Source organism: Protopterus annectens, chromosome 3.part0 (genome assembly GCF_019279795.1).
Source record: "Protopterus annectens isolate FY-2018-M chromosome 3.part0, PAN1.0, whole genome shotgun sequence".
NCBI classification, from domain to species: Eukaryota; Metazoa; Chordata; order Ceratodontiformes; family Protopteridae; genus Protopterus; species Protopterus annectens.
This window is the reverse complement of record NC_056731.1, coordinates 1,386,793,569-1,386,937,747: the sequence shown is the minus strand read 5'-3', so window position 1 is coordinate 1,386,937,747 and position 144,179 is coordinate 1,386,793,569.

Here is a 144,179-nt window from a genome sequence, read left to right as displayed (position 1 = left end):
GTATCACACTGGTGAACGAAAGTAGAGGCTAACTGAGTGTAAGAAACTGTATCCAGAAGTTAGCATTTCTTAGCAAACCCATGCACACCCACTCACAACTGCTTTAAAGTTTCTTAATAACTCTGTACCCAACAGCTCGTGTTCTGGCCAGCAACAAAATAACCAGCCTCTGCAAGGCTAGAACGCAGCACCCTGTACATCACAGTCATAGTAGTAAACCACTATGCCATGATAGCAATACATATAAAGGAGGTATTATCAAACTAATATTCACAAATCAAATATGCGAGCTGAATCTATGTACAGTGTAATGTGCTATAACCTGCCACAGACCATAAATATGTGAATTGGAGTACTGCAGTAAACATAGAGTTGAGGTGTCACTGTAATAAGGTTTTGAAGTCCCCAGGGCACCATACAGTGTATGACGGATACCAGACACATATACAGCCTGTAATGAGTAAGACATTGTTGACAAAAGTCAAATATAATGCTAGATAACTAATAAGCAATGCTAACCACAGCACAGCCCAACTAAGTAATTGTAAGCAATGTGTAGGGAAGCCAATACAATACACCCACAGGTACACCTCTTTAAGTGATGCCAACCTGAAGTAAGCAGGTGTGCCCATAGCTTAGCCTTTACGAAACCGGCCAATTACGGAAAAGTGCAGGAATCCGGCCCTACTTAAATTGAAGAGGCGGGAATATGGCTCATAACAGGTTGTAGTATCCCCCTGCAGGCAGAATGGCTGGAGTGGGAGAAGGGACTCATTTTAGAGTGCAGCACTGGGGCATCCAGGATTCCAAATTCATGGTATGGCTCCTGGTAAAGCACCATGACAGGAGACTACTGCAGGGCCAGTACCAGGGCTCGCAGTTCAAAATGGAGGCCTGGAACAGTCTCGCCCGTGACCTCACTAGTGCCACAGGTATCCCCCGGACTGGTGAGCAGGTCAGGCACCACCATGCAGACCTGAAGCGGTGGAGGGGGGGATGTTCTGGAACAGTGGATCCAGGAAGCAAGGCAGATGCAGAATGCCCCAGAACTGAGTAAATACTCCTTCCACTACACAGTTAATAATTGCCTATCTTGTGTATACTATTGATAGGTATGGCTAAATATCACTGCACTTCTCTGACAGCTGCAGATGAGCGTGCTGCGAACCAGCAAGCCTATGATGCTAGGCTGCAAAGGATGCATCACGAGGCAGGTTAGTATATAGCCTGCATGTACTGTCATAACAAATAAATGTAAGAGCCTCAGAAAGTGTTGTACCAGTATACAGAATTGTGTAATATGCTGCAAATAAAGGTGTAATCTCTGTATTGCTTCTCTTTACTCTGCAGTCATATGTTGTACTGTTGCAGTTATTAAATAGTACTGCTGTAGTAAGCAGTGTTACCCACACTGTGGTATGCAGATAAAATGTGCATGAAGTGCTGTATAACAATGTTGAAAGTGCAAACAGGTCAGTCATATTAGACAAAATACATTGCAAAGCCTCACAACAATTGCCTGATAGTATAGTGTACAGTGATCTTAACTGTAATACTTTTGTCACACACAGCAGGGTTTTGGATCCCAGGAGCGCTAGTAATTTGTATGCATAATCATTCCACACAACTGCACACAGTTTGTTATTATGTTCTGAGAGAAAGCTGTATGCATATTTACGCTTAACAAATGTACAGATTTTGTTAGAATGCTCAGAGAATGGCGTGCATATTCATACCCCTCAACTGTTCCAATCTGCCCAGTATGTCCTGATAAATGGCTCACATCACCTGCCTTTTGCCCTGTTCCCCTGACAAATTAGTGTGATGATCCAAGAAATGTAGGCAGCTGTTAATGACATATAACTGAAAGTCAGACTTGTACATAGTCAGAGAATGTACATGCAATCATACCTGTCATCCCAGCATCTCACCCAAAGTGTGTCAGAGCAGTCTCAAAATATGTTGAATTAACACCTGCATCTTGTCAAGCCTGTACGTAAGACACAGGTCCCGTACATACTACTCTACAAACATACCATTGTACAATATAACACCATTGTGTAGTGTAATAATACATCTAAGGGACAGACAACTGCAGTGACTATGAATGTTGTGAAAACTACAAGGATTTATTAGTTGTTAATTGAACTCTCTCTCTCTCTCACCCCTACCATATGTGCAAAAATAACCGATTTACACAACTCATTTGGTATGTCTACACTCCTAACCTTTGTTGGGACATATGTCCTATTGTTTTATAAATATTCACATCTGTTTCTATGCATGTGCCATGTTAAAATACTCCCATATTTGTGGATGTTGCCATCAATGAAACCTGCATGTTGTTGTAATGGCCACTGTTTACCCATATATGCATGTGTTCCGCCTGCTCTGCAACTATTTATATCTGGTGCCCTGGCTAATGGGAATACCTATGCATGCTGTTATAACTAATCATGAATGCTGTTGACTATTACTAACCCGTATCTGCCTTAAACATGCGACAACATAGCTCGTATGGGAAGGCCGGTCCCAGCGGACCCACTTGTCCCACCTCAGCTGACGTGGCACCTGGCACCAGCACATCTGGGGCCCAGTCTGGGCCTCCTTGTCCATTGGCCCTGCACCACCTTCAGGTGGAACCACTGCAGGGGATGGGGCTCTCCCCCCCTGGGAGCAGGAGCATACAGGAACCTGTCACCCATGGTACGGTCCGGCACATGGTGCGTAGAGAGCTTGACAGCTTGACAGGGAGATTCAAGACCACCTACGCCAGCTTGAGGGCTGAGTGGTGCAACTAGAGGGTGAGCCTGCCCCTCCTACATAGCCCCCAGCACAGCCACCTTTTGGGCTGTGAAGATGCAGTGGTGACTGCCCATGGGTGGGGACCTCAGTCCCACTGTATCCATTGGTGGGCTCACGGGCTTGCGACATCCAAACGCCCCTCCCCATCCAAGGTGTTCCCCCCCACATGTGTCATATACCGCCCCTGTACATGTCTTGTTTGTCTTGTCTGTCATCCTACCCAACCTATCCTCCCAGATCATACCTACTCTCCTTCCCCAACATCCCACTCTCACCTAAAAATAAAAGAAAAAAAGGGCAACCTGTTCCCGCAATAAAAGCACTCCCCATACTTAGCTGTCCATTTTGCACGTGTCCACTGGACACATGTAAACATTTCTAATTGGCATCACAACATACTATTGTTGTCCTCACGCCTCTCTCCGGGTTGCGAGTGTCCAAATGTACCGCCAAATTTATTGCATATGCACAGCCGTTGCTTTAGAAGAAATGGACAGCTATGGACCTTCCCTACACCCTTCCTGCACATCCCTAGCTATCTTGCCTACTGTATTTCCCTCTTTGGGCCCCTTTTTCACCATTTTCCTATCACCCCTTTTTTCTTTTCTTTTAAAGAAATTGGTGTTGGGGTAAGCGGGAGTAAGCACTTTTAAGCAGCAGTGAGCCGGATTCAGCCTGTTTGCATGGGGGTAAGCACTGCTTACACAGGTTATGAAATCAAGAAGGTAACTGAATGAGGAACTGTAACGAAAAGTAACCACTGCTTACCATTGAGCAAACCCGCACACACCCGCTCACAACTGCTTAAAAGTGCCTTAATCACTCTGTATCCAATGGCCCTTGTTCTGCCCAGCAACAAAATAAAGGGCCTCTACATGGCTCGAAACCAGGACCCTGCACACCACAGCCAATGTGATTTACCACTAAGCCATGGCAGATATACAGACATCGGATGTTATCACAAGCATATCATCCAGCACAGTCATTCAACAGTATAGGAAATGTATTCCATCATGTAGATGTATGTGTGTGTACGTCCAGATATAGATATATATATATATATATATATATATATATATATATATATATATATATATATATATATATATATATATATATATATATATATCAAGAACATCCCATGTGACAACAAAACATTAGAAAAGAATGAAAAGGGAAACACCAGCAACTCCTGTATTATGTAGTGGTGATGTCCTATGTAATATCAAGACTCCCTCAGACAGACATGTGTCATTAATACACGCAAACATTTGTACATTGGCCAAATACATTACTCTGTGCATTTTATTTACATTAACAAAACAGTTCCTGTCCAATCATTATGTGAGAACAGTACTCTTGCAAGGTGCTGTGTGCAACATCATCATCATGAAAAAGGTAAATGGGGTAACCATAGAGGGAACGGTAGTGTCGTATGTACAATGGGGTCATCTGCATCACATGTACCTGGAACCTTTAGGAGTTATGTGAATACCAGGATCGTGTGCCTGGGAGAGAGGGGTGAGGACAACAGTAGTATGTTGTGATGCAAATTAAAAAGGTTACATGTGTCCAGTGGACATGTGTGTGAAATGGACAGCTATGTATGGGGCAAATGTTGTTCTGGGAACAGATTGGCCTTTTGTTTCCATTTTCGTAAGGTGAGAGTGGGATGTTGGGCAAGGAGAGTAGGTATGCTTGTGGTGGATAGGTTGGGTAGGATGACAGACAAGACAGCATACAGGGGTGGTATATGACACATGTGGGGGGATACACCTTGGACAGGGAGTGGTGTTTGGCACTCACAAGCCCATGAGCACCCAGATGGAAACAGTGGGATGGAGGTCCCCACCCATGGCCAGCCAACATTGCACCTTCACAGCCGCAAAAGTGGCTGTGCTGGGGGCTGTCTAGGAGGGGCAGGCTCACCCTCTAAATGTGACACTCTGCTCTCGAGCTCACATATCTGGCCTCAAAACCCCTTATTGATCCCCCTACGCACCACGCCTGGGACTGTACGATGGCAGACAAGTTCCTGTCGGGACCTGCTCCCAGGGGGGACAAGCCTTATCCTCAGTGGCAGTCCAACCAGAAGGTGGTGCAGAGCCAACAGAGGTGGAGGTCCAAGGCTGGGCCCCAGACATGCTGGTGCCTGGTGCCATGGCCAGCTGAAGCGGGGCAGGAGGTTCCGGCAGAGCCTCCAATCCCATGTAGCCTATGGTGTTGCAGTTTTAACGCAGATATGGCTTAGTAATAGTCAACAGCATTCATGATTACTTATAACAGCATGCATAGATATGACCATCTACCCAACACAACAGATGTCATACATTTGCAGAGGGAGCACAACACATGCATATATATATACTGCATGACATCTGTACAAAGTGTAGAAGACTTGTGACTGCAGCTATGAACAGTGGCCCATTATTGGCATGTCACTGTGAGGACCCCAGACAGTGACTGTCATACCACTGTTTCATGTGACATATGTCCAATCAGGGATGTGATGGCAGTAACTCTCATCACTATCACCATGTACTGACTGCAATCCTCACACTATGCTTCTGCAGTCCACAGATGTGTGTTCAGTGAGTAACACAAGAAACAAATGGTTCCACACATGGACCAGTCCACAGATGGCCCTACAAATGGGGGTTTCTTCGCAAACAGAGTACTGTCTTGTCAGTTTTAAAACATGCAGACTAGCCATTACCACATACAACCTGTTAAATTGGCAATAGTTTCAATGAAGCATAGCTACACTTACATGCTGTAGTCATGTCTGGCACATCACCCTCCTGTCTTTAGGCTATTTTCCACTGTGTACGTTGTTTGAGGAATATCCAGATATAATCTGTGATGCTGTTTACCAAACAGCAAATCCAGGTTCCATTCACAGTCACTGTCATGGGCAAACACCAACATAATGTTCCTAGATATTGTACTGTGCTTCCATGCGATTGGCTATGGGAACGTCACCAGAGCTGTTCCACATGCAGTCAGCTAGAGGAGGACTGCAATAGGTGCAGAGGCCATCACCTGATCATGACCATCACATACAAAACACAAGCCACTGCTGAGCAGGTTACAACTCCACATCCACCAGAGAGTGAGTGGGAGGGACAGACAGAGGCAAAGTACATCAGAGAAGGGCTTGGAGACTAAAACCTAAGCATCGTCTGTCACACACCTACCAGTACAGGGGTTCAAACCCCTGACTGACTAAACATTACTATTACAAATGTATGCAGTTCCTCCATGTGCCACACAGCTGACATGTTGGTGTGCAAGAACATATATGTGTGCTGGTGAGCGACATCTGCAACAGAGATACAGTAGACATACATTAGGTGTAGCACACATGGCTGTCCACATGAACAGATGTCATTGTCAACACAACCACACTCTTTATGGGACTCAGACACATTGCCACACTTTGCCAGACTCACAAATACACTTCCTAACTACTTAGTTTGCCACACTGCAGTAATGCATAGGTATTACATGCACCACAGGGGATATCCTGAGGTTCTATGGGTTAGTGCATGTGAAAGTGTCTGACATCAGTCAGTATGCCAATTGGAGTTATACTGGGTGTGACTGTGGATGGGAACATCATACCCCACATGCAGACACAAGGTGCCAGTACTGACATGCATGTGTGCATTGCTTCATGGGTGTGTAGCTGTTGGCTGTGCAAGATGGTGGTACAAGGCTGGGTGAGGGGTAATCATTGTCATCACACCACCTGACAATGGTGTGCAGTGTGGTTCAGGGGTGTAGTGTCTGCAATGTCTCACACAGATGGGTATTGTATGAATTGTCCTGTCATCCTGGTTACCATTGTGTGTGGCCATTGTTTTGCAATGCATGCCATACCTGTGTTTGATAGTCCTTGACATGGATATTGCCTGAGATGTGCACGTCCCACAATAATGTACAGTGACATGTACAAGTGTACCTGGTTTGCCTGGCACATGTTGTGTACACAGACTGTTATCATCAGATGTGCCAATACTGGCTTGGTGTGGCAGGACCTGTTAATAGACAGCAGGTTGACCATGCACCTGCATTGATAGCATGATGCAGGCATTCCCTGGTGTCAGTGGCATCTGTTCATACATGGCATGTGTGTAAGGCATTGTATATTCTTTGTGGATCACATTTGATGGAACCACATATGTTGCAGGCATCCAGTGGGGAACATAGTGAAGGTGCATTGTCCGCAATGATGTGCCTATTGTACTGTTGGACAGGGTGGCATGCCCTCTGCAGCCCACTGCAATCACACCATGCCTACTATCTGTCAACAATGTGCAGGGTACTAGCAACATAGCGGGATATTCTAGGCAAGTGTGTTTGTGTATGATACATGGGTTCAGACCGTATTCTGGGTAATAGTAGGGTTGCATACTTTGTTCACCAGGCCTTTTGCCAGATGTAGGAGTATGGCTTGCCAACCCAGTCCCTTGGCTGACTGACATCTGTACTCCTTGTGAGGTGGACATTGTGACATATAATATGGCCACCATATAGGAAAACTACAAAACCCGATCCCCAACATGTCCAGTGGTTAGACACTCACAGCCACTTCCACACAGGCTCTGACTGTCAAACACACTCACATACACCTGCCATGTCTTGGAATAGAACTCCTATCTAACTAGTTTATCACACTACAGCATTACACAGTTACAGCATGTGCTATGGAGATTACTGGGTTACAGCTGTCCCAGAGGTGTATTTCTAGGTGGGTGACATCAGCAGGATTGCCAAAGGTGAGTATGTTAATTGTAAGGAGTGTGCGTACTCTAAAAAGCATTGTTTCTTTCTCTGGCCAACAGACACACACAGTTGGCATATTTGGGATTAGAACACCTACCAAACTAGTTTATCACACTACAGCATTACACAGTTATAGCATGCGCTACAGAGATTACTGGGGTACAGCAGTCCCAGAGGTGTATTCCTAGGTGGGTGACATCAGCAGGATTGCCAAAGAAGGGCATTTAAAGTGTACAGTGAGTTGTACATGTCTTTTACCTGTGTGTACCTGCTGCTTACTGTTGCGAAAACACATTTACACCCACTTACAACTGCCTTCTTCAGTCCTAATTGACATTATCAACAAGTCTTGCAGGTCTTGAACCCTGGATCATGCACACCAAGGTCACTGGCCTTACCACTAGGCCATCTGGGTTGTATACCTGTTTCATGGATTTTATAATACACATCTTACTACAGGTATTCGACAGTACTGAAAACAAATGGGACACTCACTTTGTGTACATATGTACAGTACCATTGAATGTACTGTACTCTGTGAAACAACATAGACAAGTCTACATCTGTATAACTGTCATAACTAAATATATATATGCACCTACGGGATGTGTACACACACACACACACACACATATATATATGTCTGAACACCCTATGTGACACAGAAGGGTTCCAAAGGAACTGACGTGTACACAAAACAGAGGCATCTCTTGTTTTATAACATTTAAAGCTTAATCAGTTCACCAGAAAAGGGGTGGCTGTTGTGTATGTGGAGTTTGGGGTGGGGAATGATGGCTAAGGTAATCAACCCCAGGGATTCTGGAGTTTGGGTGGGGGAATGATGGGTATGGACCTACACCCTGGCGACCACTTCTGTGTCACTGCTCGGCAGTGGCACAGGAATATAACATACCCAACTGTAGTCGTTCTTGACTGTCTATTCTTTTCTATTCCTAACTATGTAATCATTTGTAGACTCCACTCACCACAGATGACTACCATGGTGTGCAGCATGTTAAAAGACATTACACATGTGTATGCCTGTGCTGTGTGATACACATGCATACATGTACATGAAGTACTGACATATATATGTGAAGTATACACAATCATGTATGTGTGGAAGTGACAGACAGTAGGTTAACTGGGACACACAGGTGGATGCTACCTACAGCATGTGTCACACACCTTGCTACCCTGAAAGGCATACATTGATAGCAGGTTGTGGACAGTGGCATTATACTTGGAACAGTGGCATGTGCAAGCATAATATGTGAGCCCCATTGTGTAATGGTACCGAGGTGCAGGTGTCAAGATGACCTCTCCCGGCTGTGATAGTAGTTGTCATTATTAGCAAGACCACTACACTAAGTATATCTGACATTGGTCATATACACAACGTCTGCTGCTGTCCATCACCTTACATGTGGCATTTGATACCAAGCACATTACTGCCACTCGCAGTGATGTCATGGTACGAGTGGCAACTGCTTGACCAAAACAAAGAGCCAATGTCCTGCTGTAATTATGAGGTTTTCCAGTGTCTGTCATTCTGGGATGTCATGACTGAATGACAAGCCTTCGACACAGAGCACATGTATCCATGTTTCAAGTGAGTGTGGGTAATACCTAGGTCGAATTTACCCATATAGTCGCATTCCAAGGCAAAGGTCCTACACACAGAAGTAACACCCTGACACCGACAAGACAATTGCATTGGATGCTTATGCTAACCAGTGCTAGATGTGTGGCTTTCGTAATCCATTTGCTCAATGTATAACCTACAATGGGGAATACTGACATCTGTGCAGTGAGGAACACCTGGCTGAAGGCTCTGTAGTGCACAATTGCACTACCACCATATAACTCAGATCCAGACATGGGGACCATAGCACTTTTACAGACCATTCCAGGTGGTGGTGTCCACATATTCATAATGGCTACTCACATGTAAAGACCACTACTCCGACATAACTCATCACAGATGAGTCAGGTACAGGTGACAGTGGCAAATACTGCATTCTAGGTTGTATCCTCTTATACATCCACCACCTTGTCCTCAGACTACCAACACACATCCATACATGTGGTATGACATGGTATGGTAGACCACCGGATAACCTTTGATTGGTGGACTGTACCTAGGCCTACATCAACTGTGCAAAGTACCCATGTACTGACACAGTTGCATAATGTGTTATACAATGCAATAATACCACTGTTTGTAACCAGGTCAGTTGTACACATACCAGGGTCCCCCAGATGTTGTCAGCATTAACACAGTCGACTGTTGCTGTACACCAGTAAACAACACCCTCATGGTTGGATATAACCTAACTGTACCTGCCCTGGATATGTACATCCCACACTCATACAACATAAATGAAAATACCATAGCTGTCATTGTCCTTTCTACATACAGGTGGCTACATTCATTACACACATGCACATGGCAGATAGCATGGTAACAGTACATAAGGGTTGATATCTATGTTAACAGAGGTAATATTCCCTCTCGACTGGTCACCCATGACACCTAAAATATCATACAACAACCCATGTGGCATGTATGTCATTAAACATGTCCAACTAATGCAATGCCTACAAACATACCCAAATAACAGGATCGTAGGACCTATACACGGCCTGTATTGACAGACTCAGGAAAATCCAGCTCTGCTCTGTATATTCCTGAGTAGTTACAGGTGATATGTCCATGACATGTACAGCCATGTGTGCCCACAGCTCCTACATATACCCCATATCAACAATTGCAAGCCATGCATACTGTGTGCTGTGTGGACATTAGCCTTATTACCACAATAGCCAGAATGTGCTGGGGTGAGATGTTTACAAGCCACAGACCTTGCACATGATTGAATGAGTGTACTGCCTAGCTCTAACAGAGCACATTGCTGGCACTCTTCCAGTAAACATGAGGTGTGTGTGGCAAATATGATGTGCTCACTGTTGACCATTACAGTGTCCTGGCTTCACCATGGAACTGTCAAGTAACAGTTTTGTAGGATCATGACATGGAATATTGCTGTGTGTGTGTGTGTGTGTGTCTTGCTGATATGTGCTGTTGGCATATATGTACACTTGGCTACTCAGTGAAGGTGGTTGTGTGTCCTACCAGTGCATGAATACATCATCCATTATGGTGTAATGCTCAGCTAGGTTTCACACATGGCGTGGGGAAGGTGTGGAATGTATCCTCATGATCTACTAGTCCACTTACTGATGTAGACTGCATATGTGTACATGTATTGATATCTGTCTAGATTTGATGCGTGTGCAGCGTCTGATGTTTGAAGGTGGCTGTTTTCTTAGTACATCATGCTGTTGCAATGCAGCCTCAACATTGCCAACTGGCCTGCACTACAATTTGAATTGCATTTACTGCTGTTTTAGCTGCTTTTCTGTAACAAAAAAAATTCTAAGCTTGTTTCCTGCCTTTCCTGTAACTAGTCAAGTCCAGATACAGACTTGCTGTATCCAGGACTGTTGGTAAGCTTCTGAGCCTCCCAAGCCTTTCTGTGTTGGAGGGAAGCCTTCTAGCTTATCAATGGGAGTGGTAAGCACTAAGTAGCCTATCTACCATGGGAAGAGTGGGTTTTGCCCCTGAAATTGTAGTTCATTGGCCATTTGGGCAGTTTTTCCATCTCTTTCTACTTTCTGGTTAAAAGCCCGTTTTTGCATTTGGTCCCCACCTTTCTTATAACTAATGTAATCCAGGTATGAATTTGCTGTATCCAGGACTGTTGGTAAGCTTCTGAGCCCCCCAAGCCCTTCTGTGTTGGAGAGAAGCCTTCTAGCTTATCAGTGGGAGTGGTAAGCACTAGGTAACCTATCTACCACAGGAGGAGTGGTTTCTGGCCCAGAAATTATAGTTTATTGGCTGTTTGAGAAGCTTTTCCATCTCTTTCAACCTTCTGATTTAAAAGCCTGTGTTTGCACTTGTTTCCTGCCTTTCCTGTTACTAGTCTAGTCCAGGTACAGATTTGTTGTATCCAGGACTCTTTGTAAGCTTCTGAGCCCCCCAAGCCTTTCTGTGTTGGAGGGAAGCCTTCTAGCTTATCAGTGGGAGTGGTAAGCATCAGGTAGCCTATCTACCACAAGAGGACTGGTCCCTGGCCCAAAAATTGTAGCTATTGGCTGTTTGAGCAGTTTTTTGCCATCTCTTTCAACTTTCTGGTTTGAAAGCCGCACTTGTGCCTGTTTCCCGCCTTACCTATAACTAGCCTAGTCCGGTTACAGAGTTGCTGTATCCAGGATTGTTAGTATGCTTCTGAGCCCCCAAGCCTTTCTGTGTTGGAGGAAAGCCTTCTAGCATATCAGTGGGAGTGGTAAGCACTAGGTAGCCCATCCTCCATGGGAAGAGTGAGTTTTGAGTTTTGGCCCAGAAATTGTAGTTAATTGGGCCGTTTGGGTAGTTTCCCATCTCTTTCAACTTGCTGGCTTAAAAGCCTATGTTTGTACTTGTTCCCCACCTTTCCTATAACTAGTGTAGTCCAGGTATAGATTTGCTGTATTCCAGGACTCTTTGTAAGCTCCGGAGCCCCCCAAGCCTTTCTGTGTTGGAGGGAAGCCTTCTAGCTTATCAGTGGGAGTAGTAAGCATTAGGTAGCCTATCTACCATAAGAGGTGTGGTTCCTGGCCCAGAAATTGTAGCTTTTGGCTGTTTGAGCAGTTTTTTCCATCTCTTTCAACATTCTGGTTTAAAAGCCACACTTGCGCTTGTTTCCCACCTTTCCGGTAACTAGCCTAGTCCAGATACAGAGTTGCTGTATCCAGGACTGTAGATAACCTTCTGAGCCCCGCAAGCCTTTCTGTGTTGGAGGAAAGCCTTCTAGCTTATTACTGGGAGTGGTAAGCACTAGCTAGCCTGTCTACCATGAGAGGAGAGGTTCTTGGCCCAGAAATTGTAATTTATTGACCATTTGAACAGTTTGGCCATCTCTTTCAACTTTCTGGTTTAAAAGACCACATCTGCGCTTTTTTCTGATTTTTCCTGTAACTAACCTACTGGGTAGTACTAGAAAGCCTTAAACTGATACAAGCCTTCTAGCTTAGGTGAGAGACTTTAGAGTGATTAAGTATCCATTTTCTGTACTTTCTTGCTGTACTTAACTGTTTTCTGCCTAAACACAGATTTTCCAGCATTTATTGTGATTTAAAAGCTTGTTTTTTCACATATTGTACTTATTTGACTTCCTGCACTTTTAAAAAGTTTTTTTTGTTTAAATAATTTAACTGTTGTAGGCTACACACTAAAGTGCAATAGCCTTTTCTGATCGTTTGTAGTTGTTTAAAGCTGTTTTAGGTGTATTTTTTACTGTTTTTGCCTTATTTTTAAAAAAAAACAAACAAACAAAAAAATTCCTTTTTTCCCGCCTTTCTAAGCTAGTATAGTCCAGTTTTCAGGCTAGTGCTGAATTCAGGGCTGTGATACTAGTTTCTGAGTTGCTCATACCTTACTTGGATAGAAGGAAGTTTCTTTGTTCACCTTTGAGAGAGGGGAGCTTTGAGCAACCTATCTGTCCCTGGAGGAGTCGTTCCAGCCCAGAAGTTAGTAGTTAATTGGCCATTTTGAGCTAATTTCTATCTCTTCATTTCCCTACTATAAAAATCGAGTTTGCACGGTTTTGCGCACCAGGCAGTGTTGGTTAGCTACAGTTAAATTATTCCCAGCTCCACTAAGTCTCCTCTTCAGTTTTTCCCTTGAAACTAGTCTAACTCTCAACCTAAGGACTCAAAAAGCATCTTACAGCCCAGCACTTGCTCAGACCTAATAGCAAGCACTAAAATACCCTGACACTGATTGCCCAGCAGGGCTAGGCTCTTTATTCACCCCTCACCAACCAAGCGACTAAGCAGTTCACCCTACTATTCAGGCATGACCAAATGGCAACTTCAGGTACACTCTCCAGTCCAGCTGGTGAATTTGGGTATCCTGAGGCAATGTTACAACTGCCTCATGTACACAGACAACCCTCTCCTCCTACCACAAAACACTAACATATGCGAGAGATGCAATTATCAGCCAAACTGGAAGTTAAGCTGTCTCCACCCAAGACTGGAACAGACAGTCAAGAGGAGAAGGTTAACACTTGCACCACAACTCCAGCCGCACACTGACCTACTAAAACAGCACTGGTAAAAAATACACGTAAATAAATAAAATCATACTCGGAGGCTCTAAATAAAAACCTGCAAAAGCATCACAGACTACCAAAGCAGACACCCAAACAACCTGCACTTCCTGTCACAAACCAGAAAACACATAAAACACAAAATCAGTGTGCCACAAAATCACAGCCCTTAAGGTGAAATAACATATCTAACACACTAGTAATAGTTGACTCTATAGTCAGGCACACTGATGTCCCACTCACTAGGCTGGAAAAGCAGAAAGTTACTGTTAGCTAGCTGTCGGGAGCCGGAATCCGCCACATAACACAAGCACTCAGGTCACCCCAGAACAAGTACAAATATGACTCTGTCATTGTTCATGTTGGTGTGAATGACCTGAGACGTACCTCCCTGGACTACATGAAAAGAGACATGGAAGAGCTCTCTGATCATGTAGCCCAGGCTGGTATGACCCTGACCCTGAGTAGCATCCTGCCCTCACCAAGAATGATACTTCAGTATAAAGAAAAAAATGATCAATTTCAACAATTGGCTAAGCTTTTGGTGTGATTCAAAGGGGATCTAGTGTCTGTCAGCCTGGGATGACATGCTCAACAAGCCACGTTGCTTCACAAGAGACAGCTGGCACCTGTCACCCCTAGGCCTTCGAATACTGGCCAAGGCTCTTGCTGCCCCCATAGTGCCTTTTTTAGGCAAGGCTCAAAAGTCAAACCCACCTCCATAAACAGCACAATTAACAAAAAACTGAGGGTTATGCTACTCAACGCCAGGAGTTTAAATCTTAAAATGCACGCGCTCGAAGCACTCCTCAGTATGGAAAATGTTGACATCTGTGCAGTAACTGAAACCTGGTTCAAGGCTCCAGAGAGCACCCCAGCACTACCGGGCTACAACTCATACCACATGTTTCGGCCACAGAACATGGACCGAAGCACAAAAGGAGGGGGTGTATCCATATTCATCAAGGATACCTACACCTCCAAGTTAGTGGTGCAGCATGATACCTCTGAGATCATCCATGTGCAACTAACATCGGGCAAATCTGCAATGCAAAGTGTGGCCTGCTACAGATCACACTCCATGACCCAGGACCACCACTCCACCTTTCTGGAGGCACTGGAAAACATGTAGGTCCTACCAAACACCCTGATATTGGGCGATTTCAATTACCCTACCATTCACTGGGAAAACTACTCAAGTACAAATTCACAGGCCCAGCGCTTCCTGGAATTCATCAACTCAAATGCCCGGGATCAGCTGGTAAACTCCCCTACCAGAGGTGAAAACATATTGGACCGGGTCATCACCAACATGGGCGACAGGTGTTCCACACCAGAGGTCAACCCGTCACTGGTTAGATCAGACCATAAACTAATCACTCTGGATGTCCACACCCCACCACCACCCCCATCTAAGGAATCCACAGTAAAAAACTTTTCTAAAGAAAACTTCACCTTACTTAAGAAAGAGGTGGTAAGTTTCACAGCCCCCATGCTAAAGAATAATGCTGCCCAAGATGCAGAAACCTTTACAAATGCACTCTATGAGCACCTACAAGGATGCATGGATCATGCCATCCCTAGCAAAACCAAGACTCACTCCTCTAAGAGAAGGAAACCAGTTTGGTGGACCCCTGCAATAAACAGGCTATACAATAGAAGGAAGAATCTAGTTCAGAAAAAAAGCAAATCCCAAGAAGGAAAGAAAACCCTGATCAGTATCAGTAGCAAACTGAGGTCCCTCATGAAATCATCAAAGGCTAACTTCAAAAGAAAAATAGCCAAGGATTCAAAAGATAACCACAACGCCTTCTTTAGCTATGTTAAGAATCTAAGTGGCAACTCGCATATATGCACTGAGCTAGTGCAAAATAGCACAAAATATACTTAACCTACTGATATTGCCAACATCCTATCAGATATATTCAGTGCAAACTTCACCCCCCTCTCACCTCCAATAGAGCCCACAACAATACCGGAAAAGTGTAGTGTTCCAAAAATCACAGATGCACAGGTGAAAACAGCCCTTTCAAAAGCCAAAAACACAGCATCAATGGGACCGGATTGTGTCCCAGGCTGCGTCTTGCATGAACTGCAGAATGAACTAACCCCCACCTAAACACGCTGTTCAACCTCAGCCTCTCCACATGCTATGTGCCCATAGAATGGCACACAGCAATGGTTATTCCTCTCCACAAAGGAGGGGCCACAACTGACCCTGGTAACTATTGCCCCATAAACCTGACTAGCCTGGTCTGCAAGGCTATGGAGTGTATCATCATGGAACTCATTAACAAAGACATTGGGAACCTACAAACACTTGACATGACCCAGTTCGGCTTTGTTAAGGGCAGATCATGCCTGCTAAACCTAGCTGACTTCTTCAAGACAGTCACCAAGGCCATAGACGAGGGAAAGGTGGTTCACACAGCCTACCTTGACCTCGCCAAGGCTTTTGACAACATTCCCCACTCGGGTATTACAGAAAAACTCACCAGCCTGAACATAAACCCCTACGTCACGAGATGGGTTGCCAACTGGCTTACAGACAGAACTCACACGGTAAGAATAGCGGGCTCCAGTTCTGACTCTAAACCAGTCACAAGTGGTGTCCTGTAAGGCTCAGTCCTGGGACCCCTACTGTTCAGCATATACTTCTCAGAAGTACAGGCAAACACAGGAGGACTATGGCTAACCAAGTTTGCCGATGACTGAAAACTGGGAGCCATAATTGACTCTCCGGCTGACACAGACATCCTCCAAAAGGGCCTTACTGAGACGGACACCTGGTGTCAAAGTCATGGTCTCAAGCTAAATGCCAAAAAATGCATAGTCATCCCATTTGGGAAAAACAAAACACCCATGAATTACCACATAGGTGGCAGCCCCCTTAATACAGAAGAGGTAATAAGAGATCTAGGGACCCAGGTAGATAGTAATCGCTCCTTTGACAATCCTATTGCCAAAGTAGTTAGGAAATCCTTCTATGTGGCCCATCTAATTCCTAAAGGGTTTGAATCTAGAAATAAAGAGGTTATAGTGCCCCTCTACTCGTCACTCATTAGACCCATCATAGAGTATAATGCCCCATTTGGGATGTACCTCACAAGACACTTCCAACAGCTGGAAAGACCACAAAAGTACCTCACCAAGAGGATTACTGGTCTCAAACATATGTCCTATGCAGCCCGACTGAAAAAACTCTGGCTGTACTCAGTGGCATATCGCTTACTCAGAGGTGATCTCTGCCTGACTTACAAAGCCATGTCCAACTCAGAATTAATGGACATGCTCCACCTAAAGAAATTAAAGTCACTGCGAGCCACGTGCTCTAGTGAGCTAAACCTCACCACAACAATAAATAGAACATGCTGGAGGGATAGATACCCCTGGGATCACTTCATTGGCTCTGCCTGGCAGAGGATCAGTTAATTAATCAATGGGGTGGCAAAAGCAGACACACTCTGGCTAGGCTTATAAATGCCCTCAGTCAGATAGCCTAGTACCTACCTATGAACCTATGAACCTATGATATGCTCAAAGTACAGTAAGCTGTACATTAGGTATGGACAGGTGTTTTGACATGACTACTAAGTGGTGGGGCTACTTTGCAGATGAATGATTACTGGGTACAGCTCACAGGTGTGTTACAACCATTCCTACAATAATCTGTGTAACTGCTAAGCTATGGTTTCGTTAACTGAAGTGGAAGACTGACAATGAAGAATGCAGTAAGGGTGACATTGAAGGCAACCCTCTTAACACCTGTAACATTAACACCTCCCCTGTGCATATATTGTGCATATATCTGCACAGTTGGCAAAGGATAGAGTCAGTACACTTTATAGTGCATGTGATAGTGCTGTTCCTCTGTAATACCTATTATGAGATAGGAAGGTGTTTGATTCACAGTACTGGCACGTGTGGGTGGGTGTGTGCCCATATATGTCACATATAGTGGGGAATACATCCCACATGTTTTTCACTCTCCTGAACACTGTTGTAGACATCAGTACAGAGTAAAGTGTAGAAAGAAAGGCATAGACAGGTGGTTGAACCTCACACATGTCAAGTGTCTGTATGTGTGTGACATAGGTGTATATCTTTGTGAATGCCACAGTGTGTGTGTATGTGTGTGTGTGTGTGTGTGTGTGTGTGTGTGTGTGTGTGTGTGTGTGTGTGTGTGTGTGTATGGCTGTCTGGTCCCTGGAGTGAGGCTGTAGTTTACCATAGTGAAATGTTAATGCCCCCTCCCCCATCCACTCAATGCAATCTAGTATCCCTATTGATATCATCAATCTTAGAAGGTCATTCTAACCGCCTGTTAACATGTACACCCTGGGGTGTGGCTTGTTGTTTTATAGCCTACTGATGAATCCCCCTCCCCATATACACTCACTGCACTTTAGTATCCCTGTCGATGTCCTCGGTCTTAGGCTATTCCGACTACCTGTACATGTGTAATCTCTGTGGCGCATCTTGTAATTGCATAGTACTATAATGATGATTTGCACATAGGCAGGGGTTCTCATCCCAACACTGGAAACTGTGTGTGTGTCAGAGTATGTGTTACTGTGTCTGTGAATCCCTGAGTGTGTGGGTGTGTCTGTGTTTGCATCCTGTCATGGGAGTAAGTATTACTGCTTCCCAATGAGAAGCCACTATTTCCACTGGTCTTTATCCTTGTCATCCGCTATACCACTCTTTTACCTCCTCCCCACTCTAGGTAACTATACCTGTGATGTCACCCACTATGGATGTGAAGGCTCTGAACACAGTAGCTTACTACACAGCTATCATGCTCTTGGATCATTAGAACAGTAAACATAATTGAAACATGGAAGATTATAACTGTGATGTGGAAGCTACAAAGTGCATGCAGGTATTGTCATACAGAGCTGTGAGTAGTCAACATGTACATATGGGACATCCCCCGGCACATGCAATTACACCTGAAACAGGAAGGCAGAACATGAAGATCAACATGCAGTTACTGTTGTTACACATGATACATACTGTCAGATGTATAAAATGTATTCTAAAACTGTAATACATGGCATGTCTGCTGCCTCTCAACATTACTCAACAATATTAATCTACAATTGTCTTCCAAGTATGTTCACCCTGTGCATCAGACCATATGAGCATGTCCCTGCACCGATGGTGTGGATGACCGGGATGCGGCACAGGCATCATCATATGCACAGGGTGATACTGGTTGCCAGAGGCCCAGGCTGCGCCATTGGATGACATCATGTGTGTGTGGGTTAGGGCCTTTGATATCATTGGGCGTGTGTGGATGTTATGCATGTGTGTGTTGAGGTGCCCTACATTTGTTTCTGGTGTGTGTGTGCGTGTATGTATGCACACAGGTCTGGCATGTGACTGGCCTACACAGGGGTATTATTGACAGCTGCACAGGGCAGGTTTCACAGTTCACGGTGTCCAGCAATGGCCACGTGACCTGTGCCTGCCAGGGGTTGCACGGGCACTACCAGGCAGAGGTCCAGATTGGGTACTGTCTGATGATACATGTCCACTGGAACCGTGTCCATGTTGGGACAATCCAGGACCATGTGCACATGGCCTGCTGTGTCCTGGTGTGGACAGAACTGCACCAGCTGCACTGCTGCTGCTACCGCCACTATGGGAGCGGGCATGTGCAGTAGCATGTTCATGCAGACCTTCAACAGGTGATGTAGCTGACCTATGTCCACGTGCTCGATGCCTCATTCCCACGAGATGTTCCAACACAGACATTCCACACTCGAGGATTGGCATGCCACTGTGAAGGACTCCCAACATGTCACCCAATCATCTATCCAAAACATCTGCAAGATGATGGTGAGCATTTGTAATTGCCTGGATGTTGTCAGTTAAAGAATGGACAGCAGACCTCTGAAGCCTCAGACCTTCTCTGTTGTGCCATTCAGCACGTGCCTGTGCCTCCATTACAGCCTGAAACATGTGTCTGGTGACACCAGCTGATGTGCTTTGTCTCATAGAGGCATGTTGGTCAGTGGTCCTCCTACGAGCAGCACTGGGCACATGCCTGTGTGGGACATCACCAGTCAGTTGGCTGGGATCATGGTGTGCAGGCACACCTTCAATAGTCTCCACACTTCCCTGTTCAATGCTACCAACCACCAACTGTCCTTCCTCTATGGCCACTGGTGATGGGGTATGTGTAGGCAGGAGAACTGTGTGCGAGGATGAGGGGGATACAGGTGGAATGGCAGCAAATGGCACAGATTCAGTCCCTGACAACCCTGCCTGTGTCTCAATCATGCTTTCATCATCACTGCTAGAGTCTGTGGGGACACTAACATCAGGTGGACTGCAGGAGGGCAATGCACCTACATCAACACCTGTGAGGGGCAGACAAGAACTGTACATTACAAGTTATAACACACAGACACATGCTATGGCACCCAACGTAATGCATCATGCAGGTGATATGGCAGATGGCATTCAGCTTAGACAATTATAATGGTAGTTATCATACATCCCTGAGTCACACACAACAGCATGCATGTGTTATAGCAGACAGCATGCACATTACACGATTATAGTGGTAGTTAGCATACATACCATTGTTGCACCATTTGGGTTAGTAGCTTATGCCCCAAACCTGCAACACAATGCATGCACTATGCACCGTTGCACCGCACTGCCATGTTGTGTGCAACATACCCCACATGTTAACAGACCATCACTGACCTTTGTACATCTGCCACTGATGCTTTGTGTTGGCCACTGCCCCTATGTGTGAGGACATGTGCAGAAGGGAATGTTGACTGAATACTATGTTCACCTGAGCCTTAGCTTGCATATCTCCCAATGCAGTGCATGTCTGTTCAACATTATTCTGCCTACCCCTGAGCTGAGTCTACAAACATTGTGCAAGTGGCTGTACACACATGTTTGACATGGCTATCCCTACTTTGCAATGGTGCCACAGACCAGCACAGGTTTACAGTACACCGGCCTGATGTGTGGCTTATGACCTTGACAATCACATGTAGAATGACATGTCTTCTGCTGATGTGTTGAATGGCATGCATAAATGTGCAACACAATGGTGTCCTTTCAAATATACAGTACAGTAATGGTGTCCCAATGCAGGGACATGTTATACTAACATGTGCCTTCAACTGACGCAATGTTGTCTGTCTGCCCTACAAATATGCAGTGACATACTTGACATTGAGCTGATGTGCATAGCCATTGCAGGGCATCATGTGGCTTCACTATTGCTATACAGTGTGAGTTACTGACACAGTTCATAGCCATGACTGTGTTCACATACAATACATATCTAATGTGGAATATGACCCACGTCACTGAGGTGTATACACACTAAACCCTAATGTGGAATGTGTGACACAGGTCACAGAAGGGTATACAGATGACACCCTTGCACATCTGCAACCATATTACTGATGCCTGGCAACTATGCCCACACATGGCTAACTTAGCAATACTCCATGTCCCAAATGCCATCTGTGTACCTCACACACATGAGGAGCAGGCCTGACAGTAATGTCTGACACCAGCAAGGTGAATGTACTGTATCTGTGGCCTGATTTGGTTGTATGTGTATGTTGTGCAACACATGTATGTATTTGGATGCTGTATAGGTGAATGCTTTCATGCCATGACACACTCAAGATGTTCAAAACATGTTATGTGGTGGTTTGATGTCATGCCTACACAAGCTGTGCACAGGCCTGTATGATGTTTAGTGTTTCACATCTGCAATATCACCATTACACAAAGGCCATAGTTGTATTGTGTCGAGCCAATGTACAACAGGGTGTTCACACATGTACATTACTTCTACTGTGTGTGTTGCTTCATGTCTTTGGCCATCCTCCATGGACATGTGTACACATGTTTTGTCCAATGGTTGTGATGGCCATCTATTTCACATGTCAGTGTTATCCCATATGGCATACACCCATAGATGTAATGTGCTCCACTAAGGACAGGGTTATGCAGACAAAGGGTGGTATGTTTGGGATGTGAGATATTATGTTTTGCAGGATAGTTAAGCAGTGTTGCAGTCAGCCCACTACATGTCATGGATATGTCAGATAGCACATGCCATTGTGTGACATTCATAGCAAGGGTATAATCCACAAGGGTGTATCCTGTGGGCTGGTCATACTCCAGCTCCAACACATTTAGAGTGTGTGCACACATATGCTCTCTGTTCAGTACTGTTTGTATTCCCAACATGTGTAATGCTGATCTGTAGTACCTGTCCCTACAGTGAACCACACCTCCACCATTGTATTCACAGCTGTCCACACATCTGGCAATGACAGTTTGTAAGGTTTAGTGTAGGTGTTTCATATAGTCTTCAATTATTTCACATGGGTAACCACTGTGATGCACTGCAGGTCTGACCAGTGTATATTAACAGGACCACCATACATTATGTGCATGTGTGTTATGGCAGATAGCATGCAATTAATATGATCTGTGCATTATCAAGCCTGGAAAAATAATAACAATCTCTCCTGACACAGGCTGCTATCACTGCAAAATTCCAGAGGTACCTAAACAGGAGTGTCACAGTAGTAAGATCATTATCCACACCTGTGTGATAGCTACAGGGTGCAATGTCCATGTTAGCACATAAGCCAGTACAATACACTATACTATGGAGTATGCACATCTGTGCATACATAGAGTAGCAGAATATAGTATTTGGCATGTGTGCATACATGCCTTGCATATGATGTTACATTACATATTGTACAGTAACACATGTAACTATGTGAAATATAGTTGTGTTATATGTGCAGTACTGACTTAACAGGCAACTCCAGGCTCAGTGGTTGAGAGACACCCACCTCCACAATACCAGCTAAAGCTTGTGGATGGAGGTCTGCAGGTGTCCTCAGGTTGGTCAGTAGCTCCTCGGTATGTGTGAGTGGGGGCTGGGTGAATGCCCCCCCCCAACTGTTGTACCTTGTTCCTTGGCGATTGCATTAGCACACTGTTTTGCCCATCTTATGAGGTTGGTGCAGTGACGGCGCACCTGCTGATAGGTGCGATTGTGGCCGCCAACATCTTTTACCTTCCTGCGGAGTTCCTCCCACAGGGCATCCTGCTGCTGCGCATCCTGTGGCACATGGCTGACAAGTATTAAATGGTTGTCAAGGAGGTATGGGATGAGTACCGCATCCTCCAAGCAGGTGTATGCTGGCAGCCTGGCACGCAGCATACCTGGAATGCATAATGATGCAGACAGGTCACAGTAACTCACAGAGAAGTACAGAAGTGCAGCTGAACATAAATGTGTATCACATTTATTAAGATTACAAATAAGTCTTTGCAAATCTACATGATACTAACACCAGTGACATGCTTAACTCACACACATTTGACACTTACTGGTGATGTGATGTTATCACCATTTATGTGTGTGTCAAGTGATGGCATTGCTCATACTCCATGTGGATGCTGTCTTGATGTGGGCATGTCTGTTTACCTGTGCTGGTGTCTTTACCTATCAGCACATGCCTGGATGTGTTCACATTAATGCAATAGACCTTAATGCTGTGTATATGTCACATATATAGTCATACGCAGCCTTAAGGGACATGACCTGTGACCCTGCAGACTTGCTCACAGAATGTTTTACATGTATGATTTTTGCCATATACATCTACATGGCACTGTACAGCTGTGTAGCATCCTGCCATGTATTACCTGTGTTGCACATGTGAAACACATGGGACAATAGCTAGCCTGATGGTATTTGTAGGGTTGGATATCAACTATAGCATGTATGGTCATAGTGAACTAGTAGGCTATATGCCCTGGGCCATTTATGAGCCTAGGATGAAAGGTTACCTAGCTGTAGCCAACAGACAGGTAAGTTTCAATGGTTAGTTCAAGCAGTGCCACAGAACTGATCCACAGGTTTACTGATATATTTGCCATGCGGTCATCACACCATGTCACAAAGAGGGGTGATGTGCAGCTTTGCTGGACAGGGATGCATAGTATGACATGAGTATGTAAAGTGTATGGGACAGAGATCTGTCAGGCATGTTGTGATCCTTGTACTAGAAAGGTGGATGTCCATGAAGTATGTGCTTATTTGGAATCAGGATGTGTTAAGTGTTGCATGCCCAACATCTCTGGGTTGGACATGGCTTTATTCAGGGTAGGCTGCAAGCTACATAGTGGAGCTTGGGATTGGGAAGGGCAGTGTAGGCCATCTGAACATAGGCAATAACCCTTAAAGGAACTATGTGATCTATTATGGGTCACATGCGTGTTGAGCATGGCTTAACAATGATCTCTATATACATGGATGGCACCCTGTCATGATTAGGGGTACCACATATGACTACCTGATTGGTGTGGTGAAGTAACTATCAAAGGAAAGACTACTGTCCAGCTGCATCCCATACATACACAGTTTCCATTATATTGACCACTGCCTAGGTGGTAGTTCATGGGTACAGGGTTTTTAACATAGGGGATGACAATGCAATACTTAGCTGTCAGATTGTGGCCATACGTCACACACCACACATCTGACACACAAAGGCCCTTCTGCAAGTTGACTGCAGCACACATTGAGTCAACTATTGCTCCTAGTTCATAGTCATTTGAACACATCAATAGGTAGATGCCTTCTGTGTTAGTCTGTGTGGTATAGATAACAAAGAGGGGGAGTACCAGGAATTAACCCTGTATTACTGTAGCTGGCACTGGTTTGATATGTGTGTATTAGTCAGACACCTTCCATAGTGTTGGTTCTGCCAGCAGTCCAGTTGCCAACCACTCCTGTGACATAGGAATATATACCTAGCTAGTTTACTGAGTGTAGCTGGAACACAGTATGGGTGATGGTATCCTAAGACCTGGCAAGGTCATGGTATGCTGTGTGAATCAACGTTACTGTCATCTACATCTGTACTAACTACATCAAATAAGTTGATCGCGGTTCATGGCCTTACAGACCAGACTCAGCAGGGTAGTAGTGCACTATTTCCCATTATCAGTGGTGTCTCTCCCTTTGTGGGATAACTGTTGCTGTGCACCATTCAGTGTGTACACAGCCTGACATGGAGCTATGATTGAACATGATGTGTATGTGGAGAGAAAATTGTTCTTACATTTGTGTAGGATACACCCTGGGATGTTGATAGGTCCCATGAAAAGCTGTATGTATGGCTTTAGAGAGTGCAGCTTGTACCTGCATAGTTGTTATTCCAGGGGCTCTGTAGTGTACATGGATATATAAATATATGTACCTGTTGGGGGGGGGGGCAGGTGGGAGTGGGTTTAGTTTCTCCAAGACCCTATCTGGATGATCAGGTGCTATTTCTGTAGGTGCAGTACTTCCCATGCCATAGTGCTGTGCAGCATGGCAGGTCTTCTTGTTGCCATTATGATTCATGACACAGCTATAGAATGCTCTGTGGTTGGCCTCATATGTGGCTGATTACTTTCACAGTAGCTTTGTGTGGTTTTATCTGGTGTATCTGCATCTTAGTGAGGCTGACCAGGGATCACCTCCACTCATGTGTGTTCACTCTTGCAACAGTTACTACCTTCTGTGGTACAGTTTAAGGCAGAGTACCACCAGTTTGCCTTCTTGTTTGTGTTTGGTTGAATCTTGGTTCTGTTTCAATGGCACAATCACTACATGTATGCTACTGCTTAAGGTTCATTTGTATAGGATTCAGCATTTGCACATGCATTATCCATCTGCATGGGTGCCATGACCGTCACCACTTTGCTCTTATGAAGCATAGCACTGGCTTTGGAATCTGACTATGTGTAGCATACTGTTAGCTCTGTTTGTGTGACTATTGTGATCCAGGTCATTAGGGTTGATGGAATCCAACATGCATTGAATGCAGGTATTAGTACATGAGGAGTCTTTCCAGTTCATAATGGAATAGTTGAGAGTAGCCATTATTATGGTTTTCTGTCTCAAACCTAATCTTCCCCATTACAGCACAATATGACAGTTGGGAATTCTGCGGCATGGTGGATAATCTGTCACAAGGTACAATTTGGATTTCACTTTGGCACAAAGGTAGTTGCTCAGCATAATGCATCTGAAGTTATGCAAGTGCAACTAGCATGGGGGTGTACATATCCTTCAGGAATATGGACACACCTGCGGCCCGTGTGTTCCAATAAAGGATAATGGGCAAGAGGTGAGGTATGTGTTATAACATGGTCATGCAGGTGTGCTCTCCAGAGCATTGAACCATGTCTCAGTCACTGCACAGATATGTTCTCCATGTTAGGGATTGACATATGTGAGTCCATACAGTGTTTCTGACATGTATCATTGAGTAGCGAGACCCGTGGTTTATTGCTTGGCTGTCCCTGTAACAGCAGTGGACTTTCACTTGAACTGTGCATGATGAAGGCACTATAGGTTAAGCATGAGCCGTAGCCAATATCCAGATTCCCAGGAGTGACAGGTGCAGGCCATGTCTGGCAAAGCATCATGGTCTGCCAACCATGTTATCCCAGGCAGAGAGATACTGGATACCCTTTGAATTGCACCATACATTAGACAATTGTGGAATACAATCCTTTTGTCCCTATACTGCAGTATCATTCTGGCCAATGGCAGAATGTTACCCAAGCCTTGGAACATACCTGCATGATCTACAAGACCTGACAGTTCCTACATGTGTTTCCATGCAGTCCAGGCTACTGCATCACAGGTCCTGCACAACAACATGGAATACGCCAGAGCCATTTGTACAAAAGGTGGTCTGAGTGTATGGGTATGTGGCTAATCATGGCAGACAGGCAGCTGGCAATATATATGCCCTCATATAGCTTGGTGTGTAACATAGTGCTAGCGTTTGCATTCACAAATGAGTACTGCTGGGCATGTTTCCGGCAATGTGTTCTGAGGTGTGGCACAATTATGCAAACTATGTCATACAGTTTGTGTATTTCGTTGCCTGTCTATTCCAGCTTGGGAGGTCACTTGTTTGGCCAGATACTTAGAAGTGTCTGTGAATGTGTGTGATTTCTGGTAGTCTGTGTGGGTGTCTTTACTGTGTTCTGGTAAGGGTATGTGTTGGTTGTGATGATGAGATGCATGTGTTAACCTATACCTCATAACTGTCCAGTCCAGTCATGGCTGTAGACTGGACTGCCTTCCAGCTTACCCCTGTAGCTGCATCCCAGACAATGTGTGCAGTGTGGTGATAGGTGGGTTTGGTGGTATACATGGCATAGAGATTACATTCCCCCAGGATGGCCACATACACAAAGCTGACATTAGTAAACACCAGTGACTGACTAGTGGACATGCTTGTATGAGCATTCAGTACTACAAGTACCAATTACTGTATTTAGTTTACTTATTGCTTATGAAAATGTTTTAGACAGAGATGCTCACATGTAAATATTTGTGTTATGGATGTGACAACACTGGCTATTACAAAAACATTGTAGCTACCTTTAGCAGCAATCCTCCTCTGAGGAGCACATCACATCCTGATAGTTGATTACTGATGATGCAAGTGTCTACAGGTCTGTTTCCTTTTGTGGGTATATACTCACATATCCACCAGGACCATGAGCTCTGTTGGGCACAGACACCCACTCCCCAAACAGAGTCATGTATCAATAGACTCTGCTGCCACTATCAACATGATCAGGATATAATCAGATAGTGTAAGCCATCACCTATGAAGCGGCTATTACATATAGGCAGCAGTCTACTACATCTTACACTCCTACTGCAAATGTTACACTGGAGTTAAAGATGATATGCAACCTGTTTCATTACCAGTACTGTGCACTACCTTACATACAGTATGCGCAAGTGGCTGTTAGGTTGGCAATGAGAGGTTTGGCTACACAAACCTGGTAGTTCAACCAGTGTGTCTCTACTCTCAATATCCACTCTATGTAGGTGTGCATATAGCCATTTGTCCCAGCCCTGTAACATGGGTCACTACACATTTAGATAACATTTACACATAACCAGGTAGTTCAACCAGTGTGTCTTTACTCCCAATATCCACTCTATGTAGGTGTGCATATAGCCATTTGGCCCAGCCCTGTAACATGGGTCACTACACATTTGCATAACATTTACACATGCACAGCTGTTATTGCTTGCAAACAATACTAGAATGTTCCAGCCCTGTAACAAGGGTCACTACACATTTGCATAACATGTACACATGCTCAGCTGTTATTGCTTGCAAACAATACTAGAGAGGTGGATATTACATGTGTTATGTGCATGGATAGTTACCTAGCTCTTCCAATTATCTTTGCTATCATGCTGCTAAACTGTCAGATGACTACAAGTGATATGTATCCTGTTATTGAGTATTGTAATTGACAATAGACATAACTAATGTTTGCATAACATAACAAAAACGCTATGTAAAATGGAATACAGATCTGCCTAAAATACTGTATATTACACAGTTATGGCACAATATCCCACAATGCAAACCATATTTGCACAGTAAGCCCACCTTTGACATGTTCATCTTACTTATACACCCATATATATATGTCTACTGTTACTATATATCGACATATACTATCCCCTGTTATAGCACATACTTGTTGGATCAGCCCTGACACTGACAGTGGCTGGAAGCGAATTGGTGAGTTTCAAGCCAATATATATCATCCCTTGTGGTGTATGAGGAGTTTGCCTTGTGACCTACAGCAGTACACACAGAATACTACAAGCATTTCTACTGCTCAACAATACATCGCTACAAGATAGCTATTTCCACTATATGCATTGATTACACTGTAATTCTTACAGAACAGGTACTACATACACAAACATACTAAATGTTATACATACCTTCTTAGTAATTGGAGGTGTTATTGACTGGTATATTACTCGTTTTTGGTTTGTGTTTCAGTATTTTCTACTGATCTACAGGTAGATACAGATGGTTTGAATGTGTGACAAGGCATCCTTTTATAGTTAGAGATCAGTAAAATGTGCTATCCTGATAACCAATTGATGTTCCTAAGTAGTTAATTACATGCACATCAGCTGTGCAGCTAATGCCTTAGCCAATACCATGGCAACAGTGAGAATAATTGCGTACTCCACTTGGGCATTGTTCCTTTGCCTTACTTCTGAGAAAGACAGCCTGGATGTGTTGTTTGAAATCTATTGCAACAGCTGTATGGAGATGAACACTAATATAATGTGTGTAATGCCTAATGTTTGGTTTAAATGTAAGTACTGCTGCTATATTTCTGAACATTGCTACTTGTGCAGGGTTTGTCTGTACCTAATACTTCTGCATATGTTTCAGTCTGGCCAGGATGTTTGACCAGCTCAAGGCTGCATAGCTATGCATATAATATTAGGGGTTTGCAGTGTGCTTACCAGACATCTTTAGTTTGGTGTTAATGTGTGTCATACTGTGCTGATAATCAGTAATCAGTAACACTTCCTGGTGTACTAACCTTTCAACCCTCTGAAACGGGATAAGTTCAAACAAACCCTGTAACATCAGCAACAGTTCCATTGTATAACAGCAACTATTTCACATAGGGCCATTTTAGTGTGTCTCTGTCCAGGTATGTTAAGGTTTCAGCAGATGTCGTATAGTAGTTGAATAATTGGTTATGGTATGACAGTATGTATTGATGTAATTAGTTTGGGTTTGGGGGAGATGGTGGGTGTACATAGCAGATGCAGGTGTGTAGGAACCACTTTTATACATGTTCTATATGTGTGGGGGTTCTTTCCCTATGTGAACACCTATCCCTTAGTGGACTAGTACTATGGTAATTGCAGGCTGATTCATTAAGGCACTACTAAATGCTTCCTGTATAGCATGCAGGTACTGTTAGTCCTTGAATCCTTTTGGCAATACATCGGAATGTAATAAAGTTTTGCTAAATGAAAGCTGTCTGTGTATTTCTGTCATGGATATTTGCAGTCAGTGCAGTTGTGTTGGTGACTGTGTCCATAGAACATATTTGTAATAGTGTATTGGCATATACTCTTCATATGTTATGTTCATATTGTTTGGGGGGGGGGGGGCAGAATGTGTGATTGCTATGGTCCATGTTATACTCAGATATGAACACTTCAGATGCTCTCTACACACATGTATGTATGTATGTGTGTGTGTGTGTGTATATATATATATATATATATATATATATATATATATATATATGTATGTGTATATGTATATAGATATAATATATAATATATATTATTGCATATGTTTATCTATACCTCCATAAATGTGTAGATGTTTTTAACATATCTATATATCTACATATATATGTATATCTCTATATATCGACACATCTCTATCTCTCTCTCTCTATATATATATATATATATATATATATATATATATATATATGCATACACCTTTCAATGGGTACATGGCAGTTTGTCCTATTTCCACACATTCCTCCCTTTTCTGTTTTAACCTGTCTGCATACACAACTGGCATAGCTCAGGTAGCTTAGTGGCAGGTTACTCTGAGGATGGAGTACATGGTTACGGGTTTTAATCCTGGAAGGTGTTATTACTTTACCTCTCAGAGTAGGCACTGGTAGGAAAAGTGTGAATAACGCACATTTAAACGGTTGTAAGCAGGTTTGCCCATGGTCTGCACGACATTAAGCAAAGGATAAACCTGTGAAGTGCTTCTCCATTTAACCATGTTTAAATGCTGCTTACCATCGAGCAAACCCATGCAAACCTGCTTACAACTGCTTTAATCCACCTGCATCCAACAGCCCTTATTCTGGCCCCCAAAATAACTTAACAACCCTTGCAGGTCTTGAACCCGGGAACGTGAACACCACAGTCACTGACTTTACCAATAAGGTGACTGAGATATGTACAAATGTTATGGTGTTTATAATATACATTTTACTACAGGCCTTCCTCACTTCTGAAAAAGTACAGTTTTGTACCTACCATAAATGTAGATGTTCGAGGATATCCATTGCTGCAGTCCTGACACATGGGTATTCCGCTGTCCACCATCGGCCCGAATACCAAAGGGCTAGAATCTGGCATCGGTCATGGCGCTCGAGGCTGACATCAGTATGTGCCAGTACAAATGCGCATGACCGACGCTATACCCTCAGTCTTTCTTGCCTCAGACGTCAGAATGCAAAAAATACCACCCAAAACCCAAACCTAAATAAGGGGGTAGGAGGGAAATTTGGACTGCAGCAATGGATATCCTCGAACATCTACATTTATGGTAGGTACAAAACTGTACTATGTTCTTCGTCTACCATTGCTGCAGTCCTGACACATGGGTAGAATCCCAGAGCAACGGAAAACAGGGAGGATGGCCAACTAAACAGAATTAGGAGCTGCTAACATGCCCTGTAGAACAGCAGTGGCAAACCCAGCCCTAGACCTAGAATAAAGAGGTAAATGATAATGCCTAGTAAATGTATGTACAGAACTCCAAGTAGCTGCCTCCAAAATGTCCTTAGCAGCTACCCCTCTCAAAAAAGCAGTAGAGGTGGCCGTAGCCCTAGTAGAGTGAGGCCTGATCCCAGCAGGAACATCTTTCCCATGATGAGAATAACAAAAAGCAATACAATGGCCAACCCACTTGGAGATAGTGTGTTTTGAAACAGCTGTCCCTTGTGAAGTCAAAGCAAAAGAAACAAACAACTGTTGAGATCTTCTGAACTCTTTGGTTCTGCTCAAATAATATCCTAAATGCCTATGCACATCCAAAGAATGCAAAACTTTCACCCCTTTATTTTGGGGGTCAACATAAAAAGTAGGCAAATGTATAGATTGGTTCAGTGCCACATTTGAAATTACTTTAGGCATAAAAGTAGGATTAGTACGGAAGGAAACTCTGTCCTTGTGAAAAATCAGAAATGGTTCTACTGCCACGAGGGCCTGTAATTCAGAGACCCTTCGAGTAGAAGTAACAGACAACAAAAAAGCAGTCTTCCAAGACAACAACTTCAACGCAGCTGTAGCTGCAGGTGCAAATGGAGGCAGAGTCAGCTTCTCCAAAACAAAAGTAAGATCCCAGGCTGGAGTGGGAGCTCTTTTCGGGGGACTTATATTCTTTGCCCCTCTAAGAAACTGTTTAACCAATGGATGAGAAAACAAAGGAGGGTCACATTCATAGTGAGCAGAAATAGCTGCAGCATGCACTTTAACAGAAGAGAAAGACAATCCCTTGTCTAACAAAACAGTCAAATATTGCAAAATACAACTCAAGTTAGGAAATTTAACATCAAAGCCGTGAGCTGCACTCCAAAGAAAAAATCTCTTCCATTTATCAGCATAAACTTTCCGAGTAGTAGGACGCCTGGCTTCCAAAAGAACATCCAAAACTTGTTGTGGAAGCTGCAGGCCTTCCTTCCTCAAAACTGAATTCTCCAGGCTGTCAGGTAAAGAGATTGCACGCTGAAATTGAGAAAATGATTGTCCTCCTGAGTCAATAAGTGAGGAATCTGTGGTAATGGCCAAGGTGTCCCAAGAATTAAACTCCTTAAGAGAGGGTACCAATGTTGTCGAGGCCAACCTGGTGCTATCAGAATCATGCGAGGCATTTCCCTCCTGACTTTCAACAATACCTTTGGAAGAAGAGGCAAAGGAGGAAAGGCATACACGTGCAGGTTTCTCCAGCTGAAGGATAGTGCATCTATTTTCCAGGCTTTCGGATGAAATAGCCTTGTGCAAAACATTGGCAGTTGATAATTCAGAGGAGAAGCGAACAGATCTATGTCTGAGTTCCCAAGCCATGGTCAACTGCAGAAACACCTGATGATCCAACTTCCATTCGCGAGGATCCACAATCTGTCTGCTCAGAACATCTGCTAAAGAATTTTGTGCTCCTGGCAGAAACAGTGCTCGAAGAGTGATGTGCAGTTTTAAAGCAGTTTCCCATACTAGCATTGCTTGTCTGCACAATGGATAAGAATGGGTTCCCCCTTGCTTGTTGATGTACCACATGACTGTTGTGTCGTCTGTTCGAATCAACACCAGTCCTGATTGAAGTAGGCTCTTGAATGCTTCCAAAGCAAATTGAACTGCCAGCATCTCTTTCATGTTGATATGTAAATGAAGTAGCTCTGGGGGCCAAAGGTCTTGAATCCATTTTCCTTCGAGATGAGCTCCCCAGGCCGACTCCGAGGCGTCTGTCGTTAATATCTGACATGCCTCTAGCTGGGTCACAGAGAGTCCCTTGTTTAGGTGACATTCCTGAGCCCACCACAGAAATTCTTTTTGTATGCAAGGGAGAATCTGAATGACAGTGTCCAAATCGTGGCTGTGTTGAGTCCACACGCTTTTGAGATACCATTGTAACTTCCTCATATGCAGTGTGGCATTGGGAAGCACTAGAATACAAGATGCCATGAACCCTAAGGCTTGAAGGACTGTCTTTGCAGTCAGCCTGGACATTACTGAAAGCTGTTGGAAGTATTGATGAAGATGTCTTTGTTTGTCCAGGGTAAGAAATGCCATCTGGGTCGCTGTATTCAGTCTCACACCCAGAAAACACATCTCTTGTGAGGGTACTAGACTGGACTTTATTTCGTTCACAGAATACCCTAGGCATCTTAAAACTGTCATTACATAGTGAAGATGTTGAAGAAGTTCTTGCTTGCCTTGAGCCAGAAACAAACAGTCGTCCAGATAAGGATAAATTTGAATTCCTTGTAGTCTGAAAAAAGCAATTACTGGAGCCAGGACTTTTGTGAATACCCTGGGCGCAGTAGACAAGCCAAAGGGCAATGCAGAGAACTGACAATGCAAATTCCCATTCCGAAATCCCAGGAACGTCCTGGAACTGGGCCCGATAGGAATGTGAAGATAGGCCTCTATGAGCCTTGCCCAGCATAGGCAGCAACTGCTGCAACGTTAACATCTTGAACTTTGGAATGTCCAAAAAGGTGTTTAGAATGGACAAACCCAGAATTGGTCTCCAAGTATTTACTTCCTTTGGCACTAAGAAAAGACGGGAATAAAACCCTGTGCCTCCTTCAGCAGAAGGTACTTCCTGTATTGCCCTCCACTGAAGCAGAGAAGAAATTTTTTTTTTTTCCCCCATGCTTCCAGTCTTTGCTGATGAGGCACATCTGGCATACCTTCGAAAGGAGAGAAAGTGTGGAAATAAAATTTGTAGCCTCGATTTACAATGTCCAATACCCATTTGTCCTGGGTAACCAAATGCCAATACTTTGCGAAAAGTTCCAGTTTTCCTCCTAGAGGAGCTGCCAGCATGGCAGAATCCGGCAGCTGAAGACGCAGGTCATTGAGTTTGTTTCTGAAAGGACTGATCCCTGCCCTCCCCAGCAGAAGGGGTAAAAGAACCCAAAGTTCTAGGAGTAGCAGGGCCCTGAGAGGAAGCTCTACCCCTACCTCGAGACCTGCCCCTAGACTGATAATCTGAAGAGGGAAAAGACCACCCTTTAGTAGGCCAATTCCTACTGAACTTAGGGGCTGAACCTGTAAACAATCCTTAACTGTCTGCATAGACTTAGCTTTTTCCTCCATTTTTTCAAAACTGATTCAACCGGAGGCCAAAAGAACATCAGACTGCAAAGGAGCATCCATAAGCCGAGCCTTAACATGCTCTGACAATGTCCGAACTTTCAACCAGGCATGCCTGCGAAGAACTGAACTAGTAGCAGCCACCCTGGAAGAAGCCTGTAAAGCATCAAAACCATATTGCAAAGAATGCTTACCAACTTGTTCTGAAACATGCACTAAATCCAGAAGCTCTGTACATTCAATACCTTCAGATAAAGCATCAACTTTACAATTCAATTGGCCCAGCAAATAATTTAGACAATGTAAAGCTCTCATAGCTAAAGTGGAAGAGGTATACAACTTCTTACCCCACCAATCCAGAGCTCTAGCATCCTTGACCAAAGGAACTGGATTCTTAACCACAGCAGCCCTGACACCCTTGGGGCCTTGAGTAATGGTGTCTGGGTCAGCCCTAGGACCCTTGTATAAATACTAGTGAGCTTCCGGTACCCTGCAGTATCTATCTGGTTTTAGCAGGGGCAGGAGGCAAAGAGTCAGGGTTAAGAGAAGCCTCAGAAAAAAAACAACCTGAACAACATCCAATACAGGGGGAATAGCCAAAGGCCTATGCTGAGGCAAAAACAAGAATTCTCTAAGCCTTTTACGAGAATCAGAATAATCCTGGCCTTCCCATTTAAAATGCTCCCTCATGGAATGCAAGGTTTCAGAAAAAGAAAAATCTTCAGGAGGGGACGCAGAGGGAGGAGAATCCTCAGCCTCTGAATCAGAGTAGGGAGGGAAATCCTGGAGCTCTTCCACAGAAGAATCAGAGTCATTGGAAGACTGATCCAGACCCTCTATCCCTGGCTCTACCCAGGGCCTTTTCTCAGGGGGAGGCATAGAACCCCTAATTAAAGTAATCAAATCCTCCGCCACCTTTAACATCTGCTTTCTAGGAGCTGGACCCCGTGGACAGACACCAGCAGGGGCAGATTTAGATTTAGAAAGGCTTTTACTATGAGAAGGGGGAGGCCTAGAAACTCTGTGAGGGAGGGAACCACCGACATGAGAAGCCCTTCAGCCTGGCCTACAACAGGAGAAGCCACTTCTTGAAGTAGCAAAGGCTCCCCTGGAGACTCCGCTAAACTGTCAGAAGGAGCCGGCGAAGTAGTCGGTGGCTCTACCGAACCGGCGTCCGCAATGGACTCATCTTGTTTGGACCGCAAAGGAATACTCTTTGCGTTTTTAGCCGAACTGGGCGGAGAATCCGACTGCATGTTATAATTGCACTCCACCAAACACTAGCCTAGCACAGTCCAAGCGGCGTTTAATAGTGCGCATATCAAAGGCACAAAAGCGACACCCAACAACGCCGTGCTCAGGCCCTAAACAAGGAATACAGAGTAAATGGTAATCCCTATGAGGAATCTGTTTCCCACAAGAAATACAGTTATTAACTTTTCAGACATCCGGTAATACTGAGGCAAGAAAAAGACAAAAGTGTCCCCAACGGGGTACTCAGCCCAGCATGGTCTCCGGTCTGAAACTCGAAAACCGACAATTCCAGAAAGCCGAACGGCACTTGCAAACACTGCTTCTGCTTAGGACCACACGGCAAGAAAGACTGAGGGTATGGCGTCGGTCATGCGCATTTGTACTGGCACATACTGATGTCAGCCTCGAGCGCCATGACCGACGCCAGATTCTAGCCCTTTGGTATTCGGGCCGATGGTGGACAGCGGAATACCCATGTGTCAGGACTGCAGCAATGGTAGACGAAGAACATCAAATGTTACAGTCAGTTGGTGTACATATGTCTGATACATGGTTAATGTTCATATGTTTATGGAATTAGGTGTTGCAATGTGACATGACAGGGTGTATTATGGATGAGAAAGGTTCTTGTTTTGTGTCCTTTTTATATTGTCCCCATACTCCATGTATACCCCTCCAGTGCACTTATTGAACATCTGACCCAGGCTCTCCTTGATTCATGATTTCATTAACCATCATTCCTCCCCACCCCAGTCTTCACAAACACAACAACCATCCCTTCTATGGTGAATTATGTTAATATTAATAGTCATAATACCAGAGCTGCATGTGTTTGTACACTTCAATTCCTTCAGATTGCTCCTGTGTCACGAAGTGTTTTCATAGATGTTTTATATATATATATATATATATATATATATATATATATATATATATATATATCTTTATATTTATATCTATGTGCAGACATCACTGATACAATATATATATATATATATATATATATATATATATATATATATATATAGTGTTAATTTGTAACAGTTATACATATGTAGACTTGTATATGTTGGTTCACAAACTACAGTACATTACAATGTACTGTACATATGCACACAAAGTGACTGTCCCAATTGTGGTCATTACTGTGGAATGCATATGGTATAAGGTGTAGTCTAAAGAACATGAAACATGTATATACTTCAGATGGCTTAGTGGTAAGTCCCATGACTATAGTGTGCATGGTCCAGGGTTCAACACCTACGATGCTTTAAAAATGTATTTTACTCTAGAATAAGGCTCATTTAAGCAGTTGTAAGCATGTTTAAAAGTGTTTGTGTGACATTAAAGCAGCAGTTAAACAAACTTTGTAACATATAACCTGTGCACGCAAACATGGCCACATCCGCTAACTACTAAGGATATATACATTTCAGTGAAGTAACATCTCACTATGTGCTTACATAACATTACATTCTCTGTTGACTTTACTCTTCAGTACACATGGGTCTATATGTGTGTTTCAAATGTTTATTATACAGATGAATACTACCTATATATGCAAGCTGTGGTTAAGGTATACTTTTTAACATGATAAACATCCCTGATTTTATTGGGATTTGAACCTCGAATGCACAGATACTATGCAGATGCTGTAACCATTACACTATTGACATTAACGTTGCTTCTGCCTATTTCCTATTTATATGATTTCTATGTGTAAGCTAGGCTAAGCAAAGAGCGGAGGCACCCAAACCAACTGAGCTTCACTTACTCTTGAAATAAAAACATATAACAAATGAAATGAGAGACAATAAATTACATTTTTAACTATATTAGGCATAGCCTCTTACTGACACACTTCAAGGGAAACCTTGTTATGTGAATGGGTAATAGAATATACACCTCTGGGATCATGTGTCCCAGAAATATACAGCCAGGGGGTGGGGGAGCCCATCCAGTTTGATAGCTGCAAGACCTGTTGAGGAAATTGAATGGTGTTGAATTGTCACATTAACATGCCCTCTTCAGATCACTAAGTGCCCCTATCACCCTCCATCGCCCCAGTCTTCAACAGCTTCCTGCAACTCTGCCTGGAATTGCTTCATTGGCTATGCTTGACAGAGGCTCAGTTACTTCATCAATGGTGCGGAGAAAGCCAGCACACTGTAGCTATGCTTCTAATTGCCCTTGGGCAGATAGCCTACTACCCATCTGTGAACTTCTAAAGTGCAGGCCATCACAGCCATAATATGTGAATAAATAGACTTTCAGATCACAATATACAGTGAGAAATCACCATATAGTCAGTAAACAGTTAAGTACAGCAAGAACATACAGAACACTGATACTTAATCACTCTGAAAGCATATCTTGGAAGCTAGAAGACTTGTATAAGTTTAAGGCTTTCTATTGCTTACCAGTAGGTTACCTACAGGAGAGATAAGTTACAAGCACAGATGGGAAACATGCATGCAACAATGCTATACCTGCTTATGTGTCAGCCTTAGGCTTTGGAATACTGGCCAAGGCTATTGGCGCCCTCATGGTGACTTTTTTAGGAGAGTCTCAAAGGTAAATACCAGCTCCATAAACAGCACAATAGCAGAATCAATGAGGGTTATGCTACTCGACACCAGGGGTTGTGACCACAACATGCATGCACTCACAGCACTCCTCAGTATGGACAATGTTAACATCTGTGCAGTAACTGAGACCTGTTTTAAGGCTCCTGAGAGCACACCAGCACTACCAGACTATAACCCATGCCACACATTTCAGCCACAGAACATGGACTGACACAGACATGGAGGGGGTGTATCCATATTCATCTGGGATACCTACACCTCCAGGTTAGTGGAGCAGCATGATACCTCTGAGATCATCCATGTGTAGCTAACGTCAGCCACAACTGCAATGTAAACTGTGGCCTGCTACAGATCACCTTCCATGACCCAGGACCACCACTCCACCTACCTGGAGACATTGGAGAACATGACAGTCCTACCGCACACCCTGGCATTGGTCGATGTCAACTACCCAACCATTAAATGGGAAACTTACTCAAGTACTCACTTCCAGGCCCAGCGCTTCCTGGAATTTATCACCTCATATGCCCTGTATCAGGTGGTAAACTCCCTAATGAGGGGTGGAAACATACTAGAAGTGGTAATCACCAACATGGGTGACAGGTGCACCACAGCAGAGATAAACTGGTCACTGGTTAGATCTGGCCATGAACTATCACTGTTTCCAAACCCCCCCCCCCCCACAGAAATCACAGTGTATACCTTTCCTATAGCTAAATTCACACTACTAGAGACAGGGGTGGGGAGTTTCGCAGCCCCCACACTAAGGGGAAACACTGCTCCAGATACATAAAGATTTACAAATGCAATCTATAAGCACCTGCAAGGATGTATGGATCATGCCATCACTGGTAAACCAAGACTCACTCCTCCTAGACAAGGACACCAGTCTGGTGGACCCCTGCAATAAACAGGCTATACAACAGAAATAGGACAGTGTTCCAGACAAACAGCAAATCCCACGAAGGGCAGACATCTGTGACCAGTATTAGTAAGATACGTAGGTCCCTCATGAAATCATCCAAGGCTAACATCAACAGGAAAATAGGCAAGGATTTGAAAGATAACCACAAAGCCTTCTTTGGCTATGTCAAGGATCTAAGTGGTGACACACAGATTTGCACTGTGCCGGTAAAATATAGCACAAAATATGCTGACCGTACTGATATCTCCAACATCCTTGCAGATACATTCAGTGCATACTTCACTCCCTAAAGAGCCCACAACAATACCCGTAAGGTACAGTATCCCAGACATCAGAGACACACAGGTGGAAATGGCCCTCTCTAACAGCAGTGGAGGCAGATGGTGTCCCAGACTGCATCTTGCAAACACTACAAGACAACCTGACCCACCACCTAATTAAGCTTTTCAACCTCAGCCTCTCTACAGGCTACATGCCCATACAATGGCGCATGGCAACGGTTATTCCACTCCACCAAGGTGGAATCACAACTGACCATGGTAACTACCACCCCATAAGCATATCTAACCTGGTCTGCAATGGTATGGAGTGCATCCTCATGGCACTCATTAACAAAGACATTGGTAACCTCCAAACACGTAACTCAACCCAGGTCAGCTTAGTTGAGTACAGTTCATGCCTACTGAACCTGTTTGATGACTTACATACAGTCACCAAGATGTTAGATGACGGGAGAGGTGGTTCACACATACTACCTGGACCTCTCCAAGGCTTTTGACACAATGCCCCACTCAGGTATTATTGATAAACACACCAGCCTGCACATACACCCATACATCGCAGGTTGGGTTGCCAACGGGCTTACACACAGAACCCACATGGTACGATTAGTGGTATCCAGGTCCAACTCTTAAGCAGTTATGACTGGTGTCCCACAGGCCTCAGTCCTGGGAGCCCTACGGTTTGCCATATACTTCTCAGAGGTACAGGCAAACACAGGTGGACTACAGCAGACCATGTTTGCCAATAACTGCGAACTGAGAGCCATAATTGACAGTCCAGCTGACACAGACATCCCTCAAGGGGCTTCACAGAGACTGACACAGGGTGTCAAAGTCATGACCTCCAGCTAAGTGCCACTAACTGCATGGTCATTCCATTGTGGAATATTAAGCACCCACATATTAACACATACGTGGCAGCCACTTCAATACAGACGAGGTAATAGGGTATCTGGGGACTAAGGTAGATAATGAACTCTCCTTTGACAATCATATCTCCAAAGTAGTTAGGACATCCTTCTATGTAGGCCATCTGATTACTAAAGGGTTCCCATCTAGACATACTGAGGTTATAGTGCCCCTTTACTCATCACTCATCAGTCCCATCGTAGAGTATAGTAACCCATTTGGGATGTACCTCAGAAGACACATCCAACAGCTGGAAGGTCCACGAATGTACCTCGCCAAGAGGATTTCTGGCCTCAAACATATGTCCTATGCAGCCAAAGTGAACAAACTCCTACTTTACTCAGTGGCATCTTGTTTACTCAGAGATGATCTCTGCTGGCCAACAATGCCATGTCGAACTCAGGCTTAATGGATATGCTCCACCTATGGGAATCCATGTCACAGTGAGCCACACACTGTAGTGAGCTGAACCTTGCCACAACAATAACTGGAAGATGCTGGAGGGTCAGATTCCTGTCACAGAAACTCCCCATACTTTGGAACAACATCCCTAATTACATTATACAGAGCCCCACACTAACACTCTTCAAGAGAAATCTTGAAGAGTGGATGGGGAACAGTAGATACACCCCAGGGATCCCACCATTGGCTCTGCTCCACAGAGGGACAGTTAATGAATCAATGGGGTGGCAAAAGCTGACACATTTTGGCTAGACTTATGAATGCCCTCAGGCAGTTAGCCAAGTACCTACCTATGAAACTATGAACCTATACATACAGTATCAGCACATGCTGATAGCTTAATTTACTGTTCAGGTGTTGACTTACCTTGTGCAATAGTTGTTGTGTGTGCAATAGTTGAGGGCTGCCTATGTTGGATGCACACAGTAGACTGCCTATACATGACAATTTACAGGTAGTCGTATGTGTGTGCCATTCGTTTTTACTGTGTGTGCAGGTGGAGAAAGGTGTCAGTTCCTAGGTGCATACACTGCAGTGTGTGTGCTATAAGTCCCCTCCTTGCCAAGGCATGGGCATACTGGGCATGCCTCCGTCTGCCTACTGGGGCTGGCTCAGGGTGTTCATGGTCTGAGTACCTCTGTGCCTGTGGGGCCCTTGTCCCTGCTGCAGCTGTTTCCACAGGATCATATTGTGTAGCATGGCACATACTATGAAGATGTGGGCACACGTGCCTGGAGAGTACTGCAAGGCTTCACCAGATATGTCCAAGCAACGGAACCGTGATTTAAGCATCCCAAACACACGCTCTATGATGATTCTGGTTTGTGCGTGTGCCTCATTATGGCGTTCCTGCATGGGTGTGTGTGCATTTCTGATGGGAGTCATCATCCATGGTTCCAGTGCATAGCCAGCATCCCCCACCAGGTGGTCATATGGGATGTCCCCCCTGGCAAATACCTGATACAGCTGTGAGGCATGCCAGATATGGGAGTTGTCATAGCTTCCAGGGCTGCCAGCACACACATCCATGATAATGCCCTGGGCATTGCACACAACCTGGCAGTTGATGGAGGTTTATCCCTTGTGGTTTATGTAGCACCTACCCTGCTCACCTGGTGGTGACTTGATGTGTATGTGCGTGCAGTCTATTGCTCCGAGTACCTCTGGGAAGGCGGAAGAGATGCATATTGCTGGCCAACAACTCCTGCATTTGGGGGAAGTATATGTGCTCATTGGCATGTGGTAACATGGCATCCAGGAAATGCTGAAGAACCCTGGATGCTGATGCCTGTGAGATCCCCATGATATCCACAGTTGGCCTTTGAAAAGTACCTGTAGCTAGTATTCTCAGGCTTACACATACCTTCATATCCACTGGGATGGGTTCCCCTCTGTTTGTTCTGGCTCTGAGGCATGGCCAGCACAGCTTCACAAGTTGTTGTAGGGTGTCCCTGTCCACCCTGTAATGCTCTACTATCACCAGATCATGTAGCCCCTGGTAGGTTACCCTGGGTCTGAATACTCTTCTCCTCCTCTGGTGCCTAAGGTGATTGTGTGCATCATCCTCCACACCACCTTCAGCCTCCAACACATGCTGGTGGATCAAAGCTATGGCAGCCCCTAACATGTACATACTTAAAGATCCCCGTCTGTATACACCAATGGTGCAGAGTGTATGGGAATGCACAAGTGTGTGTGAGGTGCTTTCACACTTTATACCATTTTGCTATGGATGCTGCAGATGTCATTGAGTGAGTATCAGCAATTCCAGCTGCAGGGTATCTTAATTATGGGTTTTACAGTGAGTACTGGAAGGGTGGGGCTTTTAGTGTGGAGTTATGCTTGCCTGCCTTGATTAATCTGTTGCCCTTTAATTCACTTTTAAACCTGGATCCCCTCCCATTATCAGGCATGTATCCACCTGCACGTCTTTCTTGTTTTGTACTTTCCCTACCCAGTCATGTGTTGCAAAATGTGTCTTGTAGCTGATATAATGCAAATCCGCTTTGTTCTGCTGTGACACTTTACTGTTTTCTTTGCAGTACAGCCCCTCCGTTATCCTGTTCTGCAGGTAGCTGCTTGCAGCCTTGTTAGCTGTTGTCAATGGCCCACTGTAGGTTCCTAGGTGTTAATTAGTCATGTGTACTCCAATTTCCCTGCTGCAGCATTTCCTTATTTCTTTCCTATATCCTTCCTGTTTCAGCTCCAGTGCGCACCGCACAAACCTGTTTCTCAAGTTTAAGCACTTTTTCATCTCCATTTGCATGCATACTCGGTTACCTTGTGTACTCTCAGCTAAGAAAAGCTATAGCCAGTTCAACACAGCCCTATCTTGCAGCTTTGCTTAGCTATGGGCAAACTGGATTAGCAATGCTCCAGTGTTCTTACAGCAAAGGTGACACACCCCTCTCTTGATGTCATCATTATCTCAAGGGCACACCTCGGTGTTATAAAGCTATGCTGTGAGGTGCATCCTTACGCCAGCGGGGAATCTGTGATTCACTATTACTCCTCTCATTTGCATGGCATTGCCTACTAATTCCTAGCTACCACTCATAACACTGTCACAGCCCCTTAGCAACCCTTGCACCATGGTGTGGTGTAACATGCCTGCCATTGACTATTATGGGAAAATCATGATCTGTGTTACATTGCAGTTTTATTCTATATTTTTCTATTTTTCTTGTGATCCGGTTTGTGTGCCGCTGCCCTGCACTTAAACTTTGCGATAGTGCAAAAAATTAAATTTAATGCTCTTTTTATATTTTGTACATGCTTTTTTGTGCCAATGGCTATATATTTAGCCATTGGCATATATTAACAATATAATACATGTGTTTGACCGGCTGTCATGGCTCCAATTTTATGTTTGCAAAAATGTAAACCATTTTTTACGGTTTACATTTCTGCATGCTTACACTACCCCTGCACCACTTCCTGGATCGCTAAATACCTTCATTTGCTTGCTACACTGCGGCAACTGGGGTAATTAGCATACAGGGGTGGGGAGCTGTGCGGGCATAGCTTACACAGGTAGTGCACGTGGACACAGCTTGTACCTGGATCGCTTGCCGGCCATATTTGGTGTTGGAACGCCAATGCTACGCCTGCAACTGGCACAAGCTTCATGAATCCCGGGGAGTGTTTTCCTGCTGAAACTAGGGACGTTGGCAGCTGTAGCATAGTCCAGATTCAGGCTTGCTGCTTCTGGAACTCTTTGTATGGGTTTGTTTGCTCTGAGCATGTTTTCCAGGCCATCTTGGATTGGAAGGGGCCTATCTGCACCTCTGTGAGAGAATTGTGTTGATTGGGACCTGTCTGGAAAAGGGTGGCTGATCTAGGGCTTGGAATAAGCATCATCACTGGTTCTTTTGAATCTTTTTAAATTTTTTTTCATGTTCTTAACTTCTGGTATTTAGGCCCTGCATTTGAGCAGGTTTTTGCTTGTTTATACCTAGCTAAACTGAGGTAGGCTACCAGCCACAACTCTGAACTGAGATACCAGATGACTAGAGGCTTCCGAACTTCCAAAAAACATAAGTTGCTTGTTTTTTTTGCTTATTCATACTATTTATTGCACTTTTTTATTGCCTGCTCCCTACTTTTATACTCTATTTATTTACTGTGTACTAAAATGCACTGTTGTACTGCAACTGTCTGCTTTTCTGTGCCTGTTAAATTGAGTTTTTTTGCTGTTTTCACTGTTTACAAAGCTTTTTTGTTAGTTTCACTGTTTAAGTATTTACAGGTATTTTCACAATTTTTAAGCAATCTGTTCAGCTTGTTCTGGTTTTTCCTGGCAAGCAGTCGTTAAATAAATGATCCGTTAACTGCTTAAAACATTCTTTAGGGCTCCTTGCTGATTTTCTGCTGTTTTAATTTTTTTTAGTGTCTTGGAATGGAAGATGCCTATTTGCACCTTTGTGAGAGAATTGTGTTGATTGGGACATGTCTGGTAAAGGGGGTTGGTCTAGGGCTTGGAATAATCATTCCCATTGGTCTGTTTGAATCTTTTTAAAGTGTTTTTCAACGTCTTAGCTTCTGGTCTTTAGGCCCTGCATTTGAGCAGGTTTCTGCTTGTTTGCACATCCCACAGCACCGCTCCATGCCGCACAGTTGTGTGCCAAAGCCAGACAGTTAAATTCAACAAATTTTCCCTAAAACCCAAACAGAAATATTCATCCACTGAAGCTCTCCATGGCGGATTCTGAATAACCACCCCTAGTAACAACAGTCTTCAGCCTAGCATTATGGGCAGTTGGATCACCCTTGTTTCTCCCACCAACCTTGTTGACTTGGGTCTCTTGAGGCAGTGTAACAATTGCTTCATGTACACAGACAACTCTCTACTAATAACACACACTAGTACAGAGTGCGAGAGATGTATTTACACCAAGAATGTAGAATCCATGCTCTCTCTCACTCAAAACAGTAACATGGAGAAGGCTGCTAACTCAACCACCACTACATATACTCATAGTATCACTACTCATGCACATACCACTACTCATAAACATAGCATGTATCAAACACGTAAATCCACATATGCAGAGGTTCTCTTGAAAAACTTACTGAACTACCAGAGTCATCCAAAAACACAAGACTACTACAACTAACACAGTCCCCTCAGCACCCATGACATATAGTAACGCTAGTGACTCACCCACTAAGCCAGTAAGGCGTAACATTCAAAAACCAAAATTTCTTGTCATTGGAGACTAACTAGTGAGACACACAGAAGTTCTACTCACCAGGTTGGACAAGGAGAAAGTCACAGTCAGCTGCCTGTCTGATGCCAGGATTTGTCAGATCAAGCATGCACTCAGGTCTCTCAACAACAAGTACCGTTATGACTTTGTCATAGTTCATGTTGTTGTGAATGACTTGTGGCATACCTCACTGGACTATATTAAGAGACATGGCTGACCTCTCCTAGTATGTGTCCCAGGCAGGTATGTTCCTAGCCTTCAGCAGCATACTACCCTCATGTAGAGTGATGCCACAGTGTAAACAAAAAATAATTGATTTCAATAATTGGCTCAGATTTTGGTATCATTCAAAGGGGATCCAGTTCCTGTCAGCCTGGGAAGCCATGGTTGACGCACCTCTCTTCTTTGCCAGAGATGGCTTGCACCTGGCACCTCTAGGTTTTCAGCTACTGGCAAAAGGTTTTGCCTTCCCCATAGTGTCTTTTTAGGCAAGATCTCAAAAACAACATTACTGATGTGAAATTAACCAAGCAGAACAAAATAAGGGTCATGCTGCTAAATACTAGGACCTTAAACCAAAAACTGCACTCTTTGGAAGCACTGCTATCACTAGAAGATGTAGATGTTACAGAAACCTGGTTCAAGGCCTCAGAGAGTACCCCGGCCTTGCAAGGCTATAATGCCTTCCACACCTTTAGACCACAAAATGAACGTGTGAAAACCAAATGAGGCAGTGTTTCAATTTATATTAGAGATAAATTCACTTCCTGTCTAGTTAGATTGGAAAACTCCATGGAGTTACTCCAGGTCCAGGTTACAGTGGATAAGACCCCCATCCAAGTCATAGCCAGTTATAAATCCCCCTCCATGGGTCATGATGCCCATGAAGCCTACTTGAGAAAACTGGAGACAATCCAAATTTTACTGAACACACTGGTTATGTGGGATTTCAATTATCCCAACATCAACCAGGATGCTAGCCCTAAATCGCTAGCGCAAATGTTCCTTGACTTTGTTAATTCAAATGCCCTAGAACAAATTGTCCATACCCTGACAAGGGAACAAACATTTTGGATCTGGTCATAAACATGTCAACAAATGCATTGCTGCAACTGTTGGGTCCTCATTAGTTAAATGTGACCACAAATCAGTCACCTTCAAGCTGGCACTAACACCAGAACTCACATAGGGTTAAATCAGACTAAAAAACTTCACTAAGGCAAACTATACCCTCTTAGGTGAAGGTATAAATGCATTCCTAGCCCCACCCCAAGCTGGAAGTGGTAACTATGCCGAAGCTTACACTAAAGCACTGTACACTCACTGGCATTAGTGTATAAATTCAGCCGTACCAGAAAGAATCAAAGCCAGAGCCTCAAGTAAAAACAAGCTGCCATGGTAGACATCCAGCATCAACAAATTTTACAATAAATGCAAAATGTTTCTGTCCAAGAAAACAAAGGCAAGGCCCCAGCAATGGAATAGCACTATTGTTAGCCGCAACAGGCAAATAAGACAACTTGTCCAATCCTCCAAGGGCACCTTTGAGAGAAACTTTACAAGTATAGCCAAGAATAACCATAAAGCCTTTTACAGCTTTGTACATAACCTAAAGGGAAGGACCCAAGCAGGTGCAGAACTAGTGGCCAATGGTATCACACACACTGACCCCACTGAGATAGCAAATCTGCTAGTGGATAGGTTTGGTGAAATTTCACTCCCTTATCCCCTCCTAGCTTACAACAAACCTTCCCCTAAATGTCTCCCCACAACATATCTGAAGAGCAGGTCCTCAAAGCCTTGTCCAAGGCAAAAAACACAACCTCTATGGGACCAGATGACATCCCAGGCTGTCTTCTAAACAGGGTAAAACATGAACTAGCTTCACCACTAAGTACCCTTTTCAATCATAGAGTAACCACAGGCTTTGTTCCTGTGGAATGGAGAACATCAACAGTTATTCCCCTCTACAAAGGTGGCCTAGAAACAGACCTGGGGAATTACAGACCCATAAGCCTGAACAGTCTCATCTGTAAGGCCATGAAACATATCATTATGGATCTCATAAATAAATATATAGGTGACCTCCAAACCTTGGATCATACCCAATTCAGCTTTGTGAAGGGCAGATCCTGCCTGTTAAATCTGCAGATTTCTTTGAAAATGTGACCAAGGCCATTGACAAGGGCAAATCTGTGCATACATCATACCTCCACCTGGCAAAGGCTTTTGACACAATCCCACATTCCCACATTCAGAGATTAACGATAAAGTTAGTAAACTGAATGTAAACCCCTTTGTTGTAAGATGGGTTGTCAACTGGCTCATAAACCAGAGACACACTATCAAAGTGGGTGACTCCACATCAACTAGTAGAAATGTTACCAGTGCGGTGCCACAGGGGTCAGTGCTGGGCCCCCCTACTGTTTGGTATATACTTCTCAGAATTTCAGGTCAAAACTAAGGAGTTGTGGCTGACCAAGTTTGGAAACGACATGATGTCAGTATAATCCAGGAGGGTCTCATGCAGACCAATGGCTGGTGTATTAGTCACAGTCTCAAACTGAATGCAAAGAAATGCATCATCATTCCCTTCTGGACAATGTCCCATTACACTGTCAGATCAACACAATACCCTATGTACCCATGAAGTGGTAAGGGACCTGGGATCACATGCTGACTGTGACATTAACTTCGACCATCATGTGCCTACTGTAGTAAGGAAAGCTTTCTACATAGCACACATGATTGGTAAAGGCATCGCCTTGGGAACAAAAGAAGTTATATCCCCCAATACTCGGCACTTATCTGGTCCATAACTGAGTATAAAACCCCATTTGGCATGTACAGTACTAACCACCTGTAGCAATTAGAAAGACCTCAGAGAATTCTAACAAAGAAGATCAAGGCGCTCCAGCATATGCCTTACACAGAACAACTAAAGTCCCTGTCACTATACTCCGTATTGTATAGACTTCTTAGGGGAGACTTATGCCTGGCCGACCAATCAATCCAAGACCCAAACCTAATGAACTTGCTGCATATCGGTAAACAAAATGGGACTAGGGCTACCCTTTCTAGGGACCTAAATATGGCCTGCAACTTAAATGGGACATGCTGGAGGGACAGTTTTATCTCCCAGTGACTGCCACGTCTTTGGAACAGAGTATTAATTCATGTGAAACAGAGCACCTCTATGACATTATTCAAGAATGCCAGTGTGCATTCGCTCGTGTGAATTCGGCATTCTGAGTGCAGATTACACTACACTGGGGTTTGGATTATGTACCCTTCCCTTACTGTAGTGCGATTTTAGAGTTAGTATAGTAAATTAGCAGGGGGTGCAGGGGGGCTTGCCCCCCTGCATAATGGTGTTTGGAGACATCAGGAAATGTCAGGTATTTTGAAAACATTCGACATTCCTGGAATGCTGAATTCTTTGATCAGCACTGTCGTTGTTTTAAGCATTCAAAAGTGCAGTTTCCAAACTTTGTATTCAGATATTTGACAGGTCACATATTTTATTTGAGACTTTGTAAAGGTAACACTATATATAAGTGTATATATATATATATATATATATATATATATATATATATATATATGTGTGTGTGTGTGTGTTCTATGAAATTGTTTTCTATAGTTATAAATATGTGGCCTTTCATGTGCCATCTTCTGTTTAATACTTACCATACATCTTTTCTTCTCCATTTTGTTTCTCTAGGCACATCTGGTATTAAGGCTCTGCAGCCACCTGCAAATAGTACGGGCATACGTTTTTAGCTGTATTCATTAAAATATTAATCTTTCACTCTACCTTACTGAAACTTTTACATGCATTTGCATCTAGTATTGTTTTACTCAGGGTTATGTAGCATTACCTGATCAGTTTTTCCTGTATTTATTCTTTTTGTTGTGTTTTATTGCTACAGTCACAGGTAAACCTGCTTTCAGCACTGTGGATCTTCTACTGCCTGATGTCAGAGTATCATTAGTTTTTGACAATGATAGCAGTGATGAAGAGGTGAAGTGTGAGACTTCCTGAATCATGTGGGTGAGTTCTTGGACCAGATGTTTGACAAACTGGGTCATGCAGTGTGTGTATTGGAATATCTGCTGGGTAGGGTCAGCATCCAGACGGTTGAAGAGCCTCTATATTGTCAAATGTTAGCCAATGCTCCTGCAGTGGTACTTTTACAACGTCTCCATCAGTGATTGATATGTTCACATCCAAATATGGTAGACCATGTGGTTCTAGACATAGTTGTGATGAGAGCTCATCCAACACATATTTTTGATGGTCAGCTAGCACCCTCACATATAGGAAAGGTCATAGAACTATTAGTGTAACTCCTGACAGAGTTAGTTCATGTGGGTGTGGGTGGTGGCAATGAAATGAATCCTCTACCATACATGGTTCACTCCTGTTCAGGATGCCAGGGCAAAGTGTTAGCTCAACTGTTTTGGCTGTATTCCAATAGACTCATACATGGGATCACCTTATCTTGCCCATAATGTCTCACACACTTATATAAATCATTAACATTTACTTCTTTACATCTGTTGCTACTGACCCTGACAATGCATACTTGCTATTAACATGATTTTTCAAACAAACACACACACACACACACACACACACACACACACACACACACACACACACACACACACACACACACTTACTTGACCTTTAACCCTCCCTCTGCCCTGTATAATTGAAGATGACTATGCCCTGCTCTTTGCACATATTAGTTGTGACTTAAGGTTGCCTATGTCTGATGCACAGAGTGGATAGCTAAAGCTTACTAAGTCAAAAGCCTGCTTTCATCAAATGTATTGTACTGAATTGCACTTTTTTGTTATTCTACACAAGTTCAGCTGCATGTTACTTAGGTTGTGCTTTTAATTGTGGTTGTAGCAGTATCAGTAGTAATACAGTTTTATTAATTATGATTTATTGCTGCACCTTATGCACATGATATTGAGATTTCACTGGTCACTCTTGGGGTGTCTAACTTGGGCAACTTTTATGCAAGATGCACTATAGTGAGTAGGCGAAACATATGTGTTTCGTCAATAAGTATTTGTTTTATTATCCTGTCAGATGGCATATTCCTAATTTATGTCTTGTGTGTTTATGCAGATTTTTTATTTCATAGGGATCCAGTACCTGTGTGGATGATTGTGAAATTTAACTTAACATTATGACATTGGCCTCTTTTGGCTTGATGCACATGATGTATACATTTGCTGTGAAAAGCCTTTTTTATATACTTTTTAATATCATCATAGTTTTTATTTTTTATGTTGAATGTATCACTCATAGTTTACTGCTGACATATAGTTGGGTAATGTTTTACCTTTTGTGAAGTACAGTAATTTCTTGTCTCTTTATTACTGGTTCATAACTCACCTCTTTAATGCAACTGATAAAGTTGTCTCTTATGAGGCTGAGTCTGTGTAATTCTTACAGAACACAGCCATTACATGGGTAAGTGAAGGGTAATACTTTTGCATGCATAACTGCTATTGTTTGTATATGCTCAGCTTCTTAAGTTTTCCACTTAGGTAGTGAGTGTGTGCACTATTCTCTGCCTCATAGGCAGGACCATGGCATATTATGCATGCCTACATCTGACAGGATTATATCCAGCTGCTGGTTCTTCAAATGACTCCTCATCTGCGTCTGCTGGCCCTGCTGGCTCTGCCTGTAGTCCTGGGTACTGCAGTCATTGGTCTTGTTGTCCATGTTCTAACTCTTTCCTAACAATGATATTATGTTACTTGGCACAGACTGTTAGTATTTTGGCCAAGGTGGCTGGATCATACAGCAGAACACAATCAAATGTATCTAGATATAGCAAATTTGACTAGAGCAAGACAAATGCATGTTCCATGATACTTCAAGTTTGTGCATGTTCATCAATGTAACCTTGGTCTGTGGGGTAGTGTTGTTTTTTGGGGGTGTTATAAGTCAAGGTTCCAGTGCACAACCTGCATCCCTCACTAGATGCCCTTTTGTAATGTCACTCTTTGAAAAACTTAGATACTGACTATATATGTAGGAGTCATGGAAACCATACCTCTCAATCTCTTAGGGCAATAAATCTGGACAAAGCCATAAATAATGGGGGAACAAAGGTAAAAAATAGGGGCAATTTTTAAATAGTATTCTTACAAACTTAGAAAGTTGACAGAATAACAGATTTTGCATTAGCATGCATTTTATAAAAAGCACTAAGTCTGAAACTCAAATGTCTGCCATTATTTCCTGACTTGGGTCCACAATGATCTGTCAACAATGTACTAGAAAACCAAAATTTTTTGAGGAACAGACAAACATATGGGGCAAAAGTCTGGACATTTTGCAAAAATCTAGACAGTTGAGAGATATAGTGGAAACTGCCAGGATTACTGGACCACGAATTATAGATTATCCCTTGGGTATCACAGACCACCTGACAGTTGGTAGAGTGATAGCCATTTCTGCTGATGTAACCCCTTCCTGTTCTCCAGGTAGGCCTTTTATTTCTATGTAAGTATGCATTCTATGGTACCCAGAACCTCCATGAAATACGCTATAGAAATGGTGTAATATTCTTGGGGGTGAGGAGTGTGACACCCCTAATATGTCCCATGTGGGTCTCTGAAACATATTTGTAGCTAGTATACATAATGCTATATTATATATATATATATATATATATATATATATATATATATATATATATATATATATATATATATACCTTGGTTTCCACTAGGATGGGTTATCCAAGTATTCCCTAAGGCATCAGGGTAAGAATGCAGATGTTGACTGTTTACTGTAAAATATGTCTGTTTTCCCTACCCTGTAACATTATATTATTTCAGTATCATGAAGTCCATGATATGTCAAATGTGGTCTAAACACTCTTCTCCTTCTAGGCTGAGGTCTAGTAGCAGCATCAGCACCTTTTATTAAAGCCTATTGCACATACAGATTAATGTTAGAAGCAACCCCTAACAAATTTTTGAATGGAGTTCATGGCTGCATTCTAAGTAAGCAATAATGCATGACAGGGTGTGTGTTAATGTGTAATTAATGCCTGCCCAGAGGTGCTGCACCCCTGGAAGGGCATTAATTACACATCAACACACACCCTGGAGGGCATTATTGTGCTTAGACAGTGGGCTCACTGTAAAATTGTTGCATTTTGCTTGTTTATTTATTTTTTTAAGGACTATATTATTTTTTATATATATTTTTAATGTAAAATAGTTCCTCCGCCTACTGTTTCAAACTTGCTGTAGCATATGTCAATATTTTGGAGGAAGCATTTTACATTAAATCTGTATATAAAACAAATAATATAGTTTTTAAAAAAATAAGCAAGTGAAACACAACATACAGCCCATTCTCTCTCCCATACACACATGCAGTCTCTTCTCCTTCACACACATGCAGTCTCTTCTCCTTCACACACATACCATATACAGACAGTCCCCTCTGCTTACATGCATGCATTCACTCACACATCACTCTCACTTTCTCTCTCACTCTCTACATCCATCTCTCTCTTTCTCTCTCTCATAGGCAGACACACATGCACACAGTCTCTGCTTTCATGCACCCATTCACACACTTGCAGACAGAAAATCACACTCAAACTCGATCGCTCTCTTTCTTTTACTTACATACACACATACACTCTCAGACACACTGTATTTTCTTTTTATTTTATACTCGCTAAACAGCAAAAGCGCTGCTTAGCGAGTGTAAAATAACGGCTCACTCTCACTGACATGCACGCATGCACTCACACACAGACATAAACACACACACGCAGAGACATACTTACCTTTTTCTTTTTTTTTAATGTTTTACACTCGCTATACAGCAAAACCACTGCTTAGCGAGTGTAAGATAATGGCGGCCATTCCGTTTCTTCAGTCCGAACTCCATGGTGGCTTGATAAGCTGCCGTGAAGTGGCGGACTCATTTTTCACTGGACATTACTTGTACATTAACACCCAGCTGGAGAACGCTCGTTTACAATCAGATGTTGATGTAAAGTTTGGCCCATGTCTAAAGAGGATTGGAACTGAGGCCAAAAGGGCATTCAGCATGTTACCAAGGGTTTTATACATTCCTGAATCACTCCGCTTTGTTGATTTGCTTCATTAACATGTAATTCACCTACTTATTCCTACATTACCACATTCTGCTGATTACCTTTGTTTTGTAGCCAGCCACAATGTGCAGAGCTGTTTAATGAATACAGAATAGCACACTCACCACAGGACATAGTGCACATGAGCATATCATGAAGTGTAGGCTTTCACGAATCTGGGCCCTTGTGTTACATCATGGCATTCTCAAAAAAAAATACATAAGGCAGTAAAATAGTCTTGGTATGGAGAAAGGTGTAGTGTTTTAATTTAAGAGCAGTAGCACTAGAGTAGCTTTTATCAACATTGCCTTTGGCATACCAAATATCATTAAATATATAACAAAAAATAAAAGAGAAGGTCAGTTTATAATCATTGTAACATTTATGTTAGAGCAGATTCTTGGTTGATTTTATATGTAGGTGATTTAGTTTAGTGATAATTACTTTGTTGTCAAAATAGATAGTTACAGTGTTGATACAGATCAAGAAAATCTTTTCTGTGTTTGGTTGTTGGATGTACACTGATCTCCTTTCAGGGTCCATCATGAAGCTTGCACCAGGCGCCGGAGTAGCGTCGGTGATCTAGCTCCATATATGGCCGCCGAGCAATTCAGGTACTAGCGGTTTCCACATGCACTACCAGCGTACGCCAGATCTGCGCAGCTCCCGGCACATTTATGCTAATTACCCCATGTGCAGCAGAGTAGCATGCAAATGAAAGTATATAGCGATTCATGAAGTGGTGCAGGCGTAGGGTAAGCATGAAGAAATGTAAACCAAAAAAAAAAATGGTTTACATTTTGTCAAACATAAAACCGGAGCCATGAAAGTGGGCCAAACTTACATATTATAATGTTGATATATGCCAATGGCTAAATATATAGCCAATGGCATAAAAAACATGTACAACACATAAAAAATAAAATTTAATGTCATGGCCACACAATGCAAAGTAAAATCGCAGTGCATCTGTGCGCAAACGGGATCACAAGGAAAATATATTTAGATGTCATAAAACTGCAATGTAACACAATTCATGAATTCCCCATAATAGCCCATGGCACGCATGCTACACCACAACCATGGTGCAAGGGTTGCTAAGGGTCTGTGACAGTGTTCTGCATGGTAACTAGGAATTAGTAGTCAATGCCATGCAAATGAGTCAAGTAATAGTGAATAGCAAATGCCCCACTGGCATAAGGATGTAACACATGGCATAGCGGTACAACACCGAGGAGTGGCCTGGAGGTAAACATGACATCAAGACAGGGGTGCGCCACTGTAGCTGTAAGCACATTGGATCATTGCTAATCTGGGTTGCCTGTTGCTAAGCAAAGCCACAGGATAGGGGTGTGGAAGTAGCCATAGCTTTGCTTAGCTGAGATCACACAAAGTAACCGAAAGTGCATGTGAACGTGGATGAAAATGCACTCGAAACCCAGTAAACGGCTGTGAGCGGCACGCACCACAGCTGAAACAGGAAGGATACGGGAAGACAATAAGGAAATGCTGCAGCATGGTAATTAGAGGACAAATTAGTAATTAACACCTAGGAACTCACAGTGGGCCACTGACAACAGCTAACAAGGCTGCTAGCAGCTACCTGCAGAACAGGAAAGGGGAGGTGCCATACAGCAAAGAAAAGAGAACTGTTACAGCTGAACAAAGCAAACTTGCAGTAGAACAGCTACATAACACATTTCCCAACACAATCCTGGATTGTGAAAGTACAAAACAAGAAAGCCGGCAGCTCGATGCTTCCCTTACAGTGGGAGGGGACTCGGGTTGAAAATTGAAGTAAAGGGCAATACATGAATCACGGCAGCCAAGCGTAAGTCAACACCAAAGGCCCCACAATAGTAATACCTGCTATCTTCTTTTGGCTTTTCCTGGTTAGGGGTCGCCACAGTGGATCACCTGTCCGCTCATGATTGGCAGTGAAGTTTTACAGTGTCGAGTTGCCAGCCCGGCGCCCAACCTTCCACTGAGGGCACACACATGCACACACTCACACCTAGGGCCAATTTGGAGTGTCCAATCCACCTACAGCATGTCTTTTGGGATGTGGGAGAAAACCAGAGCACCCAGAGGAAACCCACATGACCACAGGGAGGACATGCAGACTCTGCACAGAAGGCACCCAAGCCGAGGACCAAACCGGAGAACATCTTGCTGTAAGGTGACAATGTTAACCACTCACCATCGTGGCCACCCAATAGCAGCACCTGCTGTAAAACCAATAATTAAGATACGCCGCAGCTGGAATTGCACAAATACACCCAATTACACCAGCATCATCCATTGCACAATAGTATAAGGTGTGAATGCCCCACACACTTGTGTATTCCCAGACACTCTGCACCATTGGTGTATACAGACAGGGAACTTTTAATATGTACATGTTAGGGGCCGCCATAGCTTTGATTCACCAGCATGTGTTGGAGACTGACAGTGGTGTGGAGGATGATGCTGACAACCATATCAGGCACTGGAGGAGGAGAAGAGTGTTCAGACCCAGGGTAACCTACAAGGAGCTACATGATCTGGAGAAAGTAGAGTGTTACAGGGTGGACAGGGACATCATACAGCAACTTGTTGAGCTGTGCCGGCCACACCTCAGAGCCAGAAGTAACAGAGGGGAACCGATCCCAGTGGACACGAAGGTATGTGTAAGCTTGAGAATACTAGCCACAGGTTACTTCCAAAGGCCAACTGGGAATATCATAGGGATCTCACAGGCATCAGCATCCAGGGTACTCCACCAGTTCCTGGATGCCATGTTACCACATGCCAATGAGCACATATACTTCCCCCGAACACAGGAGGAGTTGGCCAGCAATATGTGTCTCTTCCACCATGTGGCAGACTACCTGGAGGTACTGGGTGCAATAGACTGCACGCACATACACATCAAGTCACCACCAGGTGAGCAGGGTAGGTGCTACATAAACTGCAAGAATACCCCTCCATCAACTGCCAGGTCATGTGCAATGCCCAGAGCATTATCATGGATGTGTGTGGTGGCAGCCCTGGAAGCTATCACGACTTCCACATCTGGCATGCCTCACAGCTGTATCAAGTATTTGCCAGGGGGGACATCCCATATGGCCACCTGGTGGGGGATGCTGGCTATGCACTGGAACCATGGATGATGACTCCCATCAGAAATGCACAGACAGCCATGCAAGAACGCCATAATGAGGCACACACAGAAACCAGAATCATCATAGAGCACATGTTTGGGATGCTGAAATCATGGTTCCATTGCTTGGACATATCTGGTGGAGCCTTGTAGTACTCTCTAGGCACATGTGGCCACATCTTCACAGTATGTGCCATGCTACACAATATGATCCTGCACAAACAGCTGCAGCAGGGACGGAATGGTGAAGGCCCTCACAGCCCACAACCACTACCAAGGGACCCACTGGCACAGAGTGACTCAGACCATGAACACCCTGTGCTAGCCCCAGTAGGCAGACAGAGGCATGCCCAGTATACCCATGCCTTGGCAAAGAGGGAATGTATAGCACACACACTGACAGTGTAGGCACTCATGGACTGACACCCTTCTCCCCCTGCACACACAGCAAACATGGATGGCACACACATGACCACCTGTAAATTGTAAAGTATAGGTGCTCTACTGTGTGCATCATACATAGGTAGCCCTCAACTATTGTACACACAACCGCCATTGGCACAAGGTAAGTCAATACCTGAACTGTAAATTAAGCTATCAGCATATGTCCATACTGTATGTAGAGGTTCATAGATACATACATAGGTACATGCCCAACTGCCAAGGCCACTCATAAGCATAGGCAAAAAGTATCTGCTGTCACCACCCCATCGATTAACTAACTGTCCCTCTGTGGAGCAGAGCCAATTGCAGGATCCCTGGGGTGTATCCACAGTTCACCACCCACTCTACAAGGATCCCCTGGAGTGTTAGTGAGGGGTTTTGTATAATGTAATCAGAAATGTAGTTCTAAATAATGGGGAGTATCCCTGACAGGAATCTTCTCAGTTGTTTACATGTTACATAGTATACCTTAAACACAGCTTGCATATATAGGTAGTTTTCCACAGAATAATAAACATGTGGAACACACAACCGCAGAAATGTGCGTTAATCACCCTTTCACTACCATTGCTTGCTCTGAGAGGTAAAATACCACTGCCAGGATTAGAACACGCAACCATGTGCACAATTTTCACAATAACATACCACTAAGCTACCCGAGATGTACTGATGGCAGTTGTGTATACTGACAGGATAAAACACAAAAGGTAGGAATGTGTGAAAATAGGACAAACCGGCATGTACCCAATGAAAGGTGTATGTTATATATGTATGTATATATATATATATATATATATATATATATATATAGAGAGAGAGAGAGATATGTCGATATATGGGGATATACATATATATGTAGATATATAGATATGTTAACAACATCTACATAACCCTGGAGGTACATATAAATGAGATACCTATCACATATCGACTACTTAACATACAGACACACGTAATCCCGAGGCTTATGGTCCAAAAGAACACAGTACCAAAACACCAGATGCGCAAGGTTTAAAATCACAATGTTAAGGGACAGTTAGTCAGTACTTCTGGTGTTGCGGTTCTTGTAGGTTACTTTGTGTAAGTGTGTTTCTGAGGGCTGTAGTGTGTCAGTGTGTGTTCTGAGTGTAGTGTATGTTCCTAGGGGACTGTAATGTGTGGGTGTGGGTTAGCTTTGTGAGTCTGTTTGCACGATCTAGGAGAATATTAATGTAGGGGGGTGTGGTGGGAGCAGACACCTACATGAGGGGTGTAGGGGGGCTTGTAGAGAGAGAGAGAGAGAGATATGTCGATATATGGGGATATACATATATATGTAGATATATAGATATGTTAACAACATCTACATAACCCTGGAGGTACATATAAATGAGATACCTATCACATATCGACTACTTAACATACAGACACACGTAATCCCGAGGCTTATGGTCCAAAAGAACACAGTACCAAAACACCAGATGCGCAAGGTTTAAAATCACAATGTTAAGGGACAGTTAGTCAGTACTTCTGGTGTTGCGGTTCTTGTAGGTTACTTTGTGTAAGTGTGTTTCTGAGGGCTGTAGTGTGTCAGTGTGTGTTCTGAGTGTAGTGTATGTTCCTAGGGGACTGTAATGTGTGGGTGTGGGTTAGCTTTGTGAGTCTGTTTGCACGATCTAGGAGAATATTAATGTAGGGGGGTGTGGTGGGAGCAGACACCTACATGAGGGGTGTAGGGGGGCTTGGCCACCTGCTCATACATAGTGTAGGATGGTTTGCTTGGATGTGGTGGGTAGCAGTGTGTCTGTGTGTGCGTGTGTGTGTTCCATGTTCATGTTACTTTCATGAGTTACTGTCGCTGTCGGTAATGTGGGGTATGGGAGTCTGGGCCCGGTACTGTGGGCGTCAGAACTGTGTGGTTTCGGGATTCCATAGGTATCCCGTATACAGCGGATGAAGTGTTCATATATGGTTATAACATGGACCATAGCAATCACACATTCCACCATGACCATCCATTATGAACAAAGGATATGGAGAGTATATGCCTATACACTGTAACAAATATGTGCCATGGACATGAGACAATGATAGTGTTACCACCTGTCCCACTTTGCGAGGGACAGTCCCTCTTTGGGCGGCTGTGTCCTGACCAAATATATTAAACATGGCAAATGTCCTGGGATTGTAGGACATAATTATGTCCCATATGTATGTCCCATATGTAATGTAATAGTTGCATACAATAGTTCTTTCTGTATCTAAAATACCTACATGTTACAAGAAACAGGATAGGCAACTAAACTGCTACAAGAATAAGCTTATATTTAGGCAAGAAAGAAAAGTTCTTTCCCTTATACTGACCATGGGTTTGTGTTGGCCTGTAAAATCTGATGTGCGTCCCGAAAATGTCCCACTATGGCCATATGAAAAGGTGGCAACCCTAGCCAAAGAGGGTCAGTCACGAACACAACTACAATGACTGCAAATACCTATGACAGAAATACACAGCTTTCATGCAGCGACACTTTATTACATTGTGATGTATTTCTGAAAGGATTCAAGGAATAACAACACCTGCATGCTATACAGGAACCACTTAACAGTGCCTTAATGAATCAGCCTGCAATTATTATAGTATTAGTCCACTAAAGGATGGGTGTTCATATAAGGAAGGAACCCTCACACACATATCGATTATGTATAAAAGCAGTTTCTACACACCTGCTATGCACACCCACCAACATCACCCCCACACCCAAACAAATTGCAATACAAACTGTAATAACATCACAAATCATTCAATTCAATCACTGTACGACATCTGCATAAGCCTTAACATACCTTGTCAGAGACACACTAACATGGCCCTATGTGAAATAGTTGCTGTTATACAATGGAACAGCTGCTGATGTTACAGAGTTTGTTTGCACTAATCCCGTTTCAGAGGGTTGTGTGTACACCAGGATGTGTTACTAATTACTGAGTAACAGCACAGTATGCTACACATGTACACCAAATCAAGGATGTCTGGTGAGCACACTGAAAACCACATAACAGTTCATGCATAGCCATACAGCCTTGAGCTGCCCAAACATTCTTGCCAGACTTAAACATCTGCAGAAGTATCAGGTACAAACAAACCCTGCATAAGTAACAATGTTCTGAAATATAACAGCTGTACTCACATGTAGAACAAATTCATTTAGCCATTACACACAATCCACGGGATTCATGAAGCTATTATACCTCTGTTTGTCTCCATATAGCTGTTGAAATACATCACAAACAACACCTCCAGGCCATCTTCCTCGAAAGTAAGGCAAACGGACAACGCCCAAAAGGAGTACTCAGTTATAAACCACTGTTGCCATGGTATCGGCTAATGGAGTAGCTGCACAGCTGATGTGCATCTAATTAACTACTTTGGAACACCAATTGGTAGTCAGGATACCATGTTACTGATATTTAAGTAGAAAAGGATGGCTTATCACACATTCAAACCATCCGTATATACCAGCTGAACATTACAAAGAAGATTGAAACACAAACTGAAAAAGATTGAATCAACAGTTAACGGCACCTCGGGTTACTAATAAGGTATGTAGAACAGTCAGTATGTTTATGTATTTAGCACCTATTTTGTAATATTTAAAGTGCACGCAATCCATATAGTGGAAACAGTTATCTTGTAGTGATGTATTGTTGAGCATAGTAATGCTTGTAGTATTTGTGGGTACTGCTGTAGGTCACAAGGCAAACACCGCATACACCACAAGGGATGCTATATAAGGGCTTTGAACACAAATATTCCTCACCAGCCATTGTTAGTGGCAGGGCTGGTCCAACAAGTATGTGCTACAACAGGGGATAGTATATGTTGATATATTGTAACAGTAGCCATATGTATGGGTGTATTACTGAGAATAACATGCTTGGTTGACACACTGTGCAATTATGATTTGCATTGTGGGATATTGTGCCAATAACTGTGTAATGTACAGTATTGTAGGCCGATATGTATTACAAGTTACATAGCATTATTGTTATGTTAGGCAAACAGTAGTTATGTCTATTGGCATTTACAATACACAATAACAGGATACATATGACTTTTAGTCACACAACAGTTTATCAGCATGATAGCAAAGTAAAATGGAAGAGCTAGTTAACTATCCATGCACATAAGACATGTAATAAGTGCAAAGGTAGGTACTAGGCTGTCTTACCAAGGGTATTTATAAGCCTAGCTAGAGTGTGTTGGCTTTCACCACCCCCATAGGATAGTTCCCTGTGCCTCTGAATGGCAGAGCCATTAGTTCCCTGTGCCTCTGTCCAGCAGAGCCACTGCAGTGATCCCTGGGGTACATGTCTGTCTCCCATCTACACGTCAAGATTTCCCTTGAAGAGTGCTACTGAGCGGCCCTGCCTGATGTACATTGGAATCATGTTCCAAAGCATGTGGACTGTCCGGGTCAGGAATCTATCCATCCAGCATGTCCTAGTCATCGTTGTGATTAGGTGTATATCCCTAGAGCATGCAGCTCTCAGGGGCCTCTGTTTAGGTGGAGCATATCCAGCAATACTGGGTTGGACATGGGCCTTGTATGTCAAGCAGAGATCACCTGTGAGTATGCGGTATGCAACCAAGTACAGCTGGAGTATCTTAGGTTGGACTGCATAGGTCATCTGTTTGAGGTCAGTAATCCTCTTGGTGTGGTACTGTTGTGGTCTTCCAAGCTGTTGCAGTTGTCTTGTAAGGTATATCCCAAATGGGTTGCTGCATCCTTTAATGGGTTTAATAAATCATGAGTAGAGAGGCACAGTGGCCTCCTTTGATCTGGATGCGAACCCATTAGAGATTAGGGGGGCCATGTAGAAGGATATTCTAACCACCATGTCATTATGGGTATCGAAGGAAAGATTGCTATCTACTGGGGTTCCCAGATCCCTTATTACTTTTTCTGTATGTAGGAGACTAGCACCTATGTGGTAGTCTGCGGGTAATTAGTTATATCCAAAGAGGATGACTATGCACTTTTTGACATTCAGATTGAGGCCATGATATTGCCACCAGGTATCCGTCTCAGTACAACCCTTCCAGAGGGTGTCTGTAACAGCTGGAGAAACAATTATGTCCCCTAGTTTGCAGTCATCTGCAAACCTTTTCAGCCAAAGCCCTCCTGTGCTTGCCTGTACATCTGAGAATTATATAACGAACATGAGGGATTCTAGGACTGAGCCCTGGGGGATGCCACTTGTAAGTGGTATACAGTCGGACCTAGGGTATGCAACTCCCACTGTGTGGGTTCTGTCTGTGAGCCACTTTGCAAACTATCACATGACGTAGGGGTTAATGTTCAGGTGGATGGGTATGTTGATAATACCAGAATGAGGAATGGTGCTGAAAGCCTTTGAGAGATCTAGGTAGGCTGTGTGGACTTCCTTACCCTCATTTAATGCCTTGGTAACTGTCTCTAAGAAGTCCTCCAGGTTTAGCAGGTATGGTCTGCCCTTAACAAAGCCAAACTGGGAGTGGTCAAAGGTTTGGAGGTACCCAATGTCTCAGTGACTGACATCCATGATGTGCTCCTTAGCCTTGCAGACCAGGCTAGTCAGGCCTATAGGGCAATAAGTCCCATGGTCCGTTGTGGCGCCACCTTTGGGGAGTGGGATAACTGTTGCTGTGCACCATTCAGGGGGCACTAAGCCTGATGCGAGGCTATTATTGAACATGGTGCATAGGTGGGGAGCCAGTACGTTCTGAAGTTCGTGTAAAATGCAGCCTGGTGTGTTGACTGGTCCCATGGATGCTGTGATATTGGCTTTAGAGTGTGCAGCTTTGAGAGGGAGGGGGAAGGTAGCACTGAACCTATCTTCCAGGATGTTGTCAATATCAGTTGGTTCTGTAATGTTCATGCCTTTGTTCTGTAACTCAGAACAGATCTGGGTGTAGACATTGAGATATCTGACATAGCTATAGAATGCTTTGTGGTTGTTGTTGGAATTAGTGGCGGTTTTGCTTTCGTAGCTAGCTTTGGAGGATCTTATAAGGGATCTCACCTTCTTACTGAGGCTGACCAAGGAGCACCTCCACGCATAGGATTGTACTCTCTTTTGCAACAGTGTCTTCCTCCTGTAGTATGGTTTGTTTATGGCAGGGGACCACCAGATTAGTTTCCTTAATTAGGATTATAGCATCTTGGTTCTGTTTGGGATAGCACAATCCATGCACTCGTGTAAGTGCTTATAGAGTGCATTTGTGTCAGATTCAGCAGTTGTAACAGTATTGTCTATCTGCATGGGTGTCATGACGTTCACCACGTCTGTCTTAAGAAGCATTTAGTTGGCTTTGTAGACATATTATACTGTGGTTCCCTTAATGGGGGGTGGGGGTGGGATGTGGAAATCAATGGTGTTCAGCTCATGGTCGGAGTGGACCAACAAGGAGTTGACTTCAGGTGTGGAGCACCAGTCACTCATGTTGGTAATGCCTAGGTCTAGGATATTGTTGCCCCTGGTGGGTGTGTGGATATGTTGATCCAGGGCATTGGTGTTTATGAATTCCAGAAAGCATTGAGCTAATGAGTTGGTACACGAGTAGTTTTCTCAGTTAATGGTGAGGTAGATTCAGTGAGACTATGTGATGAGTGTGGTGTGGTGCGAATGTTTACCTACTCCACATGACTGTCAGGGTCAGGCTTGGTTGGAGAGAGCTTTACCTCCAGTTTGGCTAGATAAGTGCATCTCTCACAGGTTGTAGTGTTGGGTGGTAGGTGGAGAGGCATGTCTGTGTACATTAGGCAATGTGTACATTGCCACAAGATGTCCAGATTAATCAGAGAGACAGGATAGAACACTGGCAGTTGACTCTTGGACATGCCTGAATATAGAACTACTTTCCCCTAGATAAGTAAGGAAAGTGAGTACAAAAGCTATTTTACTCTAAGCAAGTGAGAAAAGTATGTACAAAACCTGTTTACCTCTAGGTAATGAGGAAGATTGAGTGCTATAGTAATTAGTAGCTTACGTAGTGCTTACAAGTTCTGAACAAGTGCTGAGCATGAATAAGCAATCCAGATAGGGTCTTGGATAACATAAACACACTGCCCCTCAACAGGTACACAATCATATATCCATGTACACCACAGAGCCCCTGTACCCACAACTATAAAGGCACAAGCTGCACTCAGGCTGCATGGGACCTTTCTACATCACAGGTTGTATCATACACATATGGCAAAACAAGATGCTCTCCACATACACATCATGTAAAACATAGCTCCATCTCAGACTGTGTACGCACCTAATGGTGCACACCAACAGGTATCACAACCAACAAAGGGGGAGACACCTCTGATAATGGGAAGTACTGCACTACTACCCTGCTGAGTCTGGTCTGGAATGGCATGAACCTTAATCAAACAATTGATGTCAGCAGTACAGATGTAGATGACAGTAAGGTTGATTTTACACTACATATCATAACCTTGCCAGGTCATAGGACATCATCACCCATACTGTGTGCCACCTACACTCGGTATACTAGATGTACATCCCTATGTCACAGGAGTGCTTTGCAACGGGACTGCTGGCAGAACCAACACTACAGAAGGTGTCTGAATAATACATGCTCATCTCACCAGTGGCAGCTACAGTAAGTCAGGGTTAATTAATTGTATTCCCCCTCACTGTAATCCATACCTCACAGACAAACAGAAGGCATCTGCCTATTGAAGTATGCAAATGACTATGACCTAGGAGCAATAGCCGACTCAAGAGTGTTGTGGACAACATACAGAAGTGGCTTTGTGGGTGAGGTGTGTGTGACATATGGCCACAATCTAAAAGCTACATATTGCATTGTCATCCCTATGTTAATAATCCTGTACCCATGAACTACCACTTAGGCAGCGGTCCACATAATGGACACTTGTGTGTAAGGGATGCAGCTGGGCAGTTGTCTTTCCTGTGATAGCTATGTCACCACACCTGTCAGGTAATCATATGTGGCAACCCTAATAATGATAGGGTGCCATCCATGAATACAGAGATCATTATCCAGCTATACACAACACTCAGGAGACCCATATTAGATCACATATTTCCTTTAAGGGGTATTGGCCATGTGCAGATGGCCTACACCAGCCTTCGCATTACCATCTCCACGATGTAGCATGATGCATACCCTGAATGAATCCATGTCCAACCTAGTGATGTTGGACATGCTACATGTACACATCCTGATCTCAAACACATACTTCATAGACATCCACCTTCCACATGCTGGACAGATCCTTGTCCCATACACTTTACATAGTCCTGCCATACTATGCATTCCTGTCCATCAAAGCTGCACATCGCTCCCCTCTCAGACATGGTGTGATGACCACATGGTAAATGTATCATTAACCCCATGGATCAGTAATGTGGCACTGCTCCACCTGGCCCCAGAGACCCGCCTGTCGGCTACTGCCAGGTAACCTTTCATCCTCGATTCATACATGGCCCATGGCATATAGACTACTAGTTGACTTTGACTGTACATGCTAAAGTTGATATCCATCCCTGCAAATACCATCTGGCTTGCCAGTGTCTCATGTGTATCACATGTGCAAAACAGGTTATACATGGCAGGATGTTGAATTGCTGTACAGTGCCATGTAGATGTATATGGCAGAACAAATACATGCAAAACCTTATGTGAGCAAGTCTGCAGGGTCACATGTCATGTTTGTTAAGGCAGTGTAAGTCTTTATATGTGACATATGCACAGCATCAAGGGAAACTGCATTAATGTGGACACATCCAGCCATTCGCTGATTGGTAGGAAAAGCAGTACAGCCAAACAGACATGCCCACATCAAAACAGCATCCACATGGAGTGTGAGCAATGTAATCAGGTGACACACACACATATATGGTGATAATATCCATTCACCATTGAGTGTCACATGTGTGTGACACAAACACGTCAGCGTCATGTAGGTTTGCAAATACAACTATTTAAACGTAATAAATGTGATACACATGTATGTTCAGCTGTAGCTCTGTATGTCTCTGTGAGTTACTGTGACCTGTCTCCATCATTATGTCTTCCAGGTATGCCGCATGCACGGCTACCCCCTTTTACCCACTTGGAGGATGAGACCCACATCCCATACCTACTTTACAATCATGATATCCTGTTCAGCCATGTGCCACAGGATGCACAGCAGCGGGATGCCCTGTGGATGGAACTTCGAAGGAGGGTTCATGATGTGGGTGGCCACAACCACACATACCAGTAGGTGCGCAGACACTGTACAGACCGCATTAGATGGACAAAACAGTGCCAAATGCAATCGTCAGGGAACAAAGTGCAACAGGTGGGGGACCACCAACCCAGTCCCCACTCACATGTACCAAGGAGCTACTGGCTAACCTGGGGACACCTGCAGAACCACATCCACAAGCCTTAGCCGATATTGTGGAGGTGGGTGTCTCTCAGCCACTGAGCCTGGAGTTGCCTGGTACATAAGTACTGCACCTATAACAACTATATTCCATATAGTTGCATGTGTCACTGTACAATATGTAATGTAACATCATATGCAAGGCATGTATACACACATGCCACATACTATAGTATGCTACTTTGTGTATGCACACATGTGCATACACCATAGTATAGTCTAATGCACTGGTGTATGTGTTAACATGCACATTGCACCCTGTAGCCATCATACAGGCATGGATAATGCTCATACTGCTATGTTACTCCTATTTAGGTACCAAAACGAGAAAAAACGCCAGCACCAAAAGAGAATCTGATGATATTATTGTTTATTATACTGAAACTAGACCGGTTTCAGCACAAGGCTTTCCTCAGTAGTACTATTTAGGTACCTCTGGTGTTCTGCTGTGACAGCAGCCCATTGCAGGTGAGACTGTTATTATTTATCAGGAATCATAATGCACAGATCTATCTGCCATGTAGCCATTTACAACGTGTACACATAATGTATGGTCCTGTCACAATATACAGGTCGGACCTGCAATGCATCGCAATGCCTACCCATGTGCAACACTTGCAAACTATGTGAATCATCTTACCGACATGAATCCTCACAAACTGTCATTGCCAGATGGGTGGACAGCTGTGTATACAATGGTGGAGGTGCTGTTCATTGTACGGACATGTACTACAGATCAGAACTACACATGTGGGGAATACAAACAGCACTACACAGTGGGCTGGAGTATGGCCAGCCCACAGGATTCACTGGTGTGGATCATAGCCCTGCTATGAATGTCACACAATGTGAAGTGCTATCTTGACATGTCCATGACATCTAGTGGCCTGGCTGCAACACTTCCTACCTAACCTGAAAACATATCACACATACCACCCTTTGTCTGCATAACCCTGTCATCAGTGGAGCATATGACATCTATGGGTGTATGCCATATGGGGCAAAACAGATATGTGAAATAGATGCCCGTCACAATAATTTGGCCAACACATGTACACACATGGCCATGGAGGATGGCCAGAGACATGGAACAACACACACAGTAGACATGATGTGCTTGTGTGTACACCCTGTCGTACAATGACTACACGTGGTACAACTATGGCCTTTATGTAATGGTTATATTGTAGATGTGGAACACTAGACATCCTACAGACCTGTGCACATCTTGTGTCAGCATAGCATCAATCCACCACATAAGATGCGTTGAACATCCTGAGGGTGTCACAACATTACTGCAGTCACCTGTACAGTATCCACAGATACAGTATATTCCCCTTGCTGGTGTCAGACATCAATGTTATACTTGCTCCTCATGTGTGTGTGTGTGTGTGGTACACAGATGCCATATGGCACATGGTGTACCAGCGTGTTCACCATGTCTGGCCATAGTTGCCAGGCAGCAGTAATATGCTTGCAGATGTGCAGGGGTGTCATCTGTATACCCTTCAGTGACCTGTGTCACAACTTCCACATCATGGTTTAGTGTGTATACACCTCAGTGACATGGGTCACATTCCATAGTATATATGTATTATATCTGAACACAGTCATGGCTATGAACTGTGTCTGTAACTCACACTGTATAGCAATAGAGATGCCTCATGATTCCCTGCAATGGCCATGCACATCAGCTAAATGTGCAGTATATCTGTAGGGCAGACAGACAACACTGCATTGGGACACAATTACCCACTGTATATTTGACAGGACACCATTGTGTTAAACATGTATGGATGTTATTGCACATGTCTGCAGATCACATGTCATACTACATGTGATTGTCAAGGTCATATGCCACACATCAGGCAGGTGTACGGTTAACCTGTGCTGGTCTACATGGTGTAACACAGGGATGCATGTTAACTACTACTATGATTGTGTAATTTGCATGCCGTCTGCTATGACACATGCATGCTGTTGTGTGCAACCCAGGGATGTATGATAACTACCACTATTAATGTCTGCGCTGCATGCCGTCTGCCTTATCACATGCATGTTGCATGCCTTCTGTCATATCACATGCAGGGAAGTACGATAACTACTGCTATTATTGTCTGCGCTGCATGCCGTTTGCCGTATCATATGCATGTTGCATGCCTTCTGTCATATCACATGCATGTGTTTGTGTGTGTGTGTGTGTGTGTGTGTGTGTGTGTGTGTGTGTGTGTGTCTGTGTGTGTGTCTGTTGTATAGATTGTAATGTACAGCTCTTGTCTGACCTCACAGGTGATGTAGGTACATTGCCCTCCTGCGGTACATCTGATGTTAGTGTCCCCACAGACTCTAGCAGTAATGATGAACGTATGATTGAGGCACAGGCAGAGTTGTCAGGGGCTGAAACTGTGCCATTGGTTGCCATTCCAGCTATATCCCCCTCATCCCCACACACAGATCCCATGCCTGCACATACCCCATCACCAGTGGCCATAGACGAAGGACAGTTGCTGCATGGTAGCTTGGAACAGGAAAGTGTGGAGGCTATGGAATGGGTGCCTGCACACCATGCTGTCAGTCAACTGACTGGTGGTGCCCCACACAGGCACGTGGCCAGTGCTGCTTGTAGGAGGACCTCTGGAGAACATGCTCCTGCAAGACAGAGCGCAGCAGCTGGTGTCACCAGACACATGTTTCAGGCTGTAATGGAGGCACAAGCACATGCTGAATGGCACAACATAGAAGATCAGGGGCTTCAGAGGGCTGTTGTCCATTCTTTAAACAACATCCAGGCAATGGTAAATGCTCAACAGTAGATTGCTGAAGCTTTTGATAGAAGGTTGGGTGACATGGTTGGTGTCCTTGACCGTGGCTTGACAATCTGAGAGCGTGAGCTGTCTGTGTTGGAACATCTGGTAGGAGTGAGGCATCGGGCACGTGGACATAGGCATGCTACATCACCAGTTTCAGGTCTACGTGTACGAGCTACCTCACATGTCCACTCCTATAGTGGCGGTAACAGCAGCAGTGCATCTGGTGTTGTTCTGTCCACATCATGACACAGCAGGCCATGTGCATGTGGCCTGGGACGGTCCCGACAGGGACACAATTCCAGTGGACAAGTGACATCAGACAGTACCCAATCTGCACCTCTGCCTGGTAGTGCCCGTGCAACCCCTGGCAGGCACAGGTCACATGTCCATGGCCGGACACCGTGAACTGTAAAACCTCACCTGTACAGTCTGGGGCTGTCAATAATACCCCTGTGTAGGCCAGACACATGGCAGAACTGTGTGCATACATACACGCACACACTGGAAACATATATAGGGCACCGCAACACACACGTGCATAACATCCACACATGCCCAATTAGATTATAAGCCCTAACCTGCACACATGATGTCATCCAATGGTGCAGCCTAGGCCTCTGGCAAACATTATCACCCCGTGCATATGATGATGCCTGTGCCACATCCCCTGACATCCACACCATCGGTGCAAGGGACATGCTCATATGGTCTGATCCACAGGGTAAACAGACTAGGAAGATAAGTGTAGTTTACAATTGTTGAGTACTGTTGAAGGGCAGCAGACATACCATGTACTACAGGTGTACAATGCATTTCTTACTGTTAACAGTATGTGTCTTGTGTAACAACAGTAACTGCATGTTGGTCATGATGTTCCGCTGTCCTCCTCCAGGTCTAATTGCATGTACCGGTGGATGTCAGTGTTTGCAGTTAGTGTCCCATATGTCAATGTGGACTCCTCACATGTATGTATGAATATACCAGCATGCACCGTGTAGCTGCCACATAATAGTGAGAATGTCCCACGTATCAAACATGTCTACTGATCCAAGAGCATGATAGCTGTGTATTAAGCTACTGTGGCTGCAGACGTGACATCCATAAAGGGTGACATCACAGGTACAGTTACATGGAGTGGTGAGGTAAGAGAGTTGTCTAGCTGATTACAAGGGTAGAGGCCAGTGGGAAGTGTGATGCCTCATTGGGAATCAGTAATACATATTCCCATGACAGGATGCCAACACACAACTGCACCCACACACTCGAGTATTGGCACACATGTATTCAGTGACACAGTAACACACCCACACACTCACGGATTCACCGACACATTAACGCACACTCACACACAGTTGCTACTGGTGAGGTCAGGACCCCTGCCTATGTGCAAATCATCATTACAGTTCTGTGCACCTACATGACCCACCACAGAGAATGCACATGTACAGGTAGTCAGTATGGCCTAAGATCAAGGACATCAACACGGATAGTAGAATGCATCGCCTGGATGGGGGGAGGGGTCTTATCAGTTCAGTATGGTAACATACATCCTCACTCCAGAGACCAGACAGCCCTACATACACACAAACACGCATACATACACTGCGGCATTCAGTAATGAATACACCTATGTCATGCACATGCAGATACCTCACATGTGTGAGATACATGCCCCTGCCTATGTCCTGCTTTCTACATTGCAGTCTGTACAGATGTGTACACTAGTGTACAGGAAAGTGAGTAACAATTAAGATGTATTCCCCATCATATGTGACATATATAGACACACACGCAGCCACACATGCCAGTACTATGAATCACAGACCTGCCTAGCTCATGATATCTATGACAGACTTGCAGCAGTATTGCACACTTTACAAACTGTACTGATGCTTCCTGTGGCAACAGTGCTGATCTATGCACATGGGACATCTTAACTGTTAACAGGTGTCAAGCGATTTACCTTCGCTGTCACCCTGACCGCTGTCTAAGTTGTGTGTTATGCCCTTAAATTAACAAAACCATTGCTTACCAGTTACACAGGTTATTGTGGGACCACTTGTGATACACTTGTGAGCTGTCCTCAGCAAACATCCATCTGCAAAGATGCACCACCACTTAGTTATTTCCACACATCTGTCCATACCTGAGGTACATCTATCCATACATTCAGCATATCACCATATACAGTTGGCAATGTTGAGGCTGCATTGCAACTGCATGATGTACTAGGATACACGTCACCTGCATACATCAGCAACTGCACACAAATGTTATCTGAATGCACATTACATGTACATGTGTGTAGGTCCTACAATCCTGTCATTTGGGCATGTTTGTAGGCATTGCAATTGGTGGACATGTGTAATGGCATACATGACACATGGACTGTTGTATGATATGATAGGTGTAATGGGTGACCAGTACAGAGGGAATGTTACTGCTGTCAGCATTGATATCACACCTTATGTACTGTTAGCATTCAGCAGCCATGGACCTACATTCCATGTGCATGTGTGTGAGAGTGCTGTGCTCCAGTAATCTCTGTAGCGCATTCTGTAACTCCGTAATGCTGTAGTGTAATAAAGTAGTTAGGTCGGTGTTCTAATCCCACACTTGCCATGTGTGTGTGTCTGTGTGTGTGTGTGTGTGTGTGTGTGTGTGTGTGTGTGTGTGTGTGTATCCCTGTCTGCCTGAGGACTAAGTAATGCTTTTAGACTGCTCATACTCCTTACATTTCTGATACCCACCTTTGGCAAGACTGTTGATGTCACCCACCTACAAATACACCTCTGGGAGTGCTGTGTCCCAGTAATCTCTGTAGCATGTTCTATAACTGCATAATGCTCTAGTGCAATAAAGTAGTTAGGTCGGTGTTCTAATCCCACACTTGCCGTGTGTGTGTGTGTGTGTGTGTGTGTGTGTGTGTGTGTGTGTGTGTGTGTGTGTCCATCTACCTGAGGACTGAGTAATGCTTTTAAACTGCTCACACTCCTTACATTTCTTATACCCACCTTTGGCAAGGCTGATGATGTCACCCACCTACAAATACACCTCTGAGAGTGCTGTGTCCCAGTAAACTCGGTAGTGCATTCTGTAATGCTGTAGTGTAATAATGTAGTTAGGTCGATGTTCTAATCCCAGACATGCCAAGTGTGTGTGTGTCTGCCTGCGTGAGACAAGTACAGTGCTTTGTAGTATTTGCCGTAGCGCGTGCCCTAAATGCGTATTGCTGCAGTGTGATACATTAGGGGTTTGTATACAGGATATGGCAAGTGTGTGTTTGTCTGTCAGAGCCTGGGTAGAGGTTGCCCTGATTGTCTTACCATTGGACATGTTTGGGAGTGGATTTTGTAGTTTTCGTATATGGTATCCGACTTATGACACATTGGCCACCTCACGAGGAGTACAGCTGTCAGTCAGCCATGGGACTGTGTTGGCAAGCCATACCCATACATCTGGCAAAAGGCCTGTTGAAAAAAGTATGCAGCCCTACTACTACCTGGTATATGTCCCATACCCATGTGCCATGCACAAACAAACTTACCTAGGATATCCCGCTATGTTGCTAGTACCATGCACACTGATGACAGATAGTAGGCATGGTGTGAATGCAGAGGCCTGAAGAGGACATGGCACCCTGTACAGCGGTACAATAGGCACATATATGCGGACATTGTGCCTTCCCGATGTTCCACACTGAATGCCTGCAACATATGTAGTACCATCAAATGCGATCCACAGAGGCCAGACAATGCTGTACACATGTGCCCTGTATGGACCCATGCTACTGACACCATGGAATACCTGTATCATACTATCCATGCAGGTGCAGGGTTGACCTACTCACTATAAGCAGATTTTGCCACACTGGGCCATTATTGGCATAGTGGGGGATAACAGGCTGTGTACACAACATGTGACTGCCAAATCAGGTACACTTGTACATGTCAGTGTACAGTATTGTGGGACATGCACATCCCAGGCAATGTCCATGTGAAGGACTATCAAACACAGACATGTGGCCATCCACATTGATAACCAGGATGTCAGGCCAGGTAATGCAGTACCCATCTGTGTGGGACATTGCAGACACTACACCCCTGCACTGCACACCATTGTCGGGTGATGCAATGCCAAGGATTACCCCTTACTCAGCCTTGTACAGCCATCTTGCACAGCCAACCACTACACACCCATGAAGCAGTGCATACCTGCATGCCAGTACTGGCACCCTGTATCTGCATGTGGCTTGTGATGCTCCCAACCACAGTCATTCCCAGTATAACCCTCATTGGCATAGCAACAGATATCAAGCACTTTCATATGCCCTAGCCATAGAACCTCCAGATATCCCCTGTGGTGCATGTGATCATGTGCATTACTGCAGTGTGGCAAACTAAGTAGTTACATTGTGTATTTGTGACCCTGGCAAAGGTGTCAATGTGTGTCCATTAGAGTGTGGTTGTGGTGACAATGGCATCTGTTCAGGTGGAAAGCCATGTGTGCCACACCTAATGTATGTCTACTATATCTCTGTTGCAGATGTCACTCACCTACACACATATATGTTCTTACAGCACAGTAACATGTCGCCTTTGTGGCACAAGTAGTAACATCATGCACATGTAATAGTAATTACAATTATTTAGTAATTAAAAACCTCAGCTTTGGCTGGCAAAGAACTTGCTGTATTCAACTGGACTTATAAGAGAATTTAAGTACCTTTATCTGCACTTTTTTTTTCAAAAAAATACAGTATTTAAATTGATTTTAACTGTGTGTTGCAGGAATATTAACTGAACTGGAAGTTAGTCAGTGTTTGCTGAATTTTGTTATTTGCTAGTAATTACAGGTGTGGGGGTAGCCACGTTCTTTGATTTCCTGTCCTTGCCTATTTAAGTGGTACAGTGTGAAATATTTTCTGCTTAAAAACCTCAGCTTTGGCCGGATAAGAACTTGCTGTATTCAACTGGACGTATAAGAGAATTTAAGTACCTTTATCTGCACTTTTTTTTCAAAAAATACAGTATTTAAATTGATTTTAACTGTGTGTTGCAGGAATATTAACTGAACTGGAAGTTAGATAGTATTTGCTGAATTTTTTGTTATTTGCTAGTAATTACAGGTGTGGGGGTAGCCACATTCTTTGATTTCCTGTCCTTGCTTATTTAAGTGGTACAGTGTGAAATATTTTCTGCTTGGCCGGCTAAGAACTTGTTGTATTCAACTGGACGTATAGGAGAATTTAAGTACCTTTATCTGCACTTTTTTTTTCAAAAAAATATAGTATTTAAATTGATTTTAACTGTGTGTTGCAGGAATATTAACTGAACTGGATGTTAGCCAGTGTTTGCTGAATTTTGTTATTTGCTAGTAATTACAGATGTGGGGGTAGCCACTTTCTTTGATTTCCTGTCCTTGCCTATTTAAGTGGTACAGTGTGAAATATTTTCTGCTTAAAAACCTCAGCTTTGGCCAGCTAAGAACTTGCTGTATTCAACTGGACGTATAAGAGAATTTAAGTACCTTTATCTGCACTTTTTTTCAAAAAATACAGTATTTAAATTGATTTTAACTGTGTGTTGCAGGAATATTAATTGAACTGGAAGTTAGTCAGTGTTTGCTGAATTTTGTTATTTGCTAGTAATTACAGGTGTGGGGGTAGCCACATTCTTTGATTTCCTGTCCTTGCCTATTTAAGTGGTACAGTGTGAAATATTTTCTGCTTAAAAACCTCAGCTTTGGCCGGCTAAGAACTTGCTGTATTCAACTGGATGTATAAGACAATTTAAGTACCTTTATCTGCACTTTTTTTTCAAAAAAATACAGTATTTAAATTGATTTTAACTGTGTGTTGCAGGAATATTAACTGAACTGGAAGTTTTGACTCTGCTCTTCAGTTAGTCCCACCCACCCTCCCTGTTTTTGTTCGTAATCTTAGTGGCCTTGAAACTGCCTGCCTACTCTTGTAAATTTGTGGTTGGTTACTCCTTCTGGGCCCATCTCATATGCTCACTCAGCTGAGCGCAGTGAGATCATATTCTGATTTCAGGCACTCCTACTGTGTACAAAGAGAGCATCTGGAAAACAGAAAAAAAAAAAATAAGCTTGTTTCCTGCCTTTCCTGTTAAGTGGTATAGACTATTTGTAGGCTTCTGAGCCCCCAAGCCCTTCTGTGTTTTAGGGAAGCCTTCTAGCTTAGTTTTTTTTTCTTATAACTAGCCAGTTTTCTAGTTTCAGCACTCAAATCTGTTTCTTTGATCTCAGCACTTGTTCAGAAAAAAAAAAAAAAAAATTCATCTGCTTTTACTGTACTTGTGTTTCTACCAACTTTATTTTACTTTTGCATCATCTTAAAAGTACTCAATTGTATTTATTACTGCTTGGTGTAACTCATTCTAAGCCTTTTGGTTTAAACACTTGGGCTTCGGACGAGTTGTTTTGCACTGAGAGGGTTTGTGGTCTGCACTGTAGTGGCAGAACAGGTAGCTTACATCCTTCTAGGTTGGGAAATGCTGATTGAGGGCTCAGTGTCTGTTATTCTAAAAGTGTATTAATTCTGGTTTAAGCACTTGGACTTTCAGGCCAGTTATTTTACATTAAGAGGGTTCGTGGTCTGCACTCTTGTGGGAGGAGAGGCTGGACTCTGCCCTTCTGAGCTGGGAATTTCTGGTTAAAGGCTTATAGTGCATGCATATCTGAACTGCTTCTTACTGAAGTTGGTGCGCCTTGTTTGCTGTGGCATAGACTGGATTCAGGCCTGCTGGATCTAGCTTTGTTTGTGTAACTTGAGCACTAATCCAGGCATTCTCTAAATCATTCAATTGTATTTATTACTGCTTGGTAGTAACTTGATTAAAGTGTAGCTATCATTCTAAGTCTTTTGGATTAAGCACTTGGGCTTCAGACCAGTTGTTTTACATTTGGAAGGTTTGTGGCATGCACTGTGGTGGCAGGACAGGTAGCTTTCATCCTTCTAAGTTGGGAACTGCTGACTGAGAGCCCAGTGTCTGTTATTCTTAAAGTGTATTAGTTCTGGTTTAAGCACTTGGGCTTCAGGCCAATTATTTTACATTAAGAAGGCTCATGGTCTGCACTCTTGTGGGAGAAGAGGCTGGACTCTGCCCTTCTGAGCTGGGAATTTCTGGTTAAAGGTTTATAGTGCCTAAATATTTGAACTGTATCTTACTGAAATTGGTACACCTTGTTTGCTGTAGCATAGACTAGATCCAGGCCTGCTGAATCTAGCTTTGTTTATATGCTTGTTGTTTGTTTGCTTGTTATTTCCCTGGAACGCTAATTCCACCTAATACGCGGCTTCTCAGTGCTACTGTGGATCACTAGTGATATCTGCATTGCTTACTGTACTTATTTCCTTGTTTCACTTGAAAGAAAGTTACTGTTTGTCATTTTTGCATTTAAGTTACCTGTAGCACATTGCACTTAAGTTACCTGGCACTTGCTCGCTAAAGCAATTATATAAGTCAGTACTAAAAATTAAAAGCACTACACCCTCACTCCCCACTGGCCCTTGTTTTCAGTTATTAAGGAATTCCCAAAATTATTCTAGCATGTCCAAAGGTCAGTTGTCAATCTCCTCTCCGGTCCAGCTGGTGAATCTGGGAATCTTGAGGCAATGTTACAACTGCCTCATGTACACAGACAACCCTCTCCTCCTCCCAACAAATTCCAACACATGTGAGAGATGCAACCATATAGCCAAACTGGAGGCTAAGCTCTCTCAACTCAGTACTGGCATAACCAGTCAGGAGGAGAAGGAAACCACACTCACTACAATTCCAGTCTCACATAGACCTACCACAACAGCAAACCAAACACATAATCACACAAAACATACTCGGAGGCTCTAAATAAAGATCTGCCTAAGCAGCAGAGACCTCCAAAGCAGACACCCAAGCAACCGCTACCCCAAAACAAAACACGTGCAACACATATCTCACAAAGCCAGTGTGCCCAACAGTCACAGCCCTTAAGACTAAACAACACACCTGATACACTTGTAATAGGTGACTCTATCGTCAGGCACACTGACGTCCCGCTCACCAGGCTGAACAAGGAGAGGGTCACAGTGAGCAGCCTGTCAGGTGCTAGGATCCGCCACATAACACAAGCACTGAGGACACTCCAAGGCAAGTACAAATATGACTCAGTCATTGTCCATGCTGGTGTGAATGACCTGAGATGTACCACCCTGGACTACATGAAAAAAGACATAAAGGAGCTCTCTGAGCATGTAGCCCAGGCCGGTATGACCCTGACCTTGAGTAGCATCTTACCCTCACCAAGAATGATGCCACATTATGAAGACAAGATGATCAATTTCAAAAATTGGCTTAAGTACTGGTGTCATTCAAAGGGGATCCAATGCCTGTCAGCTTGGGATGATATGCTCGACAAGCCACGATGCTTCGCTAGGGACGGCTTGCACCTGTCACCCCTGGGCTTTTGGATATTGGCAAAGGCTCTTGCTACCCCCATAGTGCCTTTTTTAGGCAAGGCTCAAAAGACAAACCCACCTCCATAGGTATCACAAGGGATAAGAAACTAAGAGTAATGCTACTCAACACCAGAAGTCTAAACCTCAAGATGCACGCACTCGAAACTCTCCTTAGCATGGAGAACATCGATATCTGTGCAGTAACAGAAACCTGGTTCAGGGCTCCCGAGAGCACCCCAGCACTACCAGGTTATACCTCATACCATGCTTTTTGGCCCCAAAACTTGGACCGAACAACAAAAGGAGGGGGAGTATCGATATTCATCAAATATACCCACACCTCCAGGTTGGTGGCAAAGCACGAAGCATCAGAGACTATCCATGTGCAACTAACAGTGGGTAAAACTGCCTTCCAGTTTATAGCCTGCTACAGACCACCCTCCCAAACCCAGGAACCCCACTCGGCCTTTCTGAGAACACTGTAAAATATGAAGGTCTCTCCAAACACCATTATATTGGGTTTCTTCAACTACCCAAACATAGACTGGGAGCATTACTCTAGCTCCAACACACCCTAGCCCAAAGGTTCCTAGAATTTATAAACTCAAATGCTATGGAACAATTTGTTACCACTCCCACAAGAGGGGAAAACATACTGGACCTGATCATCACCAACATGGGGACTCTATGCTCCAGACCAGAAGTGTATCCCTCACTGGTAAGATCAGACCATAAACTAATCTCACTGGATATTCACATCCCGACCCCACCCCCTGCCCAGAAAACCATAGTGAAAAACTTCTCTAAAGCAAATTTCACACTCCTCAAAACCGAGGTGGAATCCTTCAAAGCCCCCGGGCCTGTGGAAAATGTGGCCCAGACCGCAAAATCCTTTATAAACGCATTCTATGAACACATTCAGGAATGCATGGATCATGCGATTCCCAAATAAAACCAAGACCCAGTCCTCCAAAGGCAGACATCCTGTCTGGTGGACCCCAGCCAAAAACAAACTACACAATAGAAGGAGGAAGCTACTAAATGATAGAGCAAAATCCCAAAAAGGGAAGGCATCACTGATCAGTATTAGCAAAAAACTACGGGCACTCATAAAATTGTCTAAGGCAGCTTCGACAGAAAAATTGCACAGGACACTAAGGATAATCACAAGGCTTTCTTTAGTTATGTTAGGAACCTGGGTGGTAATTCCCAGATATGCTCAGAATTAGTCCAAAATGACAAAAAATACACTGAACCCACAGACATTGCCAACATCCTAGCTGACAGGTTCAGCGCAAACTCCCCCCCCCCACCAAAAGGGCAAATATCTATCCCAGCAGAGTGCTGCCACCCTGACATCTCAGATACTCAGGTAAGAGCTGCCCTCTCCAAAGCAAAAAACACAGCATCAATGGGACCAGACGGTGTCCCAGGCTGCATCCTTCATGAACTCCAAGAAGAGCTAAACCCAAATATAAAACTACTGTTCAATCTCAGCCTTACTACAGGATATGTGCCAAAAGAGTGGCGTACAGCAACAGTGGTCCCTCTCCATAAAGGTGGTGCCTCAATGGATCCTGGAATCTATTGCCCCATAAGCCTGACTAGCTTGGTCTGCAAAGCTATGGAAAGGATCATCATGGACCTCCTAAATAAAGATATTGGGGACCTACAGACACTGGATCCTACCCAGTTTGGCTTTGTTAAGGGCAGATTCTGCCTCTTAAACCTGGTTGATTTCTTTGAAACAGTCACCAAGGCCATTGACGAGGGGAAGGTGGTCCACACAGCCTACCTGGACCTCGCAAAAGCCTTCGATACAATACCCCACTCGGGCATTATAGATAAGCTCACCAGCTTAAATATAAACCCCTATGTCACTAGATGGATTGCAAACTGGCTCAAGGACAGAACCCACATGGTTAGAATTGCTGGAGCCATGTCAGACTCCAAACAGTTACAAGTGGTGTCGCAAAAGGCTCAGTCCTGGGACCTCTCTGTTCGGTATATATTTCTCGGAGGTACAGGCCAACACAGAAGGACTGTGGATGACCAAGTTCGCAGATGACTGCAAACTGGGCACCATAATCGACTCTCCAGCCGACACAAGCATTCTCCAAAAGGGCCTCATAGAAACAGACAACTGGTGCAGGAGCCATGGCCTCAAGCTAAATGCCAAAAAGTGTATAGTCATCCCCTTTGGCAAAAACAAAGTGCCCACAAATTACCACATAGGTGGTAATCCATTAAGTACAGAAGAAGTAATTAGGGACCTGGGGACCCAAGTTGATAGCAATCTCTCATTTGACAACCACGTGGCCAAAGTGGTTAGAAAAACATTTTATATAGCCCACCTAATCATGAAGGGATTCACATCTAGATCAGGGGAGGTCATCGTGCCTCTTTACTCATCCCTCATCAGGCCCATAATTGAGTACAGTGCCCCTTTTGGGATGTACCTTACCAGACACCTGCAGCAACTGGAAAGACCCCAAAAGTACCTCACCAAGAGGATCAAAGGGCTCAAACAGATGCCATATGCTGCCCGGTTAAAGAAACTCCAGCTCTACTCAGTGGCATACCACCTGTTCAGAGGTGATCTGTGCCTGACGTATAAAGCCATGTCCAACCCGGAATTAATGGACATGCTGCACCTCAGAAAATTCAAATCCCATCGAGCTATGCGCTCGAGAGACTTGAACCTCAGCACTGAAATAAATAGGACATGCTGGAGGGACAGATTCATAACCCAGAGGCTCCCTTCACTCTGGAATAAAATCCCAGTCCAGGTTAGGCAGAGTCCCTCATTGACTCTCTTCAAGAGGAATCTTGATAAGTGGATGTGAGATCGTAGGTTTACCCTGGGTATCACTTCTGTGTCACTGTTAGACAGAGGCACAGTATACCAACCTCGAAAAAGGGCATAGCAAAATAAATTTAAAATGGATGGCGAAAGCCAAACACATTCTGGCTAGGCTTATAAATGCCCTAGGGCAGATATCAAAAAGCAATGAAGAAAACAGCCAGTAGCAGAAACAACGAACACAGTATCCAGCAAATCTTTTAATAAAATCTCTGACATCTCGGCCAAAGCCTTCAAGGAGAATAAAATGTGTACAAGCACCCATTCTTTTATAACAAAACAATTGACCAATCAAACAATTAAATAATTAATTAAGCAATGCTCTCCAATTGAACTCTTCATTAAGCCCATAAGGAGACATAGTTTTATACTTTAAAATGAATAAAGCTTCTTTTTGTAATAAAACAGTTTTAACATACTCATGACAATGCAAAGATAACTTAACCTGTTCTAAAATAGTAGCTTTTAAACCTACACTACTTTTATTATGGAATTCTAAAAAATGCAGAGCCACAGGGCTTATTATATTACCATTATTAATGTCCCATATGTGCTCTAACAGCCTCAGTTTAAAAGCTCTTTTTGTTTCTCCAATGTAATAAATATTACATGGACAACAGAGAGCATAAATGACCCCTACTGAGTTACAACAAAACTGCTTGACAGAAATAAACTTGACATCATTAATAAAAGGAAAACAAGATACAATATATTTGCAGGCTTTACACCTTCCACAGGAAAAGGTGCCAGTTTTACATGGTTCTTTATAAAATTGAGAAGGAGGTATACTGAATTTACTTCTAACTAGAAAGTTTTTTATATTTCTACCTCTCCGAAAAGAGAATTTTAGATTAACATTCAGCCATTGTTGAACACTTTTCCAAGAATGTAAATAAGACCAAAATTGTTTAACTATATCAAGAAATTGAAAAGTAAAACATCCATAGGTAGTCACAAAATACATATTTTCCTTATACTCCCTACCATTGTCATATTTAACTATATTATTATAAAAATAATGATTATTTTCACCATCAAAAGGCTTAATCCTTTTAACCACCTTGTCAAAACATCTACTCAAAGTATCTTTATTATACCCTCTATTCATAAAAGACTCCACCAGACAATCCATTTCTTGCTGAAAAATATCAGGTCTCCCACATAGTCTATAAGTACGTAACATTTCACCATAGGGTAGTGCATCTAGAGTATGAGGGGGATGGCCACTAGTACCATGTAAATAAAGATTAGTACCCTCAAATTTTCTATTAATCGAAGTAATAATATAGAAAGCCCTGTGGCTCTGCATTTTTTAGAATTCCATAATAAAAGTAGTGTAGGTTTAAAAGCTACTATTTTAGAACAGGTTAAGTTATCTTTGCATTGTCATGAGGATGTTAAAACTGTTTTATTACAAAAAGAAGCTTTATTCATTTTAAAGTATAAAACTATGTCTCCTTATGGGCTTAATGAAGAGTTCAATTGGAGAGCATTGCTTAATTAATTATTTAATTGTTTGATTGGTCAATTGTTTTGTTATAAAAGAATGGGTGCTTGTACACATTTTATTCTCCTTGAAGGCTTTGGCCGAGACGTCAGAGATTTTATTAAAAGATTTGCTGGATACTGTGTTTGTTGTTTCTGCCCTAGGGCAGATAGCCTAGTATGAACCTATGAACCTAAAATGAGTAGTCAGGGGTTTGACCCCTGTACTGTTCGACATGTGGCAGATGATGCTTATGGTTAAGTCTCAAAGCCCTTCCCTGGTGTACTTTGCCTGTCCCACCGACACACTTTCTGGTGGATGTGAAGGAGTACACCTGCACAGCAGCAGCATGTGTATTGTAAGTGATGGACATGGTCAGGTGAAGGCATCTGAACCTATTGCAGTCCTCCTCTAGCTGATTGCATGTGGTACAGCTGTGATGGTGATCCCATAGCCATCCGCATGGTAAACACAGTACACTATCTAGGGAAACTTGTTGTTATTTGGCCATGACAGTCACTGTGAGTGGTACCTGGATGTGGTGTACTGACACGGCATCACAGATGATATCTGGATGTACCTCAATCATTTTCCACAGTGGGAAATAGCCTAAGGACAGGAGGGTGATGTGCCACACATGACTACAGCAGGTAAGTGTAGCTATGCTGCATTGAGACTACTGCCTGTTTAACATGTGTGTAGTAATGTCTATTCTGCATGTTATAGTGCAGACATGACAGTACTCTGTTCATGAGGGACCCCCATCTGTAGGGCCATTTGTAAACTGGTCAGTGTGTGCAACCATTAATTTCCTGTGATACACACTGAGTACACATCTGTGCGCAGCAGAAGCATGATGTGAGGATTGCAGACAGTACATGATGATAGGGATGTGTTACTGCCATCGCATCCCTGATTGGCCATGTGTCACACGAGACAGTGGTATGATAGACACTGTGTGGGGTTCCCAGTGACAAGCCAATAATGGGCAACTGTTCATAGCTGTGGTCACACGTCTACTACACATTGTACAGATGGCATGGAGTATATGTGCATGTGTTGTGCTCCCTCTGCAAATGTATACCATCTGTTGTGTTGGGTTGCTGGTGATATCTATGCATACTGTCATAGGTAATCCTATATGCTATTGTCTATCACTAAGCCATATATGGGTTTAAAATGCAACACCATAGGCTAAATGGGTTGGGAGGTCCAGGCAGAACCTCCTGTCCCACTTCAGCTGACCATGGCACCGGGCCCTAGCACATCTGAGGCCCAGCCATAGACATCAACCTCTGTTGGCTTGTCACCACCTTCTGGTGGTACCGCCATTGAGGATGGAGCATGTCCCCCCTGGGAGCGGGACCAGACAGGTACATGTCTGCTGTTGTGCGGTCTCGGATGTGTTGCATTGCTGGCTCCTTAAGGGGTTCTGAAGCCAGATACACCAGCTCAAGGGCGGAGTGTCACATTTACAGGGTGATGCTGCCCCTCCTGGACAGCCCCCAGTACTGCCTCCTTTGCAGCTGTGTAGGTGCAGTGGCAGTTGCCCATGGCTGGGGACCTCTGTCCCACTGGGCTTGTGAATGCCGAACACCCATCCCCATATGGGGTGTATCCCCCTCACATGTGTCATATACCAACCCTGTATGCTGTCTTTTCTGTGATCCTACCTATCCTCCACGGCCATACCTACACTCCTTCCCCAATATCTTACCCTCACCTACAGACATATTAGGCCAATCGGTTCCTAGGACAACATCTGCCCTATACATAGCTGTCACTTACACACACGTGCCCACTGGACACATGAAACCCTTGTGATATGCATCACAACATACTTCTGTTATCCTCATCCCTGTCCCTCAGGTGCACGATCCTGGTATGCACATCACTCCTACATGTTCCAGGTACACGTGATGAGGACGACCCCATTGTATACACAACACTACCGATCTCTCTATGGTTACCCCATTTACCTTTATCAAGATGATGATGTTGCACACAGCACCTTGCAAGAGTATTGTTCACACATAATGATTGGACAGGTACTGTTGTGTTAATGTACATTACATGCACATAGTGATGCATACGGCCAATGTACAACTATTTGTGTGTATGACTGACACGTCTGTCTGAGGGAGTCTTGAGATCACATAGAGCAACACCACTACATAATACAGGCGTCGCCGGTGTTTCCCATTTCATTCATTTGTAATGCTTTGTTGCCACATGGTATGTTCCTGATACATCTCTATATATGTATGTACCTATTTGCTGAACATAAACACTCACATATACATCTACATGATGGGATACATTCCTATACTGTTGAATGACTGCGCTGTATGATATGTTTGTGGTGCTGTCCGTTGTCTGTATATCTGCCATGGCGTATTGGTAATACACATTAGTTGTGTGCGCAGGGTCCTGGTTCCGACCCTTGTAAAGGACATTTATTTGGTTGCAGGGCAGAACAAGCCCATTGGATATGGAGGGAGTAAGGCACATTAAAGCAGTTGGGAGCGGGTGTGCATGGGTTTGCGTGGTGTTAAGCACTGCTGACCTCTGGTTACAGCCTCTTACACTTGGTAAGCTTCTACATTGCTTTACCAGTGCAATACTCGCATACTGGTAGCCAAACGTACTTACACCCACTTGCTCCCACACTTGCAAATGCACCGACATTGGTTCTTGCATCTGTCACTCACACCCCTGGGTGGGAGCGAGGACCACAATATTACCTTGTGATGCCTATGACATCGGACTACATGACTACAGTATCGGGATTGGCTTCCCAGTAGGCGACGGCACTGAGTTCAACAGTACAGAATCAGCGGCCTGTCCAGTGAATCTTTGTGTGTTCCTCATACAATCTGCTCCCACCTTGTGATGCCTATCACATCGGACTACATTACTACAGTGTCAGGAATGGCTGCCCATTAGGCGAAGGCATGGCGTTCGACAGTACGGAATCAGCAGCATGTCCAGTGAATTAATGATATTAATTGTGTGTTCCTCATACAATCTGCTCCTACCTTGTGATGCCTAGTACATCGGACTACATGGCTACAGTATCGGGAATGGCTGGCCATTAGGCGACGGCATGGCATTCAACTGTACGGAATCAGCAGCCTGTACAATAAATTAATCATATTTGTGTGTTCCTCATACAATCTGCTCCCATCTGGCTGATACGTGGGAACCGAGACTCTTCAATACAGACAAGTAGTTGGGTTGTGGGAGCTACTTCCTTTGGACGAGTCATGCTACCGCATACCTAGTATAGGTTTGCCACCTTTTCAATTGGCCAAGGTGGGACTTGAGAGTTACCACCTGTCCCACTTTGCGAGGGACACTGCGAAAAGAATCAAGACATACCAAATGTCCTGATTACAGGACATTATTATGTTCGACGTTTCATCAATAGTTGCATAAAACAGTTATTTTATATATGAAACTTCTATATATTATGTGAAGTAGCATAAGCAATTCAAATGTTACTAGATTAAGCTTTTATTTGTGCAAATAAGTATAATTCTGTACTATGCACGGCTGTAGGTATGTTTTGTCCTGGAAAGTCTGACATTAATACAGAACATGTCCCACCTTGGCCATTTGGAAATGTGGCAACCCTATAGGACCTGTATGTAGAGACGTCAGATTTCGCAGGGTAACACGTACCCACAGCCAGTAGAAAGGAGAGTACTTCACTGTTTTGCCTAAATAAAAGGTTATTCTTGTAGCATTATAGTTGCTTATACTGTTTCTTATAACATTTAGGTGTTTTAGGTACAAAATAATTGTTTTAAGCAACTACTACAGCCAATATAGGAAATCTTTGCCCTAAATCACAGGACATTTGCCATAATTACATTTATTTTCCAGGACACAACTTCCCAAAGGGGAGTGTCCCTCGCAAAGGTGGACAGGTGTTAACCCCAACCCTATTATTCTATCAACTTTCTAAGGTAGTCGGCGGAACATGCACTTTCTCTCACTAGCAAACCTCTCATACGAATGGGGAAGAATGAACACTGAAACAGGGACACTGCATAACAACCTCAGGGACACATTTAGAAGGTGGGTGCTATTAACCTGACACACTGATGGACCCAGAGCACATATGTATTCATACACATTGTCCGAGGTACATGCTGCTTAGGACTCTTACATGTTGTCATTATTCATTACGTGTATTCCACCACCTTTCCTCCTAATATCACTAGTTCTAGGAGGGTTTAATTGGGACTGTGTTAGATTCTGATTCGTAATCATGGACGTCCCTGGTAATCGGGGACAGTTCAGTGATATGGTCCCTATGTGTTCCCCCAATGGTTTACGGACTGTCCAGTAGATGTTCTCTCAAGGTTTGGGAGGTATGGGCATCTGCTATACCCACATCGGAATATTACTTACACCCACGGGGCGGTCCTAATACATGTGTGCCAGCCAACACCTGCACGCCCAGGCCCATAATCGCATACCCATAGTTCCCCTACCTGCCACTACTCTATAGCACTCATCCTTACTGTGTGCGCAGGTGGGATATGAACACACCCCTACACACTGCCCACTCTCCCTGTGTCAGGACACATGTCGTACGTTGTGTCAACCCATGTATCAGGCTTGCACAACCTACTGTTCTGTGTACAGCTACATCCTCGTTGCAGTAGACTCTACTGGCATTGCCTGGAGGAACAAAATGTTTGGTGTCCCACAAGGGACGTCGCTGTCCATGTTGAAGGTGTAGACCTTGTAGATATCTCCCACTGGTAGTTTCCTGCTGGTTGTCTGGGAAGCAGTGTTGAATTTACCTTTATTGCACGTCTGTATGTCTCACCAGCCTAGCTGGGGAGGTGGGAGGTAGACATTTGTTGATTGGATCTCCCATCAACATATGTCCCATCTGAACATATGTCACCCATAACTGCTGTAACATAACCTAGGTATCTACATGTGTATATTTACTGTAACAGATATACATATATATATATATATATATATATATATATATATATATATATATATATATATCTGTATATATTTACATTAATATATACAGATATATCTGCGTATGTATTCATACATGTATATTCATATCTTTGCCATAAACAAACTTTATAACAAGAGAAGGAAGCTACTGCAAGACAGAGCAAAATCCCATAAAGGGAAGGCATCCCTGATCAGCACTAGCAAAAAACTACGTTCGCTAATAAAATCATCAAAAGACAACTTTGAGAGAAAAATTGCTAAGGACACTAAAGATAATCACAAGGCCTTCTTCAGTTATGTTAGAAACCTGGGAGGAAACTCTCAGATATGCGCAGAGTTAGTTCATAATGGCAAAAAATACACTGAACCCACAGATATTGCCAACATACTGGCAGACAGGTTCAGTACAAATTTCTCCCCTCCCTCTCCCCCAAAAGGCAAAATAAATATCTCAGCTGAATGCAACTTCCCTGAAATCTCAGATGTCCAGGTGAGAGCTGCCCTCAGCAAAGCTAAAAATACAGCATCCATGGGACATGATGGTGTCCCGGGTTGCGTGCTACGTGAACTCCTAGAGGAGCTAAACCCGCACATAAGAACGCTGTTTAATCTTAGCCTTGCTACAGGATACATCCCTGAACACTGCCGTACAGCTACAGTGGTCCCACTCCACAAAGGTGGCACCTCTACAGACCCGGGAAACTACCGCCCCATAAGCTTGACCAGCCTGGTCTGCAAAGCTATGGAAAGGATCATCATGGAACTCATAAACAAAGACATCGGGGACCTACAGACAATTGACCCTACCGAGATCGCCTTTGTAAAAGGCAGATCCTGTCTTTTAAACCTGGTGGACATTTTTGAAACAGTCACTAGAGCCATCGATGAAGGCAAAGCAGTTCATACAGCCTACCTGGATCTGGCAAAAGCCTTCGACACAATACCCCACTCTGGCATCATAGACAAGCTCAACAGCTTAAATGTAAACCCGTTTGTCACAAGATGGGTTGCAAACTGGCTAAAGGACAGAACCCACAAAGTCAGAATAGCTGGAGCTATGTCAGACTCTAAGCCAGTCACATGTGGAGTCCCACAGGGCTCTGTCTTGGGACCCCTCTTGTTTGGCATTTATTTCTCATATGTGCATAGCAAACATAGGGGGGGTCTGCAAACTAGGCGCCATAGTCGACATACCAGCTGACACATTCATCCTCCAGAAGGGCCTCACAGAAACAGATGACTGGTGCCAGAGGCATGGCCTTAAACTAAATGCCAAAAAATGTATAGTCATCCCCTTTGGAAAAAACAAAGTACCCACAAATTACCACATAGGTGGTAATCCATTAAGTATGGAAAAAGTAATCAGAGACCTAGGGACCCAAGTTGACAGTGACCTCTCATTTGACACCCACGTCACCAAAGTGGTTAGAAAGACCTTCTACCTTGCCCACCTTATCATGAAGGGATTCACATCCAGATCAAAGGATGTCATTGTACCCTTATATTCCTCCCTTATCAGGCCTATGATTGAGTACAATGCCCCATTTGGTATGTACCTCACCTGGCACCTGCAGCAGCTGGAGAGACCCCAAAAGTACCTTACCAAGAGGATCAAGGGTCTCCAGCATATGTCATATGCTGCCAGACTGAAAAAGCTCCAGCTCTATTCAGTAGCATACCGTCTGCTCAGAGGTGATCTGTGCCTTATGTGCAAGGCCATGTCCAATTCAGAATTAATGGACATGCTCCACCTCAAAAAATCCAAATCCATCAGAGCCACGAGAGCTAAAGATCTAAACCTCAGCACAAATATGAATAGGACATGCTGGAGGGACAGATTCATAACCCAGAGGCTTCCCACACTCTGGAACAGGATACCTGTCCATGTTAGGCAGAGCCCCTCACTGACTCTCTTCAAGAGAAATCTGGACGAATGGATGGGTGATCATAGGTTTACGCCGAGGGTCATTTCTGTGTCATTGCTAGATAGAGGCACAGTAAACTAAATTTAATTTAAATTGTACACTTTTGTATCATTACATGGGGTGGCGAAAGCCACCTAAATTTTGGCTAGGCTTATAAATGCCCTAGGGCAGATAGCCTAGTACTATACTATGAAACTATAAAACTATATATATATATATATATATATATATATATATATATATATATATATATATATATATATATATTTGTGTGTGTGTGTGTGTGTGCATATATATATATATATATATATATATATATATATATATATATATATATATATATATGATTTTATATATATATATATATATACATCTGTGTGTCAATACATTCCCTGCTCATATACACTTACACATGCGTAATGGTGTTTATATATGCTTCACCAGCATACTAGTGCCTTATTCATTATAACACTGACACTTCACTCCAGTTATCTTGTAATCAGTATTTAGCATGTTATACAGCAGACAGATGTTGCAATATGTTCATGTACGGATTACCGATGGTAATTGGAATGTGATACAGTGTGATTCGACCCATCTCTCTTCTGCACGGCCTATTATTCCATCTACTGTTGATGTTTGTATGTGCAAATTCCTATTATTTATGTCAAGAAATGGAATGCATGTGTTACAGAAATTGTAACATTAACAATCTGCATTCAAACTGGAACCTTAGTTTGAGAGACAGCCTTACAGAACTATCTGCAAATATATAGAGCTGAGTATATTTTTCTACATTATTCTGTATTATAGAGCTAAACTGTTTGCTTAGATATCTGTTGTATATATATATATATATATATATATATATATATATATATATATAGAGAGAGAGAGAGAGAAAGAGAACAGTATATATTTTTTGGCTTTATAATTTGCACATTCCTCACATCTGTGTTGAAACTGTCCCCCCCCCCCCCATTTCCTGCCTTGTCTTCAGATATATAATTGAGCTAGTGTTGTGTGTCCTGTTAATTAACAATCTGCATTCAAACTGGAACCTTAGTTTGAGAGAAAGCCTTGCAGAACTATCTGTAAATATATAGAGCTGAGTATATTTTTCTGTATTATTCTGTATTATAGAGCTAAATTGTTTGCTTAGATATCTGTTGCATATATATATATAGAGAGAACAGTATATATTTTTTGGCTTTATACTTTGCACATTCCTCACATCTGTGTTGAAACTGTTTTTCCCCACCCCCAGCCCAGTTCTTGGTTGTAGTTTAAATTTGGTGGCTTTTTCAGTGCCCGCTCCACTGTAGATTTGATCTAAGACACTCCCCCAGGCCCATCTCTTTACCGCATTCTACCTGATTAACCCTTTCTACACTTGCTTTTAGTCCTTTTTAATTTAATTACATTTTTTCAAACTGTGTGTGGACTAATATTGCTACATATTCAAGTGTGCCAGCTTGCACTGCATGAGAATTGTATTTACTACTGCTTTTGCTACTTTTCTAAAAAAAAAAAAAAAAAAAAAAAAACTTTCATCTGCTTTTACTGTACTTGTGTTTCTTCCTACTTTATTTTGCTTTTGCGTCATCTTAAAAGTACTCAATTGTATTTATTACAGCTAGTTTATAACTCATTCTAAGCCTTTTAGTTTCAACACTTGGGATTCAGACCAGTTGTTTTACATTGAGAGGGTTTGTGGTCTGCACTGTAGTGGCAGAACAGGTAGCTTACATCCTTCTAAGTTGGGAAATGCTGATTGAGAGCTCAGTGTTTGTTATTCCTAAAGTGTATTAATTCTGGTTTAAGCACTTGGGCTTTCAGGCCAGTTATTTTACATTAAGAGGGTTTGTGGTCTGCAGTCTTGTGGGAGGAGTGGCTGGACTCTGCCCTTCTGAGCTGGGAATTTCTGGTTAAAGGCTTATAGTGCATGCATATCTGAACTGCTTCTTACTGAAATTGGTACACCTTGTTTTCTGTAGCATAGACTAGATCCAGGCCTGCTGAATCTAGCTTTCTTTGTATAACTTGAGCACTATTTCAGGCATTCTTTACAGTATTCAATTGTATTTATTACTGCTTGGTAGTAACTTGATTAAAGTGTAGCTATCATTCTAAGTCTTTTGGATTAAGCACTTGGACTTCAGACCAGTTGTTTTACATTAGGAATGTTTGTGGCATGCACTGTGGTGGCAGGACAGGTAGCTTTCATCCTTCTAAATTGGGAACTGCTGATTGAGAGCTCAGTGTCTGTTATTCCTAAAGTGTATTAGTTCTGGTTTATGCACTTGGACTTCAGGCCAATTATTTTACATTAAGAAGGTTCATGGTCTGCACTCTTGTGGGAGGAGAGGCTGGACTCTGCCCTTCTGAGCAGGGAATTTCTGGTTAAAGGTTTATAGTGCCAGCATATTTGAACTGTTTCTTACTGAAATTGGTACACCTTGTTTGCTGTGGCATAGACTAGATCCAGGCCTGCTGAATCTAGCTTTGTTTGTATGCTTGTTATTTCCCTGGAACACTAATTCCACCTAAAACGCGGCTTTTCCGGGCTTCTGTGGATCCCTAGTGATATCTGCATTGCTTACTGTACTTATTTCCTTGTTTCACTTGAAAGTAAGTTACTGTTTGTCGTTTTTGCATTTAAGTTACCTGTAACACATTGCACTTAAGTTACCTGGCACTTGCTCACTAAAGCAATTATATAAGTCAGCACTGAAAATGAAAAGCACTACACCCTCACTCCCCATTGGCCCTTGTTTTCAATTATAAAGGAATTCCAAATATTATTCTAGCATGTCCAAAGGTCAGTTGTCAATCTCCTCTCCGGTCCAGTTGGTGAATCTGGGAATCTTGAGGCAATGTTACAACTGCCTCATGTACACAGACAACCCTCTCCTCCTCCCAACAAATTCCAACACATGTGAGAGATGCAACCATATAGTCAAAATGGAGGCTAAGCTCTCTCAACTCAGTACTGGCATAACCAGTCAGGAGGAGAAGGAAACCACACTCACTACAATTCCATTCTCACATAGACCTACCACGACAGCAAACCAAACACATAATCACACAAAAACATACTCGGAGGCTCTAAATAAAGATCTGCCTAAGCAGTAGAGACCTCCAAAGCAGACACCCAAGCAACCGCTACCCCAAAACAAAACACGTGCAACACATCCCTCACAAAGCCAGTGTGCCAAACAGTCACAGCCCTTAATGCTAAACAACACACCTGATAAACTTGTAATAGGTGACTCTATCGTCAGGCACACTGACGTACTGCTCACTAGGCTGAACAAGGAGAAGGTCACGGTGAGCAAGCCTGTCGGGCGCTAGGATCCGTCACATAACACAAGCACTCAGGTCACTCCAAGGCAAGTACAAATATGACTCAGTCATTTTCCATGCTGGTGTGAATGACCAGAGACGTACCTCCCTGGACTACATGAAAAGAGCCATAGAGGAGCTCTCTGAGCATGTAGCCCAGGCCGGTATGACCTTGACCTTGAGTAGCATCTTACCCTCACCAAGAATGATGCCACAGTATGAAGACAAGATGATCAATTTCAACAATTGGCTTAAGTACTGGTGTCATTCAAAGGGGATCCAATGCCTGTCAGCCTGGGATGATATGCTCGACAAGCCACGATGCTTCATTAGGGACAGCTTGCACCTGTCACCCCTGGGCTTTTGGATATTGGCAAAGGCTCTTGCTACCCCCATAGTGCTTTTTTTAGGCAAGGCTCAAAAGACAAACCCACCTCCATAGGTATCACAAGGGATAAGAAACTAAGAGTAATGCTACTCAACGCCAGAAGTCTAAACCTCAAGATGCATGCACTTGAAACTCTCCTTAGCATGGAGAACATCGATATCTGTGCAGTAACAGAAACCTGGTTCAGGGATCCAGAGAGCACCCCAGCACTACCAGGTTATACCTCATACCATGATTTTTGGCTCCAAAACTTGGAACGAACCACAAATGGAGGGGGAGTATCGATATTCATCAAAGATTCCCACACCTCCAGGTTGGTGGCAAAGCACGAAGCATCAGAGACTATCCATGTGCAACTAAGAGTGGGTAAAACTGCCTTCCAGTTTATAGCATTGCTACAGACCACCCTCCCAAACCCAGGAACCCCACTCAGCCTTTCTGAGAACACTGTAAAATATGAAGGTCTCTCCAAACACCATTATATTGGGTGACTTCAACTACCCAAACATAGACTAGGAGCATTACTCTAGCTCCAACACCCTAGCCCAAAGGTTCCTAGAATTCATAAACTCAAATGCTATGGAAACACTTGTTACCACTCCCACAAGAGGGGAAAACATACTGGACCTGATCATCACCAACATGGGGACTCTATGCTCCAGACCAGAAGTGTATCCCTCACTGGTAAGATCAGACCATAAACTGATCTCACTGTATATTCACACCCCGACCCCACCCCCTGCCCAGAAAACCACAGTGAAAAACTTCTCTAAAGCAAATTTCACACTCCTCAAAACCGAGGTGAAATCCGTCAAAGCCCCCGGGCCTGTGGAAAATACAGCCCAGACCGCAGAATCCTTTATAAATGCATTCTATGAACACCTTCAGTAATGCATGGATTATGCAATCCCAAATAAAACCAAGACCCAATCCTCCAAAGGCAGACATGCTCTCTGGTGGACCCCAGCCATAAACAAACTATACAATAGAAGGAGGAAGCTACTACATGATAGAGCAAAATCACAAAAATGGAAGGCATCTCTGATCAGTATTAGCAAAAAACTAAGGGCACTCATAAAATCGCCTAAGGCCAGCTTCGAGAGAAAAATTGCACAGGACACTAAGGAAAATCACAAGGCTTTCTTTTGTTATGTTAGGAACCTGGGTGGTAATTCCCAGATATGCTCAGAATTAGTCCAAAATGACAAAAAATACACTGAACCCACAGACATTGCCAACATCCTAGCTGACAGGTTAAGCGCAAACTCCCCCCCTCCCCACCAAAAGGGCAAATATCTATCCCAGCAGAGTGCTGCCCCCCTGACATCTCAGATGCTCAGGTAAGAGCTGCCCTCTCCAAAGCAAAAAACACAGGATCAATGGGACTAGACGGTGTCCTGGGCTGTGTCCTACATGAACTCCAAGAAGAGCTAAACCCAAACATAAAACTACTGTTCAATCTCAGCCTTACTACAGGATATGTACACAAAGAGTGGCGTACAGCAACAGTGGTCCCTCTCCACAAAGGTGGTGCCTCAACGGACCCTGGAAACTATCGCCCCATAAAGCTGACTAGCTTGGTCTGCAAAGCTATGGAAAGGATCATCATGGACCTCATAAATAAAGATATTGGGGATGTACAGACACTGAATCCTACCCAGTTCGGCTTTGTTAAGGGCAGATCCTGCCTCTTAAACCTGGTTGACTTCTTTGAAACAGTCACCAAGGCCATTGACGAAGGGAAGGTGGTCCACACAGCCTACCTGGACCTCGCAAAATCCTTCGATACAATACCCCACTCGGGCATTATAGATAAGCTCACCAGCTTAAATATAAACCCCTATGTCACTAGATGTGTTGCAAACTGGCTCAAGGACAGAACCCACATGGGTAGAATTGCTGGAGCCATGTCAAACTCCAAACCAGTTACAAGTGGCATCCCACAAGGCTCAGACCTGGGACCTCTCTTGTTCGGTATATATTTCTCGAAAGTACAGGCCAAAACAGGACTGTGGCTGACCAAATTCACAGATGACTGCAAACTGGGCACCATAATCGACTCTCCAGCCGACACAAGCATCCTCCAAAAGGGCCTCATAGAAACAGACAACTGGTGCCAGAGCCATGGCCTCAAGCTAAATGCCAAAAAGTGTATAGTCATCCCCTTTGCCAAAAACAAAGTGCCCACAAATTACCACATAGGTGGTAATCCATTAAGTACAGAAGAAGTAATTAGGGACCTGGGGACCCAAGTTGATAGCAATCTCTCATTTGACAACCACGTGGCCAAAGTGGTTAGAAAAACATATTATATAGCCCACCTAATCATGAAGGGATTCATATCTAGATTACGGGAGGTCATCGTGCCTCTTTACTCATACGTCATCAGGCCCATAATTGAGTACAATACCCCCTTTGGGATGTACCTTACCAAACACCTGCAGAAGACCCCAAAAGTACCTCACCAAGAGGATCAAAGGGCTCAAACAGATGCCATATGCTGCCCGGTTAAAGAAACTCCAGCTCTACTCAGTGGCATACTGCCTGCTCAGAGGCGACCTGTGCCTGACGTATAAAGCCATGTCCAACCCGTAATTAAGGGACATGCTGCACCTCAAAAAATCCAAATCCCATCAAGCTACATGCTCGAGAGACTTGAACCTCAGCAGTGAAATAAATAGGACATGCTGGAGGGACAGATTCATAACTCAGAGGCTCCCTTCACTCTGGAATAAAATTCCAGTCCAAGTTAGGCAGAGTCCCTCATTGACTCTCTTCAAGAGGAATCTTGATGAGTGGATGGAAGATGATAGGTTTACCCCGGGTATCACTTCTGTGTCACTGTTAGACAGAGGCACAGTATACTAACCTCGAAAAAGGGCATAGCAAAATTAATTTAAAATGGGTGGTGAAAGGCAAACATACTCTGGCTAGGCTTATAAATGCCCTAGGGCAGATAGCCTAGTATGAACCTATGACCCTATGAACCTATGTACTTCAACATATTGTTGTCTGCATGCGTGTATGCATATATACCTATTACAAACTAGCTGACCTCCACGGGGTGGTCCATTTGAACCAGCCCATCCAATCTTGGCACGCTTGGATCCATAATTGCATACCCATAGTTCCTCCACCCCACCCGTGTTGAATTTACATGCATAACATCCATTATCCACTTGTTATCGCAGCCATGACACACCTTTACACATTCCCCTCTCCAGAGATTTTGGGGCCCTACACACATTTTGTCCCACCTCGTGTATTCACAGGGTCTCCCACCATGTATATTTGCACATATATGCGTTTCTTGGGGTTATGGAATACAGCCATTTGTGCTTTCCAATTTTTGGAGGTCCCAGCATGGGACTACATTCCGTCTGTGTGTAAAGTAGATTTAGCAATTCAGTGATGTTACTCCCACTGGTAAAACCCTGCCTGTGGTGTGCGTAGCCATGCTCTGCTCACTTCTGGGCAGCCTTTTATGACATAAGATGAAAGCACTATATAATACCAAAATTGCTCTTGATTCCCTTCACATCCCTTGTGTATGCTTTATTGTTACAACGTTCATTCTTTATATATATATATATATATATATATATATATATATATATATATATATATATACATATTTATATATATTTCATGTATGTAGATATATATCTATACACACATATGTGTATGTGTATAGGGAGCTGCTTACACCCGCGCAGGCGCACTTGTTTATGCTTACTGTGCGTTACATATGTTTACTGCCGCTTATTTGTGCTTACTTGTGCCTTATTCATTATGACAGTACCACTTTGATTGAAAGGATCTGGTTAATAGTCCCATGTGATACACACATTCACTTTTACATGTTTAAATGTTGGCTTTACAGCAGAGCAACATTCATTCCACAAGGAAAATGATATGTGCTATAGTCGAACTTGAACCGTGAATGCCTTTTCGTTAGGCGTATGCTCTAACCACTACACTATTGGTGTTCTACTTCATTTATATGTATACCCATGGCTCATAGTTACCCGAACACATGCCTCATCACTTCACTTACACAGCAGGCATCCATTTTCCTGTTGGGAAAACCGCACTACAACACATGCGCCATTCCCTATTCCCTACTGCTCTGTGCCCGTGCCGCATGTTGACTCACTCCTACGATATTCAGACCCCCAAAGCCTATAGTCCTGGCACATATATGTGTTTGATTGTCAGGGTGTTCATGTGGTCATCTGGGTTTAGGCTTGTCCGACTGGTGACTGGGACTGCCCTGTACCTAGTTGAAAGTCAGACTTAGCACGGGGACATCGTTAATTCCACTTTTAGCATCCTACCTGTGGTTGGGGATGCAGAGATGTGCTCACCTCTGGCCATCCTGATATATAACAGCACTAAATATTACGGGGGTTTCCGCTGCTGTTTCCCTTCACATTCATTATGACTGCTATATTGTGACCATGTTCATTCTTCATATCTAAATATATATATATATATATATATATATATATCGGTCTGTACATACACATGCATATACACCTACATGCTTATTTACATTTCCCATACCGTTGAATCACCAACACTTATCATCACACATACACGCTTGCATACCTGCTTACATCTAGGGTTGCCACCTTTTCAAATGGCCAAAGTGGGGCATTTTCAGGACACAGATCAGATTTTACAGGCCGACACATACCCATGGTCAGTACAAAGGTTAGAACTTTACTTATTTGCCTAAATGAAAGCTTATTCTTGTAGCAGTTTAGTTGCTTATTCTGTTTTTTGTAACATTTAAGTATTTTACATACAGAAATAACTGTTTTATGCAACTCTTACATGAAATATGCGACATAAGTATTTCCTACAATCACAGGACATTTGCCATTGTATTATTACTGGTCAGGACACAACTGCCCAAAAAGTGACTGTACCTCGCAAAGTGGGACAGGTGGTAACCCTACTTACATCTGCTTTAAAGCGCCTTAATCACCCTATATCCGACTGCTACTATGCAAATGTGTAAGGGATATATTCCCGATAATGCACATGGGAGACGTGCATCATGGTCAGGCGTTTAATCCCGGGTCATAGGTTCTGCAGGACCGGCTGGAGGCTGAGCAGTCTTGTGTACAACTACTGCTCATACAACTTGTGTCTAGATGTCTACAGGACTGGACATTGTGCTGTGACACCAAGTCTAATGTTTAGAACAGTTACTTATCCCATGAGGGATATCCAAAAATTGTGGGGACCGATGACCTCGATTCCTTTGGCTTTATGGAAATAAGGTAGGGTTATACATGCAAGGGATACATAGTTTGCAATCATGAGACTGCCTAGGGTGAGACTGCCTACTAGATATGAGTAGGGGTCACTATATGCAGATATGGCTGCACCTAGCTAGCAGCCCAAGTATGGGTGGTTCTGGTGAACGTTCAGGAAGGGGGGGCTGTGCTGTGGAGGGGATGATGGGTATTCATTTATGTATCCAGGTGTGTTGGGGTTGGATGGCTCAGTTCAGGCCAGACCATTATGTGGGTATGTGCCGGAAACATTTCTGTACATGTGTATCACACATTTTAATGTTCATATGTTTGTGGTACTGTGTTCTACAGTATGGTCTGTCAGGTTGTATTGCGGATGTGAATATTTATTCTTTGGTTATCTTTCTGATTCACCCACTGCTCCCTCGTACACCTCAAGTTCACCTATTGTGCATCCAACCCAGTCTCCCCTTGGCGAATTCTTACATTATCCGTCACCCCCCACCCCCATATTCCACAGACACCATCCATCCCTTCTCTGGTTGATGCCCCATGGCACAGTCAACAGAACACATTGCGTACCCTACATATCACTGGTACCAATATGGTTGTGAGGACTACCCTAGCATTTCTGATCATCCACATGCTGTACTTCACGCACATAGGTACACACAAATACATATCTTTCATGACATGGTAGGTAGACCCGGGTAATACCCATTCATCTTTGGGCCGTCCTGACAAGGATGACTTGGACTGTGAGTGGGCAGATATTGGGCGAATGCTTTGACCATTGGTAGGGTTACCACCTTTTCATATAATCAGGATGGGACATTTTCAGATCACACATCAGATTTTACAGGCCAACACATACCTATGTCAGTACAAAGGATAGTACTTTAGTTTTATGCTTAAATATAAGCTTATTTTTGTAGCAGTTTAGTTGCTTATTCTGTTTTGTTTACTTGCTTATTCTGTTTCTTGTAACATTTAGGTGTTTTACATATGGAAATACATATTGTAATGGACTATTACATAAAATATGGGACATGTTTATGTCCTACAATCGCAGGACATTTGACATTTATAATGGTTTTGGTATGGACACAACTGCCCAGAGGGGGACTGTCCCTCACAATGTGGGACAGGTGGTAAACCTAACCATTGGGCTAGGCTTAGCAATTGGCGGAGTGCTAACAAGATGCATTTCACTTCCATTTGGTATAACTATCGACACTACAATGGAATACAGGCACGGGGTTTTAAATGTCATGTGTTCGAGGGACGGGGACTCAATATTCAGCTACGTGCCTTTGTGTTTACTTTTTATTTTGGTGTTCGCAAAACTGCCTTGTATGCTTTGCATACATTTCAGTATCCACGAACACTGACAGGAGTTATTACTATTAGAGGCAGGCTGTACTATTCAGCATTTTAGGTTGCATGTATGCAGCCGACATGTTCACTCCTCCGTGCAGCGCTTGGACATGCCCCCTGCACTCGCACACATCTCCTATGCACTTGGCCGTTACGGCAGAGTGCCTTCATTAATATGGATGTGGTGCTGCTGCGCCATCTAACGCAGTCCTTGCACCAAGCTTCATGAATCCTGGGGCATGTCTTTTCTGCTTTTCTTTTTTACCTTTAAGTTTAATTTTGGTAAGTTTATCACTGCCTTCAGCAGCTTCCTCATTTCATTGTTAGCCAGGTTTTGCACACTGAATATTAGATTTTATGTGTTGTTGATGCTGAGCTATACAAAAAAAAATAAAATAATGCAATAAAACTAAATAAATGAATGATAGAAAAGAAAAAGAGAGGTTATGAGTTGGAATGTCATGGTTTTCTGCTCCTAACACTTCAGCATTTGGGTATCGCAAGTTTGCTAACATTTGCGGTTTGTAGAAAATTATCAGTCTTCCTGGAATGGTATTTATAGCTGCATTTTTGTAGTAGTCATCCATAGTTGCAGTCAAAAATTAGTGTCTGGAACCCTTATTTGGCTCCCCCTGTGCATCAGCATGTACTCTTCCCCCTTCCTCTCCACTGTGAAGCACAGTTGCATTTCTCCTGGGATTCATTTTCCCAGTTGAAGAAATTTTCATCAGATTTTCTCTATAACTCTCATAAGATATGCTTGCACCTCCTTGTACACTAGGCATTCCCATTGTCAGTTTATTATAACTGCTATTACTTTATAGGTTTAAACCCATATTTGACATCCTTAAGTTTAAATTTTAAGCAGGACCTGCTTTTGCACATCATCACTAATGCATTTATCTTCTTACCTTTCAGCTGCCTAGAGTTTTGCATAATGCCCCCATTTGTCATAAATTCTTGGTTTGCTTCTGCACATTTGTGGTTTCCCATTATTTGGAGATGTCTGTAAATAAATGCAAATGTTTCAGTTTCAGACTTTATGGTGGGATTCATAAAGGTTACCTTAAAGTGTACACACAGTGTACACTTTGTGTAACCTTTCTGAGTGAATAAGCAGTAAAAGCATTGTGGTAGGGCTGTTCTTGAATTCAGAAAGATTATACAAAGTGTACACATAGTGTACACTTCGTGGTAACCTTTATGAATCCCTCTTATCCTTAGAAAATACATAGCTCCATAAAACCTGTTATTCTGGCAACTTTCTACAATTAGAAGAGAAATAATTAAAATCTATCCCTATTTTTTACCTCACTCCACCCATTATTTTAGCATTGACAAGATTTCGTGCACTAAGATGTTGAGAGGAATCCCTGTATTAGTAATGGGCAGACCTCCCAGGTGCCACTCAGTATGAAGAACATTTCATTTAGACTTAAAATCCATGTTTCATATTTTCACAGCAAAGGGTCTGTCACATATTCATTATTAATTAGTTCCATCTGATATTCATTATAAATAATACTGTTAATGTTCAGTCATCAAATAGGTTTGTTATTTATAATTTTGCACAGTTCAACCATACTGTCAGCTATTACTAATCTGCTTGTCAGCAATTATTAGGTGCTTCCCATTTCTTAACTGTTTCCACATGTTAGATCCACATTTTGTAGCTGCATGCTACAGTTGTGCTGATGCAAAGGTGTCCTGTGTGCACCTCATGGCACACCTTTCCCCTGCAGACAGATATCACCTTACGAACGAATGGGGACATAAATTATAATAATAAAAAAAAATCATTCATGCATGTCAAGCACAGTCCAGTCAACGTTTTGTTATATCTTCTGCAGTACTTTTATATGTCACTTACCCTTCACATACCTAAGTTTCAAGCCTGGTTGTCTGGTTTATGTACTGGCTGTTACACTAGCAGGCCAAGGGGGATAGTTTGGTCTCTTCTCTTCCTAGTTTGTCAGTTTTACAGTATTTCTTTGCTCCAGTTTCATGAGGAGTAGTGGGTGTTTACTGGGCAATTACTATGTTTCTACACAGTTTATCCTCATTTAATATCAGTATTGATATCTATGCAGTGTTCCCAGTTTCATTCTCATAGTTCCTGCCCTGGGTTCACGCATATTGTGTATAGGGATAGTTGACTAATCTAAATAATAGTCAGCAGTGCACTAACTACTTTTTTCTCTTCCAGATCATGTCTTCTGTAGAAGACTGATGGGCCAAATCAGACATCATTCCAACCCAGGCTAAAACCTTTTTGAGGATATTGGAAGAGAAGGTCAACACAAGAAGAGAGTCCTGCTACCTGTCAAGGCAATCGAGCATAGGTAAAAGAGTCCCAAGCAGAACCACTAGGTAATGGTGTTGCAAGAGTGTAGCTGAGATGGTTTGAGAGGAGTCGCCTAGATTGTCCACCTCATTTAAGCAACCATTGCCTCAAGCAGGTAATAGCAGTCAGGTTCTAGTTTTGAATGAGTCAGCATTTCAAGGCCAGTCAGCAGAAGAGTATCTAGGGAGTTTGTTTGGATTCACTGTTAGATGAGAGCAGATTCCGGCTATTTGATTTGGTTTTTGAGAAAGACTTTAGTTTCCCACAGCAGATAGATCCCCAGGTGGGGCGTTAGAGTCAGCTGCAATGGTTGTATTCACCACCTCATGTTTTCTACAATAGTCACTAGCCAACCATCTGATTAATGCCGGTACTACACAAGGGATAACTTGACTTCAGCAATACCAGGGGAGGCCGTCTTAGCTGACATCCCTACAGCACTTAAGGATAAGATTATTAACAGTGAATATGTCAACATTTTAGAACTAGTAGACTGGGAAAGTATTCAACACATCAAATGGGGTAAGATCCAAGATATGGTGACTGTACTGGTGACCACAGACAAGAAGAAAATGGAGAAGGCTAGAATTTGTAGCAGGGATATCTGGGTAGTGAGGTTTATTAATTTCCCTGCCATTATATTAGAGAAGGACACCAAGCAGACCCTATCTTTACTGACATGACTTTCTTAGCATTCAGGAAGCCCAGTGGTTCAGGGGGTGGCTTTTCATAGATTTGGTATTACCAGATGTTCACGAAACTGAAATCAGTAGATATGGCATTGAAATATGAAGGAGAAATATTGTATGTGGACATCTGGGTTGGGGTGATCATTGACAAGCTGTGGGTTTTAGTTACAGCAAGCACAGAGGTGGTTAGGAGCAGAATAAAGGCTTGCTGGGTTTTCAGCAGTGGCAGGTGCATGTATTGGTTTTTGCATTTATTTCACATTGTGGAAAGAGCCATCCTGCTAACAAGTGTTGGACTAAGAAGGTTCAGACACTGAGTAAGCCTAACTCTGGGTTGGTTGAGGGAACTCACTTCACTTACAGACCCTGCACCCGAAGGTTGTGGTTCATTTTGAGATGTTTGAGGAGGTCATTACTTTTTGCTATCAATGTGAGAATAGCGAGCAAGTTGTTAGCCGATTACCTTGATTCTTAATTTTGGTAAGAGATATTAGCAGAATTTTATGCAGGCCTTGCTTTACGGTCACAGACCATTGCAAATTCTAAACTCTGATTGAACCTATGCTTATTTTTGTAATTGAAGATATTCTCAGAAACTTTATTCATAAATAGGTCTCAGCTGGCAGGGCTGTGGACCCATTTAGTGCCTCTCCTTTCTCTCCCTTTCAGGTCTATCTCATAGGCAAGTTAATCAATAAAATTATTTGTCTCTTATTCATATCAGGTTTATCAGGGAATTAGAGCATTAACCAGGAAGAGGCCCAGTACCAATACTCAATTCTGGATGACACAATCAGTATTATCAAGTGTTTTTCTGATCTTGAGTTGGTGAAATTGGACATAGAAGCCACATATCATTTACTGCTGATTTGGGAGAAAGACTGGCCCTTTTAGGACATGTGCATGGAGGACAATTTTATTTTTCTTTGGCTAAGGCCATTGGTGTGCATTGGCTTGTGCCACATTTGAAAAAAAATAGTACAGCTCTTCAATTGTTCTAGCAATAGAGGACGCAACAACAGGGGACAGTCCATTATTTGGATGACTTCTTAAAAATGGGGGTTGTGGCTGATGGCATCATAGAAGGCACGGAGCTTTTTTTCCCAGCTGTGCCATGACTTGGAGTTCAGTTGGTAAAAGACAAAAAGTAAAGGACTTTTAAGATGCTAATATTTTTGACTTGGAAGTGCATTATAGGACTGTATATTTTGGCTTTCAGTACATAAGTTATCCCATTTCAGACAGAAATAGACAATTTCTTAGCATCCAGGAAGTCATGGAGTTTCTGTGGCTTTTCACTTTCACATGCAAGGCCTTTGCTAGGGAATTGACCGACCCATTAAAAGGCTTCTAGTCAGAAACACAGCAAAGTTACTGTGATAAACAGAGAAAAGTTGGCTTTGTGCGTTTGGCATTTTTTCCTTTTGGATTACAATGGGGTTTCCTATTGGTTGAGTAGTTGGACCTTGTCTAGGGCCAAGCACTTGTTTACTTATGTAGTGGGAGTGTATTTCCAGGGTTGGTGGTTTGCATCCCCATGGACATCCTCCTGGTCACATGAAGGATGTCATCTTTCTCAAAGTTATGCCTATTTGGGTGGTTACTGTAGTGTGGCAGGAGACATTTTTCAAAGAAGTGTGTTTCTTCACTCTGATCATCAGACTGCTATAAAGGTGCTATGCAGAAAGATGTCAAAGCTCATGTGATTGCAGCCATTAGTAAGGCTCTTAGTGCCCTACAGCCATCAGATTAATTTGCCATTTACAGTTAGGCATGTTGCAGGGAAATATAAAAATATAGCTGACAGCCTTTTTTGATCGCAGTTGTCCAGACTTTGCTCCTTTGCTGTTGACATGCTAGTTGAGCTGTTCACCATCCTGCCCCACCTCTGGCACAGAATAATTGTAAGGCTGTTTTCAGATTCCTTGGTGCTTAGCACTTAGAAGTCAAATGTAATGGCCCTGCATTCCTTTGCTGAATTCTGCAGAAGCTTACTGAGAGCAGAGAGTATTTGGTCACCATTGCTGATCACCTGATATTTAGTGACATGGTGCATGTTGAATGAGTCCAGCAAAACTCTGAGCAACATGAATAGTTCAAATTTGGGCCTGGATTCTGCCTCCATAAAAGTCACGTGGAGACAATACATTTGTTTGCACTCTGAACAGCTGATGATGATGCTTGATAGTGTTATCTAACAGGTTGGACAGCCACATCTTCTGCTAATTCACACTGGTGGGAAAGACATCAAGTTGGTGGCAATGAGGAGCTTTGAGTCAAGACATTTTTAGGGTTAATGTTGTGTCACAGTGGTCTTTCCCACAGGCTGTATTGGTTTCATCAGCTATCATTCCCGGGCTTAATCTATACAGCAGCTGAGTCTTCTCACAGGCTTCTTATCCGCAGACTATCCAAGGCAGCCCCCTTGTTGGGATTTCATTTCTTAGACCATCAGTAATTTTAGGATAAGGACTCCATCTGGTTTCTGGCATATGACATTCATTTATTGGATATTCGACTGCACTTGCTTAATCCTCAGTTCATATTTTCTGTCAAAGAGATTTTTCAGCTTTCACAGTTAACACATTTTAGACATCTGTAATTTGGGCCATTTGTGGTACACCTTTATTTATTTATTTGCAGTGACTGGTTGTCAGTTATTCAGTAAAGAGGAGATTACTGAGTATGGTTTACTGTGTGCTATAGGTTATTACAAGTATTGACCTATGTTTATATATGGACTTTTTAAGTGGTCAAATGCTCTTTTAGAAGGTGCCAGAGGACAAGGGTGTTATTCTACAGCCTGGAAAGGGGGTAAACAGGCCTTGTCTGCTTTGTGGGTTGTTATGGGGTGACCTACCCCCCCCTTACATGGCCCCTGATTTCCTGGGCTATTGGTTTGGTATGATGGCTGGGGTGAGTGAGAAGTTCAAACACTGCTCCTCAATAATGTATAATGTGCCTAGGGGCATTGGCCCAGACAAGCCAGCCATTGGGGTGCTTGCTACACTATTTTCATTAGACTGATCAGAAGATGTAACTACAACATGTTACACTATTGTTGCAATCAGCTGACTGGGTTATAACTAAGAACAGTTTAATGTTGTTCTGTGAGTTCAATAAAATGGTCACAATGACTATGTTGTTTGTGTGACTTTTTGAAAATGTGTCAGGGATGAAAACCTTTTGTTTACAGAGAAATTGTCCATGGGGCCATGAGGGGAAAGGTGTAATGTAACCTCCCTTGCTACAAATATTCAGTGAAGGGGACCCCAATTTGGCAAAACATCTTCTGGAAAGTTGCTTACTAGAGGTGCTGCCATGGGGCTAACTCCCCCTTGCATTCCCCTTTTTTCTCCTGGGCTCATATGGTAGCTGTGGTGAATGATCAGGGCAAACTGTATGCCTCAATAATGTATAGTGCACAGAATGGCATTGGGCTAGAGAAGCCAGCCAAGTGTGTCTGTTCGGGAGGTAGTTTTTATGGTACCTGGATAAGACTGGACATATAGTTTGATTGCAGCTCATACATCTGCATATAGATTCTTACTTATAGCTTCTTAAGAGAGTACATTTGCATACAGTTTGTTGCTTTAAGCTTTTTAACAAAGAAACAGTTATGTACAGCTTTTTAGCTTACCACCCACAGCCAGTGGTCACCCTCATGTATCACATAAGTATGAGTTCATGTTTGCAGGAGCACCTCTTTCACCTGCAGAGGACTTTTGTACCACTTCTAATATGTGCAGTGGTATGCATAATAATCTTCTTATATATCTGCAAAAAAATGCCACCTCTGGAGAAATTCAGATAATTATATACTAGCTTGACTCACGCTAAACAGGTATTTTGTCACTTTATAAGCTTCACCTTTTATGCCTGACTGCATTTTATCACATTCGTTTGGACTTCCTTCATCAACCACTTTTCATATGTGTTTTCAGTGATACCTGTCATCCTGACCCTAGTCTGCCTTTTATTTCTGCATGCTTGCACTCTTTTAGTCTCATCCTTATTATTGAATATTCTTTGTGTGCATACTTAAAGTAACACTTATCAGCATTATGATACATTCTACCATCTTAAAAATAAGCCTGCTTCTCAGCAGACTGCAGAAGTGTTTAATATATGCATACTCAGTTGTATCATGCCATAATTCAAATAAGTTTTATGCAGCCATTTTTATCAGTACTACTGTGTTTCATGTTTTGTTCAATACAATATGTTCCTTAGAAAGCATCCTTTTCTACATACCTCCACAAAGTATAACGAACACAAATCCATTTCCAAATCTTTTAAAAGTAGTTCCCTAAATTCCAATGTATATTTTGTCTAAACAGCTCTGTGTTAGACTCCAAAGTATGTACATATTTCATACAATCATTTGAGTTGTCTTATGAAACCTCAAAAACAATAATCAGATTCCAGGGATCAGTGTTCAAAAGTTTTTATAAGTAATTTTTTGATGATTTAATCAATGCTCCTAAACTTGTAGCAATCCATATGCTTTGATATTCATCATTAGTTGTATAATGCAGTTAGAGTCTAAAAAAGTTTTCAGCTTTGGCATAGTTCTACCAAAAGCATTAACAGTGCACATGCTCATCCAATTTAATATTGCTTCCATGTTCGGCTGTGCATGTTTATCTTTACTGTTTATGTTGAAGCCACAACCAAATCACAGATAAACTTATATATATATATATATATATATATATATATATATATATATATATATATATATATATATATAAAACATGATACAATCATTTTTTCTCTGCCAAGCATGGATGGCAAAGCATTTACAAGTTTCCCTTTCTCTAATTGAGACATAGGTATATTAACAGCTTTTCATCTACTAATCCAAGTTTTGCTTTGATAAGTGTAGTTATAAATTTTGTTTCACATGGATAGCAAGCCTGTTACAGAGTACAGCGAGCCTCTGAGACACAGCTGTGTCCCTCCAGCATGTGATATTTATGTTGCAGGTAAAGTTTAGGTCACTGGATTGGTTTGCTTGATGATATTTGTTTTACTGATGTGAAATTGAAAAAACAACCAGTGTCCTGAGTAATGAATAGCTTAAAAGTACATTTAATGAGTTCCAAAGTTGAAAAATGCTTCACATACAGTTCTATAAAATCCAAGATATGTTAAAATAAAATCAAAGAAGGCAGACAAATGTATAAAATTCAAAACCACACCAGTGCAATAGCAGTACACTTTTACCTTAGCAGGCTTCCGCAGGCATGTAATACTAAATTAGGAAACTAGAATACTTTAAATAGGTAAAGTCAGTCTCATGATGTAACAAGTCGCATGATATAAAAAAAATCACATATTTGCATAGTATCTAAGCACTAAATAATGTAATTCTGAAAGAATTGTTACATAAACATGGATGCATAGATTGTATTGAGTTTGTGGTAGTAAGGTATGGCAATAAAGTTATATTATAGACATTAAAACCTTGAAAAATACATAATTAATAAAATCAATGTATCTGGTTATAGAGATGCTTTTGATGGGGCTTAATAGTAACCATGTAATTTATTCCAGGAGGGATAGGTTCATAGGTAGGTACTAGGCTATTGGCCCTAGGGCCTATATAAGCCTAGCTAAATGGTACCCTAGCTTTTTCCACCCAAGAAAATTATTTTCCTGTGCCCCTGTCGAGCAGAGCCACAGAAGTGATCCCTGGGGTGAATTTTCTATCTCCCATTCAATCATCAAGATTTTTCTTGAAGACTGCTAATGAGGAGCTTTGTTTGATATAGTTTGTTCCAGAGTACGGGAAGTCTCTGGGACAGGAATCTATCCCTCCAGCATGTTCTGTTTATTGTGGTGACAAGGTTTAGGTCCCTAGAGCATATAGCTCGGAGGGATTGGGATTCCTTTAGGTGGAGCATGTCCAACAGCTCTGGGTTTGACATAGCTTTGTATGTTAGGCAGAGATCGCCTCTGAGTAGGCGATATGCGATGGAGTAAAGCTGGAGTTTTTTGAGATGGTCTGCATAGGGCATCTGTTTGAGGCTGGTAATCCTCTTTGTGAGGTATTTCTGTGGCCTTTCCAGTTGTTGTAGATGTCTTATGAGGTACATAGCAAAAGGGGCGTTGTACTCTATAATGGGTCTAATGACTGCTGAGTAGAGGGGAGCAATGACTTTTTTCCTGGATGAGAAACCATTTGTGATGAGGTGTGCCACGTAGAAGGATTTCCTGACTACTGTGGCGATGTGATTATCAAAGGAGAGACTACTGTCCACCTGTGCCCCAAGGTCTCTTATCACACTTTCTGTGTTAAGTAGACTACCGCCTACGTGGTAGTTCATGAGTACAGAGTTTTTAACAAAAGGGATGACAATGCATTTTTTGGCATTGAGCTTGAGGACATGGCTTTGACACCAGGCATCTGTCTCAGTGAGACCCTTTTATAGGATGTCCACATCGTTAGGAATTTTGATTATGGCTCCTAGTTTGCAGTCATCTGCAAACTTTGTTAGCCAAAGACCTTCTGTGTTAACCTGTACTTCAGAAAAGTAGATACCAAACAGGAGAGGACCCAGGACTGAACCCTGTGGTACTTCACTTGTCACTAGTCGGAAGTTGGATTTAGAGTCTGCTACTTTCACAGTGTGGGTTCTGTCAGTGAGCCAGTTGGCAACCCATCTTGTGACATAGGGATTTATACCTAGTTTAATGAGTTTATCTATAATTCCAGAGTGGAAGATGGTGTCAAAAGCCTTGGTGAGATCTAGATAGGCTGTGTGAACCACCTTACCCACATCTACGGCTTTGGTGACTGCTTCAAAGACGTCTATCAGGTTTAGGAGACATGATCTGCCTTTTACAAACCCAAACTGGGTAGGGTCCAGAGTTTGGAGATTACCAGTGTCATTGTTTATAAGTTCCATGATGATACATTCCATAGCCTTGCAGACCAGGCTCGTCAGGCTAATGGGGAGGTAGTTCCTGGGGTCCGTGGTGGCTCGCCCTTTGTGGAGTGGGATAACCATTGCTGTGTGCCATTCAGTGGGCACAAAGCCTGAGATGAGGCTATGATTGAACATGGTACTTAGGTGGGGTGCCAGTTTGTTCTGTAGTTTGTGTAGAACGCAGACTGGGATGTTGTTGCTGTGTTCTTGGCTTTGGAGAGTGTATTTTTTACCTGTGCAGCCGTGATTACAGGAACTTTGCATTCTTCCAATATAGAGATGGGCCCTTTAGGGGGTGAGAGAGGGGTAAAGTTAGCTATAGAATGTTTTGTGGTTGTCTTTAGAATCAATGGCAATTTTGTTTTCGTAACTAGCTTTGGAAGATTTTATAAGGAATTTCAGCTTCTTTCTGAGGCTGACCAGGGAGTTCCTCCAATCATGGGATTTTACTCTTTTTTGCAACAGTTTCTTTCTTCTGTTGTAGAGTTTGTTTATGGCAGTGGACCACCAGTTTGGCTTCCTTTTTTTGGAGGATAGCATCTTGGTTCTGTTAGGGCTTGCACGATCCATGCACTCGTGTAAGTGCTTATAAAGTGCATTTGTATAGGATTCAGCAGTCGTACCTCTATTCTCAGTTAGCCTGGGTGTCGTAAGGTTTGCCACTTCTGTCTTAAGAAGCATGAAGTTGGCTTTGGAGAAATTTTTTACGGTGGTTTCCCTAATGGGGCCTGGGGGTGGGATGTGGATGTCTAGGATGATTAGCTTGTGGTAGGATCTGACCAACGAGGAATTGTTCTCTTGTGTGGAACTCTGGTTGCCCATGTTGGTAATGACTAGGTCTAGAATATTGTTGCCCCTGGTGGGGGTGTGGATAAGTTGATCCAAAGCATTGGAATTTATGAATTCTAGAAAATGTTGAGCACAAGAGTTGGTACATGAGTAGTTTTCTCAGTTAATGGTGGGGTGGTTCAAATCACCTATTATTAGGCTGTTAGGTTGTACCCTAATATTTTCCAGTGTATCAAGAAATGAGGAGTGTGAATCCTAGGGCATGGTGGGGGAATCTGTAGCAAGCTACAATTTGGATTGCGGTCTTGACCAGAGTTAGTTGCACTTGGATAATCTCGAATGCATTATGCTGAGCAACTAGCCTCAGATATATGTGATTTAAATCTGAGGATCCATTGGAGCTCTTCTTGTTCAGTTAGGAGTGCAATATTCCCTCCCCTTATAGGTTGTAAAATAATTTTTTAAATAAAAAAAGTAAGGGTATGAGTTTGATCTGTTTCATTTATATATTTATATAGTGAATTAGTTATTTTTCATGTTTATAATGTTTATAATATAACTTAATTACCATACCGTGCCACCACAAACTCTATAGGTTCATAGGTTCATACTAGGCTATCTGCCCTAGGGCATTTATAAGCCTAGCCAGAATGTGTTTGGCTTTCGACACCCATTTTAAATTAATTTTGCTATGCCCTTTTTCGAGGTTAGTATAATGTGCCTCTGTCTAACAGTGACACAGAAGTGATACCCAGGGTAAGCCTACAATCTCCCATCCACTCATCAAGATTCCTCTTGAAGAGAGTCAATGAGGGACTCTGCCTAACCTGGACTGGGATTTTATTCCAGAGTGAAGGGAGCCTCTGGGTTATGAATCTGTCCCTCCAGCATGTCCCATTTATTTCAGTGCTGAGGTTCGTCTCTCGAGCACGTAGCTCGATGGGATTTGGATTTTCTGAGGTGCAGCATGTCCATTAATTCCGGGTTGGACATGGCTTTATACATCAGGCACAGATCACCTCTGAACAGGCAGTATGCCACTGAGTAGAGCTGGAGTTTCTTTAACCGGGCAGCATATGGCATCTGCTTGAGCCCTTTGATCCTCTTGGTGAGGTACTTTTGGGGTCTTTCCAGTTGCTGCAGGTGTCTGGTAAGGTACATCCCAAAAGGGGCATTGTACTCAATTATGGGCCTGATGAGGGATGAGTAAAGAGGCATGATGACGTCCCCTGATCTAGATGTGAATCCCTTCATGATTAGGTGGGCTATATAAAATGTTTTTCTAACCACTTTGGCCATGTGGTTCTCAAATGAGAGATTGCTATCAACTTGGTTCCCCAGGTCCCTAATTACTTCTTCTGTACTTAATGGATTACCACCTATGTGGTAATTTGTGGGCACTTTGTTTTTGCCAAAGGGGATGACTATACACTTTTTGGCATTTAACTTGAGGCCATGGCTCTGGCATCAGTTGTCTGTTTCTATGAGGCCCTTTTGGAGGATGCTTGTGTCGGCTGGAGAGTCGATTATGGCGCCCAGTTTGCAGTCATCTGCGAACTTGGTCAGCCACAGTCCTTCCGTGTTGGCCTGTATCTCCGAGAAATATATACCGAACAAGAGAGGTCCCAGGACTGAGCCTTGTGGGACACCACTTGTAATTGGTTTGGAGTCTGACATGGCTCCAGCAATTCTAACCATGTGGGTTCTGTCCTTGAGCTAATTTGCAATCCATCTAGTGACATAGGGGTTTATATTTAAGCTGGTGAGCTTATCTATAATGCCATTTTATGCATCCATTTTTATGTAACCATTCTTTCAGAATTACATTTTTTAGTGCTTAGATACTAAGTGAATATGTGATTTTTTTATATCATGTGACTTTTTATATCATACGACTTGTTATATCATGTGACTTACTTTACCTATTTAAAGCATTCCTAATTTAGTATTACATGCCTGAGGAAGTCTGCTAAGGTGAAAGTGTACTGCTATTGCACTAGCATGGTTTGGAATTTTATGCATGGTTTGGAATTTTATACCTTTGTCTACTATCTTGGATTTTATTTTACAGATCTTGGATTATATAGAACTCTATGTGAAAAGTTTGTCAACTCTGGAACTCCTTAAATGTCTTTTAAGCTGTTCATGGTTCATGACGCTGGTTGTTTTTTTCGATTTGACTAGTTTCTACAGTGTCTGACTTGTTACCACTCTTAATACAATTATTTTTATTGTGTTGTGTTTTACTAATGCAGCAGATCCATTAGGACTAGATCAGAGGATGCCTTGTATGCCAGGCATATGTCACTTCTCAGCATTATGTATGAGACTGAAAGCACAAGGCTTTGAGGGAGGTCCATGTAGGACTTACTTTCCACATCAGTATCCTGTTTGTGAGGAATTTGTGTGGACACTCCAGTTGTTGCATATGTCTATCCAGGTACATCCTCAATGTCTGGGCTTATGAGAACAGAGAACAATGGAACAATGACATGTTTGAATCTAAATGTCCTACCCATGGATATAAGTTGTGCAACATAGAATGATTTCCTTGCTGCAATAGACTCATGATGGTCAAATGTCAAATAACTGGCTACATGCTTTCCCAAATCCCTGACTACAAAGTCTACTCTTAGGAGTGTATTGTTATGTAGTAGTCTGCAGGGGTGACCATCTATATGAAAGGTGGTATGATGTACTTTTTTGACATTGAGTTTTAGACCATGACTCTTGTTCCAGTTATTAGTCTGTGTCAGGCTTTCTTGCAGGATATTGCATCTTGGGAGGATTCTATGACTGCACCTAATTTGCAATCATCTGCAAACTTGGTCATCCAGAGTCCCTTGTCATTAGTCTTGCCCTCAGAGAAGTAGATGCTAAACAATAGCCGCTCCAGCACTGAGACCTGAGGCACCCCAATAGTAGCCAGCCTTTTCATGGAGGTAGACTACCCTATTCTAACTTCTCGGTTCCTGTTTTTAAGCCAGCTGGAATTAACAGGTTGTGTCAGAGTTTTGATTTAGTTTAGTGAGCTTTTCTGCAATATTCATGTGGGATATGTTTTCAAATACCTTCACCAGGTCAAGGTAGGCAGTATGCACCATTTTAGCTAAGTCCATTGACTTGGTGACCTTCTCAAAGAAGTCCAGCAGGTCAGGTAGGCAAGACCTGCCCTTGACAAACCTAAACTGATGTGGGTCCAGTGTTTTGAGGTTACCTATATCATCATTTAGGATATCTTTGATTATTGTCTCTCTCTCTGTAGGTTTGCATGTCAGGCTAGTTGAGCTTGTAGGTTGATAATCTCTGGTTCCGTAGGTAACCTGCCATTGTGCAGCGAGTTAACCATTGCAGTCCTTCATTCATTTGGCACAAAACCCATTTGGCTGCTTTATTTAAACAGTGATTCTAGTAGGCCTGATAGTTCATGTTTCATGTTATCAAGGGGGCATTCTGGGATATTATCAGGATCTATTGCTGCAGTGTTATTGCCCTTGTAGCACGTCTTGCGTACCTGCTCTCTAGTGATAGCTGGGGGAGATATGGAAGTGGGTAGTTGCTACATTGCATCTGGCTGGGAGAGGAGAGTAAAATTGTAGCTAGATTTATCAGCCAGGAGATTTGCTGCATCTTCTGGCTTTGTATAGGTGGCACCATTACAATTAATTTAGTATAGTGCTCTGCACAGCCATTGAAGTTACGGACATAGCTGGAAAAAGCTTTGTGGTTGTCTTTGGCCTGGAAGGTTAATTTTGCCTTAAATTTGATTTTATTAGACATTATTGGTCCTCTGAGAGTTTCTTGTTTATTTTGATGAGGGATATTTTTTGTTACTTTGCTGGATATTGTGCCTCCTAATTTATGCCATGAATTTCTTCATTTTGTTATACAACCTATTGGTGTTGGGATTCTACCAGGAAGACTTATTTTTTTAATTGATCCTGAGCTTAATCCAAGTAGGTACAGCTGTCTTTATGTAGTTGTTAATATGATTATACATAGTTTCTGTGAATGATTGTGCATAGGCAGAATTGTTTACAGAAATATTATGCATTGGCAGCAGTGATCTCAGGGTTTGGGGGCAGCTTGAATTTTTGAAAGGTTGTCACTTAGTAGTAGGACATTTCCCTTTATTAATACTTAAAGTTCCAGGATTAGTCAGTGTCCTCAGTTTTACCTTCACTTCAAAGGAGACAGCTTTATGGTCTGACATGACCAGCAAGGACATTACACGCTGGGGAGGGTACAATGTACTGCCATGTTTGTGATGACCAGGTCAAGGATGTCTGTGGTCCCAGTGGGCATATGGACTTAGTCCAAGGTGTTTGCATTTACAAAATCCAGGAGTCTTAGGTCCTGCATGTTAGGGGTTGTGTATGATTCCCTGTTTATACTGGAGCAGTTAAAGTCACCCATGACTGTGGTATTGGGTTGAATGGAGAGTATCTCCAGTACATTTCAGTATGTATTATTGTTTGCCTGGACCATAGAGGAGGACCTATAACTTGCAAGGATATAGCATGGGACTTTGTCTATGGTAATTTGGAAGTGGAGAAGCTCAAGCACATCATACTGATGGGCCAGCCTTGAGGCGGGTTTGTTTTTTATGTAAATTAGATATCTCCACATTTGGTCCCTTCTTGTGCAGTAGTTCATCTAAATGTGTGCAATCATTGTAGCTCTGAACTTCTGTGGTGGTCTCCATGGCTTTAAGTCATCTCTCAGTAACTGCACATATAGCTATATTCTCCAAGATGAGACATTATGAAGAGTGGAGTTTTCTGTTTAGCCTGTGGCATTGAGCAGTAACACTTTAATATTTATCTGGGCTGGTTTAGCTATGACAGTGGGTTTATCAGTATGGCAATGCCTACATAAGGCAGTATGAGGATGGACATGGTTTTAGCCAATATTCAAAATCCTAGCGGGGACAGATACAGATCGTCCCTGGCAAAGCAGCATTGTCTGTTGGTCATATCTTCACAGGCTGACAAATATTGTACCCCTTCAGATTATATCATACTCTAAGATAATTGTTAAAGTCAATTTTTTCTGTTCATACTGTGACAACTTCCTTTGAGAAGGTAGAATGCTGCTCAATCCTATGCTCATACCAGCCTGGGGCACATAGTCTAAGAGCTTTGTCATGTCTCTCTTCATGTAGTCCAAGAAGGTACATATCAGGTTGTTTACACCCAAATGGACTATGCCGGAACCATACTGGTACTTGTGGTTCAATGACCTAAGTACATGTATGATCTGATAGATCCCAGTTGCTGAAGGACAGCTGACCATGATTTTGTCCTTAGCCTGCTGAGTGGAAGATCTGTGTGTCTCACAATGACCACATATTTTGTGTTGGTTGTTGATTTTGTAGAATACTCTTGAGGTTTCTGAAGATACTTTTTGTTTGTGCAATGACCAGGAAATCTTTGTGACTTTGGGAGATTACATGTAAGTGCCTCAACATATGTGGGTTTATGGGTCTTGTCCATACTATGTGAGGTGGCTATAGTTGTGTGTGTTACTGACAACCTGTGGTTGTCAGTAAAACTGAGACAATTGTGACATTGTCTGAGGATGCTCATGTCTACAGGCTGGCTGCATAAAATGGAGGGAAGTGCATGTCCATGACTATAAATCCTTATTTGTGTTCTACAAGGGGAAGGTACTAAGGGGTTTAGATCTGGCTAGTTTGGCTGCTGTAAGAGTATAGACTACAATCAGGACCATCTAAGGCAAACTTGTGTCTGGGTACTCCTCAGTGTACAAATCAGTTGTTTTTTATGAGACTGTGTCCTATGGAAATTTCAGGGGTAGTTTTATATGTAAAATATGTATATGTGCCTGCATATATACAGGGCACTGCTAACCACCACTGCACAATGAGCAGCATCATGCAAACACACCAAATTTATAGAGGCTGAGAAACCTGACTTAACAAACCAAACAGCCCTTTGACCAATGAAGTAGTTGTACGTAAAGCCTTCCTGTGTGATTCCAAGCTCAGATAGACAAGGCTACCTATGTCTGCACTAGAAATGCAGTCCTAGGCATGTAAAACTACACTACAGTTAGACCAAAATCAATTCAAAAAGGACAGTCAAACAAACTAGCTAGAAACACTTTCTTTTAAAATGACTACAATGTAGGGAAACCAACAACAAGGTCAGTGAAAAGCAATGGCACTTTATAATGATAAACAGCAGAAAAATACAATAAAAATTGAAACTATGCAAGGGTACTCATAAATATTTTATAATAGTATAAGAAATCAATTTAAAGTACTTATCTGTTCTAGGATGGCACTCTGTACAAGCCAAAGACTCATGAAACAGTGGTCTGACACCAAAATGAGCCAAGAGCTGTGCAAAGAGGCAGGGGAAATTGACTAAAGAAAGCAAGTAGCACACTGCCCAATCAAACAGTCTAACTTAAAGCCTTGCTGTGTGATAGACAGACCTTGGTACCTTCTAATGCCACTAGAAATGTAGTCCCAGGCCTTCTTATTGTAAAACCACACTACAGTTAGCCCAAAGTGAATACAATCAGGAGAATCAAACAAATTAAGTAGAAACATATACACTTTTAAAATGACGTACAATGCAGGAAAAAAAAAACAGCAGCAAGGCCAGTGAAAAGCAATAGCACTTTAAAATACAACAAATAAAAAATACAGCAGCAGTAATCTTAAATATCTTATAAAAGTGCAATAAATCAATTTAAAGTTATTCTAAACACTTATTGCATCTTCTGGTATGCTTCAGCAATCACAGATTAGTTAAAATGCTTCACATAAATGTATCTGTGCCTGTCAATAATATATGGAAATTGCTTGAGTTTGCATCTGGCTGTAAGTTCTTCCTTGTTAAACATAAATCATCATATAATGCCAGACATTGATGACAGGTTTTCTCATATTAAAATCTCGTGGTCATTCTTTTTTTAAATAACAGTTATGAAATTTAATGTATATTAATTGCAACAATAATAAACAATTACTTAGTATTTTAATGTAATTTCATAATTACTACCTTTAAATATATTCACTCACACTATCATCAGAAAATCCAACTGTATTAATTTAACATTTATTTTTGTTTCAGAGCCACTCTGTAAAAATCATCTTATGTTAAAATGTAGAAGTGTTTTTTTTTTGACATTGCACACTAGCTTATTGTTTCTTAGTGAATGCAACTATCTAATTTGCTGTCTTCCTGGCTTTTCTGTCTTTTGCCAATGAAACTATCGTTTTTGCATCATCCTACATAGTCCCCAGTGTGCTGTCTATTTAAGTATTGAAGTTCACTAAAAACGTGTGTTACTTGTAAACACAAATTGTCTGCAAGCAATTACCTTCCTCACTCATTTTCTTGCTGGTGTGTAAGCACACACACATGCACACGGAAGAGTGTCTATGTATCTATTTATCTATTGATATACACTTTTTCCATTTCATTCCTTTTCATTTTTTGTATGTATGTGTATATATATATATATATATATATATATATATATATATATATATATATATATTACATACACACACCTTTTCGTTTTTTCTTTTCTTTTTTGTTTTTGTAACAAACAAAATGTCTGTGAGTTATTATGTTGCACAGAGGGTAACAACCAGGTTTAAAAAAATCCATGCTAATCTGATTTTTCAACACAGGGTCTCTTTATTCATCACAGCCATCTTAACATGGGGTAGAATTCAGCAGTGAAATAGCCCATTACAATGTTTTGTAGCTTGCCGATAAATTCATCTTTTCAGAGATGCTGTGCGTCTGGAAAATGACCTTCTTTGCTGCCTAGGAGCCGAACCTGTCAGGAAATCCTTGTCTACTTGAGTATTTTAAGACAATGTTTATTTTGTGCTTTTTTCCTATCTTTTACCCTGCCATTTTCTTGCTTGTTTTTAAATTCATTCTTTTCAGAGACACAATCTCAATGTCAAATTATCTTGTTGTGGGTGGAAACCAAGCAAGATTGCATCTTCTTGCAGCTGTAATATTTTAGGGCATGTTTAATTTCATGATTTGTTCTAGAGAACTAGAATGCTAAATTCTCACTGCATTTTACTATATGATATTAAATTGCTCATCTAAGAGACAACACATATTTCTGGAGAACAGGTTACATGGCCATGTGGAGTCTGCATGTCCTCCCTGTGGTCGTGTGGGTTTCCCCCAGGTGCTCGGGTTTCCTCCCACATCCCAAAGACATGCTGTAGGTGGATTGGACACTCTAAATTGGCCCTAGGTGTGAGTGTGTGTGTGTGCCTTTTGTGGAACGTTGGGTGCTGAGCTGGCAACTCAACACCGTAAAACTACACTGCCAATCATGAGCGGACAGGTGATCATCTGTGGCGACCCCTAACCGGGAAAAGCCGAAAGAAGAAGAAGAAGGTTACATGGCCATGTACTCTGCAAGAAGGCCAAGCTCGACATAGACACACACACACACACACACACATATATATATATATACATATACATATATATATATTATTTAAACATGGTCTCTCAATATTTGCTTCTGGTTTGTTTTTTTCACTATTTGTTTCTGGTATATTAAAAGAGAATGATGTTGTTCATTACTTTACAAATGTTCCAATGGCATATATAACTGGTTTCATTGTTTATTTCTGTATTTTTTATGTATCACAGGATCAGTTAGTTTAGTCATACAATCAATATATTGACATAGCCAGCATACTTCACAAAACTTATGTAAAGATGTTCTAGGATCATTTACAACATCACTGATATGCCAATTATTTTCTTGGGTAGAAAGATCGATTTGTTATGCTTCTCTTAGAAACTGGTGTCTAACTCTCACTAGAGAGACAGATAACTAGATAGCTAGATCGCTAGATAGATAGATAGATAGGTAGGTAGAAAGACAGGTAGATAGATAGATAGATAGATAGATAGATAGATAGATAGATAGATAGATAGACAGATATGAGTTTCTTAAACAGAAATCTCAGCAGTACCTATTTTGGAGGTACATACCTGTTTTCAGCCTTGATTTACCACTTTTGGAGTTGTATACATATTAAAGGTTTTTTTCAGTCTTATTACCCATCACATATGACTTAGCTTAGTACACATGACATCAAAGTGCATGATCAATGTACTGATGGTGCCAATAATTTAAAGAAAGTCAACCCACCTTTTCATTTCCCTTTTTTCAGAAGCAAAATAAATGACTATGTGTCTGATTTTTGTCATATATTTTATTACAATCTTTAAATTTTACACTTTGTTGATCATGATATATTATATTTTTGTCACTCGTTTATTTTAAAACCTTAGTTTCTGTACAGAATCCCAGTCCTGCTAAAATAGGAAGAGCTATGTGCTATTTGGTATTCAAATTGTACAGTAATTAAGTGTGCAGATTTTTCACCCAATGTAGCTAATTTTCACGAGCCTTTCTACTTATTTTCATTGTCTGCAGGTTGAATCAAAGTGTTTGTTTTCATCGCAAGCTAGTTATTTTGTTAAGAGAATAATTGCTAATGACAAAAATGCTGTATAATCAAAATAGCAGGACTTATTGTATACCTGATTTCAATCAACTAGTCAAAGGTAAAGAGCAGAAAACAAATAAAAATAGCTGAACCAAACCATGGCTAGATGAAGGCATAAAACTCAGTCCATAAGTACGGTAAAACAAAGAAACATTTATTGTTAATACTTTCACAGTTCACAATGACTGCTTCATCAGACAAACTTCTAAAACTACTCCACCCATTTAAAATGAAAATCAGTCAATAAGAGCTATGAGGTAATTGTACAATTAAGAACAAAACCACTAGGTTTCTTCTAAAAGAAATGCTACCCTAAAAAATGCTCTGTAATAATAACTATCAACACATAAAAGTTATTGCAAAAATACAAAAAATGTACAAACAAATAAATACATATTTGAGAACATTTCATAACACTATATATAAAAATATACATACATATAAATATCAGGCCACTAATCATTTAGGTAGTGGCCTGTTTTTAAGTACAGGTTTTATACATATTTTATCATTGATCCCTTTACCTTTGTGTGACCTCATCCTGATGATACAATTAAGTTCACAAGTCTCTACTTTATTCCTAATGTCATCCCCCCCCCCCCCCCCCCGGCCATCTTCCATAATAATCTCTATAACCATGAATTAAATTCATGTGTATTACCACTAACTGCCACATGTTTAGCCAAGGCATTTGTACAAATATAATTGTTAATACAATAGACATACTCTCTGATATGATTATGTAACCTTCTATTAGTCTTCCCTATGTAGAAAGAGCAACATTTTGACAAATAGCTAAATATACTAAGTGACAAGTATTGCAACTGGCTACAAGTTTGAACACCAGTTGTTTCCTTGTGTCAGGGTGTACAAAACTCCCTGTACTATCAATATATTGGCACCAATTACATTTTGAACAAGGATGGGTACCATAAGCTGTCCCTACGTGTGTAATATCACTTACTAGTTTAGGATAGCATAACATTCTCCTTAAATTATTTTTATTCTTATAGACAAAATAAAATATGTATAAAACCTGTACTTAAAACAGGCCACTACCTAAATGATTAGTGCCCTGATATGTATATGTATGTATGTATATTTTTTATACATAGTCTTTTGAAATGTTCTCAAATATGTATTTATTTGTTTGTACATTTTTTTGTATTTTTGCAATAACATTTATGTGTTGATAGCTATTTATATAGCATTTTTTATGGTAGCATTTATTTTAAAAGAGACCTAGTGGTTTTGTTCTTAATTGTATAATTACCTTATAGCTCTTATTGGCTGGTTTTCTTTTTAAATGGGTGGAGTAGTTTTAGAAGTTTGTCTGACGAAGCAGTCATTGTGAATTGTGAAAGCACTAACAGTAAGCGTTTCTTTGTTTTACCATATTTATGGACTGAGTTTTATGACTTCATCTAGCCATGACTTGGTTCAGCTATTTTTATTTGTTTTCTGCTTTTTAGTACTAGTGCTGTGTTTCACAGCATTGTGTGGCAAACCATCTACCTTTCCTGCTGCTATCATCATTTGGAGTTATTTGCAATCAAAGGTAAAGGACTGCTTGCCTCTGACAAAACAGTTAATGCTCTGTGTTCATTTTGTGGAATAATTTGTGATGGTATATTTCACTGAAATATATTTTCCTGTGGGTTTTTTATTGACTGATTTATAGACTGAACAATTGATTAGCAGGAACTATGAATACAGCACAATCAGATGACTGTTGTCTATGACAAATTCATTATTTTTATTGGGTACAGCTTGCCATAAAGGTGATGTCATATTTTACTAAGACACATACTACATATTTTGCCATATTTTATTTTAATTTTAGATTGAGTTACTGTTATCTAGCCATACTGATTACAAGTCATTAATATGTTTTATGTCAAAATGAAAACTATACTGTGTTGGTATGACTCCAGCAATAAACAATATGTATTTATTGCTAAAGGTCACAATTTCAATATTTCTGAGAAAGTGAAGTAGACATTATAGGAAAGATATAGAAAAATATGATTGCCTCACACATTCAAGATGCAGCTGTCTGTTTGTCTTTAAACTTAAAAGTATAAATTCAGTATTGTTTGTAAACACATAACTACATAAGAAAATTAGCCCCAGTTCTCAACCCATTTCGGCAACTCAGATGGTGTCCATACAGGACTATATACCTCCACAGCTGCATAATGGTCACAGTAGCCTCTGTACTCCAGGTGTGGGCACTCAGAATTACTTCCAACTTTTTTCCATAATTAAAGTAGCAAAATAAAATGCAGTGTGTCATATATTTACTTGGCAAATGGTTTTCCCTCTCTTCTTGGATCCAAAGAACACAGAGAGATGATCTGAGTTACTAACACTCTTGTTTCTATGTGACATTTCAGCTACCTGTGCCCATCTAAGGAATGAAACAATTCTTTGTCCTTTCTTCTGGAGTTATGGATGAAAACAGGTATTTTGATACTTTGGCTCAGGAAGACTCATTCACTATTTTTGACATACATTTGGAGTTGGTTCTAAGACTAACCCTATCCTTTGGAAGACTAAAAAGGTCTCTCTTCACATTACAACCTGAAGCTCTTACATTTTCCTAGAAGAAGTAATGGAGGTAACAAAGCAGGTTTCCATATTAAATATTTGAGGGAGGTGAAGCAGCAAGTTGTGCAGGATTTTCCAAGTCATATTTCAAGTCCCATGGAGGAGCCATAGTCCTTCTGGGTGAAGTCAGTTGGGTCTATATTATATGAATGAAAGTTCATAATCTTGAACGCTTTAAAGAGTGAAAATGCCAGACCTCAAACTTCTTAATGTGTGGGGCTGTGCCCTAACAACCCTCACCCGCTAAATATATATACCAACTCCGAGATCACACTACAGTGAGGAAAGGGCACATTTTCCACTGTACTGCGATCCCACAAGAAGCTCTTCAAGGTCCAGCATTTTTGCTCTTCAGACCATTTGAGATTATGGACTTCCGTTCATATAATATAGACCCAGTCAATTGAAGGATACTCTTGTAGAAGTGTTTAGTAGGCAGAAAGAGCTGAAATACACTTTTGCAGAGCCATGTCTGAACCTCCTAGTGGCATCAGAAGGAAAGCCTCTTCTGATTGGCTAAGTTGGATTTCCTTATGGCAGGCTTTATAGCTTTCTTAAAGGAGAACCGCACACACAGACTTAAAAAAATGGTTATTTCTTCATGGTTTGGTGTTTTCTACATTTTAACACCACTCTGGGAGTATTTACAGGTTTTTACATATTTTTATTGATAATTATTGAGTCTGACCACATGGAGTCTTGCATCTTGAAGTAATTCTGATTGTTTAGTCTGCCTCTAGGTATCCCACAATGCAGTGCTTGTCTGTAAAAAAATACATCATGCAGGCCTCTTTCTTCCTAACTCTCCTGTCACTGCATTGATTTTATATGCATACACTACTGTTTTTCAGTCAGTTTTAAGTAACATTTCATGCCGTTCAGAGACTACTTAAAATACAAACAGTGCAAATGCCACAGAACAGACTTTCAGTGTGCTTTTACTGCTGCTTCTTTTTAGAATGGCTAAATTACAGTCTTTTGTGAAGCCTGAATTGTACTACTTTGACTCATCTCCCATCCCTCTTCACACCTAACTTCTCTAGCTGTCAAAGTGCTAAGGGTAACCTGAGCTGTTACCTGCTGTGATTGACAGCTCGCAGCAGGAAACTTGACTAATGTACTTTTTCCTTGTTCTAGCCTTTACTTTCTGTAGGGGTAGAGGAAGGACCAGGGAGCTGTGACATGACAGCATTGGTGGGTTTTTAGGACAGTCGTGGTGATGTCAGTTTGATGAGGGAATTGGCCAGAAAACAACCTGTATTCATTGTCCTTGATGATATCAGTAAATTGAAAACTGCAGCAAGCTTTTCTAGGGCAGGATCAAAAGATTTTTGAATGTAAAACCACCACAGTACAGAAAGGTTCAGTTCTAGTTGAGAGAAGTAGTAGATTTAAAATATTTTAAATACTGTATTGTTGTTTATTCATAGCAGGTGCAGTAAATAGAGAGAAAAAGGATAGAGAAGTTGAACATTTAATCACATAATCCCATTGTTGTCTCCAGTGGCCTGATGCATGAAAGGAAAGAAAGCTAAATCACTGAGAGCGGGACTTCTGGGACTTTAAATTTTTATATATCAGGGTCCCTTTTTCTTAATTTCGAAGGTCTATTTTTAAAGAAGGCATGTGAGGTTTCATTTGTCCAGCTTTAGAGGGTCTGTTTGTAAAAATAACATCTAAAGTTTTATCTTGGACGTCTGGATGAGAAAATAGAACCGATGTTGTGTATCTTTAACACACCCTCCATTATTTTATAGATCATTTTGAGAAGAAAGGGGTTGGAGGAAATGCAATACAAAAACAAACATGTCCATTGGAAAGAGATGGCATTCTCTCCCCAAACTGCTTTATGTGGTGATCCAGAGCAGAACATCATAAGCTTTTTGTTGCTTAGAGAAGCAGACAGGAGTATTATGGAATTGCCCAGTAAACAGCCTGAAAAACATTCATGTGTAACATCTAACTGTGAGGAATGCAGACTACCCTAATTCTGTCTTTGACTGAAGAGCTACCTCGCAAGCAGTTATGACCATTATGCACAAGGGGTAAGAAACATCTCCTCTTGTTTGTTGATGCGTGACATAACAGTCATGTTATCTGTTGCAACCTCCAGACCTCTCTCTTTTCTAGATGAGTTAAGTGTTTGAATGAGGGCCATCATCTTTATGTTTTATTGCTTTTGAGTGGCATCCCAGATTACATATAATTCAAAACTTCCTGAGTGTTCCCCTAACGTACATCTAAAACAACTATGGTTAGTATCTGACTTGGGGGAGGGGATCCTGTTAAATGGGTACTCTCTGGATTAGTCTGACATGCCTGGACTACCATTTTAGCACTTCAATACCAAACAGTACAGGGATCTTTTCATCCAGGTACTGTTTATGTTGGATCCTGGTGCTTTTGAGGTACCATTGGAGTTTTCTCCAGTGCAGACTGAAGAGGTGGACCATCAGAATTATGGATACCATGAATTCCAGACCCCTTCTAAAATTCTTTCATTTTAGCTATTGTCTCCAGAGTTAGCTTGTGAAAGTACTGAGCCAATGATTCCATTTTTTTCTAGATAGAGGAAGGCCATCTGGTTGCTGTAAGGTAGTATGGGCATAAGCAACACCTCTTTCCTAGAAGGGGCAAGGTTTTACTTGAGGCTACTGAAATAAAAACATTGATATATAAAATCACTCTTTAGTGGATTGCAGTGTCCACTTCACTTTCTCCCTTGACTGTACTTGAATGAGACAGTCATCAAGGTATGTGTAAATGTGAATAGCTTTGGTTTTGCAGAAAGAAATTACAAGAGATAGACACCTTACAAAAATGGTTGTAGTAGACTTTTCAAAGGGCAAGGAGGCAAAATAAAAATGAGAACTCTCTTTTGTCTATGAATGTACCTGTGGTCCATGTGAACGGTTATGTAGTGCTAGGCAACCATCAGGTCTTGACAGAGCAGGAGTGCTACAGGGCTTGTAGTTTTGGCACTTTTTTTTAATTTGGAAACTGAGATTGGTATTAACTTTTCCAGGATGGATTTACTCAGACCCTCCTTTCTGTGCACTAGGAAGAGATATGAGTCAACCCTGATGTGTGGTCCTTTATTGGTACATGCTCTATTTCACTTTATCAAATCTCTTGTACGATAGTGGGTGCAGCTGATGCACTCAGCCTTTTTACATGTGTTGAATGCCTGACATTTTTGATATATTCAGAAGTGTAGTTTTGTTTTGCTCTGAGAGCTCATCTTCAGTACCTGTTTTCTTTTCTGGTGCTTTATCTATTTTTTTAAGAACTGAGGAGCACCAGAAAGGGAGGAGATTCATGAACATGTGGCTACTCCTTGGGAGGGAAGATATTGTCCTGGGAGATGCCTTAAGCTTTCCCTTCTCATGTTCCTGCCATACATTCTTAAACTGGTACTTTTTACATTGTTTTGTTTACTTTTACCTGGTTTGTGACAATAGGATATTGAATTTTATGAGTTATTCCGATCATATCTAGGCATGAGGGAGTAAAAAAGATTTGTTATTAACTATCATTTTCCCTTTCCTTCTTTAAATAATTCATTAGTGGAGCTACAAAAACATCCTTTGCCAGGAATGCATTAACGCTCAGCACTGATCTCTTGCAGGGTTATAGACTCACCCAGACATATCTTCTGATCACTGAACTCATAGCTGACACCCTGGATACTGCATCTACAACATCATAACCACACTTAATGGAGTGTTTATCCACCTGACCAATTGCTGTCAAATATGGATACACATCAATCAATTGACAGATGTTTCTTTGATTGCTGATTTACAAAAAATAAATAAATGTGTATATATATATATATATATATAGTATGCTGAAACAACTTTCAGCAGCCCCCTACACCCCCTGAAATTATATATACCTATACCGAGGTCACACAACATTGGAGAAATGTGAAAACTACACTTTTGCAAAAAGGTGTTTTCTGGCATAATTTTGTAAATATTTATTTATTTAGATTGGATCTATTTAGATTCAGACTGGACACAAGTCCACTTTCAGCAGAGGCCTAGGGAGAAAAGCTCCACACATATAATACAAGCAATAACAAATTGAATATACTTACAATAGCAATACATGAAGTAGCAACATCGTATACATACAAGATGACCATAGACTGGTCAGAATAATCAATGTGTTAGTAAGTATATCAGTTAGAAATTAGTTTACAAAAGATGCATTTTTAAATTAGATAGAAATTATCAGATGTTGCTGAGTAAGCCAATAGATATATAGCAGTCAGTCAAAGAAATGGCTGAAAATAAATTGACTTACACCATCACATACCTACCCAATCTTTTTCTTCTTCATCTGGTATAGAAAATCAGTTTGACACCTGGTCATATGCACCTGACAACTAATGGTTCTTAGGGTCCATTAAAGAACCATGTACATTTTCTTCTCAGACTGGACCAACACTCCACTTCGCTTATCACTGGGAAGAATATTAGGAATGACACCTGTTTTGAACCCTATTCTGGATCCATAGACAGCACTGCTGGATCCACTATATATTTTTAAAGGAACACATAAAACTTCTGTGCACAATGTCTTAGGTAAGATACAAAGTTACTTGTAATATGTTATTTCCTCACACCAGTTATACCCTTAGGAACATTCTAGTCCCTGTGGAACACTCATTAATTAGAGAACTGCACTGAATGTGCATGTACTAGGCATGTGAAGGAGGAAGAATGAGAATTTGTTGGCATATATACCTATGTGTTTTGGTGATTAGGGACTGTCCCACCTACCCACATATGCACTAGTAATCAAGCTGGAACAATTAATTTTATGGGGGCCAAGGAGGGAGGAAGTCAACATGAGTTGGAAGGAAGCTTTGAAAGTATATGAATATGAGTATGAGGACAATTAGTCAAAAAGTCTTTAATCCAATGACAGGTAGGTTCTGAAAGTCCTAGGCCACAGAGTTTAGTGACCAATCTATCCAAGATAACTGTGTTAAAAGCTGAACTAAAGTCTACAAAGCTCCACACAGCTAATATATACAGTTAAGATGTGCTTGGTCTAGGTATGTTGGTATAAAGATAGTATATTTCAAGTTAATTCCATGGCAGAAGTAGAAGAGGGTAAGAAAAGGTAGGGTAGGGATAATTTATAAGGATTTATGGCAAGCAAAGACACAGGAGAGGATCTTTCTTCTGGAAGGAAGGTAGATTTTACAGTTAGGCATGGATCTGAATAGAGGGGAGTGGTATCATGTGACAGTGGCATCTGCAATGATTAAATAGATGGCCTAGATGCAATGATTAAATAGATGGCCTAGATTTAAGGTTCAGCAATGTGTTTGATTTATAGATCATATTTCACACTCTGAAAAGGTGCAAAACTCATGAACAGGTGCAGTGGGAGTTACTGGAGAGGTGAGAAATTACATATGTTTTTGGATTGTAAAAAGATTTGGATAAAATGGGAGATTTCTGAAGATAAAGTGAGATTTGTCTTTGGGCTAGTGAGTCTACTAAATTGGAAATTCTGTTCACTAGGAATACTGCCAAAAGGAAATGTACATAGTTTGAGGAAATTGAAAGTAGGCTGGCTGCTGGTAAAAATATTATGTGCCAGAAGCTAAAGTTGACATAGTTTGATGAGGAAGGAGAGGAGAGATTTTTTTCCATTCTCAAATAAGTCATATTGTGTTTTCAGTTAAAGACTCTTTCTCTTTTTCTACTTGTTGTGTTTCAAGGGAATGGTAATTGATAATTTCACCGGGTGCCTAACAAGTCACTATATTCTATTATATAGATTTGCTACCGCTGGAACAGTAAGTTATTTAATCATCATGAGGACTGTATGTGCATAAAGTTATTGAATGCTGAGCTAATGTACAGTGTATATAGTTACTGCAGTTTTGTTTTATTTTGTTTGTTAGGGTAAAGTTTGTTAGTCAATCCTTCATATGTTATTGTTCAACTCAATGTATTGTTTATGGTTTATATATTATTGTATGACTTTCAATAAATAAATACAATTTATTGTAAAAAAAAAAAAAAAAAAAAAAAACAACTTCTGCACCCTACAGAACCTATTATGCTTCTTATATGCAGGGGGTCAGGTTGTCCCTTTCCTTACAGGCTGAAAAGGATGAATCTGGAAGAGCTCCCAAACCTGTAAGAATAGCCAGATTTTGGGGCAGCCAAGAGGCAGTAAATCAAAATGCTATTCCTCCATGCCTAATATAACTTTGCCTTCCTGTTTGATGTGGCCTTTTCTCCAACAAAGAGTGTCCCCAAATGTGATTTTCTACATGAATGCCACATAAGATATTGTATAATCAATGTCTGCATTGTTTTATTTGTGGGGGTGGTAAGAGATTTGTGAGGAAGAGGAAGAGTTCAATTCCCCCTGACTTTCTGATGAGCCACCACCTTTATCTTGAGAGGGATCCCTCTCTCTCTTGGCAGATGGGACAGTACACACTAAGGGCTGACTGAACTCAGACACAAACTCTGCAAGACATGAAGAAACCCTTAGCCCAATGGGGTCCATTTCTAAGGAATAGTCTAGGATAGGAGTAAGAACCTACCAGTTGCCTAAGGTCCATTTGTGATCCCCCAACACTGGTCCAGTAATCAAGGAGCATCAATGCTCACCACTGGCAACAGTGGAGGATGTACACACAGGGAGGATGACAAGTGCACACATAGTAAAGTAAAATTTCCCTTAAGAGCACACAGAGATCACAGTCAGTCTGGGGCTGTTTTCTCCCTCTTTTTCCAGATCCCCCATAAGACCCCCCCCCCCCACTGGCACAGCTATAGAGTTGACATCTCAGCTGAGTGGCCAAGCCAAGACCTCCAGCACCCTTTCTGTCCAATCAGTGCTTCGTGTCCCTACCCAAGTAGCTGACACACACACACTCTTTCAGATTTAATTTATAAATAAACACACACGCACGTGCGCGCACACACACACACACACACACACACACACCTGGGAAAGGCTGGCACAAGTTTATTAGCTATGCCCCCTTTGTCCAGACTATAAGGTAGTTATCACTGCCACCAGCCAGGTCTTTATCAGCTAATTTAAGGCCTTTAACAAAGGGCATCCAATCTCACTGTGTAATGTTACTATTAATCCAAATGGTAGTTTGAGCAAGAGCAAGGCTATTAGGAGTGACTGGCACAGTGTCACCAAATAGATATGCAGGTACTCTAACAGCTCAAATATCTCTAGACAGACCAGCCACAAGTGAAAGGTTTAAACACATTTAATAATAAATAATAAAAGAACATGACAATACTAAATATGTATTCACAGTGACTTCAGCGTTCAACATCACAGGAAATATTTAAAACAACATTGCAGGACAGTCTCAAATAAATACAGAAAACATCTGAACTAATCTTTATTACATTCCTTATGGAATCTAAAAGAAATTACTGTATCCCAGTTACCTTACTTACAGAGCAAGCAAGCCAGATGTGGTGAGTGGGCTTTCCCAGCTGATTCTTTCAGGTCAATGACAAATAAAAAATGCCCTACCTCTCTAAGAGAGTTATTAAATCAATATCTCAAATATTGCTGCTGGGACACTTGCAAAATGACATCTCTTCTTGTCATATGACTTTAGTTCCCAAGCTAAACCCCCATTGCTAGAAACTGCCAGCCTTTATCATCTACCTGTGAAAAATAGATATTTGCAACTGTTGGAAGGCATAAAACAAAACATTTACAAGACAATGCAGAAGGCTCCCTAGTTTTAGACATCCTGTCTTCTTGCTGCCTTGAAACTATTTTTTTATGGTGCAGTTATAAAACAATTTAATTTCAACTATTTTCTTGATGTTTTACAAGTGAACCTTCTATGTGCCAGTTCCAACTGTTAAAACATATACATTTACACAGTTACAATAGTTTATATGCATTTCTGTTCTTTTCCAGTAGGGTACACTGTGGATACATTTTTAAGCTCAGTGCTGTACAAACCCTTTTCACACACACTTCTGTACCAGCAGTTTGATGTACACATAACATACAATTCTAATACATTTGTAACATAAGCATATGAATCATGTTGATATTCACAAATAACACATAACCATTTACAAAATTCCAGACAGCTATGCTGGCAGTATCTCCCTCTGTCACACTTCTCTATAAATCATATTAATATTCACAAATGACACAGAATTATTTACAAAATTCCAGAGAGCTAGGCTGACAATATTTCCTTTTGTGACATTCCATCCTCCCAAAAACTCAAGCTAGTTTTTCAAGTGACCCTTGAGAAACATTGCTTGAGAGGGTGAGCTTATCTGGGAATATACTATCCCATACCCTATCTTGAGATTCCAGCTGCCTTGACATTGCTGACCCCATTACAGTGCTGCACTGTCTTATCATATGCCTGCAATCCTAGGCTCCACCATAGTAATTTGGGACTTTGCTGGCTGGCTCCCTGTAGCCATGAATCCCACTCAGACTCTTCCTGACTCCTACAGCAAATACTTAGCACCACACCCTGTCATGATAAGATTTCATCATGTTAACTTGGTACAGTTTGTGATTCTTGCCTCATGCCTAGCAGTTCTACCATGTAGTAAACATCACTGACCTTCCTTACTACTTTGTAGTGTCCCTCCCAAGCTGCCTGCAGCTTTTTGTGTCTGACAGGAATGAGAACCATAACCTGCTGCCCTACAGCATACTCTCTAGCTTGAGCATTCCTATCATACCAGACCTTTTTCCTGCTGTTGGGCTTCTGTCAGGTTCTCCTGGGCCAAGCCCATGAGTTTCCTGAGTCGTGTCCTGAGGTTTAGACATATGCCACAACAGACTCCTTGTGGAATTCAGGCTCACCCTTCCACTCATCATGAATCAAATCTAAAGGTCCCTTCACCTTATTCCCATACAGCAACTCAAAAGGTGAAAACCTGTGGATTCCTGGGACACCTCTTTGTAAGCAAGCAACAGCTGGGGCAAATATTTGCCCCACTCCCTCATAAACTGGTCTGATAATGCATGTAGCATAGTCTTAAGTGTAAAGTTTAACCTCTCAACAAGACTATTAGTCTGGGGATGGAAGGGAGTGGTCTTTAGGTGCTTCACCCCACAGTGCCTTCACAGACAAGCCAGCCAGTCTGACATGAAATTGGCACCTCTGTCAGTCAGTATTTCTTTTGGAAAACCTACCCTGCTGAAAATCTCTAACAAAGCATTTGCCACCTTTTCTGCCTCAATGGAGGACAATGCCACTGCCTCACGGTATCTGGTAGCATAGTCTCCTACCACTAGGATATACTTCTTCCTGTTGAACTTGAGGTACTCAGAGGCTCCCCCCAGTATCCATAGCTACCCTCTGAAATGGCTCCTCAATCACAGGCAAAGGCATCAAAGGAACTTTGACATTGTCCTCTACCTTACCTACTTTTTGGCACTGCTCATAGGTCCTGGAGTACACTGTTGCATCTCTGGAAATCCCAGGCCAATAAAAGTTCTGCATAATACTTCTCTTGGTATGCTTTATGTCCATATGACATGCAAAGAGAATATCATTGGCTATGGCTAGATGTGCCAGATGGTAGGCTCTGGGCACTACCAACTGCTGTATTCTCTCACCCTCTCGCCACCCCTCAGGGGTCCACTCTCTATACAGTAACCCTTTGTCGCAGTATACAGATTCCCCCCTTCCCTTGAGAATCAAGTGCCTCACTAATTACCCCCCTCCAGCCTAGTAATGTAGGTTCTGAGAGCTGAGCCTGTCACAACTCTCTCTTTGTAACCATTCCCAGCTTCCCTTCAAAAGGAAGTCTGGTCTCCACTGACAGCAGTACCCTACTGTCAGCTTGGGTAGTACTAAAACTCACCTCTGCCCTTGCAGTCACTCTGTCCATGGGAACATCAGTACCCACAAGCAGCTGTGGCTCACCTTCAGTCTCACTGCTACAGGGTAGCTCGGTCCCTGAAGTAACCACGATACCAGTCCTGGCTTCTAGTCTGTGATCTCTCTGGGTCACCCCCAGGCTACTAGACCCACATGCTTGTCTCCAAGCCTGACTGTGTGTGTGTCACTGCATGCACACAAGGTACTGCATTATCAACATCATTCCCTATCAGGACATCTGCAGGGATATCCTCAAACACATTTACTTGCTGGCTTCATTTTCCACCCTCCTAGTCAAGGTGGATCCTAGACAAAGATATTTGGAATGGGGTCCCTCCTAAATCTCTGACTGGAGTAGACTGCCCAAGCAGGTAGTGCTCCTCTTTTAACATTGCAGGTTTCATAATAGTTGGGTCAGAGGATGTCTCCCACTTAGCAGTGGTCAATTTACCATTTACTACGATAGGATATAGTGGTAGTTTGGTAGACTTGTTGTCTCCAGACAACTTACTGCTGGCATTCTGTCATTCCCACTTAATGGCTTTCCCAGCTTTTGTTCCCCACCTTGTCTCCGTGGACTTCTATATGTTACATAGCCCCACTGGTTGCATTTAAAACATTTACCCCTTGGACCTGGACATGTACCTGAACTAATGGCTTTCCTGCTACTGGTGGACTCTGTTTTGGGATTTTTAATCAGCCCACCATGGGTTCCCTTAGACCCATAAGCAGCACTAGGCATCCCTTTCCTGTGCAGTGGTGCCCTTTTTGCTAGGTATAGGTGTCCCATCTTCCCCAACTCATCTGCAGTTTTGCATTACCTATCTGCTAACCAGATTCTCATATCCTCAAGCAAAGAGCTAGGGGCTTGTTCTCTCACAAAAAGTCTGCCAGCCCTTCAAAAGTCGAGACCTGGCACCCACTCACCCACCTATAAAAATAAGTGCTTAAGTCAGCAATATGGTCAGCAATAAGGTTATTCTGTTCCACAAAGGTGGAGCCACACCAGACCCTGGGAACTATTGCCCTATAAGCCTGACTAGCTTGGTCTGCAAGGTTAAGGAGTGCATCATCATGGAACTCATTAACAGAGACATTGGGAACCTCCAAACACTTGACCCTACCCAGTTCGGCTTTGTTAAGAGCAGATCATGCCTCCTAAACCTGGTGGACTTCTTTGAGACAGCTACCAAGGCTGTAGATGAGGGAAAAGTGGTACACACAGCCTACCTAGACCTCGCAAAGGCCTTCAATGCCATTCCCCATTCTGGTATTATAGTCAAGCTCACCAGCCTGAACATAAACCTTTATGTCACAAGATGGGTTGCCAATTGGCTCACAAACAGAACCCACATGGTGAGAGTTGCGGGAGCTAGGTCTAACTCTAAAGTGGTTACAAGTGACGTTCCCCAGGGCTCAGTCCTAGGACCCCTCCTGTTCAACATATACTTCTCAGAGGTACAGACAAGCACAGGAGGTCTATGGCTAAACTATGGTCTATAATTGACTCATCAGATGACACAGACATCCTCCAAAAAGGTCTCACTGAGACAGATACCTGGTGTCAAAATCATGGCCTCAAGCTAAATGCCAAAAAGTGCATAGTTATTCCCTTTGGAAATAGCAAAGTACCCACAAACTGCCACATAGGTGGCAGTTCCCTAAATACAAAAAACTTAATAAGGGATCTTGGGACCCAAGTAGATAGTAATCTCTCCTTTGATAATCACATTGCCAAAGTGGTTTGAAAATCCTTCTGTGTGGCCCACCTAATCACAAAATGTTTGCATCCAGATCAAAAGAGGTCATTGTGCCCCTCTACTCATCAATGATCAGACCCATCATAGAGTACAACGCCCCATTTGGGATGTACCTTACAAGCCACGTGCAACAGCTGGAAAGGCCACAGAAGTACCTCACCAAGAGGATCACTGGCCTTAAACAAATGCCCTATGCAGCTTGACCGAAGAAACTCCAGCTGTACTCGGTTGCATACAGCCTGCTCAGAGGTGATCTCTGCCTGACATACAAGGCCATGTCCAACCCAGAATTGATGATATGCTCCACCTAAAGAAAACCTTAACCCCTTGAGCCACACACTCTATGGATCTAATCCTCACCACAATAATAAATAGGACATGCTGGAGGGATAGATTCCTGTCCCAGAGACTTCCCATGCTTTGGAACAAGATTCCAATCTAGATTAGGCAGAGCTCCTCGCTAACACCGGGGATCACTTCAGTGGCTCTGCTGGACAGAGGCATATAGGAACTAATCTAAGGAGATGGTGAAAGCAAACACATTCTGGCTAGGCTTATAAATGCCTTTGAGCAGATAGCCTAGTACCTACCTATGAACCTATGAACCTATATATTCACACACACTTTCATCTGCCTTGCATCAATGGTTACAAAAAATTTTCTATAAGCTTCAGGTGTTAACTTAAAACACTCTAAAAGACAATTTTTAACAGTATTATAATTTAAGCAGTCAGTAGCAGACAATTTAGAAATAGCAGTTACAGCTTTACCATGTAATAAGGGAATTAAGAACCTTACCCAGAGCCCTTGGTTAACAATATACAGTTTACATACCCTTTCAAACATATGAATAAAACTGTCAAAGTTATCACCCTCTATAGATTGTAAAAGAAATGTACTGACCTTTGTGACTTCTGTGGTTTGGTTACTGCCTTCCCCATTTCCTCCATGACCTTGGCGAAGAGTCATCATCCTCTTCTCATGTTCCCTCTGTCTCTCCTCCTCACCTTCCAGACGTAGCAATTTCTCATTTTCCTCACCATCCAGACATTTCAGTTTCTCATTTTCCTCAGCCTCCAGGCATCATAGTCTCTCTGCTGCTTCTGTTTATAAATGTTTGGCCTCCAGTTCAAGTCTTTTTAACTTCAGATGGATTTTTAAGTCCTCTGTGGAAATGTTAAACTGTCTGTTTTCTGAGAGTTGTACATCTTCAAGGCCAGTCTGGTTGATCTGCTAATTGCTGGTCTGTGATGCAGCTGTGCCAAAGACTGTAATAATTTTTGATTTAGTCAGGTTAGCATGCATCAGTCATTTAGACTGGCACATCTCAGCCAACTGGCTCTTTGTCAGCTTGCCATACTCCTCTGCTGACATCCTGGCCTGCTGTCACTGACTAAGCTAAAAAAAAAATAAAACAATTGCGATATGAAACTCTGAATGTTCACTGTGTGGCTGATTGAATGTACAAACACTTTATTACAGGAATTCAATATCTACATCACTGAATCCTAATATGTGGATATCCCACCACTGCTACCAATTAATATGTGACACCACATCACTGGCCCAGTAATGAAGGAGCCTCAATTCTCACCATTGGCAACAGTGAGGGATGTACACACTGGGAGGATGACAAGTATGCACACAGTAAAGTGCAATTTCCCTTAAGAGCACACAGAGATCACAGTCAGTCTGGGGCTGGTTTCTCCCTCTTTATCCAGATCCCCAGTAAGACTGCCCACTGGCACAACTATAAAACTGAGACCTCAGCTGAGTGGCCAAGCCTAGACCTCCAGCACTCTCTCTGTCCAACCATTGCTTCATGTCCCTGCCCAAGTACCTGACACACACACACTCTTTGAGATTTGATTTATAAATAAGCACACACACACACCTGGGAAAGGTTGGCATAGGTTCACTAGTGATGCCTCCTTTTGCCCAGACTATAAGGTAGTTATCACTGCTACCAGCCAACTCTGTATCAGGTACTTTAAGGCCCTTAACAAAGGGTGTCCAATCTTACTGTGTAATGTTACTATTAATTCAAACAGTAGTTTGACCAAGATCAAGGCTATTAGGAGTGGCCTGCACAATGTCACCAAATAGATATGCATGTACTCTAAGAGCTTACAAATCTCTAGACAGACCAGCCACAATTGAAAGGTTTAAATACATTTAATAATAAATAATAAAAGAACATGACAATACTAAATATGTATTTACAGTGACTTCAGCGTCCAACATCACAGGCAATATTTAAAACAACATTGCAGGACAGTCTCAAATAAATACAGAAAACATCTAAACTAATCTTTACTATATTCCTTACTGAATCTAAAATAAATTACTGTACCCTAGTTACCATACTTACAGATCAAGCAAGGCAGATGTGGTGAGTGGGTTTTCACAGCTAATGCTGTCATGTTGAAGGCAAATATAACAATGCTCTACCTCTCTCAGAGTTCTTAAATTGATATCTCAAATATTATTTATTTATTTATTTGTTTGTTTGTTTGTTTGTTTGTTTGTTTGTTTGTTTGTTTGCAGTTTGTTTTCCAGGATAATCCATTTGGCTACAAGGAGCCCATTTTCAATGGAGTCCTTGGGAGAAAAGCCCCAGAGAAATACAAATACATAGTACAGAAAGAGCACAAATCCATAATATACATTTCAATTAAATGATAAATACATATTTTGTATAGTACAAACCCATATTGCAGAATTCAAATAGATGTTACATAATGCAGAAATAAAAAAAGATTTTCATTAGGAAAAAATTACATCAGGGTAATTCAGTAAGTAGTATTTTTTTTTTTTTTTAGGGAATTACAATGAGGTAAGTTTTTAATCATTGGTCAAATATGTCCCAAGGGATGTAAAACTTTAGGAGGTCATGACACGCAACAAAGTTTGGAAAGTTAGGAAGAAAGTGTGGTAGAATTAGATTGGATGAGAGCAAGAGCATTTCTATTGTGAAGTAGGTGTGAGTGCAGTGATGTTTTAAACAAGGAGAGACTGCTGGTGGTGCAGATGAGAAAAGGGAGAGAGTTCCAGAGGTGTGCAAGAGAGAAGAACATCAGTTGATTCCCAGCAGAATGTGTTGGTTTATGCAATTTAATTAGGTTTTGGGAACTGGATCTTAGGAGTCCATCTGGTTTATACATTTCAAAGGGTTTGGGTATTGCTGCTGGGATGCTTCCAGGAGAACATCACTTCTTTTCATCTAACTTTAGTTTCCAAGCTAAACCCCCATTGCTAGAAACTTCCAGCCTTTAGCATCTACCTATGAAAAATACATAGCCCTTAGATCTTTACAGCTGCTGGAAGACATAGAATAATAAAACACTTACAAGACAAAAGGCTTCCTAGTTTTAGTCATCCTGTCTCCTTTATGCTTTGAAATCATCTTTTGTGGTACAGCTATAAAACAATTTAATTTCCACTATTTTCTTGAAGTTTTGGAAATTAACTTTCAATGTGCCCGTTCTCACTGTTAAAACATATACATTTACACAGTTAAAATAGTTTATGTAAAATTTTTTTCTTTTCCAGTAGGGTACACTGTGGATACATCTTTAAGCTCAGTACTGTACAAATCCTTTTCACACACACTTCTGTACCAGCAGTTTGATATACACATAACATACAGTTCTAATACATTTGTAACACAAGCATATGAATCATGTAGATATTCATAAATAACACATAATCATTTACAAAATTTCAGACAGCTGTGCTGGCAGTATCTCCATCTCTAACACTTCTCTATAAATCATATTAATATTCACAAATGACATAAAATTATTTACAAAACTGCAAATAGCTAGGCTGACATGTCTTTTTGTGACATTATGCATGTGTGGGGATCTGAGAGTGGGCATTACATGTTTAATTGTTGGAGTTCTTGGGTTGGGAACAGCATTACCAGACTTCATTTGTCAGCCAGGTATCTCAACTCTAGCTGAAATGGTGGATAAATTGTACTTTCCTGCTGAAACAAACAAATAAAAAAAGCATTTTGCCACAGTCACCCAGGATGGGACATCACATCCAAACTCCATGTGAGGGCTGTCAGTTTTGCTGGAAAAGCCTTGATACATAAACATGATGACCTTCAAAGTGATCTTGAGGCACATGGGCCAGGGGATGCAAAAGTGTCTTACCAGTACCAGCATCTTTGAGCAGAACATGGATGTTAAATGCTGAGGTCACATTACATGAACATCTGCCTTTTATGTATGTATTTATTTATTTATTTATTTATTTGACATTTGTTTACCAGGAAAGTCTGACTTGGATAATATCCCACTTTTAGTGGAGGCCTGGGAGAAAAGCTCCACATTGGCATAATATAGTAACAGTTAAAGTTATTACAGAAACTATTACAGAAGTATAATATATTAAATAAGTTAAAAAATCATCTTCATTTCATTCAGTGTGAGCTTATACATACGTAGTGCAAATATATGGACAGCTATAATGAGTTAAAAAAGAGCATTGTCAGTGCAGTTAAAGAATTCACAAGTTGCAGGTCATAGAGATGACATTAAACACATTGAGTACAACCTTTAGAACAGAGATGACTAGATAATATAAGCTAGGCAGAATTATACTGGTCTTTGATCTAAGAAATAGATTGACTATATTCAGAGAGAAGGAATTAGAAAGAAGTATTTTGGGGTGGAAGGAGAAAGGATGTAGTTCCGCCTGGGGTACTGCAGGTGCAGATCCATGTTTTATTTAGGCAGTCTTTCGGTAGCTGTTTGAAGTTGGAGAGGTTGGAGGTAGATCTAATTTGCAGAGGAACAGAATTCCATTTCTTAGTGACAAAGTACAGGTAGATACTTTCTCCAAAGGATTTATTGAGTTTATGTAAGTTGAGAAGATGTTTTAAAATAGATCAAAGTAGTCTACTGGAGTGATAGGAATGGAAAATAGGAGTAAAAGCCGGGCAGTCTTCTTCTTTTTGAATAATGTTATATGCGGAGATAACGTGTAGGTGAACAAAGTGAAGAGGCAGTTCATGCAAATTCAATGCCTCAATGGAAATATGATAGTGGATGTGGTGTTGTTTGTTGATTGCAAGTTCTGCAGTGTTATTCTAGCATGCATCCACCTTTTTTTTAAATGCAGTAATCGTTTTCCATAGTTCACTTTTCTAATACTTTCTGGAGGAGGGATGTCTAAGCTATGGGATAACCTGGAAAATAAACTAAATAAAATAAAACCAAGAAAACATAAAACGACTGCTCGCTAGTCCCAGTAAGCTGATAAAAATCCACAAAGTTGTTGTAAAGTACTCGAAGAAGTGGTACTGTATCCAAATAAGAAACTGTGGTAGATTTTAACGCTATTTTTAATAAAAATCTACCACCAAATAAGAAACTGTGGTAGATTTTAACGCTATTTTTAATAAAAATAGTGTTAAAATCTACCACCATTTCTTATTTGGATACAGTACCACTCCTTCGAGTACTTTACGACAATTTTGTGGATTTTTATCAGCTTACTGGGACTAGCGAATAACCTGGAAAATGCCATAGTAATGTTTGACTTCCTTGTTTTTTTTTATCCAAACAGCTTTTTAGGGAATATCTCATTAGCCTACAAGTTTTTGTGTAGTGGCTAGATAAACCCTTCATCTGTCAATAGCATGCTCATAACCTAAAGTGAAAAGACACAAGATTAAGACAAAGTATGGCAGTTTGTGTAGGATTTTATCTACTGCATGACTTCATATTAGGTGCAGAAATGCCCTAAAACATAAATGGATGCTGACCTTACTTAGACAATCTAAAACACAGCTATGCTATACATAAGAAGTGGTAAGAAACTGTACACCTGATTAAACTTCACAGCAATCTGAACAACCCTTGACTTGTGACTCAAAAATCATGGGAAAATATTGCTAGTTGCAACAAGAGAGACATAAAGTACCACAGTCAAACGTATGCTTACAGAGAGACTGACTTGATGTCACTAAGGGGTGCATCTCTGCCCAGCCTAGAGGGTGAAGGGCTCTGAACTCTGGATGTTTGCACAGAAATCAGGCATTTCTGTGACTGAACTAATGACAATTGCAGTGTTGAGCTATACAAAGAACATTAGAATATGCTAAGAGATTTATTTTTGTTCTCCTCCCCATCAACAATAGCAAGTGAGACGGACCTGTGGCTGTAAATGACTGTTTCTGTATTTGACAAAATCAAGCTAGTCCTGTTTTGGGCTGACAACACAAGAAAACTCATAACTTCACTATTAGACTGAGATTACTTGGCTAAGATGTGGTGAGGTATAACTCACCATATTCTAAAGAACTTCAAAAACAGTGAATCATGTCACAGAAGATTGATTTTATCAGTGTTATGGCAGTTTTAGTTTGCCGACCTCAGAATACTAAGCTGCAGTCAATACTTCCGAGATAATGACTGAATATTCTTAACTCTTTAAACCCAAATTTCTTTTCAGGATGCAACCCAGCAGTCAACTGAATGTGCCCTGAAATGATACTGACTATTCCAGCAATAAGCTATGTCTAGTCTATATACATATGCACTGAAGTCCCTGCAAATGCCCAAAAATGAACAATCGTGCTTTATAAGTTAGACAATTTTATATTCTTTGCCTTTGAAAATAAAAAGATTCCTATTCAGAGCGTGGTTGTTCCCTTTCAAAAAAAATGCAGTAAAAATCTGAATATGTAGACATTTCTGTGGTAATATGTTTTCCTTCTGTCCTTTTCACTGACTGTCCTATCCACTGTTCTTTTGGCAGAGATGTACTAATGTTTCTGCTTTTACACTGATGGCTGACATTTGAAACCATGAACTACAGATTTATAAATAGTTTTGTATTTGTCGGTGCCATTAATGCATTACTTTAGTATTGCTGGCCCTGGAAATGACCCAACCAGATATAATGTCAGCAATAGGTACAGCCAGTCAGATGAGAACACATCTGGCTTGCCTCAGACAGGTCATAACTATATCCAATATTCCACCGTTCTTTTCTTATCCCCCCCAGAATCCATGCATTTTGAACAGTACACAGTAACGGTTTTAAATACAATTTATTTGAATAACAGATTGGTAGATATAGAGTGCATGGAAGCATTCTTAGTTTCTCCTGGTGGAATAATGCAGCAATAAATGTCAGATTCAAATGCTTGTGATGAAATAACTGTCAGTGCTTCTCAGTAATGAAATAATCATTTGTTAAAACAAGAATGTGCAATATTTTCTGTAGTTTTCATTTTTAGGTTTTAAATAAACAAAAAAGATATATAAAAACAAATAAAGAGAAAATTGAAGCAAATATAAAAAAGACATATGGCTTACAGCCATGTATCCTGTAAATGTGGATACAAACACACTTACTTCTGTGAAAACAATTTGAACCTAATCATATTTCCAGATTTCTATTTAGTTTACTGAAAGCATTAAGTCATTTATATTGGCCCTTACTTCAAGAAATGCCCAAGACAGAATCTAAATCTAGCATGAGGGCATTTTGACAGTTTGATCCCAAGTTCTGGAACAGTGTGCTTAAGGAAGCCTAGCCCCACTTTAAACATTTGTTATTTTAAAAATGAAATTGAAAACGTACTGAAAGGTAAAGTAACTTGGTTTGTTACATCTGATTCTTATCTGCTTGCATGTAAGTAAATTATTTTTAAACATTTGCTACACATAGTCTACATATGACACTGCACACTACTGTTATGTTTGAAGTTAATTGTACATATATTGATGTGCTATATAGCAGTTTCTGGGAGATGAGACGAAGAAAGAATGGTACACATTGCAGTTAATATTACACAATGTAGAGCTTCCGAAATCCCACAGTTTGTCACTAACATAGAGATGATTCATTGTCAGGATTGTAAAGGAACACAGCCAGGGAATATGTAGCACTCAGCGTGTACAAATCATAATAAATATATTACCACAGTATGCTGCACATGCATTCCTAACATCAGCAAAAGGAGTCTGTCTCTGTAAAAACAAACATTCAAAAAGGCCATCAAACATGTCTCTGAACACTAAACACGCTGACTGAAATACTAAAATGCACCATTACATCAATGCTCTGAGATACAATGCATACCTATAGATAATGTGATATATGTACCTTCACTCTTTTGACATCTGTCATAATGTTCCTGCATGACTTAGATATACTAATATTTCAGTCATGAGTGGAATGCTGTTTGTAGGTAAGTTGGCATATGGTAAATGCAAGCATTCTATCATATGAAAAAACACACAGCATAAAAATAACTGTAAAGCAACAACCCATTTTAGACTGGATATATGTAAAACATCTTAGTGCTGTAATGCTGGCCCAAGAGAAAGGCACTTATAAGGAATGTATTGAAAATAAAGGACATCTGATATCTTTACATGCCTGGAATATGTACACCCATTTCCCTGAAAGCATTAGTGTACATTACAGATCCCCATAAATTGCCAGTCTACATAGAATTTTATATAAGAATGATGTTTATATATAATAAAAACAATACAAAAGCATACACACACACACACACACACACACACATATATATATATATATATATATATAAGTATTTATATATCTATATATATATATATATATATATATATATATATATATATATATATATATATATATATATATATGGATCTAAGACGTTTGCTCGAGTGAGAAAACGACCAAAAGCCAAACGACCGGGCATACTTACACGAAAGTGTTTTTCACCGAAGAAGCACTTTCGAGTAAGTATGGCCAGGATTCACTAATCCTCCGTGTAAGACTAACTATGTCTTACATGGAAACTGCAGTCTAAGGGTATGATGTCAGCGTGTCATGCATATTCATGAGGGTGCACTGACTCAACTCTGAGGCTTACACGGAGCGTGCACAAGTGCAGGGGACGTGTCAGACTGCCGAGCAGTCCAAATATCCATGCCCCTGCAAGTGCCTAAACTGCAAATGTCAACTGAAATGAGCGAGTCCGCTCAAATGTCCACATACCCAACACTACACTCCTCCACATTCTAAATCCCTGTACAAGTTTAAAATGTAAAGGTTTCCTTTTTTTTTTTTTATTATTCACAATATAGCTGCCCGTATTTGCGCGTGTATGCACGCGTTTGCCCATTGCTTAGCTACAGGTAGCAGTGTAGACATCGAAGAGGATAATAAACTATTTATATGAAAATTAAGCCAAATAGCAATAGTGTAGCGGTAGAGCCCTCACACAAAGAGGTGACATTCCCGGTTCGAGTCCCGCCACTCCTCTACCTATTTTCTGTCGGAAATGTTTGCATAAATAGAATTCCTGACATTTACCTTTTAAATCTCAGTAAAATGCATTGAAATGGCCTATGTGGTAGTGAATGATAATTTATATATATATAAGAAGGTGGAATGGTCATGCATACTGATAAACGCATAAGTAACGTATCTTAAGCAATGTGAAGCACTACTAAGCAAAGTTTACTAGTATTAAGCACAGTTAAATACAATTGCTCATAGTTGAGCACTGCTTTAACTAGCGCAATAGTTTTGTGTGGAGCTGCACATCGCACCAACTAGTGCAAGCAAAACATGTTCACGCAGAGCTTCACACCGTGCTAACTAGCACAACATTGGGCAATGTCGGGCAACGTCGGGCAGCATAGAGTAACGTAGAGCAACATCGAGCAACGTTGGGCAAAGTTGAGCATAGTCAGCTAAACACAGCCACACCTCCTAGCCGGTCTGGCCAGTAGTAAAATAAAAAGCAATGACAGGCCTCGAATCCGGGATACTGTGCACCATAACCACAGTACTAAACCACTAAGCCATGACAGCTTTAAATATGGATGCATTACCAACACACTCATATATATCAATGGAAGTTTACCCATTGCTAAGCAGGTTTGCTTTTAGCTGAGAATTTTCAAAACCGGCCAATCACAAATAAGTGCGGGAAATGAGGCATATTTAAGCTCCATAGGTGGGAATAATTGCCATAACTGGTTGTAGCTCCCATCTGCAGACAGTATGGCCAGTGTTGGAGAGGGCTCTCGTTTTCGAACGCAATGGTGGGGCATTGAGGAGTCAAAAGTAATGGTCTGGCTCCTCGTCCATCATCATGATGCAAGACTCCTGCAGGGCC